The sequence below is a fragment of the Dermochelys coriacea genome, chromosome 21, assembly GCF_009764565.3.
Source record: "Dermochelys coriacea isolate rDerCor1 chromosome 21, rDerCor1.pri.v4, whole genome shotgun sequence".
NCBI classification, from domain to species: Eukaryota; Metazoa; Chordata; order Testudines; family Dermochelyidae; genus Dermochelys; species Dermochelys coriacea.
In genome coordinates this window covers 5320984-5460982 of record NC_050088.1, presented here as the reverse complement: position 1 = coordinate 5460982, position 139999 = coordinate 5320984, and the positions used below count along the sequence as shown (strand labels likewise).

The following is a 139999-nucleotide window of genomic DNA, read 5'->3' as shown; positions in this document are numbered from 1 at the left end:
TTCCACCAACATAACAGCAGCAGCACTTACGGCACTTTTCACCTGAGGCTCTCAAAGAGCTTTAGAAAGGAAGACAAAGTATAATTATTGCCATTTCACATATGGGGAAACTGAGGCACAGAGCGAGGCAGTGTCTTGCCTAAGGTCACCCAGACAGTCAGTGGCTGAGCCGAGAATAGTATCAATCCACTCTTAATAGTTTGGGAGCCACTGTAGGTAAAGTGCCCAGATTATCCAAATCATCATTGTTGTGGTTACTTCCAAAGGCCACAGTCACAGGATTCATCTCCCGTTCCACTGTGTGCCATACAGACACAGAGATGAATATGGCTCCTTCCGCTGGAAAGCTTCCAATATAAGGCTACAATCCAGCACAGGGGAGAAGTCACGTTGACTTCAATGGGGCTCCCTGCAGGTACAGAGGACTGCCCGCATGGCGCTCATGGCAGGGATAAATATAACCCATGGCTTCTTTCATTGCAAACAGTCACACACTTACCTTCAAAACAGCTCAGAGACCAGAACTGCCAACACCACTGGGCTCCAGATTAACAGCCCTGCAACTGTGGTGCTGCTAATAGGTGGGACCTTTGGTATTAGGGATTGTGGGGTTGTCTTATTCTAACCAGACCAGCTTCATAGATGGGCTGTAAGGAACTGCATTTGTTTGTTATGACTGAGCTGGTGCCCAAGTGTTTTCTCATTAGGCAGCTGCGTCTGTGGGACCAACTGGGCATATGTATCATGGAAGTCTGTGCTTTAGCACTAAGGTGTGGGGTTAAAATGCATTAATAGCTGTGTGTATTTGCATTTCTGGCTTGCTTTAGTCCTGTTTGGCTTCCTGGAAATGGACACCCTTACAATAACCTTACACGGGCGACTCCGTGCTGGCTGTACAAACTGGGGTGTAATGGCATCACATTGTGAAAATTATCACAGTGGCAGTCAGAAAAATAACCGTTTCGGTGCTGAAGATATTTCCTCTGACACTTCTTTCCGTTTCCGCTTTCCTACCAGGACGTGTCTCTCTTTGTTGTTGTTGTTTTTTTTTTTTTGGTTGGGTTTTTTGTTTTTTGCTGAGTCATTGCAAGAAAGATTCTGACAACGATTTTGAACATCTTGTATTCAGGAAAGAGAAAGTAGACATAACCTTAACATCTGTTTTTTGTTTTTTAAGGGCAGGTGTTGTTTTGAAGCAATTTGCTATTTTCAACCTATGGTCCACAGACCCCAGGGGGACTGCAGACTATGCCTAAGATTTCCAAAGGGATCCGCAGCTCCATTTGAAATTTTTTAGGGGTCTGCAAATGAAAAAAGGTTGAAAACCACTGTTACTGAGCCCTGACTCATTGCATGACCTTGGGTAAGTCACTTCATCTCTCTGTTCTACAGTTCTCTATGAAGTGCAATTAGTTTGTGCTGGAAAACCCCTTTGAGAGACTTGAAGCAAAGATGATAGAGAAGTCTAAAGAATTATTAATGAGAAGTATTATATGTTAAGGTTAATATCTGTGCAATTCGGGGAGATTCACATGAAGGAAGCAGATTAATTGTTGGCCCCAGGGCATGACTGACTAGGAACAAAGGAATGAAACAGAATTGGAAGATGGCCAAGGGGCAATTTCCCCTCTAATGGAGATGATACCTATGCCTGTGGGTTTTTTTGAATGGGTGACACGCTTTGAAAAGGCAAGAGCAGGGGCATTTCTAATGAATCATTGCCCTGGACATTGGACATAATCTGAATCATCTCTTAGGTCAGTCACAGTCTGACATAGCCAGAGACAGACGGAAAGAGGAAGTTGACGAGGACAGAGAAATGACCAGCATCTAAGATGTTGCCTACAGGAGAGAGCTTTTTGAACTGATTCATTAAACCAGTGCAGCCCCCCTGTGTGGATACTCATATTTCAGTTTGAGTAGCTTACTTAGGGATGGCTTAAACCTGTTCCCAATCAACTGAAGCTAAACCACACAGGAGTGTGTGGGAATTAACACCAGTTTATTGAATCAATTTAAATTTACACCTTAAGTTAAACAGTGCAACTTTCTGATTTAGACAATGTCTCAGGGCTAGTTTATATGCAAAACTTACACTGAAATGAATGGCTGGTTTGGTGCAAGTCTGGGTATGGGCAGTCTTGCAGAATAAATGTCCACACAGAGACTTGCACCAAAATAACAAAAGGCATGAATTAAAACTGATTTAGTTATTTCAGTGGAAGCCCTAACTATATGCATCCTCTGTCAAATACAGGCTTCTCTGCCCCAGAGAGTCTCCTGTATCCAGCTCCGGGTTAGCCTCAGATCATGAGGCCCAGAGGAAGTAGTTGGCCTATTTATTTTTCTTTAGCAGTTTCTTTGTGCAGCATTATCTAGAGATGGGACCTTGAGCAGGTCTGAATCCCAATTCTGCACCATTTAAGCCAACAAAGAGATTTACCTTTGACTTCAATGGGAACAGGATTAAGCGTCTTAATGGGCATGTAAAGGGCAGAGGTAGATCTCAGCTGGTATAAATTGTTACCGTTCCATTGAAATCAGCGGAGCTGTGCCTGATTATGCCAATTGAAGATCTACCCCCAGTTACGGTTGACCTCTAGTTGCTCCAGATTTACACTGTTGTAACGAAGAGCAGCATTTGGCCTCTTCTTGTACAAAGATTGCAGGACAAGCCTGTGCTTTGTCCATTCCATAAAGGAAACTAGCTCCTCTGTGTGAAATGCTGCGTTGTGTTTACCTGGGTTTCCGTTTTGCAGAGCCTTGCATCTGAGATCTTGAGTGTGCAGTTTCACTCTGACTCGCTCTTGCCTAGTGCTATGGAAACACATTCACTGCGCACTACTATGTGGTGATTGATTGATTGAATGAATGAATGAATGAATGTCCGGGGACGTGGGTGTATCTCTCAATCTTTAGGAAATAGATTTAACATTTGCCAACGATACAGTTTCAGGAAGGAAAGAATGTTACTGAAAAGTCATTCATGCACTTCTGCTCCATTTCCCACAATCTTCTAAGAACTTTCCTGTGCATGGGAGATATGCTACAACCCAGCGATATTGCTCCCTGCAGCATGCATTGCAAAATCCTGCCATTAGGGAAACAGTGTACCCCTGCAGTACATCATGTATAGTCCTGCACACCTGAGGAATGCAGCATGGGAATAAATGCTGTAGCCTTGCAGTATACAACCGGAGAAATTGCACCCATGTTCAGTACTATCTTGCATAAAACTGCACCCCTGATATGCAGAGGGGGATAATAATATTCCTGTACACTATGCTGTCTGGCAGATATTCCACCTCTGCTGAGCCCAGCCAAGGTAATATTGCACAGTGGCTGCAAAAAAACACTGATCATATTACACACCGGCTAGGGTTATATACAATAATACTGTAAATATACAGATGTTGCAGTATCTTTACTCCATGCTATCATTCCTGAAAGGCAATAGCATTGTGTATATATACAGAGCATTTGCTACAAAGATTTCTAATTGCTTTACAAAGGTAGGTAAGTATCCTTCCATTTTTTATTGATGGGGAAGCTGAGCCAAAGTCAGGTTAAGTGTTTTTGTGCAAGGTCACACTGTGAGCCAGGGGCAGAGTAGGAAAAAGAGCCCAGGTGTCATGATTCCTGTTACCCTGCTCTAACTACTAAGAGCTGCCACCTCCAAATAAATAATTGCTCCTGGAAATGACATTTTCAGGGGGACAGGACTGTTATTTTGGCGGTTTGAAGCATTCCTGAGCAGTGCCAGGCCAGTTGGAAATTTACTTGGCGCTTCAGAGAGAAACAGTTGACCTTTGCTGTGCTTTGAAAAGTGGCATACTGGTTGCACTGCTTGTCACCACTTTGATGTCAAGACTACATGTAAAACCACAATTCATGTAACTGCTGCAGGCTTTAGAGTAAACGATACTAAAAAAGAAACCAGAGGGATAAAGGAAACATCTGATGATGCAGAGACAAAGCGAAGGTCTCCTTCAAGTCTGAACAGAGGGGATATCAGCCTTTTTATTGATTGCATCACATTGCTGACTCTTCCTCTATTTCCAATCCACTATGACCCTCAGATCCTTTTCAGCAGTACTACTACTTAGGCAGTTATTCCCCATTTTGTAGTTGTGCATCTGATTTTTCCTTCCTAAGTGCAGGACTTTGCACTTGTCTAAATTGATTTTCATCTTGTTGATTTCAAATCAATTCTCCAATTTTTCAATGTCATTTTTAATTCTAATCCTGTCCTCTAAAGAGTTTGTGCCCCTCCCAACTTGATGTCATCTGTACATTCTATAAGCATACTCTCCACTCCGTTATCAAAGTCATTAATGAAAATAGTACACGACTGAGGACTGACCCCTGTGGGACTCACTACATACATTCATAGATACTAAGGTCAGAACGGACCATTCTGATCATTCAATCCGACCTCCTGCACAGCGCAGGCCACAGAATCTCACCCACCCACTCCTACAAAAAAAACCTCACCTATGTCTGAGCTATTGAAGTCCTTAAATCATGGTTTAAAGACTTCAAGGAGCAGAGAAGCCTCCCTCAAGTCACCCATGCCCCATGCTACAGAGGAAGGCGAAAAATCTCCAGGGCCTCTCCAATCTGCCCAGGAGGAAAATTCCTTCCCGACCCCAAATATGGCCATCAGCTAAACCCTGAGCATATGGGCAAGATTCACCAGCCAGATACTACAGAAAATTCTTTCTTTCCTGGGTAACTCAGATCCCATCCATCTAATATCCCATCTCAGGGGATTAGTCCTATTTACCCTGAATATTTAAAGATCAATTACTTACCAAAATCCCATTATCCCATCATACCATCTCCTCCATAAACTTATCGAGTAGAATCTTAAAACCAGATAGATCTTTTGCCCCCACTGCTTCCCTTGGAAGGCTATTCCAAAACTTCACTCCTCTGATGGTTAGAAACCTTCGTCTAATTTCAAGTCTAAACTTCCTGGTGGACAGTTTATACCCATTTGTTCTTCTGTCCACATTGGTGCTGAGCTGAAATAATTCCTTTCCCTCTCCTGTATTTATCCCTCTGATATATTTATAGAGAGCAATCATATCTCCCCATAACCTTCTTTTAGTTAGGCTAAACAAGCCAAGCTCCTTAAGTCTCCTTTCATAAGACAAGTTTTCCATTCCTCGGATCATCCTAGTAGCCCTTCTCTGTACCTGCTCCAGTCTGAATTCATCCTTTTTAAACATGGGAGACATCCTCCCATGTTTGACAGAGAGCCATTGATAACTACGATTTACATACAGTCTTTCAACCAGTTCTACACCCACCTTAAAGTAATTTCATCTAGACCACATTTCCCTAGTTGGCTTATGAGAAAGTCATGTAGAACTGTGTCAAAAGCCTTACTAAAATCAAGATATATCCTGTCTACTGCTTCTCCTCATCCACTAGGTGAGTAACTTTGCCAAAGAAAGAAATTAGGTTAGTTTGGTGTGATTAGTTCTTGACAAAGTCTGTGCTGGCTATTCCTTATAACTCTGTTATCCTCTAAGTGCTTACAAATTGATTGTTTAATAATTTGCTCCAGTATCTTTCCAGGTACCAAAGTTAAACTGACCGTCCTATAATTTCCTGGCTCTTCTCTGTTCCCCCTTTTTTAAAAGTAGTTACTATGTTTGCCCTTTTCTAGTTCTCTGGGACCTCTCCCATCCTCCAGGAGTTTTCAAAGATAATTGCTAATGATTCCAGGATTGCTTTCAGCTTGTTCCTCAGTTATCCTAGGGTGAATTTCATCAGTCCCTGCTGACTTGAATACATCTGATTTATCTAAATATTCTTTAACCTTGTCTTTCCCTATTTTTGGCTTGTGTTCCTTTTCCCTCATTGATATTATCTGTGTTAAATGTCTGGTCACTCTTAACTTTTTTAGTGAAGACTGAGAAAAATAGGCATGAAACATCTCAGACTTTTTGATGACATCAGTTATTCACTTTCCTTCCCCACTAAGTGGGACCTATACTTCCCTTCAGCTTTCTCTTAGATTCATAGATACTAAGGTCAGAAGGGACCATTCTGATCATCTAGTCCGACCTCCTGCACAACGCAGGCCACAGAATCTCACCCACCCACTCCTACGAAAAACCTCACCTATGTCTGAGCTATTGAAATCCTCAAATCGTGGTTTAAAGACTTCAAGGAGCAGAGAATCCTCCCTCAAGTGACCCGTGCCCCATGCTACAGAGGAAGGCGAAAAACCTCCAGGGCCTCTTCCAATCTGCCCTGGAGGAAAATTCCTTCCCGTCCCCAGATATGGCGATCAGCTAAACCCTGAGCATATGGGCAAGATTTACCAGCCAGATACTACAGAAAATTCTTTCCTGGGTAACTTTCCTGAGTTGTTAGAAGAGCCCTGTGCCATCCTCTACAAGCCGAGGCCATTACTGCTACTGTATTAGGCTGGAAAGATTAAAAAAATGGTTCCTATCCTAGCCCTGTACTCGCTTCCTGGCATGCTCAGTGCTAATCTCCAAGGCAGTGAACATGACAACCGAGGGTATATCTACAGCAAGCAAACCATCGCAGGGACACTGACCGTGTGACATGTTTGGTTGTCTGACCCATACTTACAAGTAGCTGCATTTGACAGAACCATTCTGGCACATGCACACTTTGGCCCCAACTCAAAGCGGATGGAGAGCCAGCTTAACTGCCTGCTCCAGATTCTGCTTGCCTCGGGAGTCCCCATGCGGTGCAGAGCCAGTGTCAGCTCTACCCAACCCCCATCCCAGGGCCTAAGGTATTTAAAGAACCTCTCTTTTTGACTTTTATGTCCCTGGCTAGGTGTTTCTCATTTTGTGCCATAGGTCTCCGTTTGTTCTTCTCCTTAGCAAATTTGTCCATGTTTCCACTTTTTGTAGTTTTCTTTCTTGATTTTCAGGTCATTAAAGAGCTTTCTGATGGACCCATGTTGTCCTCTTACCTCTTCTTCCTGTCTTTCCTTCACATCAGGATAGTTTGCAGTTGTGCCATGAATATTGTCATCATGAGAAACTGCCATCTCTCCTGAGTTCCTTTTATCCCTCAGATTTTCTTCCCATGGGACCTTACCTACCAGTTCTCTGAGTTTGGTAAAATCTGCTTTTTGAAGTCCATTGTCCTTATTCTGTTGCTCTCACTCCTTCCTTTCCTTAGATTAGTGAAATCTACAATTTCATGTCATCTTTTACCTTCAGATTTGTAACCAATTCCTCTCTGTTGCTGAGAATCAGATCTAAAATGGCGGTCTCCCTGTTTTTTCTTTCTGCTTTCTGAAACAAAAAGTTGGCTTCAGTACATTCGAAGGACTGGGGACCATTTTATTTTTTGCTATATTACTTTTCCAATGGATGTCTGGGTACTTAAAGTCACTCGTTACTAGGTCTTGTGTTTTGAGTATTTCTATTAGTTCTAGAAATGCTTCATCAACCTCCCCTTCCTGATTTGGTGATATATAGTAGACCCCTGCCATAGCATCACCCCTATTTCCCCCCCTTTTATCTTACCTAGAGACTTTTTCAACTGGTTTGTCTCTCACCTCCTTCTGGACCTCAAAACAAATGTATATATTCCCAATGTAGAATGCAACACCTCCTCTAGTTTTTCCCCCCACCTGTCCTTTCTGAACAAGCTCCACCCCTATGTCCCACTATACATCTCATTGTGCACTGCAAGCAAGTGGTGCTCCGACCCTGCTTGTAATGAAGTGTACATACTGTGGCCCTGATTGTGCATCCTTTCCTTTTGCTGCTGAACCCTTACTCAGCTGAGTAATCTCATTTTAATCCTTTCTCACTCAAAACAGTAACATTTAGAAAGAAGCTACGTTTTGGTATGGGCTGTGGAGTGGATAAACTAATGAAGGACATTTTTCCAGTTCCACTACTCTTGATGGGATAGGAGAATGACTCTGACTTTCACTAATGAGCTGAATGCGTAAGCGTTGCTGAAAGAACAGTTTTATAATCCATGTCAGCCATGAGTACTTGACAGCTAAGGCTGTGATTGTGAAAAGCACCTAAAGGTCAGGTAACATTTGCAAAAGCACCGAAGTCCTATTATCAAAAGAGGGGTAGTGCTAGATTTTCTAAAGGTATTTAGGCACCTAAAGGTGCAGATAGGCGCCTAGTAGGAAATTCTGAAGCACCTGGGCGCCTAACTCCCATTGATTTCTAGTTTGCATTGATTTCAATGGGAATTAAGTGTCTGGTGTTTTTGAAAATCCCATTAGGTGCCTATTTGCATCTTTAGGTACCTAAATACCTTCCGAAATATGACCCACAGGCACTTAAGAACCTCCCATTGACTTTGGAATTAGGCACCTAAGTCGCTTAAGCACTTTTGAAACTTTTACCTTTGAAATTAATTGGAGTTGAGCACCTGATTCCTTTAAGAACCTTTGAAAATCCCACCCCTAATATATTTTTGAATGACAGATGTTGCTGATCTGTGTGGATTCTATTATTCCTCTAATAGTCCATACAATATGGAGGGAACAGGTAACTGCTAGGTAATCTTATTGTGCGCACAACAGGGAAACTTGTCGCTGCATGTCATTTCTAATGTACTAATTAGTCATCTTACTCTGCAGCATGTTGTATGCTGTTGTTAAACCCCTAGATTTCCAGACTATCAAATCAATGTATTGCTTCCTTTTCTTTCCCAAAATCCCCCGTTTTGCATCTCTGTATGTGTGAAATCCCATCCTTTAACTATGACACTCATGAGGAAACTCTCACAGACTCACAGTCCTTGTTGTTCATCTTATGTGAATGGCATTAATTAAGCAATCTTGCTTGCCCTATCTTCAGCTGTGTTCTGATGACTAACAGTGGGGTCAACATAAAGAGGATCTCTTTCTTTCTGTGTTATTGCTTGCAGGCATAACATGGGACTTTTCACTTCTGGACACCTGTTTTTTTAGAAGGCTTGCTCTGATTTTAGCAACCAGACTGATCTTCTTAAGAGGTAAATCCCATGCAACTCTTTGGACATTTATCTGATCTTTGATTGTTCTTATGTCACATATTCTTGTCCAGACATAGGTTCATAGATTTTAGGGCCAGGAGGAGCCATTATGATCCTCAGATTGACAGAGCCAGAAGAGTACCCAGAAGTCACCTACTACAGGACAGGCCCAACAAAGAAAATAACAGAACGCCACTAGCCATCACCTTCAGCCCCCAACTAAAACCTCTCCAACGCATCATCAAGGATCTACAACCTATCCTGAAGGACGACCCATCACTCTCACAGATCTTGGGAGACAGGCCAGTCCTTGCTTACAGACAGCCCCCCTATCTGAAGCAAATACTCACCAGCAACCACATACCGCACAACAGAACCACTAACCCAGGAACCTAGCCTTGCAACAAAACCGGTTGCCAACTGTGTCCACATATCTATTCAGGGGACACCATCATAGGGCCTAATCACATCAGCCACACTATCAGAGGCTCGTTCACCTGCGCATCTACCAATGTGATATATGCCATCATGTGCCAGCAATGCCCCTCTGCCATGTACATTGGTCAAACTGGACAGTCTCTACGTAAAAGAATGAATGGACACAAATCAGACGTCAAGAATTATAACATTCAAAAACCAGTCGGAGAACACTTCAATCTCTCCGATTACACACCTGAGAGTGGCTATCCTTCAACAAAAAAAACTTCAAAAACAGACTCCAGAGAGAGACTGCTGAATTGGAATTAATTTGCAAACTGGATACAATTAACTTAGGCTTGAATAGAGACTGGGAATGGATGAGTCATTACACAAAGTAAAACTATTTCCCCATGTTATTTCTCCTCCCCACCCCACCCCCCCACTGTTCCTCAGATGTTCTTGTTAACTGCTGGAAATAGCCCATCTTGCTTGTCACCATGAAAGGTTTTTCTCCTCCCCCCCCCCCCCCCCCGCTGCTGGTGATGGCTCATCTTAAGTGATCACTCTCCTTACAGTGTGTATGATAAAACCCATTGTTTCATGTTCTCTGTGTGTATATATAAATCTCCCCACTGTATTTTCCACCAAATGCATCCGATGAAGTGAGCTGTAGCTCACGAAAGCTTATGGTCAAATAAATCTGTTAGTCTCTAAGGTGCCACAAGTACTCCTTTTCTTTTTGCGAATACAGACTAACACGGCTGCTACTCTGAAACCTATGATCCTCTTGCATGACCTGCTGCATAAGCCAGATCTAACAGAGTACCTCATCCAATAATTTCTTCATCAAGCCCATAACTTCTGTTTGAGTCATAGCATCTCTTTTAGGAAGACAGCCAACAATTTAAAGACTTCAAGCATCCGCCACATCCCTAGGTGAGTTGTTCCAGATGTTGATTAGCTTCACTGTGTAAAGTTTAACCCCCATTTCTAGTGTGAATTTGCCTAGCTTCTTCCAAAAACCGGATATTGAGGTCCCTTTTTCTGCTAGATTCTGCTATCAGAAATTCCCCATCTAGGTATGTGTAGACTGTGATCAAATCACCTCTTAACCTTTTCTTGGGTAAATTAAATAGACAGAGCTTCTTAAGTCTTTCATTATAAGGCAAGTTTTCCACACTTCAAATCATTATTGTGGCTCTTTTCTGAACCCTTTCCAGTTTTTCAACGTCATTTTTTGAAGTATAGACACCAGACACACTCTATTCCAGCAGTGGTCTCACAAATGCTATATATAGAGGTAATACTATGTCCTTATTCAGACTTGTATACTCTTTCAATGAGAATAGGGTTAGGCCAATGTTATGTGCTTTTTGAAAATCATGTCATTTATATGCTCTGTGTTGCTTTGTGCAAGGGCAGGGTTGAATTTGTATTTCAGCAGGAAAAGGGATCAATCTGAGAAAATTGTGAACTGTTTGTGGGCAATTTATGAACAGTGGGGGAAAAAAAACAAGCAAAAAAGGTTGAATAAATGATCCCTTATGAATTACATAATCAGCTACCAATGTAGCTGATTATGTAATGTATCTACCAATGTGATATATGCCATCTTGTGCCAGCAATGCCCCTCTGCCATGTACATTGGTCAAACTGGACAGTCTCTATGTAAAAAAAATAAATGGACACAAATCAGACGTCAAGAATTATAACATTCAAAAACCAGTTGGAGAACACTTCAGTCTCTCTGGTCACTCAATTACAGATCTAAAAGTGGCAATACTTCAACAAAAAAAACCTTCAAAAACAGACTCCAAGGAGAGACTGCTGAATTGGAATTAATTTGCAAACTGGATAGAATTAACTTAGGCTTGAATAGAGACTGGGAGTGGATGGGTCATTACACAAAGTAAAACTATTTCCCCATGTTTATCCCACCCCCAACCCCCACTGTTCCTCAGACGTTCTTGTCAACTGCTGAAAATGGCCCACCTTGATTATCACTACAAAAGGTTCCCCCCGCCCCCGCTCTCCTGCTGGTAATAGCTCACCTTAAGTGATCACTCTGGTTATAGTAAAAAGAAAAGGAGTACTTGTGGCACCTTAGAGACTAAAAAATTTATTTGAGCATAAGCTTTCGTGAGCTACAACTCACTTCATCGGATGCATCACGAAAGCTTATGCTCAAATAAATTTTTTAGTCTCTAAGGTGCCACAAGTACTCCTTTTTCTTTTTGTGAATATAGACTAACACGGCTGCTTCTCTGAAAATAATCAGCTCTACTAATGTCTTATGCCTTGTGTGGCTATGTCTTGCATTGTAGGAATTTTGGACACCCCTTACAAGAGGGGTCCTTTCATAATTCCTATTTGATGAGCCTCCTTAGTTACACATGTATTGTAGTTATACTTAGGGATATGGCAGATTCTCCATCACTTGAAGTATTTAAATCAAACCTGGTTATTCTTCTAAGACCTCTTCTAAGAGGTTATGGACTTGATGTAGGAACCATTTGGTGAAATTCTGGTGTGTTATGCAGGAGCTCAGACTAGATGATCATAATGGTACCTTATTGCCTTAGGATCTATAGTACTAATCATTTGAGTATCAAAATATGCTTCACAGGTGCTAATTATGCCTGGCCATGACCCTCTGAGATGCAGGTAAATATTATTCCCATTTGGGGCCAGACCCTGACACAGATGAAGATTGCTGTGCATATAAGCACAAGGTAAAAAGTGGGGAGCACAGAGCACCTGATCTGGCCATAATGTGAGTACTGTTTTCTCATCCCCATCTAGAGTTTGGACCACATAGAGGATAACAGCCTACTATTGCTATCCGTTACTTTGTTAGTTGAATATGTAGAGGACTTTACTATGGACTTAAAGGTCCAAGCCCCGCTGATGACCCATGTGAGGCTCAATATGGTTCCACAGGATACAATTTAATTTGCTTTTTAAAAACCCTAGGCAATCACACATAAAAACTGATACACTGAAAGAAAATTGTTAAGGCTGCAAGTCAAGTATTCCAAGTTAGGGAAAGTCAGAATTAAGTTGCCTGCACAAACTTAATTCAGCCCCCTTGTGCATATGCATTATGATAGAACCTTTAATTACACGATCACAAGCTATTTTTTCCACAGGATCCCTGCGTCATTCAGACTTCAGGACCAATATTTGCAGAAGTGTCTCTTAATTTTGAGTGCCTTGCTTTTCAGGTGCCCAGTTTGACATCCTTAGGTCTCCATTTCAGGGTGTCTACTCTGCAGCTGGGAGTGAGGCTGCCAGCCTGGGTGGACAGATTTGCACTAGCAAGGCTGAAGTGAGGAGTCTTAAAAATAGCAGGACATTGCTCTCAAGCCTGGGAGTCAGGCGGGCTTCAGAGCTCAAGCTGCAAACATCCACATTGCTATTTTTAGTGCACCAGCTCCAGCCCCATTAGTGAGTCTGTCTACTTGGGCTGGGAGGCTCGCTCATAGCCATAGTGTAGACACAGCTTCAGAGCTGCTGAGCACCTGCAATTCCTGCTGAGCTTAGTGGGAACTGCAGGTGCTCAGAACTTCTGAAAATCAGGGTCTTTATGTAAAGTTGGGCACTCAGCAACAGAGGCACCCAAAGTTGGTAGAAATTGAATCCTCACGTGTCTTGATTACAGTGATGCAGCAAGCCAGTGGCAGAGACGACAACAGAACACAGAAGTTCTGACTTCGAGTTCTCTGATATATCAGAAAGGCCATACTAAGGGTCGGATTGTCAAGTGCTCAATACTTTCAAATGGAGCCAGATTTTCCAAAGAGCTCAACTCCCATTTAAGCATCTATATCTGGGCTAGATTTTTCAGAAGTGCTCAGCTCCAGATGTGAGTGCTGAGTTCTTGGGCATCTGGCCCTAAATGGCAGAGCTGATTCTAGGTTTAAAATCAGGCTGGCATAATCAAGGTCAGCTGCAGCTCAAACAGGGTCATAGAAATATCTCTGCTAATTTACAAAGGCTTTGCCATTGCCACCTGTGGAAATGCTAAGCTCGTCATTGATTTGTTCTTGTTTCATTCTTTCAGACCTTTGAAGATCGCTATTGGGATTATGAAGAGGTTCCTTCTGCGCATACACAAAGTGGCTCACCCTTTTGGGTGCTTGAGAAATTCTGGACTTCCTTTTTCATTTTATAACGACGGAGAGCATGGGCAGTAGTAAGTGACACATAGGACAGCACAGATGGGGGTGGGTCATCACAAGACCTTAGATGGTAACCCAGGAGGTTAAATATCAGTAATAGTTTTGTAAGAAGGGGTTTTCCCCCTTTTAAAAATATCTCTCTGTGTGTTATGATGGTTGCCTCCAAGGGACTCTCCCTCTGCTTTTCCCTAGTGAAGAATTCTGTAGAAACTAAACCACCCTGCTGGGTTAAAGAGTTACTCACCCAGATAGAAGAAAATCGATCAGCACACCAGTGTCTATTCAAATCTGACATTTGAATGAGTGTCTGTAACACTCTAAACATGAACTATCTGAAAAGCAAAAAGAGCACATTTGCAATATGGATTCCCGGAATAGTGATTTCCTGAAACTCTCTGCATTTTTTTTTAAAGTGTGCTTTTATGTATATATAATATATGGCTGACAATGAGCTGCCGCGTTTGCTGCTTAGAACACTTGGGTCAGAAAAGGGTTGTAGCAGCAGCTGGTTATTAGTGCTTTAGCACAAAACTCTATTTTCATTTTCCATGATTTGTGGGGTGGGTGGAAATGGATTTGACCCTTCATATACAAATGGAAATTTTCAATAAATAAATTACACTTTAAACAAATCTTATACAAAGACATAAATGGGCTTAATCTCTGTGCCTCTGTTTTCACAGGTCTGTAAACTTACCCATGTTAGTAAGGCACATGGGGATCTTCAGATTAAATACATGTATTATTACTGTACTATAACTTAATTAGAGAAGATGTGATTAAAATTCAGACATTCATTTAAATACTAAATAGAAGGGAGAAGAAAATGAAGTTGATCTTGATGACTGAGAATCATATGACATCCTTACTGAAGTAAAATGGCCCTTAGGAGGTATTATCAGCTCAGTCTCTCATTTCAGATATAAACTAAATGGTCAGGGCACTTCATTGTCTGGTCTGCAGCCTGTTAGCTTGCTACACATAGGGGATGTGCTGTCTAATGCATCAGAGAGTTAAAAGTTCTGGCATGGCAGTTCTAGGTTTGCAGGTGTAACTTGATAGCAGGTGTATATAAATAAAGAAGGAGAAGAGAAGATTTGGGTTTCCCCTGATGCACGGACAGAGTAGTCTATGAGGTCTGCAGTAAAGATAAGCTGCATTTTCTACTGCTGTAGCTTTTGTTGCAGAACAAGTAAATAAGTTGCTCTGGAAATCCTTCTGCGTGTATAGAATGCCTCATAGATAGCAAAGTTGGGATGGATCTGCTGAGCATGTATTTCCTTTTTCCCCTATGGAATTGTGGCTGTGATGTCTCCCTCTCTTTAGGCAATAAATTAACAGACTAACCATGATCCCCACTCTGGCATAATCTCTGCTATTTTTTTGTCTTGGTTGTAACTAGGGTAACTAGAAAGCAAGTGTGAAAAATCGGGATGGGGGTGGGGAGTAATAGGAGCCTATGTAAGAAAAAGACCCCAAAATCAGGACTGTACCTATAAAATTGGGACGTCTAGTCACCCTAGTTGTAACAATGGAAAAAGAGAGGGCTAGGAGGTGAATCCTGAGGGTTTTGTCATAGGGAGGCAGAGCTTGGATGCAGTGTGAGCTTGATTCTGCTTTCACTGAAGGCAATGGGGATTCTGCTATTGATTTCAGTGGCAGCAGGATCAGGCCCTGTGTTCATTTTTTGGAGTTTTGGTGCTGTTTTTGACTTTTGTAATGTGGGAAGTGTCAGATGAATATGAAGTCTGGAAAATCCCTATCACTGAGTTAGGTATAATAATGTTTAAAAAAAAAAAATGAAACCCCGCCCCACCAAGCTTCCTCTGCTAGGTTTTAACTCCCTTGTATTGGATCTGCAGTTTACTGCTTCTCTCCACAGAAAAAGCAGTTCTGGCAAGCAGCCCTTTCTGCCCAAAATATATCTTTCTCTCTGAATGTTTAGTGCCAAATATGATCATTCACAATTATTTAATTCTTCCCGTTTTTATTTATGTCTACAACACTTGGGGAAAGGGAATCTTCCCCCAATCCTAGCTTGCAGAGTGGGGCAAGGACACCAACCCCAGAACCAGTTTGGGAAAGTTCTGCTCTGAATCCAGTCTACGTCTCGTCTCTGACACACACCTTCCAGTTTACTGCCATAACTCAGATGCCTGCCCTGCTGCGGGAGAGCTGTCAGGTGTATAATAAGAATACACATATATGTATCACCAGACATCTTAAGATCATTGGCAAAACACCTTGGCCTATCACTTCACGCACCTCAAAAATGCATCCCCTTCTGGGCATGGGAAGTGGCAGCAGGCAACACCCTGAAGGGATTCTAGGCAGAATAAATGAAATGAATAAATGAATACCCTGAAATGCATCCGATGAAGTGAGCTGTAGCTCACGAAAGCTTACGCTCAAATAAATCTGTTAGTCTCTAATGTGCCACAAGTCCTCCTTTTCTTTTTGCGAATACAGACTAACACAGCTGCTACTCTGAAACTAGGCAGAATAAATCTACTCAAACTGGAAATTGGCCATCCTAGCTTGGACAAATGTCCCATGGGATCTTTAATGAGCATGGTCAGGGACTCAGTTTTACATTTTATTCAAAAGTTACCTTCATCAGCAGGGTACCAGCTAGCTGCCTGGGAGGTATTTGCATAGGGCAGACTCAGAGGGAAAAGTGCTGTATAGTCAATCACTAGCACCACTTTCTGCATGACCTGCTCCAGCCGTGGGAGCAGAAGCTACCAAAGAAGGGAGCTCTGAATGTTCAGACAATTTTCTACAGGGCTTTCTCTGCCCTGTGCTGATTGGCTATTTGCTCCAACTCTCTCCCTCACAGTCTCTTCACCTCAGTTTCACTCCACACTTGCCTTCATACAGTCATAGCATTTACGGCCAGAAGGAACCACATGCTAATACTGTCATCATCAATATAATTGCTGAATATAATTGATGAAATTTCCCCAACCAAATACCTCACCCAGTCCAATTGTGTGGAGTTGACAAAGGATGTCCAACATGATCTTTCATGCCTTTTAAATAGCTTGGTAGAGGGGACATATTGGTCTGGAAAAAATTAACCCGGCCTGGCAAAATGTCATAAAATTTACCATCCCAGGCACTAAATCATAACCTGGTGGTTGATGAGGGTGAAAAGACATCATGATATTGTCCTTGTCCAGCAAAAGAAGTGATCATCTCCAAGTGGATGGGCAAGTACATTATCTATCAGATAATACAGGAAGCAGGAAAGCCAAGACTTGCTTGCAAAAAAAACTCTTTTGCTTTCCCTTTCTCGCTTCTATCCCCCACCCAAGTTCCTTGAAGTGAATGAACCACACTCCTCACCCCCACCTTTGCATGGTTGTTTTTATATGCAGAGCTGTATTTCAGAGATGGGATGAGCCAAAACCCTGAACCAGATACCCTTGTGCTCTGGGGGAGTTGAGATCCACATATGAGCTTAGGCCCTTCTCTCCAGTATTTTCTTTTTTCATTAGAATATTTCTCTTTCCCACTCTGATTCCCTTCCCCCATAGTTGCTTGGTAACTGACTTTCGCTAGGCCTGCTCCATATTTCATCCTAGGGCTTGTCTACCATATAGGCAAGCCACCTACTTTTCTACAGCAGTGGTGCTACCTTTCCAGTTAGCCTGAGGTAAATCCTGTAATCACTGAGACAGGGACCCTCTCTTTCATCACAAGCTGACCCTGATTACATGGAGGGGGCTCCTGGCAATTATGGTGTCCCTTGTAGGTGCATCTTTTTGGAAAAGTCCTATAGAATTTAGAAGAAAATGATTCTATAGTAGAAATCTTCCTGTAGATTTTCTTGAGCCACCTTATGGAATTTAAAGGAGAATTCTACCCCTGTTACCATCTGGAGAAGAGAAGACTAAGGGGGGACATAACAGTTTTCAAATACATAAAAGGTTGTTACAAGGTGGAGAGAGAAAAAATGTTCTCTTTAACATCTGCGGATAGGACAAGAAGCAATGGGCTTAAATTGCAGTAAGGGCAGTTTAGGCTGGACATTAGGAAAAACTTCCTAACTGTCAGGGTGGTTAAGCAGTGGAATAAATTGCCTAGGGAGGTTGTGGAATTGCTGTCATTGGAGATCTTTAAGAGCATGTTAGACAATCACCTATCAGAGATGGTGTAGAAAATACTTGGTCCTGCCATGAGTGCAGAGGACTGGACTAGAAGATCTCTCGAGGTCCCTTCCAGTCCTATGATTCTATGAATTTTATAGAATGGTTTAGGAAAGGTCTTGTTCTCTATCACATACCAGATACTAATATTTTCAATACATTTCAAGTCAATGGGACTCTTGTCACTGGCTTCATTGTGGCCAGAATTTTACCCTACAGGGTTTTAGTGTGATGTGTATAGAACCATATGATTTCATCCCTGTCAAATTCTATAGGACTTTTCCATAGGGAACAGTGTAGGCTGCCTCCAGGTAAGCAAGTCATAACTTGAAAGGTTGTCAGGCAAAAGGAGTTAATTCCCTAGGGGAAGGAATGCAGCCTTCCAAGTCTGGGATAGAACTGGCTAGACGTGCCAAGATTTTTCAAGTGTAACAGGTGAGAACAGATGAGGCTAATTATCTTCACCTGGCAATTGTCTACCAGCTATTGAGTTATATAAGAGGAGCAATTGGGAAAGCAGAAGAAGGCATCTTCAAATTATTCTTGGTAGGCTCCATTTGACGCTGGGGTGGCTCAGGAGTGGGCCCCGTGTTGGCTGCTATTGCAGCATCATTTTCCACAGGAACTGCACCTATCAGATAATACAGGAAGCAGGAAAGCCAAGACTTGCTTGCAAAAAAACTCTTTTGCATTCCCTTTCTCACTTCTGTCCCCCACCCAAGTTCCTTGAAGTGAATGAACCACACTCCTCACCCCCACCTTTTGAAACCACTTCAGTTTTAATTCTTATACATCCAGCACCAGTGAAACCAGTTTTCAACCCCTTCCGCTGAAACTGGCACTGATCCAAGCAATTATTTCTGATGTGTTCAGGACAATTTCTGTCCAGCAAAATGGAAACTTATATTTGAGAGCTGAGTTACATTCTGAATTTGCAGGCAACTTATTGAGCCAGTAGGTTCTGGTTTTGGTGAAAGCTAAATCTATTAGGGCTCTGACTGGCTATTGGGATGATTCATTCACTTCTGAGATATTTCTAAAATTAAGCCAAGAGAGCACTGAACAGGCAGTTTCCCCTCTATTAGGCACCATTTATTGTATGCATCATCAGCATATTTTTTTCAAATCTCTTAAGCAAACGAAAGCTGCATTGTGGAGAGACAGTTGTATTGCTGGTGCTAGTCCTTTCCTGGTAGGGGCAGGCTTTGAAGACCCACAGCGATGACTAATGAGGCCCTGAGGATGTGCTCTTGTTCTCCATGGTTAGCCAAGGCCCTGTCATTTTAACACACAATGCAGCCTCAGACAATAGCAGCAGCGTGTGACTGTGGTGATTCCCATCGCCTGTGCTAGTCTTCGTTTTTGCATTTGGGGATTTAATTTATTTATTTAATTTTTTAAAATTTGTCATGCTCTGTGAGCTGAGGGCTTGAGGAGAGTGATTGCTGGGGGACATGTTTGAGCAGGGTCTTGTGTGGTCTTCCCATGCAGATCTCAGTTCCTCTGGGCACCTTTTCTTTCAGCCTCTCCTGAGCTCAAACAGCTACTAACTGTGCTGGACTATGCAGTAATAATGGTATGGGGCCTGATTTTCTGTTCCTCTGTGCCTTGTTCAATCCTTTAGGTCAGTGCAAAGTGAGTGTATCAAGTCAGAATCCTAGGGTTTTACACTTGCTTTGCACTTGTTGTGCCCTGGCATTATTGGTAATGTGTATTATTTTTTTATAATCTCATAATTTTTTAGATAACCTCAAGATTTCTGGGGGGATAACTCATGAGTTTTGAATGTCTGGGACTGGTAATGCTTCATAGTTAAACTGTGGAACTCATTGCCACAAGATATCACAGAGGGGAAGAGTCAAGCAGAATTTGAAAAAGGATTGGACATGTATATGTCCAAGGCATCATGTGAGCTATTCTCTGAGACCAGAGCACAGACGCTTTGAAACAAAAGATAGAAAGCCTCAGGGTCTACCAATGCAAGGATCCAGGGAATGGATCACGTAAGAGATGCGAGCTAATCCAAGCAATCCCAGCAATAATCTGTGCTAGGCAGTGCACCCAAAAGCACGTGTCTCCCAGAAAATTCTGCTCTGACCCCTCTTTTTTGGGCAACTGGATCAATATATTGCACATGTGACCAGAAATCACTGAGTCTGAGCCCAGAATCATGAAACAGAGTTGAAAGGGAATTTTACCAGACTCCTGGGTTGAGGCCTATCATGGTGTAGTAACTAGTCCCATGTATATCCTGAAATACTATTGCTGTCAAAATCATTGTCCTTTTCTTCCCCATCCCTTGAGTCCAAATGATGTGGTTTACTTATGTGGTAAGTTCTTCCGGGGGCAGGGACCATCTTTGTGTTCTGTGTTTATATGACACTTAGCACAGCATGATCCTGGTCCGGGTCTGGGGCTCTTAGGCACTACCACAATACAAATTAACAATAATAAATAAATAAATGATGATTTTGTTAATTAAGATGACTGGGGTTGTAGTTCTCTGTAGGTGTGAATTGGTACAATTCCATTGAAGCCAATGGGTTTTTCACCTGGTGCCAAAAAATGACACACCTGTTTTTGCCTACTGGGATTTCAAAATGGAAACCACATCAGTGTTTGCAATAGGGTGAACATGGTTGCAATGTAGAGTATATCTAGAGAGACTTTTTAAAGGGTCTGGAGTCTCTGGCTACCAGTTAGATGGTAAATGCAAAATAATTGCAAAGAAAGGCAAAAATTCTCAAAATGCAACTTTCTCCATTTTGTTACAGACTCAGAAATGTGTATTCTGCTGAAAAAACAGCCAGCTCATGCAAATTTTTTTTGGCTTGGAAAATGGGCCCCTTTTAGTAGTGAAAACAGAGTGAAAATGGGCCATTTTGAATGAAATGCAATACAGACTAACACGGCTGCAACTCTGAAATCTTAAACCCTGCAGATTCTAATTTAACTGACGGGTTGAGGAGTGGTTAGTGCAATGAGTGGATAATTCCACTGGCATTCAGAAATGCATTCGGAGAGAATACCCAGCTGTACTGTTTGTCCAATACATAGGTCTCTATTTCAACTAGTGCCTTGAAACTAAACTGACTGGTAGTGTAAAAATATCTAAGCTTGTGTTAGATAACCTTGATGAGCTTTCTGCAATTTGCAGCTGCATCCCCAGTGTCATTACTGAAGCCATGACTCACTGTAAACCTAATATTCTTTTTCAATATGCACCTGTTGCTAAGGATACTTGCTACTCTACCTGTCAACACAGGAGAACTTTGCTTGCTGTAAATTCTACCCGGATGCATTGCAGTGATTGAGGACTATTTGAATGGAGTGCCATTGATGTTTATTCATTGACCATTGTCCTAAGACAAAAAGAGTGGCAGAGAATGCAACTGATCACTTTAAAAGACAGGACCTTCAGGATTATTGCCTGTCTGAAGCATTAGATATTATCATGTAATTCACTGTATCTCATAAAGGCACAGCTAATTTTCATACTTAATGTGAATGCGGGCCCCAGCCAACCTCTTTCAAAATCCTCGATCCTATTTAATATACACAGAATAAGATAATCAGTTATAATCATTTTTAAATTGCTTATTTTTTTTTCCAATAATACCCCTGTTTGTTGTGGGCAGGGCCAGACAAATGATGTAAAATAAACATTCTGTGAGAATTTGATCAAACGCTTAAATGAATTCCCTTCACATTCTGAACCTCAAATACGTGCAACAAGCTGCTTGCAGATGAACCACAGGCCCAGAGTTATTTGCAAATTGTTGAACAAATAATTTAGAAATAGAGGATAAATTTGAAGATATCACAAGCTGGCGGTGGGTAATATGTGAGCAGTAAAAGTGACAACATCCTTGGAATGAGTTATTCCTTTTGAATCCTGGCTCTGTTACTGACCTGCTGAGAGTAAGTTAACATATAAATAATTATAATGAATTATACATCTAGTTTTAGTTGTGAGAAAGGGACAAAGTTCTGGTTTCAGGATTCATGCCTTGGCTGGTAAGCAAATGTAAATCATCCAAGGAAGGATATATGTAAGTGGCTTTTGTGGGCTTTGAAGAACCTTAAAATTCATCTATGCAAAATGAGTTCTCACTCATTGACTGCAACATTCTTTCCTGGAGAGGGCTTCCAAGAAAGTTTTATCCTTACTACTAAATAGTTGGATCTCTTGCTGAACCAAGTTCTGGGACTTAGGATACCCTGAGGATCACAAACCTTTTTGAAAATTGTTTGTTTTTCATTTTTCATTAACCTCTGCTGCCGTTTACCTTTAGAAGCCCAAATGCTAAAATGTCAGATCCCCACATCAAAATAATTCCTAAACCTTATGAAAACTGAAACATACTTGTGATTAAGCTAGTGCCTGAGATCTTGCCAGTGGAGTAGACAAATTCTACAGAGCGTGTGCATTTGCCGAGTAGTGCATTGGGGTTTTTTTGTACTTTTTATCAGAAAGCTTTTGCCCATATTCAATTACAAAGCAGTTCTTTGTTCACATTTTCTTCCTTGTTTTTGCTGAAATGACAAGGTTAATTAAAATGCTGAAAAATGACAAGAAAATCCACAGCCTGTGAACTTGCATGAAATTCACCCCAGTCAGGTGAAAGTTAAACCCTTTGGAAAATTCCCGGAATGTTTCAGTTCTCATGTGAAAATTTCACAAGAACAAACAATACATTTATGCATCCAGCTCTTTAAATTAGCAGAAGTTCATTGAACTCCCTCATATTAGGCCCCAATCCAGCAAAGCACTTAAACACATGCTTAACTTGAAGTACACAGGAAGTCCCATTGACTTCAGTTGGACTACTTGCCTGTTAAAAGTTCAGCGTGTGCTTTGGTGCTTTGCTGGACCAGGGCCCTGACAAAGAGAGTGGTCCTTATTCCAGTCCACGTGATGTATGTTTCAGGTGAAATCCATGAATATGTCCTTTTACAGCCTGACGTGATGTAAGGTTAAATTATAAAGACATTCAGCATGCATTTCTCTTTGGGAAAGATGCCAGCTGTGGTCATCGGAATAATGAGCTCAAGTTTTAGCACCACTATGGAAGCCATTACTTCATCTTCAGTTTTATTTTTCCTTCCTGAAGACTCAATTCCTGTGTTTATCCACAGAACAGGTACAGCACAAGTAGTTGCAATGGAAGCTTCCCCAAAGGGGAAATCTTCAAGGGGTTGGAGTATTTAAACTTATTGCATAGATGAAATCCTGACCCCAGTGGGAACTTTACTATTAACATCAGTGGGTCAGGATTTCACTGCATGTTTCTATTACCTTCTGTGAGGAGGTCAACTAAGTCACCAATTACGATGGTGATTTTTGTGATGTGAATACCTGGCTGCTTAGGACCTGAACTGAGAGCCACCAAAATAATTTCCTATAGGCCACTGATGGGGACAGCTTTTGGGTACCTTAGTGGAAATGGTGACCAGCGACCTTGAACTGAAAGTTTGAATCCCATTACCTATTCTCCATGCCATCCATTTTCCTTGGTAAGGTAGAATTTGAACACACACATTCTGCAATGCCTGCTGAGCTGTAATTAGCAGCTGTAGAATAATGTGCCTTAAACACAAACATAGCTTTTCCACTAGTGTTTTATTTTGTGCCAAGCTGTGGGACTGGTGCCCTAGGCAGAATTGCAACACTGCTGAACCACATCACAGCTACTTCAGACTCCTTTTGCCTCTGTTGCTTGTATATGTTGGAAACTAATTATTAGTAATTAGCAGAGATGGGTAAACTGTTGTGGATACAAGAAGTAGGGAAGTGATTAAGCCACTGGACTAGGACTCAGGAAATCTGAGTTCAACTTTGAGCTCAGTCCAGACTCCCTCTTTGTGCCTCAGTTCCCCAACTGGAAAATGGGATAATAATAATGGGCTTCTTGTCTCCCACCTCTGGTCCATCTTGTTTTTTATGCCGTAAGGTCTTGGGGGAAGGAGCTATGGGTTTGGATAGTCCTGTGCACAATGACATCCTTATCTGGGTTGGGATGTAAGAAATAAGAAGAAGTGAACTAAAATTTTGTTCAATATTCAGCTAGAACTGGAAATGTTTTTTGATTTTTCAAAAGAGTTCATTTTTAAACTTTGTTGCATAAGTCTGAAATAAGCACCTGAATTTTGGCTATAACTAAAGGGTTAATTATCTTTGAGTCTACTGCACACCAGGGGTGGAGTTCTGGCCCCAGTGAAGTTAATGGCAAAGCTCCCAGTAACTTCAGTGCGGCCAGGATTTCATCCCAGATGACTGTTTTCCTTCTATCTATCGTAAGTATTTATATGCCCCCCGTTTCCCTAGTACTCGAGCATGGCACAATCTTTAACGTAATTACCCACTTGTGAGGTCAGCATTGTTATCCCCATTGAACAGATGGGGAATTGAGGCACACAGAGACAAAGCACCAGATTTCTAAAGGCATCTAACTCCCCTGGGTTTACCCAAGGTCACACACTACATCTGTAGTGGAGCTAGGAATTGAACTCTATTCGCCCAAATCCCAGTGTAGCACACTCACTTCTGGAGCACCCTTCAGTCTATAGGATTCTTGTAAATAAGGTCCTAGCTCTCAGGGAACACGTGCTGTTCCATGCTGGGTAGAATGGCAGCTGATTAAACTGCTGTTTTTGTCTCTCGCTCTTCAGAATATCTGTTCCTGTGCTGAATCAGAGTTGTATTTTGTTAAGGTTAGCCATGAGTGAGCCTGGTGAGTCTCCAAAATGCTATGGGTCATGTTTGATTTTCAGAATTAATAAAGCGGTTATGGTCAGAAACGTGACTGCAAAGACGGCACTGTTTGTATCATACCTATCAGCCCATATCAGCTCCCCGCGTGCCTTCTGAGTCATATCTGCTCAGTTTACTGAGAAAAACAATTTTCTCCTGCTGTCAGCAGCATTGCAGAGCTGCGGGTATGTGAGCCATATCTTACCTTGAACGTTAAGATTGGCAACTGTATTCTGACGACAGAATCTTGAATGCTGTTAATAATGTACTGTACCAAGTAAAAGAGAACAGAATGTAACTAGATTTTTCTGAAGGCCAGAGCAAGCAGAAGAACCAGCTGTCCAAAAATGTGATTCCATCTTGTACATAGAGCAATTTCAGGGTGGAAGTTTATTGATGGAGTAAATGTAAAGTGATTTGGTTCTGATCTCATGGACACTAGTGTAAATTCATTGACTTCAGTAGAGTAACTCCTGATCTGCACTGATATAAAGAGAGATCAGAACTGGGCTTAGGATCTGATTTTTTTTTTATGGTTAATTTCATGACCGTTAAACCTCCACTTTTAGGGCGTCAGAACTAAGAGCTTCAGGCTAAAGCAGCAATTCTGGGAAAGAATTATTAATACTTAACATAAGGAAGCACATGTTATAATTATGAGTCTAGTATAGTTTGATAATTTCTGTGGTAGATTTAAGGAAACAAGCAAGCGCTAAAAAATCATGCTATTAATTCTACTTTTAATCCCCAGTGTGTAAGAGCCTAATGGAAGCAGTTCCTATAAGCCAACAGAGCTAAAATCCCTTGACAAATCCATAGAGTTTTGTTGCTTGTTACCTGGGAGTCATTGATAATGTTATTAAATATGTGTGGTCATGAAAAACAAAAAGAAGAAAAACTGGATTAGGGTTATTCCAATACATTTGCATCTTGAAACGGGTAAATTAGACCAAGACTTCCAAACCCAGATGCTTAAAATTAGGCTCCTAAATCAATAGTCAGGCACCTAAATAAGTGGACTGTTCTTTGAAAATGGCTGAGTACTCAGCAGTTTCCACTGTCTTCAGTGGAGTTACTTCTGACTTATACTGGAAGAGCTGAAATATACCCTGTATCTTTTCCCCAAGAGCAGTGTAAATAGATGAAAATTCTGGTTATGTGGTTTAACAGAACATGGTATGTTCTTGAGGCTTCGCAAAAAGAAAAGGAGTACTTGTGGCACCTTAGAGACTAACAAATTTATTAGAGCATAAGCTTTCGTGAGCTACAGCTCACTTCATCGGATGCATCGGAAGTGAGCTGTAGCTCACGAAAGCTTATGCTCTAATAAATTTGTTAGTCTCTAAGGTGCCACAAGTACTCCTTTTCTTTTTGCGAATACAGACTAACACGGCTGCTACTCTGAAACCTTCTTGAGGCTTGATATCTTTTTCTCCCAGTTTTCCTTAATAGTGTATCTGCACTGGTTCTCAAGGATCTCTGCCAGAAGTATTTTGCAAACAGTTCCTTAAGATCAAACACTGCCATTCAATCGGGTTTTGCTTGTGCCTCACTAAAACTAAAGAAGGTATATTTATAATAAATGTCTTCTTATCCAGAGATCCCAGTGCAAACTATTACCCAATTTTACATAGGTCTGAGAATGGAAGGGACACACCTAAACCTTTTCTATAAAATTGGAAACATGAAATTACCTGCAAACCAGAAATGTTTAGTAATGTTTCAGTTCTGTATTTTGGAATGAAACTGCCTTGTAATGCAATTGATATGAAGTGCAGATCAATCAAATATTCCATGGAAGAGTGTCCTAATGCAGCTGAGGTGTAAAATTTTCAAAAGTGCTGAAGTGATTTAAGAGTCAAAGCATCATTTTCAAAAGCGACTTAGGAGCCTAAGTATCATTGAAAGTCAATGGGAGGCTCCTAAATCATATAGGTGTTTTGGAAAATTTTACCTGAAATCTAAAATTAAAATTTGCATGAGCTCAGCCATTCCTAGGGAGGCTTTTGGATAAAGCAGAGTTTGGTTAACTTGGAGTGCATAGTATGGGGGTTGTAATGACTGTACCCCCACTAGTGCAAAGGACTCTGCATGCATGGATCCCTTATGCAGAATCCCATTGACATTAATGCCGGATTGGGATCTATGTTCATCTTTATTATTGAATATCCCTGAACAGAGGTGTCTTTCGGCATTGCTTTCCCACCGTGGTCCTGCGCTCCCCAGGAGATGGTTGCTTGGTTCTTCATCCTCGGCTCATTCAGTCATTCATTATGCATGAACCTCACCTTTTCTACAATGACTGCAATTATTTTTGTCGACATACTTGTGATGCTGCTTTTGACATTTTCACAGTGACGTGAATTCAGCAGACTGTTTTGCTCTGGAGTGCTGATGACACTTAATGATAAACACTTTAGTCACCGCACTAATCGGAGATGACTGTGGAGATGATATCGATAGGTAAGGGAGGTGGGCTGCAGTAACAGGAGCGGTCTCTAAAGGTTGTTTTCCAGAGGGTGACGGCACTTCACAGTATCGCAGGGATATGCTAGCAAGATGAATGCCTCATTTATGTCACTGGAAAAGAAAGAAACACTGGACACTTCAAAGGAAACTACACCAAAGAGAGTTTGTGACTGACGCAGGGTTAGAAGGGAAACTAAGAGTCCACATATCAGTAATGACACTCTAGTTTTGCGTGTGCATGTGTGGGCAGCTGAGAGTGCGGTGCAGGACTGGGGGAGGAATGAACTCAGGTGCTCTATCATATTCGTGGTTTTATTTTAATCTTTCTGTCTCAGGTTTTGAAGATTTGCATAGCACTGTCATATTATGTTCTCTGCTCAGTTGCTGGGCAGGAGGGATGCACTGTAGTCCTGTGGGGCTCAGAGCCAGCGACTCTGGGAGTTGTCTCACATTCTGGGCACAAGTAGAGTAGGATCCCCTGGCTTCTAATTCTGTCCCTGTTACCTACTCTGTGTGCGACCTTGGGCAAGTCACTCAAACTCTCTTTTAGTTAGTTAAACTAATACATGGCACCTCTCTTAATTCTAAATGCATTACATGGATCCTCCCATTCTCCAATCCATGGGGGACAAAGTAAGTCTCCAGAGAGGTGACGTTAGTCACTGTGGAGGGAAGCTTCTTAGCAGCTGCATGGCATGGGAGGATTACTCCCATCTTCCCTCTCTCCCTCCCCCCCACATGCATGCACACGCACTGGGCTTGGGAACTGGCCCCTAGAGTTTGTCTAGATTAGGAGAATTTGCAGTGGTGTAAGAGCAAGCCCCTTTTAGCATTGATGCAGCACATCCATATTGGAAGCGTGCAAATTTCCCCATCCTTGATGTGGTCTTAGACAAAACAGAGCCCTAAATTATCAAGCCATGGTTGATAGTTTATTGCCCTCTAGTGCTACCTAGTGGCATTGGATTCAGGAACCATTTTTTGAACAAAAAGAAAAGGAGTACTTGTGGCACCTTAGAGACTAACAAATTTTCTAAGGTGCCACAAGTACTCCTTTTCTTTTTGCGAATACAGACTAACACGGCTGCTACTCTGAAACCCATTTTTTGAACAATTATTTTAATACACGTGTGTCCAGAAAAACTTTGTTACATGAAGGTCCCCCCTCCCCACTCTAATGAAAGCCCTTAATATTGTAGGCCCCAGTGGAGTCTCACACAGATGGGTATTTATGTTTTGACACCATCTAGCTGTGAGGGATTCTGCCACAGTCCCCAGGGTGCACAATGAGCTCTCTCTCTCTTGACTTCTGTCTGCAGAAGAAATATTTTTTTTTCTCATTAAGTTCTTCTTTATTTTTGGTGTGACACCCATGAGTACTGTAGAATGTTCACTCCCCTCTTTTAAGGAGAAATGATTTTTTTCAGCCAGCCTAGTACATCTTGAAGTCAAGATGGGCCCTGGGCTCAATAAACTGCAATTCTGAAATTGCCCATCACATGGCTGAGACACAACTTTTATTATTCTACTGTTTAAATGGGCCATCTTGATTATCACTACAAACGTTTTTCTTTCTCCTGCTGCTAAGAGCTCATCTTAATTAATTAGCCTCTTACTCCACCTTTTCATATTCTCTGTATGTATGTGTATATATATATATATCTTCTTACTCTGTTCTATTCTATGCATCCAATGAAGTGGGCTGCAGCCCATGAAAGCTCATGCTCAAATAAGTTTGTTATTATCTAAGGTGCCACAAGGTACTCCTGTTCTTTTTGCGGATACAGACTAACACGGCTATTACTCTGAAACTTTTATTATGAAGATTAAATGGAGGAGTTTCCCCAATTAGTTCTGACTCATTTAAACAGCAGTTGCGGGGGAGAGAGAAATCCAGCACGATCCTGAATGTTGCTGAGATTGCTAAGGAATGTAAATTTTGTTTGCTGATTTGCTCCGTTTACTATTCCAAAGTGCTTTTATCATTACATGAGGTAGCCCCAGTGTGCCAATTCCCATTTTACCATTCAATGCTCTATATGTATTTTCATGGGAGCACGTTCCAGGAATCCCAATTATCTGGGTTTGGTTTTTTTCCCCTTCCTTCCCAGCCTGGGTGAGAAATGGCTTCATAAGTTTTTATTGAGGTATTTTTGTGTGTGAGTGATTGAGAAGTCTTTTTGTGTCTGTGTGAGCTTTGAATTTGGGGCCCACTTCAATGCTCTTTGCAATTAATGGGTGCTTTTCCATTTATTTCAGTTGGCATTGAGTCAGACTCTTAGGCCATGTCTACACTACAAAGTTAAGTTGATTTTATGTAAGTGACATCGAGCCTCTGATTTAAGCTAGTCGAGCTTGCATATCCCCATTATGCTCATTGTGTCAGCGGAGTGCATCCTCACTAGCAGGGCTTGCATTGACTCATGGAGCGCTGCACTGTGGGTAGCTATCCCACAGTGCATGTAGCTGAGTGGAATTTTGGGTTGGGCTTGCAATGCCTTATGGGACCAAAACATTGGCATGGGTGGTTATGGGAACATGGCATTAGCCTCCCATGATGCACTTACCTCCCTCCCTGAAATCAACGGCAAACAAACCAAGCCCTTTTCGTGCATTTTTTCATAAGCCTGGGTTACCTGCACAGATGCCATAGCACGATAAGCATGGACTCTGCTCAGCTGTACACTGTTGTTGTGAGTATTACAAACACCTTGCGCCTTATCCTTATTCACACAGCCGATACAGGAGTCACTGTGTGGAACAATGTGATGCCATGCAAGCAGCCCTGCTGGAAGACATAGAGCAGAGCAATTAGCAGTTGCTGGCGACAGTCGCACATCACGTTGACACAGTTGTGTGCCACTTCTGGGCCCGGGAAACAAGAACTGACTGGTGGGACCGCATGGTTATGCAGCTATGGCATGATGAGCAGAACTTTCAAATGCATAAGGACACTTTCCAGGGACTGTGTGAAGAGCTTTTCCCAGCCCTGAAGCACAGCAATACTAAAATGAGAGCTGCTCTGACAGTGGAGAAGCAACTGGCGATAGCTCTGTGGAAGCTTGCAATGCCAGACTGCTACCAGTCAATGGATAATCAATTTGGAGTGGATAAATTTACCATGGGATCTGTTGTGAGTTTGCAGGGCAATCAAGAGACTTCTGCTAAGAAGGTTAGTGACTCTGAGTAACATGCAAGACATAATGGATGGTTTTGCCATAATGGAGTTCCCTCACCATGGTGGGGCTATAGACCGAACGCATATACCTATATTGGCACCAGACCACCTTGCCAATGAGTATATAAACTGAAAGGGATACTTCTCAAGAGTGTTGCAAGTGCTGGTGGATCAGAGGGGCCGTTTCACTGACATCAACATGGGATGGTCGGGAAAGGTGCATGGTGCGTGCATCTTTAGGGACTCTGGTCTGTTCAGAAAGCTGCAAGCAGGGACTTTCTCTCCAGACTGCAAAATAACCACTGGTGATGTTGAAATGCCAATCGTGATCCTGGGAGACCCAGCCTCCCCCTTGCTCCCATGGCTCATGAAGCCGTTCACAGGCAGCCTGGACATCAGTAAGGACGGGCTCAGCCATAGGCTGAGCAAGTGCAGAATGGTGATAGAATGTGCCTTTGGACATTTAAAAGGTCGCTGTCATTGTTTGTTTACTAGGATAGACCTCAGTGAAAGCAATATCCCCATTGCTATTGCTGCCTACTGTGTGCTCCATAATACAGGTATCTGTGAAACAAAGGGAGAAAAGTTTCCAGTGGGGTAGGGGGTTGAGGCAGATCAGCTGGCAGCCAATTTTGAGGAGCCAGACACCAGGGCAATAAGAAGAGCACATTGAGGGACTCTGCATTTCCGTGAGGCTTTGAAAACCAGTTTCAGCGATGATCCACAGTAATGCGACACTTATCTGTGTTGTTCATTACCAAACTGTCCCTTTCATTGCATTTTCTCCCCTGTAAACTCCACCCCCACTGATCACTGTGTGTTGAATGAATAAAAAGCCTTTTCTCCTCTATCCTTTAAGTTGTATTATGCTCACAAACACACAGAGACAGCAAAGAAAAGTAAGATAATCTGGGTCAAAAGGGCTGATAACACTGGTCAGGGGGTGGTGGTGGGAGGGAACAAGGACAGCTTGCTTACAGATGCACTGCGGTAGCAATCAAAGATGTGGGAATGGGCACCTTCCATTCCTTGCACCCCCCTTGGTGTTGAGTGCAAGGGATACCAAACCTCCCCCCCATCCCGCCTCATAGGACGTTTGGGGGAGGAAGATGTAGAAGTGGGCGATGATGGCAGCAGGTTCACCACTGGCTGCAGAGAGTCTGTCTCATCCAGCTGCCATTCTTGATCCTCAACCAGATGCCTCAACATGTCTGATTGCTCCTTCATATTCCACAGCATCTCTTCTCCGTGGCACACCCATGTTCCCTGCATGCTCTCCTGTCCTCACTGTCCATGTCCAGGTTCTCAGACAGTGTAATCCTCCATGCGCTGAGCTCCATCTTGTCACTCTCGGAGGCGTGCATTAACTCATTGAACATGTCCTCCCAAGTATTCTTCTTCTGACTTCTAATCTGGGAAAGTCTCTGTCCCCGTGTGGAGGATGCGCTGGCAGACAAGGTTTCAGCTGCAAGGAATACGAAGCACAAGGGTAGCCCTGACAGTGCATATATATTGTTTTGGGTGCAAGGTTAATTTTTTTTATTTAAAAAAAATCCCTCACTGCGCTTCCCTGCAAGCCACAATGTAATCACAACTGAAGACTATTGCAAGAGTCAGTTTGCTGCTCCAGCCATGGTGGGTAAGGCCACGAGGCATGGGCAAGAGGTCTTGTGCTGCTTCTTTTGTGAAAACATCCTTGAGATCACTGGTTGGAACTTGAGAAAAGCCCCCTGTCCCCTAGCAACCTGGATGGTGCTTGAGGACAGGCACCAGGGTAAAGCCCCCCAAATAGTTTGTTTTTTACAAAAGCAGCACAGGGTTGGGGTAAGGAAGAGAGACAAACAGGAAGCCGTCCCCCCACCCCCTTTTTTTTAAAATGCTGTTTGCAATGCTCGGTGATCCCTTCCAACCACACCCATGGCACACTTGGGAAATTATGGTTGTGTGTCCCAGATTTCACCAAACAGGGGTGAATTACTTGTTGAATTGTTTGCAGTTTAAGGGCTAGCATAGAAAACTTCCCCCATTTCCCCTAGGTGGCCATATGCGAGATCACTCTCCTGAGGGTAATGGAGGCGGAAAGGGAGCAGATTCTGCAAGCATCTGGGTACAAACCTGGTCTTTATGCTGCAATGCTGTGTGCTGCAATGATGCCAGATGAATTAATACTGGAGCGGCACGGGAAAGTGTCGTACCGTGGTGGATGAAACAAAGCAGCCCTTCCCGTAAACCTTCCGCAAAGGATTGCAGAGTACCTCCATGAAAGCTTCCTAGAGATCTCCATGGAAGATTCCAGGGCCATCCCTGTGCACATAAACAGGCTTTTTCAGAGAGCACCCTCTGCATAGCTGGAGTGGCCACCGATACCCACTACACCAACTTTTTTGTTCAAATTAAACATTAAAAATAATAGCATGTAACCCCTACGGTTTGACTGGAAATGTGTACGCACCAGAGGTGCCTTCCCCTGCATCATGCTGTGCCGGCAATTGGTCCTGTGAAGGGATGGGCTCCCGGGTTAAAAACAGTTCTTGGCTGTTGGGGAAAATGGATCCTCCACTTGCCTGCCTCACATTCTCCTCCTCCTCCTCCGTCTCCTCCTCCTCATTGTTGCTCGAGGTCACCCAGGGCTCCTGGGAGGTAGCCACAGAGCGTTTTGGGGTAGTGGTGGGGTCACTGCCGAGAATCCCTTGCAGCTCCTCATAAAAACAGCATGTCTGTGGGGCAGAACCAGAATGACTGTTCGCCTCCCTTGTCTTCTGGTATGCTTGTCCAAGCTCCTTTATTTTCACGCGGCATTGCTGCATGTCCCTGATGATGTAGACCTTCTCCCCTATGGCCCGCACAATCTTGGCATAGATGTCAGCGTTTCTTCTGCTGGATTGGAGCTCTGCCTGCAGAGACTCTTCTCCCATAGGCACCAACTGTGTGGGTGCTGCAGCGCTGGAAAAAAATTAGTGGGTACTTAGCACCCACAGGCATCCAGCTCCCCTCCTCCCGCCTGCCGGCGGCCCTGCTGATCAACTCCTCCCGCTTCCTCCCAACGCCTACTCTCTGCCACAATCAGCTGTTTTGCAATGTGCAGGAGGCTCTGGGAGGAAGGGGAAGGAGCTGGGACAGGGTGCACTATGGGGAGGGAGCAGAACTGGGCGGGAAGAGGCAGCGTGGGGGTGAGGGCTTGGGGGAAGGGGACAGATGGGGGCAGGGCCTGGGGCAGAGTGGGGGGTTGAGCACCCACCAGGCCCAAAGGAAGCTGGAGCCTATGTGTTCTCCCCACATAGCAATAAGATCCAGCACCTCCTGTGTACTCCATGCTGGAGCACGTTTGCGGCCTCGAGTCTCCATGATCAGCTCCATGGGCTGGTGAGCTCTCCACGCTGATCAAACAGAAAATGAAAATTCTAAAGTTCCCGGGGTTTTAACAGGGAAGCGGCTGTTTCCTGTGTACCTGGCTGACCTGCAGTGGAGTTGAAAGTACTCTCCAGAGCAGTCACAGTGCAGCACTGTGGGACACCTCCTAGAGGCCAATTCATTTGAAGTACAAAACGCAATGTTTAAATTATCCCCATGTCGACCTGTGGATGTCAAGCGCAACGCCTCTCATGAAGATGGAGTACAGAAGTTGACGTTAAAGGCACTTAAGTCAGCGGAAGGGACTCGGTAGTGTAGACACATTATTAAATCAACCTAAAGTGGCTTATGTCGACCTAACTTTGTAGTGTAGACCAGGCCTTAGTTCTGAAGTGATGAACATTCCTATCTCTTGCCAAAGAGACTTCCATAGTCAAGGTCCAGCACCTGAGAACGTTGTGTCTCTTGCACTCACCAGCCCTCCCAGTTTGAGTGTTTCATTGTTCCAGCAGAATACAGCTGTCATGGGAGGTCACCGCTATGAGGGAAAGGACATATCTCAGGGAACTAGGGCTTTGAATGTCAGGAATGCATCCTAGAAATGGACTCTGCACCCACAGGGGATTGGGGAACCGTGCAGAGAGTAGAGAACAGGAGTCGGACGGCTGCATTCATAGCAACCTGTGTTGCGAAGCAGAGGGGTAGTCTTTTTTTTTTTTTTCAACATTTTGGACAAAAAAATGGCTTTCTAAATTGTATTTAAAAAAATCAGTTTTTCATTAAAATACAGCTATTTTTATTTTGAAATGTTTTGTTTCCTTGCAATTACATTTTTGATTTTTAATCCCCTTTTCCCTTACCTTCCCTCCATTTTCCACCCAAAAGAAACCCTGAACAATTTACATTTTGATTCAGATTAAATTGAAATTTTTTTTGTTTAATTTATTTTGATGAAAAATTTGAAAATGTCCAGGGAAAACTTCATTCAACATTTTGCACAGAAAGTACTCAGCCTCTTCGGACCAGCCCTCGCTGCTGCATTTTCTGCCAGCTGTATATTCTTCAGGCAGGTGAGCTTTATCTCTCAATCTGAGGAGTTGCGATAACCAAGCCCCCGGATGTCACCAATGCATGGATCACCAAGGCAAGGTATCTCTGTTAGGTTGGGGCGCAATTATCCAGCCAGCTGCAGATGAAAGTGGATGATTCTTGCTGTTATGGTTATTGGACATCCATTTAGGAGTTTATCAAATGCAGACTAGCAGAGCAGAGTGAAAGAGGAAACCCTATTCCTCACAAAAAAGTTGACATTTTGAAGTTTTTTCCATTACAGAGAGTTTGAAATGGACCCATTTTCCAGGTTATTGACACTTTTTTTTGGAAAATGTTTGTATATTCTATGTAATGTAATTGAAAATTTTGTAGAAAAATTTCATTTGCCCAAGACCTGGTCTTCAGTAACCATTTCTAGAACACTTTCAATAACGTTTTGTATTCAAATTTTGGGAAGAAAGCCATGACTTTTTTTTGTGTGTGTGTGCCAAACATGAACCTCTGAAAATATTTTGATGCATTTTTCTGTTTTTGATTGGGGAAAAAAAAGTTGCATTTGAAAAATTGCAGCCATCTCTACAATATTGAGACCCCCATAGGATGAGCCTGGCTCAGTTATCTTTGCTTGTAAGTTTCTTACATTTGTATCAGATTTATCCACTCTTAATGAAATATTAGCAAACTTTTTGTGTGTCTGTCTATATTTCAGGTACTTATATGGCCCCCATCACCTCACCATAGTATCTGAGCACCATACAGTCTTGTAATGTATTTATGCAGATAACATGTCTGTGAGATATGATCTTTTACAGGTGGGGAACTAAGGTAGAGAGAGGCTAAGTGACTTGCCCAAGGTCACAAAGGAAGTCTCTGGTGGAGAAGGGAATTGGATCTTGATCTCTGGTGTCCCAGGTTAGTGCTCTAATTGCTGGACTGTCCTTCCTCTGCCTGCCTGTCCAGTGTTTAGTGGACCCACTAATGCTTTTCTTTTATTAGCACTTAACCTAATTGCTTTTTGAATAGTCAATTCCTGTTTGAAATTTCCCATCTTCTCATCCACAATTTACATAATTATTGAGTAACCCTTCCCTCTTTATTTCCTTACTGGGATTTGGGAGTGGTTTGGGAGAGCTGGGGGGCTTATGGGGAAACTCATTTGATCAGGTGGACTTAGCAAGTTCCTATTCCCTTCCTCCAAGTGGAACATATATTTCCATTACATTTGCCAGGCAGCCGCCAGTAACCTAGGGAGGAGTGCACTGTGCAACAATGCTTTAGGCTACAAGGAATCTTTCCAGCACCTCCGTAAGGGGAAATCACAACCTGCTTCAGATTTATTTCCGCTTCTAGTTGCACTAACTGTTTTTCCTTATCATGCAGAATAACAGAGATAGTGAGAGGCACTGATTATGTGGATTGGTGGTGATCTCAGCTGTAACTCCTATTCTGTGTTTCCATCTACACCGTCTTGAACAGCACTTGGTAGAAGAGTTAGCTAGGCTTGTGCCAGGCACTTGGTGGAAGACTTGGATGCCTAACATCACAATGGGTGTAAGTCAGCCTTGTATGTTTGTCATGAGAATTTACCAGCCTGGGGACAAAATCTACTTGTTTAATCCTACCATGTTGATGAAAATACTGAAGAGCTTTAATTTGCTCATCCAAAAAATTACTCACCCAGGTCCTGGGATACTGAAGGTCAGGCTAGATGATCACAATGGCCCCTTTTGGCCTTGGAATCTATGAATCTATAAACCGAGCTCCAGCCCAAGCTGCAATACCAAATAGCTGTCGATACAGCTGTGTTTAGAGCACTAGCCTGAGTCTGTTGACCCGGGCTGGGAGGTTCGCTCTTGCGGGCTGCAAGATGCTATGTAGACCTACCCTTAGGGGAGGCTGGGCATGTCTATGGGTGCCAAGAGAGAATTGTCCATTTCCAGTGGTCCTAGTCATAACCATCATTAGTCTCGATCATGGATTCCTTGCTTGATTCAGCTCCATGGCACTTGCTCCCTCCCCAAATCCCCCTCTGTCACTATTGAGGTCTTTATTATCTTCCACATAAGGCAGAAGGAAACAGTCTCAAGTTAGGCAGGTCCCAAATCATTTAGGGGGCTTTTATAGGAGGAACCAAATCCTTAATCACCCCCTGGAAATTAGTAGTCACTGAGTTAGATATTGTCCTGCCTTGTACAGTGTGTTATTCCAGCTTTAATTGCATGACATCTCCCAAGTGAAAGGTCTTCTTCTGAGATGTTTAAAGCTCTGAGTCCTTTAGATTACAGTATAGGGATCAATTGTGCTCTGACCCTTGGGGAACAGCCTGGGTGAGCTAACTGGCTTGTCTGCTTCCAACTCCTTTGATTCTGTGAATTTCTGCTCCTTCAAAGACATTTGTTCTGTACTGAGTGCCCAGCAAACCCTACTGAGTCACTGTGTTTCCACATCATGGAATTTTCAATCTGATGACCAAATGGATATTTCCAGGTCTATAACTGTCCGGTGCATCTTGCATCATGTCTCTCTACTTCTGCATCATGGACCTAAGACAAATATTCAAATGGCTTACAATAAAGTGATGAACAATTAGATTTCCATAGCGGTTAATAAATCGTCTGATGTAAGGCCACACTCAGAACTGCTTACTCAGCTTTCACTCAGTCCTTACTCAGGCAAAACTCTTGCAAAATTTAAGGATTGAGTCAAACTTGAGTAAGGAGCTCAATATTTGGTTCCCAATGAATACAGTGAAATCAGTATTTAGGCATCAATTCACACAGGACAGCACTCTTTAAAAATATTGAAAAACACATCACGGACCATGAAATCTGATTTCCCCCATGAAATCTGGTCTTTTTTGTACTTTTACCCTATACTACATAGATTTCACAGGGGAGACCAGCGTTTCTCAAACTAGGGGTCCTGACCCAAAAGGGGTTTGTGACAGTGGGTTGCAAGGTTCTTGTAGGGGGGTCAGGTTATTGCCACCCTTACTTCTGCGCTGCTGTCTTCAGAGCTGAGTGGCAAGAGAGCAGTGGCTGCTGGCCAGGAGCCTCGCTCTGAAGGCAGCAGTGCAGAAGTAAGGGTGGCAATACCATACCATGCCATCCTTACTACTGCACTGCTGCTGGCGGTGGCACTGGCTTCAGAACTAGGCTCCTGACCAGCAGCCACCGCTCTCCAGCCCTGCAGTTCTGAAGGCAGCACCACCACCAGCAGCAGTGCAGGAGTAAGGGTGACAATACTGAGACCCCCCTTTTCAATAACCTTCTCAACTCCCCACAGCCCCCTTTTGTGTAAGGACCCCTACAGTTACAACATCGTAAAATTTCAGATTTAAATAACTGAAATCATGAAATTTACAATTTTTAAAATCCTATGACCATGAAATTGACCAAAATGGACTGTGAATTTGGTAGGGCCCTAAATCTAAAGATGGCTCTCTCCTAAAGACAGCCACTATTTGCCACTGGGTGGTTGTTTAAGGCAGATGTCACCAAATTAATCTCTGCTTGTGGCAAAAATTGCATTGATGCTGCTGGATTGGAAGGTTTTCTAAGAAGTGGGTGGATTTTCCCTTGGCTGATGTGACCAGAACTCTAACTCTGATTCTAGAAAAAAAAATGACCCAGGAATAATTACACATATGTGGGTAACTTTGGGTTGTACAGAGCAGGCACCCAAAGGGCTGGCTTGCCCAAAAACCGGACCACTTATTCCAGTGCCTAAATGGGAGCTGAGTTCTTCTGAAAATTCTGGCCTCACTGTGGATCTGGAAATTTCCCCTCGCTGGGTGATAATGAAATGCAAATGGATCCTAGGGGTAAGTCTATGCTGGAGCAGGAGCGGTCATTTCCAGCTTGAGTAAAGGTACCCGTGCTGGCTCTGAGTGAGCTAGTGTACTAAAAATAGCAGAGTAGCTGTGGCTGCACAGGTGGTGGGATGGGTTAGCCGTCCCGAGCACAATTCAGTCCAAGACCCTATGTACATACCTCGGGGACAGCTAGTCCCTCCCGTCACCTGTGCAGCTGCAGCCACACTCCTATTTTTAGCATACGAGCTTGATCAGAACTAGTGCAGCTATATGTACCCTGGTTGGAAATGACGCCTCCATCTTCAGTGTAAACATACCCTGAGTGAGGCAAGGAAGCTGCTGTCGGGCATCCCATTGTCTGTCCATTTGGCCTGCAAATCTGAGGGCAAGGGATCCCTTATAGCAGTGAGTGAAGCCCCCCTGTGCATCACATGACCACTGTGACCTACACAGCAAAATGAAGAGTTGCTGGGGGCAGCAATCTCGCCATGACATCAGAAGCTCCAGCCTTCAGCAGTTTCAGCTCTGCTTCATATCTCTGCTGTGAAGCTCCATCCCACACACAAACTCCTTGTCCCCTAAAGGAGTCCAGGGGAAGCCTTTTTCCAGAAAGCCCCTGGCAGCACTATTCCTCCAAGACAGGAGGAAGCCAGAGGAAGGGGAAAGGGATGGGTGCTGTCAGCCCCCGGACTCCATCAGATCCTGTACAATCTGCAGGTAATTTGATGCAACACCTGTGCAAAGCCCTGCCTCTCCTCCACAAAGGACAAAGGAAACTCCAAGACTCTCCACTCCCATGTGCAGGAATAACACCCGTGGGAGAGAAACTTGGCCCCTTTTATTAGCCAATTAAGTCATAAAATTAGGAAGGGAAATCAAGTAATGAGAAAAGTGGGAAGAATCCCAAAAGTTGATCCAGAGGTGTTTCCTCCCTACTCCTCCATAAAAATGATCAGCACTCACCAGGTGAGACAGCACATCAAGAAGGAAGCGAATGCGTATTGTAGAATAAGGTAAGGCACCAATATATTTGTATATCTATGCAGCCAATCCATCAGTTGTACCTATCTACAATTAATATATTTATATTCACACACTCTGCATAGGTATATGTGTATATCCATGTTTATATACATACACATGCCTAGATATCTATGAGATTTTGTTAATAAACAAGCTAATTTTCAGTGATATCAAAACTATAGTTAAGGTATCAGAACTATTTTTGTGATAACCCAATACTTTCAGTTGCTCCTAATTTTCTGAGGGGGAAAAAAAATCTCTTTTGGATGCAACTATCCATTCTTGGTTTCAGCACGACTATCAGTCTGGGGAAAATTTCCTGGCAATTGCCTCCAATCCAGCTGCTTTTAAGTTCAAAACAGTTTGGAATATGTAATTAGGGCTACATGCACTTTTCCATGAAAAATTTTGTTTGAGAAGACTTTTTTTTGTTTCATTTCAAATAAATTATGGATATTTTCAATTTTTGGACTGAACAAATCAAAAGGAAAGTTTTTTTTGTTTTGGCAAATTTCAAATCAAAATTTGTTTTATTTCAGTTTTGGTTTTCCTTCTCTCCCCTCTGAGGGGAAAAAGAAAGAAATGGGGGGAAAACAGAAGAAAAGGAAGGAAACACTAATGAATAAATAAAACCAAACCAAACCCCAAGAACTGCAAAAAACAAAAATTTTCTACTTGGAAATAAATGAAATGAACATTTCAATTTACTTTCATTTAATCAAAATCAAATTTTTAAAAATTATAGGAAATATTTTTTTCACAAAAATGGGCATTGCCTTTGAAAAGCCATTTCTCACTGAAAAAAAAATTGTTGTTTTAAAAATTTTTAACCAGCTCTCTAGATAATACAGTGTGTATGTATGTGTGTATATAAAGCATATATATGTATACACACACATATGTAATAGCATTTATAAATATTCACATCTGTACTATATGTAATATATTATATATATTATGCATATAGATGCACTCATGCTATATGATAAATCTGTAACACGTATTTATCTAATATACACTTGTATTTCCTTTCCTGTCCACCAAATATACTTTTTTCACGTAGATACTGAAAAATGTGAAAACTGGAAGTGTTCACGTAAACGTGCCTTCAGAAGGACTAGTGGCTTGCCTAATTGTTTTTAGGGGTAGATTTTAAAATTAAAAACCACTCCTAAGTATGCTCCTGTTCAGATAGTATGCTGAAGGGGGATCAGGGCTGCAATCCTGTCCCAGAGATGCCCAGTGGAGTTTTGCTGTTGACTTGCGTGGTGAGGGGGGCAGGAGTTCACCCTAGTACAAAACCCTAAGAGTTGGAGAGTGTATTTTTTAAATTGTGTAGATGAAGGATAATGAAGAAATATTTTCTCCTCGTTGATCAGCTATCCCAGCCAGTCAGAGCTTTCTAATTCTGCAGCAATATGAAGATCTCCTGCCTTTCCTTCTGCCTCCTTTCTACAATGTGCTGGATGTATTTGACACCAACAACTGGGAACAAAATCTTGCAATTTGGACCTTGCACGATTTCAATGAATGTTAACGAAATTAGAGCCAGTTTCCGAGCGATCAAAGCAACCATTGTAAGTATTGCCCCGTGTGCTGTAGCTGTAGAAAGGCCTGTACAGTCATGGTTTGACCAATCAATATCTCTTTAAAGTCAGTTATCTGGGGACTGGGGGGCTCAGGAGATTGCGATATGGAGCTTTAGTAGTGACCCAGGCCAGATTCTTCCTTGTTCCACACCTTGTGCAGTCATTTACCTCACCTTGTGAGTGCAAAGTGGGTGTCTAATGCTACTGTTCAGCTGTGTGAGCACTTTACATCCACTTTACACTGGTGTAAATGCCAACATGAGGTGCAGAGTAATGGAGAATCAGGCCCCCAAAGCTGTCCCCATCTGATGTCTCTCAAGTGACCTATCTGTGAAATGAGTTTTGATGGTTCTCAGTTCAGTTCCTTGTGAGTTTAAAAAACAAAAGCAGCCACACACCACAAAGTGACCAAGGACAGAATGAGCCTCGGAGACTGACCTCTTCCTCTCCCGACTGGTCCCTCCAAGGCAGGGATGAGATGTGCTGATGAGGCAGTTAGGGGGAAGCTTGCATGCTGAACCTGTTTTTCAAGCAGATTTCACTCTCCAGAGATCATCAGTCTGGGAGCTTTCACCAACATGTAATTCACTTTCAGTTTTTAAGAAGAAAAGCTCTGTTTATATGCTGTATGCATTAGCGTCTAAACATCCTGGTAGCTGATATGCATTAACATCATTGTATTTTTCTTTTTCCTTTTAGCAAGCCAAAGATGCCATCCGAACCATAAGCATTTTGTCATACCCGTACTCTCTGCACAATTTCAATGTAGGTATCATTATTGCCTCTCCATACAACTTTTCTTTGCTGAATTGATCCTTTACAAATAATTTTAAGTGGGCCATTACTCAAGGCTGACTGTAAAATTCCACAAAGGTGTGAATTAGCACTGATTGAAAGGCTCCAATGGAACATCTTTCCATCAGAAAACAGTGTTTTGTCAACTCAGACATTTTCCATGGCAATGTGTAGATTTCAACAAAATTTTATTTAGAAAAAGAAAAATCAAAACAAAGTGACCTTTTTGGAACAGAATATTTTGATTTTTGTTTGTTTGTTTGTTTCAGAACATATTTTTATTTCAAAATTTATATTATTTTACGTTCTAAAATATTTTAAAATAGAAAAGCTGAAATTGAAATGAAACATTTTGATTGACCTGAAACAGTTTTTTTTAATTTTGTTTCACAAGAAATTTAGACATTGAACATTTTGTTCTGATTCAGAATAAAACAAATTTCAAAACTGCAGAATTTACCTTGAAGCAGAAATTCTGGTTCCCACGCAGCTATAGTATGAATACATAGACATAGCTAAGTGGACTAATATGGGCTGATTACATGAATTAAGATAGATGACTCCCTGCTTCTGTAGCCAGCTCTTTTGAAAACAAGATTTCATGTTGATAGTATTTGATAATGAACAGGGGACAAAACCATTTTGCTCCATATATTACTGTAGTTGTATCTCTTTGGGTGAGATTCTCTTCAGCTCCCACAAGGGAAGGAGCCTCAGGCTTGATCAGCCTTGGGATGGAAGACTACTCAGGAACTCAGAGGTGCTTCAGGAAGGGGTTGGTGCTGATAACTTAGTAGATGGTCTCAGGCGTGTTAGAAGGTGTTGTACAGCTGGAGGTATCATCTTTTGGAAGAGACATGTAGCCAAGTTCTTGGCTGCTTGTTGATATTAACATCCTGTAGAACTTTTCCTAATCGGTATGGATGATAATCCTGGCAACTTTCCAGCTTGAGTAATAACCTTCTTCACACCTACATTTCCCTACCAATTTCAGTCGTACTCTTCATGTGCATTCTTCACTTGCTGGGAGATTTTAAAGTTTGTGTTTCCCCCAAGCTCCATTGCAGCAATGAAAGGATGTATTTTCAAAAGTCCTCAGCACCCAACAGCTCTTGTTGTTCATTTTTGAAAGTCAGGTAACTTGTTTAGGTGGGTCCTTGTCACAGAGCGGCTATGTCCCCACCACACCATCCCCCATGAATGAAGTCAGTCCAGTTCCCCTGTGCCAGGACAGGTGATTTCATTGGCCAATTAGGAGGGCAAGGCAGCACCTGGGGGCTATAAAAGACTAGGGCAAACTAGAGACAGGGAGACCCAATAAGTAGGAGAGACCTGCTGAATCAGAGCTGCCTGAGTGGGAGTCAGGGGGCAGGTGAGATCTGCCACAGACACTGTATGCTTAGGAGCTGGGAGAAAGCAGAAGGCAGGAGACAGTAAGAGGCATTTGCAGATTGGTGTCCCCAAGCCAGAGAGGCAGGACTGGAGAAGGCTGAAGGCAGGAGGAGCAGCAGAGGGAGTTGCCTGCTGACTCTGAACCACAGCCAAGGAAAGAAGGCAGGGGAGCAGTGGAGGAGCTTACCAGCTGATGTTTCCAGGATCAGAGAGCTGGGCCCAGAAGAGCCATGAAAGGGCCAAGGGGAGTGAGGGATGTTCCCCTGGTAAAGACGATCTCCCAGCAGAAAGGCTGTGGGGGCTCCCACTGGGAAGAGTAGAAGTAACACTCCAATAGGAAGGGTTGGGGTGGCTGTCCTGGTACAAGGACAGAGGAGGATGGCTGGAGAGTCTGGGCATGGTCAAAGGTGCTGGTGTGTGATATGTGGGGCATCATGAGACAAGATGTCGGGTGATCTTAATGATTGTTTGCACTGGGGTGAGAAATGAACTACATGTGTTTGGGACTTGTATTTGGGATGGTTTTCCTAATGTCTCATTATAAACCAGCCCCAAGGAGGGTACATTTGTGTCAAGAGAGCTTGCATAGAGCTACTGGGGACTCTGAATGGAGAAACTGAGGCAGACATGACTGACATGCCATGGCCGCCCACAGGAGAGCCGCTCCAGGCAGGGGATACCCTAGGACAGTCCTCTTGGGAGCTGAGTTCTTTTGAAAATCTATCCCAAATCTATTGTAAACATTGTAGCAAAGTGTATCAAACAGAATTTTTTAAAAAATTATCCATTCAACTGCCATGTTCAGCACCAAAGATGGCTGCATTTTAGTGATGGGTGAAGTGCTTGCTGATTATAATTTTTTATAGCACTGTGTAAAGCATTTAAAAAGAAAAAGATACTATTTTTCTTAAGTCTGCAGATAGATGTTGCATCATCCATCACCTTTTAAGATTCTACGTGGACAAGGTCTTCAAACACTGTGAGACTGAGGATTCTCATGTCAACCGGAAAATCAGCAGCATAGCCAATTCTTTCCTCAGCATCAAGAAGAAATTCAGACAATGTGTATGTCAGGTTTCAATAAATCCCAGTTATCTCTAAAATGTATGTTAAATCTGTTAAGGTGAGGGATATGAACAAACTTGGCATAGATTAAATAAATCAGCCAGAACATTTCCTGAGGTCCCAAAAAATTTGCTTAAAAGAGAGTTCATACCACTAGGGGCTTCAACAAAGAACAGAAGCATCAAAACACCGTGAAAAGAATTGTTCACATGTTCTGATCACTGGGAATCTTTGAGATTTATCCTTGCACCACATAGCTCCTATTTGAATCTGCACAATAGTATTTAATTGGGATCTTGGACTCGCGTTAGATACAGGAGTGAATTTCATCCTTAGATGAGGCAGTCTGATTTAAGGGAATGCTGTATTTTGCACAGTTTAGCAAGAGCTAGCCTATAAAAGAGTCTCCATATTAATCAGAAAGCCACAGCTTGTTAAAGGAGAAAAGCCTAATGAATTCTCTCTCATTTTTCTAGAATGAACAAAATGTGTGCGATTGTGGAGAGGAAGCAATAGAGAAATATAAACAAATTCTCACCAATTATGGACAGGTAAATTGATCAGACTTTATTTGCTAATGCAAAGACTTGGATTCCTTTTTGCTCATTTCAAATTGCCATAATTATTTACCAAATATTTCTTTCAATCTGCTTCCAGCTGAACATTGCTTCTGCAGCAATGAAATCCCTTGGGGAGCTGGATATCCTACTAGACTGGATGGAGAAGGCTCGTTAGAGAACAGAATACAATAACCAACATGCGACTTTTAAAGGTCCTTTAAAGCTGTTCAGCTGCCATGTGATGAGTGTGGAATAAGGTCTTAATCCAGCTTTCTTTGGGGGTCTTCCCATTGACTTGAATTGGCAACGTAAATGTTTAGACATAGTCTTGCGTAAAGAAGTAATTATTTCAAGCTCACGTGTGGTTTTTCAAATCACAGCACTTATATTCCTGATTAGCCTTGAAAGACTTTCTCTGCTATTAAGGGTAGTTTTTAATTATTCTTTTTAGTTGTGGTTAGATGAGTCTCTTGAGTAATTTAATGAAATTGTTTAGATTGTGTGCTCTTTGGGACAGGGACTGTATCTTCATTTGTGTTTGGAAAGCACAGAGCACACCTTGGGACACCTCTACTTCAGTCTAGATATTAGTAAAGAATGATGCTTACAACCCTAGGGCTCAATCTTACCCCTCAGGTAGTGAACTCCCATTGAAGCTAACAAGAGTAAAGCCTGGGGAAGGCTTGCAGGATTGGTCCCTGTAATGGGTTGTGCTCACCACCGTAGTGCCTCTTGCTGGTTGTTCTAGGAATTAGTTCTGTCCAGCAGCAGGGTGCCCCCCTCTGGTGGTGTCTCACTCTCCATTACTGCTGTCTGTGGGGACCCGCATCACTCCCAGACCTTGGCGTCCTCTTCAGCGCACAACCCTCTGGCTGTACCCCAACTCCATTGTCTCCCCCCTTCAGGGGGAACTGGCAGTCATTTACCCGGCCTCTTGCCACAGTGGCGAACTGCAGCCCCTAGTTCAGCCCCTCGCTCAGGAGCAAACTGCAGTCCTTTGGCTGGCCACTTACTTCGGCAGTCAGTGGGGCAAAGGGGTGGGGGGAAAGGCCCGCCCACTACTCTGGGCCCCGACCCAGGGACCCTATAGCTGGCAGCCACTCACTGCCTCTCCTTCCCCTCTGCCGCTATCTACTTTCCCTGGGCCACTTTCCTGTAGCTCCAGCACCTACTCGGCCCGTGTATCCAGGCCTCACTCTGGGAGCCAGCCAGGCTGGAGCTCTGCTTGCTCCCCGACCCTGCCCAGCACTGCTCTGTCCCAGGTACTTCTCTCTATAGGCAGCCAGTCCTTCTCCCTCAAGCTCCGGGGGAGACTGAGCTCCTCTCTGCCCTGCAGCCCTTCTTATAGGGTCCAGCCTGGCCCTGATTGGCTGCTTCTAAGCCTTCCTCTGATTGGCTGGGTTCTGTGCCGCCACTCCAAGGGCTGCTATTAACCCTTTGCCCCATCACAGTCCCCTAATTTTTCTTTTTAAACCACAAAATAATTACTATTGTCTCTTGAAATAATGCTTAGTGTCATTGTGTTTCTCTACATGTGAAACCATTTTCTATGTAAGATAATTTATTTTCAAACAGAAAAAGAACTGTGTTCTTCCCATATGTATTATATTATCTGCAAGACACTCAATAAGTATATATTGTACTGATCAATTGCACTCCATCTTAAATAAACACTATTTGAAATTATGCTAATTCTGCCTGCTCTGTGTTTGTGAAACTTCCCAACAATTACATATCTGATTCCTGTTTGTGACTTATTTGATACGTTTTCTTTGATGATACACATTCACTATTGCCAGCCGCACACATTCAAAATTCCTGAGTCAGTCTGTGGTGGGGTGTCTACCCCACACAAGACAGAAAGAGGTTAAGATGGCCAAGTAGAACCAGGGAGCAGGGAATTGATTGACAGCAGGCTCAGCTGGGCAGGAACAGAAGTGGCCTATAAAGCCAGGAAGCTAGCAACAGACAGGGGCAGCAGTCACTCCCTGGGAGGAGGGTTTGAAGCTGGTACTCCCAGAGAAATGGGGGGAACCAGGAGTGGTAGCAAGCAGTCCAGGGATGGAGAAATGAGGGCTCAGAGTGCAAAGCCCAGAACTGCTGAGTTGACAGTCCCTGGACTGGAACCTGGAGTAGAGGGGAGGCCTGGTTTCCTCTACCAGCCACTGAAGGAGTGGCACCTTGGGCAGTGAATGGGAAGGATGCCTAGGACAGCTGAAGGGAAGAGTCATGAAGAGGATGCTGTGGTTCCTGGGGTGAGAGAGGGGCTGCGGACCAGAGAGAGAGATGGAGTGACGGTGTGCGACTGTGGGAATGGGTGTCAACCTGACGAGCTAATCCACAGAGTCACCAGGAGGAGACTCCATCCTAGCAGTGAGTGGAGCACCCAGTCATGCAGTCCCAATGAGACTGTTTTTAAAGCCATGATGCTTTGAAAAATAATGAAGGCTGGATTCTTATTTGCCTTCTGGGTTTTGAACCTTTAGGTCTCACGTTTTCAAGCTTTTGACTCAAATCATAAGGGCTAGAAACTTTTTTTCTTTGTTTGCATAAAAGCTGAGATTCTCACATAATTATGACTTTAGTAGCTGGAATTACAAAATCAACTGCAAACATCATAAGACTTACTATGAAGTCACAAGAGTTAGCAACAGTGCATATTATAAGGTCCTGTGCATTGCAGATGGCTTGTTTCTATGTCAACTGCATCTGTGAAGGGAACAATACACAAGAGGTAAATTTCAGCTGGTGCAGAGCTGGCACTAGGGCATTGCTGTTCTTGAGTCCCACAGAAGTGCTCAGAGTAGAATTTAGGTGAGACTTAAGTGGTGCACAGATGTTTTGTTGTTGTTACGTTGGGGCTTTGCCGGGGGAAAAATTTCACCCACTGCAATTTACAGTATATGCAATCAGTATGTTTTCACATGGATTATTCATTGAGTTGCAATGGGGGAATATGTTCTTCATGGATGCATACCTGGAGGATGGCATGATCCATTGCAGCCTTAAACAACGGCCATGAAATGTTACCCACCCTGAGAGAAAAACCAGCTCATAATCCTTTACTGTAATGCTGATTGCAATGAAAAAATGAATATTTCACTCATCCTTCTTAGTCCCTAGTAGGGCAGTCGGTACAGTGGTCTGATGACAGGTGGGTTATAAAGATGACCAAAATGGCTAACTGTTGATGTCTGTCCTGTGCAGGAGGTATTTATTACACCTGTAAATGAGCCAGATTCAGTCCAATCACACAAAGCCTGAGTATCTGGGGTCTATGCAGGTGGAGTGAAGGGAGGTTGTGGAGATGGAACACGCCCTGTGCCAACCTAGGTCCAGAGTACCAGGCTGTCATGCAGTTACCTTCAGCTGTTGTTCCCGCTATGGGCTGGAATAGTGGCCAGGGCCCGTTGGTGCTAGTGTGATGATATGCGTATGATACTAGTGTCACTGGTACAAGAGAAGAAATAACCGATTCGAAGGAACGTAAGGGCATATAGGTGCATGCCACAGGTGCTGCAATCTGGAAACCCAAAGGCAATATTGATGAGATGTCTGGAATGTTTAGCTTCGGCTTGCTGCTGTTGATTTGTAGTCTATGGTAGCCACTGTATCTCAATGTGGTTTTTTTTTTTGCCTTCTAAGGGGAATGGGGAAGCAAGTCACTTTAGCATCCAATGGGCAGGACTGGGAAGATGGGCACTCTTAGGAAATGTTTTGCAGGGCATTTCTTAAGGTGCTTCATATCCTGATGCAAAATATATGAACCTTTCCAAGATATTGAATGTAAGCCAAGTGAGGAAATGTATGGTCAAAGGCAAAGCAGAAATTCCCATGGGAATTCCACCTTTAATTTCATTCCCTTTTCTCACCTGTATATAAATGGGAAGCAACCTCAGCGTCAGAGATACGGTATATCACAAGACAAAACAGAACACATCTTAAAACAAGGTAAGAGATTTTTCTCCATTATATCCTTTTACTTTACTAGCTCTGTGTAGTTCATGTATATAATTATCCATAAACACATCAGTTAAGTATAAAGATGCATTAAACTGATGCACTAGGTCAAATTCAGCCTTAGTGTGACTTCAGTAGAGTTAAAACAGATGGATTTGTCCCACTGAATATAGGACTAGACACCGTCTACGGTACTTATATGGCCCTCCTCACCATAATATCTGAACACTTCGCAATTTGTATTGTATACGTATGATCACAATGCCCCTGTGGGGTAGGCTAGTTGTTCCCATTTTACAGATGGTGAACAGAGAGACTGAGGACTTATCTACATCAAGGTCTATTCTGTAAATTTTTGTTGGCATAGCCATGTTGGTCAGGGGTGTGAAAAAACCATGCTCCCAGCCAGCACAGCTATGCTGCAAACCTCCTGGTGTAGATGCTTCTGTCAGCATAGTCAATGTCTTTTGGGGAGGTGGCATTACTGTGTCAGCAGAACAGCTCTGCAGGGATAAGCTACTTCTAGACTAGGGGGCTCTGCCTATATAGTATATCAGTATAGCTGTATTGGCAAAGCCTGTGTAGTATAGACTAGTGGTTCTCAACCAGGGGTACACAGAAGTCTTCCGGGGGTACATCAATTCATCTAGATATTTACCTAGTTTTACAACAGGCTCCATAAAAAGCACTAATGAAGTTAGTACAAACTAACATTTCATACAATCACTTGTTTATACTATTCTATATACTATACACTGAAATGTAAGTACAATATTTATATTTCAATTGATTTATTTTATAATTATATGGTAAAAATGAGAAAGTCAGCAATTTTCAGCAATAGTGTGCTGTGACACTTCTGTATTTTTATGTCTGATTTTGCAAGCGAATAGATTTTAAGCGAGGTGAAACTTGAGGGTACGTAAGACCAATCAGACTCCTGAAAGGGGTACAGTAGGTTGAGAACTACTGGTGTAGAGTAGCCCTTAACTAGTGGGCTCTGTAATATAGACTCAGCCTTATTTTGACATCTTGCACCCCTCCATTCCTCATCTAACCCTTCTCCTCAAGTACCTGAAGAATGAGATGGCTTCTAAACCAATCCACCTCACCATTTTTTTTAAAAGTCTTAATGCTTTGTGTAAAATGTCAATAAAAGTGACTCAGCCGCACGAGAGGCAATGGACTCCTATGACGAAGGCCCCAAACCAAAACAGGACAGAAGTGGTGGTAGGCTTTATTCTGGTGTACTGCAGGGGGATTAATTTCACCTTCATTCCATCAACTCATCCACTTGCCTATCTCCAGTACCCCATGAATCATGGGGCAGTGACTTACTCACTAAGTTTCTGTTTTTCCCAGGGAGGAAGATGAACCGTAACAATGTCATACAAGGAAATAAAACCTTATGGTGACAAATTCCCTAAGCACTGACACGGGGTTTATGATGTCTCAGAAAAAATGGATGCATTCATAGCTACGAGTGTTCCTCATATTCCATTCGGCACCTGCTCCCATTGAAATAGATAGCACGTACAGGCGCTTAGAGAATTTGTTACCATAAGATTGAATTTCCTTGTATGACAATGTTATGGGGTTCTGAGGTGTTCACTCTCCTTCCTGGGGAACAACAGAAACTTGGTGCCTCAGCGTTGTGGGGATGGACAAGACACCTCTCTAGATCCCTTCCAGCCCTTCATTTCTATGCGGTCTCCTAATTTCAGATCCAGGTCCGCATATTGAAATACAAGCAAGAAACAGTCAATAAACCAAACATTTCTATCACCCCTTGAAATAAATGGCATGGTCCCTGCATCCATTTCTCTCTGGCTTTCCTTCCATTCATCCATCTATCTAAGCTCAGGGTCACAAACGTAGAAGTGATGTCTAAAGGGGCATGTCAGTGGCACATTGGGAAATGGATGAATTGAAGTGAGTGTGAATGTAGAGGACGTCTTAGTGGTGCAACGTGTATGTTGGAAGGAAAGGAGGTACGAAGATGAGTTAGCCTACAGTAACTTTATCTCCCTCTAGACACAGGACTCCACTCTGAATTTGAACCCCAGTGTTTACAGCATTGTTTTTCTATGTTGGAAAATAATTATTTGACTATGTAAACCAATGAGCAATGTTTTATTTCCTACTGAACGTTGTCATGGCTAGAAGCGGGGGTTTCTGTAACCTGCAGAGAAATGAAAAGTTCTTGCCTCTTCTGTGTCATCTCTGATGCATTTCTGCTGTGTCTGAAACCCACCACTGGCCTCAAAAGACTCCACTTGGGCCACTATGTGATCTCTGTGAATATCCACGAAATAAGGCACAGCTTTGCAGCCATTAAAGAAATGACTGTGAGTATGGACTATCTGGAAATGCATCTGCAGCAGTAGCTCAGGATCATGCTGAGCAGTCCTATTGAAAGATCACTTGTAAAAGCAAACCTTCCCACAATGACATGTCTATCTGACTCTATTTCTTTCTTTCCCCCTCCTGTTCAGCAATCTAAAGATGAACATACTGACATCAGAATCTTACACAAATCATATTCTTTGCAAGACACTGAGGTACGTACAATCTCTATATACTGGCCAGGTCAGTTTGGAGAGGGGGAAGGTGGAATATGAGGGGTAACAGCCCTTGAAAGAGGGTCTGGCTTGGATTCTTCTCCTCACCCTGTTGCTTAGTCTTGATTTGCACATTCTTTGATGCTCAAACCTCCCTTTCTATCTGCTCCTCTCCCTCCCTCCCCCCCGAGAATTCATTGAGGATTCAACCCTAGTGGCCATAAAGGAGTCAGGTGCGCAGATATTGTGGTGAAGGGCAGCAGTTTAAAACCCTAAGATACAATACAGAGCGCCTGTTGTATATTGTGCGGTACTGTGCTCTTTTGCGCTGTAGTGACCTTATTCATAGAAGTAGTCCTCCTGAAATCAAAGAATCATAGAATATCAGGGTTGGAAGGGACCTCAGGAGGTCATCTAGTCCAACCCCCTGCTCAAAGCAGGACCAATCCCCATCTAAATCATCCCAGCCAGGCCTTTGTCAAGCCTGACTTTAAAAACTTCCAAGGAAGGAAATTCCACCACCTCCCTAGGTAAAGCATTCTAGTGTTTCACCACCCTCCTCGTGAAAAAAGTTTTTCCTAATATCCAACCTAAACCACCCCCACTGCAACTTGAGACCATTACTCCTTGTTCCGCCATCTGCTACCACTGAGAACAGTCTAGATCCGTCCTCTTTGGAACCCCCTTTTGGGTAGTTGAAAGCAGCTATCAAATCCCCTCTCATTCTTCTCTTCCACAGACTAAATAATCACGATTCCCTCCACCTCTCCTCATAAATCATGTGCTTCAGCCCCCTAATCATTTTTATTGCCCTCTACTGGACTCTTTCCAATTTTTCAACATCCTTCTTGTAGCGTCGGGTCCAAAACTGGACACAGTACTCCAGATGAGGCCTCACCAATGCCGAATAGAGGGGAACTATCACGTCCCTCGATCTGCTGGCAATGCCCCTACTTATACAGCCCAAAATGTCATTAGCCTTTTTGGCAACAAGGGCACACTGTTGACTCATATCCAGCTTCTCGTCCACTGTAACCCCTAGGTCCTTTTCTGCAGAACTGTTGCCTAGCCACTCAGTCCCTAGTCTGTCGCAGTACATGGGATTCTTCCGTCCTAAGTGCAGGACTCTGAACTTGTCCTTGTTGAACCTCATCAGATTTCTTTTGGCCCAATCCTCTAATTTGTCTCGGTCCCTCTGTATCCTATCCATACCCTCCAGCGTATCTACCTCTCCTCCCAGTTTAGTGTCATCTGCAAACTTGCTGAGGGTGCAATCCACACCATCCTCCAGATCACTAATGAAGATATTGAACAAATCCGGCCCCGACCCTTGGGGCACTCTGCTTGATACTGGCTGCCAACTAGACATGGAGCCATTGATCACTACCCACTGAGCCCGACAATCTAGACAGCTTTCTATCCACCTTATAGTCCTTTCATCCAGCCCATACTTCTTTAACTTGCTGGCAAGAATACTGTGGGAGACCGTATCAAAAGCTTTTCTAAAGTCCAGGAATAACACGTCCACTGCTTTCCCCTCATCCACAGAGCCAGTTATCTCATCATAGAAGGTAATTAGGTCAGTCAGGCATGACTTGCTCTTGGTGAATCCATGCTGACTGTTCCTGATCACTTTCCTCTCTTCTAAGTGCTTCAAAATAGATTCCTTGAGGACCTGCTCCATGATTTTTCCAGGGACTGAGGTGAGGCTGACTGACCTGTAGTTCCCCGAATCCTTCTCCTTTCCTTTTTTTTAAATATGGGCACTACATTAACCTTTTTCCAGTCATCTGGGAACTTGCCCGATCGCCATGAGTTTTCAAAGATAATGGCCAATGGCTCTGCAATCACATCCACCAACTCCTTTAGCACCCTTGGATGCAGTGCATCCAGCCCCATGGACTTGTGCTTATCCAGCTTTTCTAAATAGTCCTGAACCACTTCTTTCTTCACAGAGGTCTGGTCACCTCCTCCCCATACTGTGCTGCCCAGTGCAGTAGTCTGGGAGCTGACCTTGTTTGTGAAGACGGAGGCAAAAAAAGCATTGAGTACATTAGTTTTTTTCACATCCTCCGTCACTAGGTTGCCTCCCCCATTCAGTAAAGGGCCCACACTTTCCCTGATCTCCTTCTTGTTGCTAACATACCTGTCGAAGCCCTTCTTGTTACTTTTAACATCGCTTGCTAGTTGCAACTCCAATTGTGATTTGGCCTTCCTGATTTCACTCCTGCATGCCTGAGCAATATTTTTATACTCCTCCCTGATCATCTGTCCAAGCTTCCACTTCTTGTAAGCTTCTTTTTTGTGTTTAAGATCAGCAAGGATTTCACTGTTAAGCCAATCTGGTCGCCTGCCATATTTACTATTCTTTCTACACATTGGGATGGTTTGTTCCTGCAAGAATAAGGATTCTTTAAAATAGAACCAGCTTTCCTGGGCTCCTTTCCCCCTCATGTTATTTTCCCAGGGAATCCTGCCCATCAGTTCCCTGAGGGAGTCAAAGTCTGCTTTTCTGAAGTCCAGGGTCCGTATTCTGCTGCTCTCCTTTCTTCCTTATGTCAGGATCCTGAACTCGACCATCTCATGGTCACTGCCTCCCAGGTTCCCATCCACTTTTGCTTCCCCTACTAATTCTTCCCGGTTTGTGAGCAGCAGGTCAAGAAGAGCTCTGCCCCTAGTTGGTTCCTCCAGGACTTGCACCAGGAAATTATCCCCTACGCTTTCCAGAAACTTCCTGGATTGTCTGTGCACTGCTGTATTGCTCTCCCATCAGATATGGGGGTGATTGAAGTCCCCCATGAGAACCTGGGCCTGTGATCTAGTAACTTCAGTTCCCCCAAGAAAGCCTCGTCCACCTCATCCCCCTGGTCTGGTGGTCTATAGCAGACTCCCATCACGATGCTAGTGGCCTAGCATCATTTGCCAGCACTAAGTTAACACACACAAAAATTCATTTAATAGCTAGCTAGCTAGCTAGCTTTCTTCATATGTAAGCATTAAACCTGAACTTCTGGTCTCCTAAACTACCCTTTTTCTTCTTGAAATAGTTTCCTATGCCAAACTGGATCTGGGGTTACCTCCTCTAATGCTGTGTTTAATCTGTCTTGTCACAGTCAGGTCTATGTATTTTTCCTTCTATTTGTCTCACTGTCAGGGTGCTGTACAATAGTGTCTCAATCCAGAATGAGTGTGTTCCCCCCCATGTGCTTTGAGATCATTTCCCAGAGTTGCTGTTCAGCATTGCAGTGCCTGAGGGCAGCTTATACGGATTATATACGTGGCATGTTTCCTGTTTTCAAGTCAGAGCAATAAAACATGAATGGGGTGGTGACTTCATGAAATGCCATCACTTCCTCTTCAGGTAAAGCTGCTTGTCACAGAATAAATCCAAATCAGGTTCTTGATTCCTGAGAACGGTTCCAATGAAAGCAATGGGACTGCTTCTGTAAGGACCTGATCCAATGAAAAGTGAAAGTCTTTCCATTGACTTCAGTGGACCTTGGATCAGCTAAGCAAGGAGTGCAGGATTGGGCCTCACATCTTGGTGGGCCACACTGAATTCCTCTTAGGGTCCAATATTTTTGCATTAATATCATTCACCAGATAAAATTAATTTAATTTAAATTAATTTAATCCATTGGGAAGAAGGATGGTAGACACACAAATCTGGGAGTCAGCAGGTCTGGCTTCAATTCCTGGTCTCAGGCTTCCTTGGGACAGGTCACCTCCTCCCTCTGGGCCTCAGTTTCTCTCTCTGTGAAATGGGGATTGTATTGCTCCCCAACCACGGATGGAGGAGGGGTTGTGAGGCTTGACTCACTAATGTTGGTAACAGGCCTTGAGAGAGACAGGTAGGGATAGAGCTGGTTGGAATATGCTGTTTCACTGAAGTGGAAACGTTTTGTGGAGACGTATTGGTTTCCACAAAAGTTTTTTGTTGAGAAGGTTTTTAGGTCTAGAGGTGGGGTGGGGAGAGAGGGAGAGTTTCTCTAACGGTATGTTTACACTTGGAGTTGGGGGTGTGATTCTTAGCGGGAGGAGACATACTCACATGAGCTCTCATAGAGCTAACAAGTTAAAAATAGTGTATGGCCACAGCAGTGCGAACAATGGGAGAATGTGCCCATCTGAGATGCTAGGCACGTCCTTGGAGTGGCTAACCTGTCCAGCCGTTTGTGCTGTCATGGCTACACTCTATTTTTAACATGCTAGCTTGATAACAGCTAGTGCAGGTATATGTCCTTGAGCTGGGAATAATATCCCCCCTTGAAGTGTAGACATACCCTAAAACTGGGCAGTTAGGGTACTGGCAGGGATGTGAGAGAAGCAGGTTCAAATCCCTGTTCTACGTGACTTGGAGTGATCTGGGATGAAAAACTCTGCTCAGATTTAGTCAGAGCAGGGACTTGAACCTGGCTCTGCTACAGCCCGGGTCAGTACTCTAACCCCATCAGGTTATAGAACACATGCCCTTGTGTTTTCATTCCAATGCAGAACAAAAATAAAGTTTGAAAACTTGTCACGAAACAGAATTGTTGTTCCCTGGCCAGCTCTAAGAACTCTAGAAGCTCTCAGTAGAGATCGAAATGTTAAACGATTGTTTAAAAGACTGTACAGTGTCATATGCCTTTTTATCATCTGTAATGAAATCACACTAACTATATCTGGACACATACCCAATCAGTGAGTGAGTCCAAGTTTTAGAGGGAGGGATTTGAAGACAGAATTCCTGGGCTCTGCTAACGAGTTCCCGTGATACTTGGTGGAAATGGCTTGTACATTTTCATGTGCATCAGTTTCACCCATCTGAAAAAAATACTCATTTCCTTGGGATGCTGGGAAAAGTAATAAACTCCCATTCCGTAAGTACATGTGCTAGGTGTTAAAGACGTGTCAGACAGCGCTGGCGAAGAATTGATTGTTTGATTTGGGAGGGAGAACCAAAAGATGTGTAGTTTTCATTTCCTTTTGAACCCATGCTGACTTTTTTTTCTTGCTGAAACGAAAAGCCAAGCAATTTTCCTTAGGGTTGAACAAAATGTTTTCAGTGTGGTTTTGAAATGATATTTCAAAATGAAACTGTTTGGAAGTGAAATGTCAAAATAGTTCATTTAGAAAACGTAGAAACAAACTTTTGGCTTTTTCAAAAAAAAAATCCTTGTTTTTTATTTGGATGAAATTATTCACCAAATTTGACCCTCATTTGTGAATAGTTTCTGTTGCCCCCAAAATTGTGTTTTTGGGGACTCCACCATTCAACCAAAAAAATTCATGCAGCTCTAGAGGACTGCGCTATCTGGTACTATAATCCTCCTTTTCTTGGAGTGTAATTGCACGAGTTTTATTTGCCTGCAGGTTCTTTGGTGTTCTGGTCCCATCTTAAGTCAAATGCTAGGCAACAGTGAAACAAGGTGAGTAATTGAATGGCGATGTCCAAGGAAGTTGTGCTGGTGGTTCAGTAGCTGGCACTTTCCCTTTTGAATCCATGCTTAGCCAATGACCAAACTCAGGGCCAGGTAATGTGCCATGTTTCCAATGAGATGGCAAACTGAGATTTCAGTCATTTAACGTGGATTGTTGCATCGGCTGAGCTGTGTGTTGGAGACTCAGGATTGGACTAGCAGGGCATGTTGCTTGTCAGGGATGAGGTGTATTGGCAGAGATCACTATCTTTTTTTGCAGAGTGACACAGCACGGGAGTGTGGGCAAGAATAGGGCAGAGAGGGAGATGCTTCGAGGTGGGCTGAGGATGGAGCCGACTCTTTCTTTTTTCCTTCTCAGGAAATCCCCAACCTTAAGCACTGCCCTCCAGCTTCCTTGCTTGCCACTCCCTGGGGGACACTTTCCATGTACACACCTTTTTCCGTTGAACCAGAGTCATTTGCTCATTTCCAGCAACTCTGTGCAAGCTTGGGCCTGTCACCCCACTCATTCCTTTCTGTGTCTAAGTACACAGTCCATTAGGTCCTTTTACAACATGTGAAACGTAGTGATATGAGAGAAACTGATCAAAGCAGCAGTCTCCCCTTGTGGAGAAGTATAGGGAATATAGATTTTATATATATTTTTTCTATTGAAAAGATTAAATATTGTCACTTTCTTTTAGCTACGTTCAGGAACAGCAGTATTTAATAGAAATTGAACAGGTTGGCTTCATGGAGGATCTATAGGATTTTATAGGGTGAAAACAACAGTTCTATAGAAATTAGAGTTAATCTAATATTAATTCAATAGGGATGAAACCAGCAGGGTTTCATAGAAATGACTCTAAATTCCTATAGATTTCAATAGAAAATGCCAACCATTCGGTAGGTTTTGGAGAACATTATAGAAGGGATTTAAGTTTTTGTTAAATTCTATAGGATTTTTCCATAATGAATGGGACAAATTCATCCCTGGTATAATTCTTTTAACTTTCTGTTTGAGCTAAATAGATTGAGCTCCGTGAGTCTTTCACCGTCAGCATGTTTTCAAATCCTTTATTTATTCTTATGGCTCTTCCCTGAACCCTCTCCAATTTTTCAACATCCTTCTTGAAGTGTGGACACCAGAACTGGACATTGTATTCCAGTAGTAGTTGCACCAGTGCCAAAAAAAGGGGTAATATAACCTCCCTATTCCTACTTGATAGCCCCCGTTTATATTACCAAGGATTGCATTAGCCTTTTTGGCCACAGCATCGCACGGGAGCTCATGTTCAGCAGATTATCCACCATCACTCAGAAAGTCTTTTTAGAATCGCTGCTACCCAGGATAGAGTCCCCCATCCTATAAGTATGGCCTATATTCTTTATTCCTGGATGTTCCGAGACCTTACAAATGGCTGCATTGATAAGCTTAGGGGACAGCTAATGCAACTGTGACGTAAAGCTGCCCTGAGGCCACAAGGGAAGGGCTGGTACCGGGAAAACACACAATTAGCACTCAAACTATTTCCAAAGAAGAAAGTTTTTAATCACTACAGTCCTACTCAGTATGGGCCAGTCTCCTCTCAGGTGTGAAGCCAGTGGAGTAAACTCAGGAATGAATTCGGTTCTGTGACTTCCACTCTCAAGGAAGGCTCCACATCTGGATCTTAATGCTGAAATCCCAGAACCCTGACTTTAGAAAAAAAATATCTTCCATTGTTGTATGTAGTATTGTTGTAGCCATGTCAGTCCCAGGATATTAGAAAGACAAGGTGGGTGAGGTAACATTTTTTACTGGACCAACTTCTGTTTTCTCACCAAACACAAGTTGGTCCAGTAAAAGATATTACCTCATCCACCCTGACTCTTTGGAAAAAAACAGCAGACAAATCATTAATGGCTGAATTTCTTTCTTTCTTTCTTTCTTTCTTTCTTTCTTTCTTTCTTTCTTTCAATAACATCTCAATGTGCATGTGCTTATAAGTGTTTTGTGTTGATATCTATACACATATTATATATAATGCCCCTCTGTCATGTACATTGGCCAAACCGGACAGTACCTATGTAAAAGAATAAATGGACACAAATCGGACATCAGGAATGGTAACATACAAAAGCCAGTAGGAGAACACTTCCATCTTCCTGGACATTCTATAACAGATTTGAAAGTAGCTATACTTGAACAAAAAAACTTCAGAAACAGACTTCAAAGAGAAACAGGAAAACTAAAATTCATTTGCAAATTTAACACTATTAATTTGGGCTTGAATAGGGATTGGGAATGGCTGGCTCATTACAAAAGCAGCTTTGCCTCTCCTGGAATTGACACCTCCTCATCTATTGTTGGGAGTGGACTACATCCACCCTGATCGAATTGGCCCTGTCAACATTGGTTCTCCACTTGTGAGGTAACTCCCTTCTCTTCATGTGCCAGTATATTTGTCTGCATCTGTAATTTTCACTCCATGCATCTGAAGAAGTGGGGTTTTTACCCATGAAAGCTTATGCTCAAATAAATTTGTTAGTCTTTAAGGTGCCACCAGAGTCCTTGCTGGTTTTTATTTTTATATAATATATATATATATACACACACACACTCTCTCTCTCTTCTGTGTGTAAATACACACACACACAGAATTAAGTCATGCCACTTCCTTAACATTTTATAATACACTTAGAGAGGCTACCATTCATGTAATGTGCTCAACAGATTGTATTTAAAAATAATTCCAGATAATAAGGCTAGACATACCCTACTCTCTTTAGTTTACTCCATCATAGTCTGTCAGATGTATACATCATAAAGACAGAGTGGGATATGGGAATATGAATTTCTGTCTATCCTACTCTCCAAATACCTCTGTCCCTTGTTTGACATCTCCACTAAACTTTCACCAGACGATCAGGCTCCACAACCTTCCACTTGTTCTAGAAACATAAACTGAAAAACTTACTTCCAAGAGAAACTTAAGTCCCAGCTTTGTTGAAACTATTTCATCAGGGCTATTTCCTAACTTGCATTATCTACAGACCATTCTATCTACCCCACTATCTCATTGACAAGATAATAGTGTAAACACAGTTATTTTTAAAACTCTGCATTGATAAAATTACTCCTTCCTGCTTCCCTACCCTTTTTCGATGTAAGGCCAGAACAGGAGCTATGAGAATCACTCGTATTTTTAATGGCTTTTGGTGTCTCAGAACCTCAGCACCACCTGGGATCAAGAAAAGAGATTAGAATATGGAACTGCACTAAAGCAGGGGTAATCAATTATTGTTTTTCAAGGTCCAAATTTCTTGGTCAAGGTCCACACACCAGAGAAAATAATACAAAAACAAGAACAATGATGATGATAATAATAATAAGTAAATAAAAAGATGTTGCAGTCTGTTCAAAAGCATCTGGCGGTCTGGATTTGGCCCACGGACTGCCAATTGACTACCACTGCACTAAAGCAACACCTGCCTGATACGCTAAATGTCAGATTTTTAAAAGCCCTCAACACCCAAAGTGCTGAAAGTCGAGCTCTTTCGAAAATCTGGCTGTAAGTGTCACAAGGAAAACTACTGGGGGCTAAGCACATCTGAAAATCTTGCCCTAATATGTAAATACATATTCCTGAGTAATATCCCATAATGATAACAGAGTGGAAATGAGTTTCTGTAGGTGTCTGGCTGCCTGAGTTCCTGGTGGAATGATTATTTCATTGCTGCTGGGATTTCATTACGTAGTATAATTAAGGAGGTGTTCAGGTACCTAGAGCCTTGGAGAGGCAATTTTTGTTAATCATTTTATGTCTAAATAAATAAATAAATTAAATAAAGAGTCTGGGTGCTGGTGGCTGTCTAGCTGTTAATGGAACTGATTTGTACATCCTTGAGTAAGTGGCAGGTGCCACATACTGGGAGTTGCGCAGAACCTGTAAGGACGCTGTTGGAATAGAAGAAACCTGATGAGAATGTCAGGCTAGCCTGGGAAGCTCTTAAGGGCGGCTTTAGTTAGTGAGTCTCATGCAGCTGCTGGACTCAAGACTAGAACTGGGTGAAATTTTTTGACCACAACTTTTTTCTGTGAAAAATGTGGGTTCAGTCACCCTGAAACAAATTGTGTGAATTTGTGTCGATTTTTGCCAAATTGATCATTTTGGGGGGAAAAATCAAATGTTTCCAATATTTTGATTTGAAACACCTTATTGTTTCAAAATTTAATTGCTTAAGAAATGTGTAAATGTTAAAAACTGCTCAAAATTAAAATGAAATATTTTGGTTTGGCTCAAACAATATGTGTAATTCAACCCAAAATAATTTTTTTTTTACTTTTGATTTGTTTCACCCAAAAACAATTTTTTTCATTGTTCAGGATTGCCAGGGGAAAAAAAATCCATTTTTGTCCAGGTTTACTAAAGCCTTTATGGCAATTTTGGTTATTCTTTTGACTTTTATTGTTGTTCCTTTCCATGTACTGCACAAGGACTAGTAGGTGATATCACTTTTTTTCCTAGCTTGGGCCCCGTGTCAACATTTTCGTCAATAGGACTAAAGTATATGCATAAGTGCTTCTCGAATAGGGATGGACTTAAACATGTTCTTAAGTACTTTTCTGAATTAAGGTCTTGGTCTGCAGACCTTTTTAAAAATGAAACAAACCAACTCACCTTCTTGGCCTCTGTGTCAGATAGCTAGAGATAATCATCTTATACCTAATCCATTTACACATCAGTATAAACGATATACTATGCTCTTGGAACTTCTTTCTCAGATAAATGTTTTGTCTTTATCTTTCTTTACCCTTCTGCATACACAGGTGCTTTGGGCATCCACCAGTTTCCAGCATTTATTTCGGTCTTGTGCTGGTCTTTTGAGGCTTGTGAGAGACATGTTGATAGATTTGGCTTCTTTCTCTTTTGTTCTGCATTATGATTCTCTAGGTAACCCTCTTTTCAAGCAGTGTCCATATTATTACTTGCTGTGTAAATGGTGTTGGTGGCATCTTTAAAGTGTGTCCTAAGTGTTTTCTTACCACTGTGGATGTTTTAGATTGGGTTTGCTTGCTTTGAATTTCTGATGTTTCAGGAAACTTTCTAATGAACTCTGAAGATAATTTCCAGTTATTTACTCTTGAATAAGTTAATCTTCTTGTCAATTACTGTTGTCCATTTTTATCTCACGCCCTCTCTTTCAGCACCCACATAAAAAACTAACTTCTACTGTCGGCAATTCTGTTTATCTTTAATAAAACATCTGTTTAGTTACTGTCTTTTGTTAAAAGGAGCAATGGTGTGAATCTTAGGCATGGCATTATTGCAAAGGAAGTAGGTCCTAAATCCATCTCCTATTCAGTTTCAAAATCCTTATAAATCTGCAAGTGCATGAAGTCACTTTCTAATTACTCATGACTAGGATATTTTTTGGGTGGGGGGGCTTTTGTGAAACTGTTGAAATATGCAAATGAGGCCTAGACAGGAAGGTAGGAGAAGCCACCCCCACGCTAGTGTACCTAACAGCTGAAAGGGTTGGCCCGAAATTTCCTTTCACTTGTATAAAAAGGACCAAAAACCTGCAGTTAGAAGCAGAAATCCATAAACACCAAACTGTCTCCAAGGAACTCAGGTAGGAAATGAAACTGAATACTCTACTTTATGCTAACATAAAAATAATGATGCTATATTTTTAATGAACTGTATATTAAAAAACAGCATGGTCCAGTGGTTAGAGTATGGGATAAAGATTCAAGAAACCCGGATTTTATTCCCAACTACTGTTGACTTGCCACTTGATTGTGGGAAAGTCTCTTCCATTTCTTTATGCCTCCATTTCCCCATCTGTGAAATGGTGATGTTACTGATGTATCTTTGTAAAATACTTTGAGATATCTGGGTGTAAAGAGCTATATAATAGCAGAAGATTTCTTATTGTTTATTTTAAATGGGTTTAGACATTGAACATGGATTGTCTACAGCCTAGAGGAATTAAATTATTTCGCTTTAGTCTATGAACACTTTCTATAGCAACAAAAACAATTTTAAACTATGCTTGAAAAACAGGCAAAAAACCTGCTTTCTTGAACATGAAATCACATTTTGTGACCGATCATATTTTTGCCCCAGCACAATCTAGATTCTACAGATGATCACAGGGAAGAATTAAAATGACATCTAAATATTATTTTCCCATATGAAATCACATACAAAGAACCTAGAAAGGTCATTTTAAATGACCTTTAGAATAATTAGTAGGTCATTAAAAATGACACTGATTACTTGGAGGGATGCTATTCATGTGGACTATCCACGAGATCCCATTATTCTCTTATATTTAGTATGAAAGTAGGAAGGATGATCTTGTGGTCAAGTGAAAGGACTGGGAATCAGAACTTCAAGGGGTGACTTGATTATAGTCTATAAGTACCTACATGGGGAACATATATTTAATAATGGTCTCTTCAATTGAGCAGAAAAAGGTGTAACACGATTCAATAGTTGGAAGCTGAAACTAGACAAACTCAGCCTGGAAATAAGGAGTAAATTTTTAACAGTGAGTAATTAACCACTGGAACAATTTACCAAGTGTCAGAGTGGAGTCTCCATCACTGATAATTTTTAAATCAAGGTGGGATGTTTTTCTAAAAGCTCTGCTCTAGGAATTACTTTGGGGAAGTTCTATGGCCTGTGATATGCAGGACAATAGACTAGCTGACCCCTTCGGGCCTTGGAATCTATTAAACTACTGGTTCTATTTCCCAGTTCTGGCACAAACAGCCTGTGCGGAAAGTCAGTAAACCTCTGTGCCTGTTTCCCCACATGTAGAATTCTTACATACCTTTCAGAGGAGTTTTAAGGACACATTCATTTATGTTTGTAAAGTGCTTTGAGATCCTGGTATATAAAGTGCTCAGGAAGGGCTAAGTATTATTACAGAGTAAACTCATGTCCCTCTGGATTATAAAAGCTTCAGAACCCAAGAAAAATAGAATGAAAAGGGTGGTGTCAAGGGTGAATTTGGCCCATTACTCTTAAAATTAAACAAACTCACTTTTGTTGGTAGCATGGTCACTTTTGTTCATGATTTTCATAAACAACATACCTGGCATTTAATAATATTTAAGAGTTTTAGACTTGGTGAGGAAAATGAATGGAACAGTTGCTCCAGGGAAGCGATAGAAGTCCCATCACTTGACTTAAGACTGTGATTCAACAAATCCCATAAGCACATATATTACTCCATCACTATTCAGCCAAGTGCTTAAGAATATTGTATATTACTATGCTGACTTCTACTAGATGAGGCTCTGTCCCACTGAATCAATAGGCTGAAGACACTGTCAAAAGGAAGATGAGAAGATAAGGAAAGAAATTGAGAGACAAGGTGGATGAGGTTAGAACACTTCATACTTGAAAGAAATTGAGTCATTCATTTCTAATGACAATTGGAAATGGCAAAGTTGGATTCCATGGAAGGCATTACAGAGATAAATGAACTAGTGGAGAACACATTGAATCATACTTTATAAACAGCTAATTATGCTAACAAAAGACTTGGATTCAGAGGTGCCAATCACCCGTAATTCCAGGTGAAGTCAATGGGAGCAGCAGGTGCTCAACACCTCTAAAAATCTGGCTCAACATGAATGTAACATTGCAACTCCCATTTCTTTTTAACAGGGGCAGTTCAGCCTGCCTGTTCTGTAGAATGATGATGGCCATGAGTCGTTTCTGCTGCCTGGTTTTGCTTCCACTTTTCTTTGGCGAGATTCTAATGATGGAAGGAAAAAGGCTCCGCTTTGGTGACTGTGAACTGAGTGGTGTGTCTTTTCAGGAACTAAGGGACTACTTTGGTGCAATCAGAGGAGCCACTGTAAGTACAGCCTGGAAATGCTTGTTGGCTTCCAATCTGATCACAGGAAATCACAAGTGCATACTGAGAAGTCTGAATTAAAGGAGACCAATCAGAGCATTGGCTAACATGACATCTAGAAGCAAGTTCAGAGGCAGAACAGAAGCAGACTCAGATGAACTGAACACCACATTGAGTTATTCCTATGGAAAGTGAAAGAAATTTGTAACCAACATTCTGCTTTCTTCACCATTTATAGTAGTCATTAGCTTGGAACAAATGCCAATAGATACCCAGTTCAATGGCATTTGAAACCAATGTAAAAAAGAAACAGTAGCCCCTAGCAAAACTCTCAGGTGGCTGGCTATAATTTTAAGCCAAAAATAATGGAAACTAATTTCCCCTTTTCATCCCTTCGTTCAAATGATGTCTCTTCTTTTTGTAATTGCAGCAAACCCAAGACCGCATGACTGACATCGTATTGCTGAAGAGAGTTGCTCTGCAAGGAGTCCCGGTAAATGCTGTCATTTGTCAATAAATCCTGTTGCTCAGAGTAGGGAAGCTCTCAAGTAATTTCCTGCCCTCTCTTCTCCTGGTTCGAATTTACCTTCATACACAAAAGCTTTTTTTCATTTCCAGTAGCGCTTTTCATATCTTCCTCTTGTCACTTCCCTGAAGGGAGACCTTCAAGGTTCCTCATTACTCTATTCCTTTCACCACCAGCCTCTCCTTGTCCCATGCCTCTTTCTTTGCCCTCAAGACCAGAAACCTTAGAGTCATTTTTCATGCCAAAAATCTATCTTATACAGGTCATGTGTCTAAAAGACACATCCCCCCACCTGCTTTCCTTCTTCCTCCAAAATGTACTGTCCAGTGCCTGTGACTCTTCACAGCTGAATGTGGTCTTTTCATTTCTGCAGCTCTGTCTACACCTAAAGCCCTTCTCTCCAAGACCCTGTCTCATTTGTAATCTAAAGATCTCACTCTGAGAGCTGCCTCTGCAGTTTAGCCTTTTGAGTGTTTCCTCTTAATGCATTCTGAAAGGCATTTTATGAAGAATACAGTATAAAGAGAAGATATTCTCCTCTTCAAGCTGCCCCGGATCTATTTCCTATTCTGGTCTCCTGCTTTGTGCAGAACTTCCATTGGCTTCTCTCGTGCCAGACATGCACTACAGATCTGATGCCGCTGTAGTCATAATAGATCCAAAGCTGAGCTCAGAGAGAAGCATTTTGCCCAGCTTACGTTGCAATGATCTCATGGACAAAAGCCAGCTGAGAGCTTGCTAGATGAAATATGAGCGTGAATACAATGGAAAATAATCTTGGGAAATGGGCATGGCAATCAGGGCTCAGTGTGGCCAGAGGAACCACTCCTTGAGCGTTGGAGTTAAACTGCTTGAGCATTGTGCTGAATTGCCTATGATTTCAAGATTTACTTTGCAAATATATGTGTGTGTCTTTCATTTAAGTTAATGCATATAACAAGAGACTTTGCATGCAAATGAATAAGAGACATAGGATATTTTGACACTGCAATAAGCCTCATGTCCTCTGCTCTTCCCTTAGATTTCAGAGAGCTGCTGCTTACTCCGCCATCTGTTGAGGTTCTACATTGAAAGTGTTTTCAGGCACCATGAAGCAACAAGCCCACTACTTCGCAGAAGAACCAGTAGGCTGTCTAACTCCTTCCTCAGCATTAAGGGGAAACTGAAACACTGTGTAAGCATGGAGGCTATATCAGGTTTCTCTAATGCCATGAAATAGGGGCCAATAACATCACGAAAAGATGGAGACTTGGGTCCAATAGTTGTAAGAACAGTGTGTGAAATATGTTTAAAAAATAAAACCTTGAATAAAATAAGCTAGCACAGCCTGTGCTGTCAGTTCGAATAACACCTGTCTGCTGGGTGACTGAATGACTCTGGAATTAGGAATGGGACATAGGCCCAGATCCTCAAAGGTACTTAGGCATCTAAAGTCTCATTGTTTTAATAGGAATTAGCTGCCTAAATACCTTTAAGAAGCTGGGCCATAAGCTTTTCACCTCTACGCCACCTGTTGGTAAACACTGACCATGGGTTGACAGCTTTTCTGAAATGAGTGGGTGGATCTCTGTCTAGCTCCTAGTGGACACTGATGAGAAAAACAGCATCATAACTGGTGCTAGTTCCCATTCTTTTGCAGTCTCAGCAAAGTAGGAAAGGACTGACTGGGCCATGGAGATTGAGCAAGCTTTCTCTTCTGCAAGCCAGGGTGGCGGCAATTTAGGGTAGCCTGCTTAGCTCCAGAGCATGGACTTCAGTCTCCAGGGCTGCCCCTAAACCATTCCCAAAAATAGGCAATTAGCAAAATTGTTTGCTTTGCCCCATAGTTCTAATAATGTATTTGTTTTCTTTTACATAGCATGATCAGCAGAAGTGTTCCTGTGGGGAAGTATCAAACAGTAGATTTCAACTCATCAGAGAGGAATATGAAAAGGTAACTTGGGGGATTCTCCCAGTCATCCATTGCACAATTGATTTCCATCTCTGGTGGGGGCGGGGAGAGGGAACAAAACAGCACACCACCTCATTATTATTAATTTGTATTATAATAGCACCTGGAGGCTGCAACCAAGATCAGGGCCCCATTATACTTGATGTTGTACAGACACACAAGGCGAGACAGTCCCTGTCCCAAAGAGCTTAGGCCTAGATTTTGAATGGTATTCAAATGTTGTAGTATTCTGTGTTGCAACATCTAGCTGACTTAGAGCCTAAATCTCATTTTTAAAAAGGATCTAGGCACTTTAGGAGTCTAAATCCCATCAACTGTTGCCCAAGTGATTTTTGAAAATGGAAATTAGGCTCCTGCAGCATTTAGGGTTTTTTTGATAATTTTGCCCATTGTTTTTAAGAATCAGAATTTGCAAATAGTTGCCATATGTTGATGTCTAAGCTATCAGTATTCCTACAGATTTTACTTAGAAATTAACTGTGCTAACTGTATGGTACTTATTGGCTAAATCATGAATTTTTACGGGGGCTACCATTTCAGTCTCCATTCTTCAATTTATAAGATGAAGAGAAAATCAGTTAAAAAAAATTAAAACAAGCTCCTTTAGTAAAGTCCTGCGAGATAACATGAATTACATAAGTAAAACGGGTATATGCAAAACCAAATTTGATCAACCAATCAATCAATTTGATATGATCAACCTTTAATTTTATCTACAGCTTTTTATGAAGGCACTAACAGTATGACTCGGTTTTATTTCTTTAGCTGGATAGAAACGCTGCAGCAAACAAAGCACTGGGTGAACTGGATGTTCTCTTTGTCTGGATGGAAGGAATAAAGAACTAAGAGCATAGCCTATTTTTCATTTTATTTATTTCAAAATTATTTACAAATCTTCCTGTGGTGTGTTTTTTTGTTTTTTGCTTTCTGTAATACAGTGTAAACTGACGTAGCTTCTTGGAAGCCCAGGGAGGTCTGACAGTGTACGCTATCTCACGATGGTCCTGTGTATGTTAATTGTTTGTTACTGAAAGAGGCAGATGTCTGCATGGCTCAAGGAGAGATTCCCCAAGATCCTGATCTTTAGAATCTCGAGGGATCTGGTGATGTAGGATCTGCGAGCTACTTTCATTTGATGGAGCTGCACAGCTAAAGCACATTTGCCTGATCCTGGAATTGTGAGCACTCACTGCTTCTCAGCCCCAGGCCACAGGAATGGAGATGTCACATCAGGAACAAATTGATGTGGTTTTCCTTTCACAGGGCCCAACAACATTATATTGCTACTTTTCTGGTACTTACTGCTAACGATGAGCCTGGACTAAATGCTGGATCTAAATCAGTTCAGGAGCATCTCTTTCAGCCATATTGTTGCACCAGTTACATTAGGAAGCCAGAATCTTCACCCACAGATTCAACAGATAATTTTTTAAATTATTCTTTGCCTCTGTACTGCTTGGTCCCAATCAGGGCTAGAAATAGAAGCATCTGAATAGTGTGAAACACTCTTCCAAAAGCATTTCCAGCCAATCTGGAAGGAGGAGGTACCAGAAAACTCACAAGAGCCCCTTTTCTTTCCATCCGAAGGTCATTCTCAAAACTGTAACCCTTACTCCCCTGAATGAGACTGTTTCTCTGAGTACAAGATCAGGCACCACGCTTTCCAGCTCAAGTGGCCTTATTCTCCTTTCACTTACACCCATGTAGGTCAGGAGTAACCCCACGTTAGTAGATGGAGATGTGTAGCTATATATCTGGGGTGAAATCCTGGCTCTACTGAAGTCAAATGGGAGTTTTGCCATTTGGCTTTGAAAGAGGCCAGGATTTCACTTCTGGTGTCAGGGAGATAAGAATCCGTCCCAAGAGGTTTAGATAAACTTAGATAAGTATTCACCCAAAGTGGAACCTTTTGAGGTTCTCACATCAATTATGCACAGGTATAAGTGACAAGAGACACTAACTTGTCAGACACTAACTTGTAAAATATCTTAGAACTAAAACTACATTTCCATCGTAACACTCATTTGATATCTCTAATGAAAGGTATTATGCAAGTTCCAAATGTTATTTATTTTAAATAAGGTCTATTTAAATAATTGGTTTTATTTAAGATGTATTTATAGTAAAACGTATTTAAGGTGTATCTGTTCTTATATAATTAATATGGCATAGATCGTATTGTCTATTATTCAGTATGTACATATTGTACAAGTTACTAGCAGTGAATAATGTCACTGAGAAGCTGATATCAGATGTAATGACAATATTTGTTCTTGCAACATTTTGAATGTCTAACTGTATTTAAGATATATGGTCAAAGTTCTTTGCTTTTTTGCAGCTAATAAAAGTTAGTTCATTTCAAAATGGATGGAGATCATTTCTTTTTTACAGCTGTTAGGGGAGGGGCAGCATCTGAGAAGGGGGAGAGGGTCTGTATTGTCCTTTGTCTGCAGAACAGACAGGACTCAGCCATGAGAAATATAAGGAAGATTCTTTATTGAAGCTACTGGACACAGATGGGCCCTGTGGCTGTCTTTCGCTCCCAGACTAACACAACCCATTCTGTCCAGTGTATCCACATGGGGGTCATACTAAGTCGGGTCCAGGAATCCAAAGTCATGGAAGAGAATGGTGACTAGAGAACAGGATCCAGAACCACTGTGAAGTAGCCTGGGATGATACCTTCTGCCTGGACTGTAGCAGTATAAACTCCCCAACCCCACCACACTAGTAAGGGTATATACAGAAGGACTTCTCCAGGGCTGTGATAGTAGTTTAGGGTCTGACTCTGATGTCACTTAGACTGCTATAAATTAAAAGTAAGACGTGCTGAATGAGGGAATACTTTCTATTGGACCAATTTCTGCTGGTAGAAGGTACAAGCTACACAGAGTTCTTCTTTAGACCTGGGGAAGGAAGCAGAGGTTGGAACTGAATATAAATTGGGACAGATTGTTAAGCAGAAAGGGTAACACATTGGAATTAAACATAACTTCACTAATATCAATGGATTTACATCAGTGTACATTGGGATCAGGCCTGTAGTCTCAATAACAATAAGCAGTCATCTAAAATTTTCTCCAAAACATTTTTTTTATTTCAATGAAAAACGTGTATAAAGTATTTGGAAAGGGGGGAAAACCCCAAAAACCAACCCTCTGTTTTCCAGCCAGTGTCATAGCTGATCAGAAATTTAGCACCAAAAATGTATTTGATGAAACATGAGAAAATTTGCAAAACAATTCTTCTCCTTTTTCTGGGCACTGGATTACCAACTATATTCACCTAGTTCAAGCAGACAATAAAGATGAACTTTAATGCTATCTCAAAATGTCAATGAGCTTATAGGGTAAAATCCATTCTTGTGCAATGAGCACAAAACCTAGACAACACTGCAGTCTATTAACCTAATCTGAGAATATAAATGGTGCTTAGGTCCTGCACTGGCCCTCTGCATAGGAGAAATCTTCAGCCAAAGTCAATAAATATTGAGGGGGAAAGTTTACCTCTGCTTATAATAGTTTGCCTCAACCTGTGTGTTTTGGCAACTATCTGTACAGACCAAGATCTGCAGCGCAAACTAGAAAAATCACATTTAAAAAACCACAGCACATTGTGACAGAGCTCTGTCCTTGTCTCCGTGGGTCCCGCATTTCCTGGCGGATTTCGCTAACCTCAGAAGCTCACTGTGACCCTCCACGTAACCCTTCTTTCTCTAGAGGCAAGGGTCACAGTCTACTAAGCCATTTTCATCATAAGCCAGCGAGGGAGGTGAGGAGAAGTTATCCTTCCTTGCACACTCTCTGTTGTCTCCCAGTCTCAGTGATCAATCAGGGGGCAAAGGTGTGGAGGGGGGGCCCGGGCCCACCCTCTACTCCGGGCTCCAGCCCAGAGACCCTAATAGTATCAGCTATAGTAGCTGACCTTTTAGAAACATGACATGTACAATTCCCTGGGCTACTTCCCCCACAGCAGCCCTCACTTCCTCAAGCTCCACTTCACCCTTACCTCAGGGCCTCCTTCCTTGTGCCTGATATGGTGTGTACTACTCAGCCTCTCCAACCGCGCAACTTCTTCCCACAGCTCCTGACATGCCCACCCACCTGACTGACTGGGAGGCTTTTAACTAGTTTCAGCCAGCCCCTGACTGGCTTCAGGTGTCCCAATCAACCTAGCCTTCTCCCTGCCTTCTGGAAAATTCTTAATTGGCCCCAGGTGTCTTAATTGACCTGGAGCAGCTGCCATTTCACTTATCCTGGTACCAGGGATTTGTTTAGCCTGGAGCTAATATATCTATCTCCCACTACTTTTCTATAGCCATCTGGCCTTGCCCCGTCACAACAGCCATTGTACCTTTGTAAACTCAGCACTAGCACTTTGTGTGGAGAAAACATATAGACCAGCTTCTGCAGGGCAGCGTGGTCACAGAGCATCAAAGTAATGCTTTGATACGTAGGGTTCAGGTGCTGATTGGATGCAGCTTTGTATGGGCCTCAAGTCCTTCCTCAGTTTTCCCTTGTGATCAATGTGCAAATGTGCAGTCACAGCAGCTCTTATAAGTCAACCCTGCAGTGATGACAGTCATGCGGTACAGGAGAACCTAGGAAATAATCATAGACAGTAGATGGTAATGAGAGAAGTGTCTTCTTATAAAACATTAAATCTAGCCGTGGGTCTAAGGTAATGCAGTGGTATGAGGCAGGGAAGAATACTACGAGTGCCTACTCATTTCCGTCATGACTAGATGTAGTGGAATAGATTCTCAGCCTTTTGTACAGCAGACTCCTATAAGCCGGGAAAGGTTATACCGGTAAAGTCGCCTTATGCTGAAATAACTGCCCACAAAAGGGTTTGCATGGACAGAAGGGGGTGTGAGGGGAGGTACTGAGATTCGGCTCGGCAGGGCAGGGGAGAAGGTGCTCCCGGATGGGCAGAAGAATCCCAGGGCTTCCTCCCTGCTCCCTGGCCTGATCCCAGGTGCCAGGGTACCTGCTCCCGATTCTTTGGATCCCACGACCTTCTTCCCAGCCCAGTCCCAGGTGCCACAGCAGCTGCTCCAGTCCTGCCAAATCCTACTCTCTGCTCCACAGCTTATTCCTGGACCCCAAGGCAACTGCTCCAGCCCCTCTGGGTCCTGCTCTGATCTCTGTGTCCCACTCTGGGTGTGAGTTTAGGTAGGAATGGCTCCCTGCCAGGTTCCACTGCCCCTGAGAGGGGTTATAGAGGTGAAACTATTTTGGCCAAAAAAAAAAAATTACACCTCTCGTCAATGTAGTTATGCCATAAAACGTGTAAGTGTAGCACAGGCTGTAGTGACTTAGGAACACAGGCAGAGATGGCCACTGACACATTTTAAAAGGCATTACTAGACGGTTCAACAGCTTACTGCCATATGTGACTTTGAAAATCTTCCTCACACAATAGCAGTGACACCAGTGTGCCTAAGTGACCTAGATGCTTCTGAAAATCCTGCCTCCAGAGTCGATGGAGCCTGAGGCTTATTCCCTAGTTGTTGTTTTTTAAAGTGGTCTAAGAGCACCAGGACAACTTTGTACTGCAATGGGAACACGATCTAATGAGTTAATCTGAAGCAACTCTTGGCTCTCAGTAAAGGTTCCTGGCACTTGTGTGCCTTGGGGGCTAGAAACACATAATCAGCAGCAGCAGGAGCATCATAATGTTTATACAGCATGCTTCAACAGTAGAGCTCAAAGCACTTTGCAAACGAGGTCACTCATTATCCCTGTTTTACAGCTGGGGCAACTGAGGCACAGAGAGGGGAAGTGCCTTGCCCAAAGTCACCCAGGAGACGAGTGAGAGAGCTGGGAATAGAACAGAAGTCTCCTGTATCCCAGCCCAGTGTAACCCATAGGCCACATTGCCTCCCTGCCAAGATGATGTGACTGTTACAGGGTTTTGCAAACTTGGCAAAATCCACTGATTGTCTGAATAGCCAAGCCTGCAAAGAAAAAGAAAAAAGGACGACACAAATTACAACTCCCCGTGCGAATTTAACTGCATTTTTCCAGCTTGCCCCTCAATTTTCTGAAAAGGCAGGTCTCTCACCTGTCTCATCAGTGCTTAAAAAGCCTCCTTGAACATCCAGTTATCTGGCACCTTCCGTCAATTATTCCCAGTAAAAAAGGCTGAGTCGTGTATATTATGCAAGTGCTGTGCATTTCCCAAATGAAAGCATTTCCTGCCGTGTCTTCTCATAGCATCACTATGAACATGTATCCAGCTTGACTGGGACAAAAGAATAGGGTGTGTAATACAGAGCCTGGCCTGTTGAGTAGGGACTATAATACCCCTTCCTGTAAACTAACACTGGAAATACCCATGGTCACAATCTTTATGTTGAGTTTCAGAGTAGCAGCCAGGTTAGTCTGTATCCGCAAAAAAGAAAAGTACTTGTGGCACCTTAGAGACTAACAAATCTTTATGTTGATCATTATCTATCCATGCCACTATGTCTATCAGAGCTAACGTATCACTCCTATATTCATGAGTTAGTTATATTAATTGAGTTCATTACAATTTTCTAGTTTTGCTATTTAATAGTTTACCACACACCGGGGCCGATTTCGGGCATTCCAAGGGGCTATATGAAGAGTGTAACATTTAGAAAGAGAAACTGAGTCTGAGTATCAGGAAAATGACCTCCCTGTGAGATCAGTTAGTCAGTGGAATAGCCTAAGAAAAGATAACATTCTTGTCATTGGGATATTTAAACAAGACTAGAAAAATTCTTTAAAAATGTACTCTGTGCTAGCCAATAGATAATCAAGCTATCCCTAATTTCCATGATACAGATCCGTGCCTCAGTTTCCCCATTGAATTCCCTTGTAAAGTGCATTGAGATCTACAGATGAAAAGCCCTATGTAAGGGCTAGGTATTATTATATTATTACTACTACTATTTATACCCACTCAGACATTGCTCTGACTAGCAGCCTTAGAAATGGCAGCATTATAAAGGTTAAACCTGTCAGACAAAAATAAATTGTCAGTTAAGTCACATGTCTTGCAAATTACTTCCTAGTGTTGCAGTTTATTGCATAAACTGAATTCACCACAGGGCAGCCATATATCATGCCAAAATTATCTCTCTCTTTTTGTTGTTGTTGATGACTGGTGAAATTTTCTCTAGAAGAGGATAATGGAACTAGTCGTCCCCTAGAGAGGAAGGAGGTATGAGCATGAACCGGTCTTCCCTTCTGTTACTGCCAAGAGATGAGCTTTGTTATGTCTTAGAGATGTGGGGCTGATTGCACCTAGATGGCTGGTGAAGGGAAGGAGAGTTGGAATTACTAATGGGTAGTTTTCAGTAATGAAAGAAAGAAAGTGCCCTTTGAGGGTTTTTGTCTCTCTGTTTCTCCCTCTCTTGAACCCTCTCCATGGGCCTGAAATACAGATTAACCCTAGCAATTCAACAAGAGGGAATGTATGTGGTGGTTAAAGCCTGAAACAAAAGATCTGCAATAAGAGCCTGTCTCTCCAGCCCCTTGATGCCTGGTATAAGACAAGCCAGGGTAATGGGAAGCAGTTCTAGGCCTTGATACCCAGAGAAATATGCTTGCTCCAGGCCAGACAGCGCTGCAGAACACAGCCATAGGGCTGCCTTCTGAGGACCCCATCGTAAGCCCTATCGTAGGGGACATGCTGAGGGCCGGAGGGGTATGTTGCAGTGGGAGATTTGGGGCAGTGCTGCAGCCCATTAAGACAGCCCAGGGAGGTTGCTGTAACCTAGACAGGCCTCTCCAGCCCTCAGAGCAGCCTGGGAAGGTACTAAAGCTGCCAAAAGCTTCTCTAGCCCCACTTCCCTCTGGCCTGTGAGTTCTGTACTGTGCTTCTTAGAGGCACAGCACCAAATCTCACCCCTAGATTCTATTCTGAACGCTGCCATTGATCTCTGTGTGATCTTGGGCAAATCATTCCGCCTCTCTGTGCTCCAGTTACTTCAGCTGTAAAAAGGGGCGAATAACACACGCTGAGAGGGGAGCCTTATGTAACTGGCTTTTATAAAGTACTGGGTCCTGGCTGTATGAATGCAAAGTGTTACTGTTTATCCCCTTTATTAAGCAGACACGCCCTCAGAAGGCATCCTCAGAAGTTAATAATTGTCTGCTGCAGGTGGACGTAATCTTGACAGCAATATTAAAAGGTGGGTTTAATAGGCATGGATTTAAGTTGCATGTACTGTTGGGTGAACCCCGAAAGGCTGGCAGATTCCATTTGGATAAGTGTCCAAACCTTTTGGGTCTGAAAAACAGGGCTAGAAATCTCACAAGAATCTCATGCCGTATTTCAGCTCTTCCATTTCTGCTTCCAGTTGGAATCAGTGCAGAGGCAGGAGAGGATGTGACCATTAAAGGGAGAGGTGTGGGGGAAATAAAATTAACCCAACTTTTTCAACTTATTGTTAATTTAGCATTGTTGGATCAAATTCACTCTAGTGTAACTTCAATGGAGTTACATCAAGGATGGATTGGGCCCAAAGTATGAAAAATGTAGTATACACTTTAGCTAACAAGAGGCTGGACATAATCAATCAGATGAGCTGTATTTTTAGCCCAGTGAGTGGTTTGTTAAATTGAATTCCAGTTAATAGGAGATCTGGGGTCAAATCCAGAGCCAGTATAAGTGGCTATAACTTCATTGAAATCAATGGAGTTTCACTTGATTAAGCCAGGACTCTGTTCTCTGTGAATCTGCTGTCTGATTCACCATGCAAAGTCCCATAATGCATGGCAACTTCTGTAGCTCTAATCTCCATCTCCCTGGATGGAATGGAATAGTGGCTGCAGTGATAGCAGACTGCAGTGTCCTTCATTCCAACCTCTTTTATGCGTGGAAAGGATTGCCGGGTTCCTGACATCTCTGCAGCTGCTGAGCCGCTTGATGAAATGTCATTCTCAGCTAAAGGAGCAGTGTGGGTGATGCAATGCAGAAACTGCTGCACGCCTTCTTGGAAAAGCTTCAGACAAGGGGATGGCTTTGATGAGAGGCTAAAACATCTGGATATCATCAGGAACTGACAGCTCAGGTAATTGTGGATGACATTATCGGCCTAATCATACTTCAGAGAGAAATTTCTACTGAGAGGAGAGGGAGTGGTAGAGGTAGAGAGAGAAAGGCCTTAAAATAGACTCCTCATCTATTTATACACCTCCTACAGTGTCCGTGTTATTCCTCTCTTGTGGTGGGTGGGTCAGTCATGGGAAATGGCTTGGGGATCTAAGCTCAGCTACCTAATAACTGGATTTCCTAGCAGCCCACATTTATAGTCCTTTTGTGCTAGTTCTCAGCTCAAGTATGAGGCTCACCGCTGAACGGAGCAACCATGTAGTAAGCAGCAACTTCCTATAATGGCTCAGAGTTGGGAGTCCAGCCTAACTGCTGACACATTTCACTCTATTTCCTTTTTCACCTCCACCAGCAGCTCTTTCAGTCAACATGAACGCCCAAGGGTTTTAGTTTGGCACAGGGTTGTCTCATCCAGCTTGCTGCAGCAATAGGGCCACAACAGGCATGTTTTCAGGGCTGGCCTTATGAGTGAGTGCTATGGTCAGGGGAATGCCATGGTCAAGAAGCAAGGAGTGAGGCAGGCCTGGGGTGCAAAGCTGCAGAAGGGAGCTTGGAGCAATGTGTGAGGGGAGGCAGTAGGGCCTGGGGCCAATGGGTAGGGGGTCGGGGCACCAAAATACAAGTTTGACCTGGTGCCATTTTCCCTAAGACTGGCCCTGGAGGGTCTCTTGCTCACGCATGTCTAGCCTGCGCACACAAGCCACAGCTGGTGCAGAGCAAGTCTGCCCAGTTCTCTAGTAGTGTGTCACTTGGAACACATTAGCCCAGCTCTACAAAGACTTCACTGGCTTCCTGTGTGTTTCCAACTGCTGTAATTGATCTATGCAGATGGTTTGCCAACCTGACTAACAGCCTGCCTCCCGGTGCGTCATCCAGCCCCCAGATCTGAAATTCTCAGTGGTGGGTCCTGAAATTTATTCCCTCTGTTGATTAGACAGAGCCTGAGTTTGCTGGCCATCAGAGCATGATGCAAGGCGTATCTGTTTGATTAGGGCTTCACCTAAGAAAGGAAGTGATTAGATAATGTAAGAAGGAGTGGAAGTCAGTCTGGGTCTGTATCTGCTAGCTCACAGTGTATACATGTCCCCCCTAAATTCATTTAAGATCAACAACTTGGGCTGCAGTAGCCTATTGGTTAATGCTCTGCCCTAACATGTAGGAGACTGGGCTTCATTTCCCAGGATTACCCCATAGAGGCCATTTGGGTTTGAGTCTGTTGCAGAGGCGGATCCTGTGTCCTAACTGTTCGTGCTCTGCATAGTTACACTGCCTGGGTAAGCTGGGTATGGTATCTAGCCCTTTATAGCCTATCTCAGGGGGTCTCAAACTTCATAGCACCGTGACCCCCTTCTGACAACAAAAATTACTACACGACCCCAAGAGGGGGACCAAAGCCTGAGCCCTGCTGCCCCAGGATGGGGGAGGGACACCCGAGCCCCAACATCCAGGGCAGGGGTGGGAGGCCAAAACCCAAAGGCTTTAGCGGGGAGCCTGTAACCTGAGCCGCGCCACCCAGTGCTGAAGTGCTCGGGCTCTGGCCCCGGACAGTGGGGCTCAGGCTGTGACTTTGGCTTCAGGCCCAGGCCGCAGCAAGTCTAACGTCGGCTCTGGTGACTCCATTAAAACAGGGTCATGACCCACTTTGGGGTCCCGACCCACAGTTTGAGAACCGCTTGATCTGGATGTTCCTGCAGTCTGTATAAACACATTGGTATCACTTGACTTGCCTCTTTCCTTTTCCTTAGCACTGCACTGATGCTTGTTTGTCCAGCTGTGCAACTTTGCTTCAGCAATTTTTTTAAATCCACCCCCCACCCCGGCATCCCCTTGTCCCCAAACAAAAAGCAGGGAAGGAAAGGAGCAAGACTGGATTCACAAGGCTCATACTGAACCTGGGAGCATCTTGCACTGTAGCCAAGTGCATTACTAGCATAGTGGAGGTGCGTGTTACGTAAACCAAAGGGAATGGAATTGTCAGGGGTGTCTGAGGACAGTTCCGTAACCATATCCTGAAAGCTCTCAGCCCACACGCCCATCAGTCAGTGGTGCACGTAACATGAGTAACATTAGACAATGAGGCCAATTCTGCTTTCAACATGATAAGAGTAAAGCTGGGCCGTGTAGGAGACGGGGCTTTCTTGGGAACTGGTCCAATACTATGGAATAAATTCCTCCGGGAACTAAGGGCCATCACAAACCTCATCCCTTTTCACTCCAGGTGCAAAGTGCGTTTCTTTGACCTTGCTTTCTCTAACATAAATTTTACAGCAATCTGTATATTTAAAAACAAACAACAAACAAACTTAAAACTCTACCAAAACAAGACACTGCACTGCATATGTTTCTCCCCCAGGGGAGAGGATGACCGAACAAACAACAGGTGACAGATGTTGGTCATGATGTTTAATGCACTACTGGGAGGCACGCAGATGCGTTAGCCCATATGAGAACCTGCATAGAATAGAATAGAATAGAATAGTTGCACTGGTAAAAATGCAAAGTAACTCAAGGGACTTCAGTGGGTTTACGCTAACATTATACTGTTGTAAACAAGAGTAGAATCTTGCCCTCTGATATTAGTGAGCACCTGCTGTAGATTGGAAAGACTGTAGGTGGAGAACAATTAATTAGAGATTGAATAGTTGTGGGTGAACTTACCGTTCCTGTCAGCTCCCTCGAGCCTGCGGGGTAACATGCTGTAGATATTTTCCATTGGAATGTGCCCTTGGCCATGTTCGAGTGCACTCAACCTCAGATTTATTCCATAGGTTTCCCTGGAAGCTGCTTCTCCAAAACATCCAAACATGCGGACTGTAATACCTATAAACCAATGGCAGTCAGCAGGTCTACAGGCTAAATAAATTTAGCCTTCATGATTTGCTATACTCACCCTGACATAAACTAATGGCTGGATTTTGAGAGTGGTGAGCATATGCACCTCCCACCAGTGGAAATGTGTCGTGTTGGCACCTCTGTAAATCAGACTCTAAAGCAGTTATAATATTGGTGCTTCTACAGCAACTTACAGCTAAAGATTCTGTTCACCAGACTTTACAAAATGGATGACAAGTTGCTTACACTGTCTTCACTGAAACGCAGCCCCCTCTGGGATGGAAGGCAGGCATATAGCCACATAACACAACAATTCAGGTGAGCAAATGAACTAGGTTAAGTAAACGAAAAATCGTGAATTGAAACTATAGAGCAATTTTATGCAGGCAGAATGTAATTAGTCAAATTGGAATTTGGCCAGGACATGGCAACTAACACTCAGTCATCAGATATGGATGTTCACAATGTAGGTTTTATGTTTCATCTGAAATTGTTTTATTGCCTATCTAGCTGTTTGGTTTGTTGGGGTTTTTTTTCTAGAAATGAAGCCAGCTGACTGGTAATTTTTCCCTTGATGTGATAGGTGCAAGTGTGATAGGTGTGGTACAAGAACCAAAATAAAATGGAATAAAATATTTGTGCAAACATCAGCTATTTTCACGAGTATTCATGAATTTGATCCATGTTACGGTTTTGCTTTTGCAGCTACTTGCAGTTTTTATCGTGAAAAATAAAAACATTATTTTCTGCAAGAGGCAAGGAATTATGTGAATTTATCCAAAGCAGAAATCAATCCTTTTCAAAGAGAAATTATAGTTCTTCAACTGTGGAAACTGTCTTGTCCTTTCTTTTTACCACAGAGTGGCAGGTACCACAGACTGGTATAAGAAGTATGTGACCTTTCTCTTACCTTTCTTCCCTCGTAGCTGTTTTCTAACAATTATCATAGAAGCCACAAGCAGCAGCATTATCAGGAGAATTGGTATCATGATTTGAAAGACATCATTCCCATAATTGCTTCTCAAGAGGCTGGAAAATAATGAGTCAAAGGGGGAAGTGGTTTCACTGCCAGTTCTGACATGCAGATCCACTCCTCACACAAACAGCTTGGTTGACCCGGCAGTATTTGCAAGCTTGAGAGGAAATGAAATGATCTAGGGGAGAGTTCATGCTGGAAAATCCCTGAGGGGGAAAGTTTGTGGAACTCACCGCTTTCTATGCCTGGGATGTGCAGAGCTGATTGTCCTGGAATTCTTTGGAATCCCCTTTGTTATACTTCCAGTCTCTGCAAAGGTAACAATGCTGCCAGTGACGTCTGCAGGCATGATTATTGTACCTTCAGGGAATTTGATGCCAGGCGCCACATAGGAGGTATATTTTGCCCATGCTCCATTAGTCATCTCTGGTTGTGTGACTCCTGGGGGAAAGCATATTAAAATGAATTGTTGCTACATTTCCCATTCTTGAGCATGTGTATCTTTTCCAATAAAGAAAGTTTCATAGTCAAAACTAGGGATGAGTGTGAGGGGCAAATGCTGATCTCACATGTATATTAATCTGGAGACACTCCATTGGAGTGTCCAATTCAGTGGAGTTACGTGGATTTACACCAATATGAGTGAGACCCAAACTTGGCGTGGGCTTTTTGTTTTCTAAACTGTAAAGCTCTTGAGCAGTATTATGCTCTCATTTCCTCATACTGTATTTGGTAGGTGGACATAACTGAGGTTAGAATTTAGCCTTTCTTTGGCCTTGAGGATCAAAGATGCTAATTGTAAGACTGGAGCTAGTCACTATCTTTGAAGGATATTACTGATGATCCATGTCAAATAGACATTTGCTGGAAAAAATCTAGATTCTAGAACACAGCGGACATGGTTCTGCTCTCATATAATAGTAATTAATCATTTATCATTATTTAATAATATAATAGGCTGGAGCCTGGCTGGGAGAGAATATATGGACAGGCACAATGACCTTGCCAAGTGTCTGCATTAGAGTCTCTGTGGCAAGTGCAGATTTAAATGCCCTATGCAATATGATGACCACCAAATTGAAAACCCTCTCGAGAATTAAGAGGCTAAGATTTTATGGACTCGGGCCATTGGCACAGACAGAGCAGGCAAACGGGCTGAACATAGGTGTTGTAGAAAAGAAGACCAATAAGGCAATGATAATTAATATGGTTGTACCAGCAAAAAAGCATAAAAAAAGAAACAAGAAGAGAAGATAGCGAGGTTTGAAGAACTTTCCCATGAAGTGGAATGATTATGGGAAACTAGAACAAAGACAGTCCCAGAGATTATTGGAGCACTCGGAGCAATCCCTAAGGGTATGCATGAGCAGCTCAGGAATATGTTAGGAGTGCAATACATCCCGATCAGTGACCTCCAGAAGTCAGCGCTCTTAAGTACAGTGAGAATTTTAAGGCAAGTCACAGGAGAACCAGTGCATCTGAGCACCTAAAATGCAGGAATTTTGTGGAGCGTTTAACAAAACTCCTGACTACACAAGCCAACAGAGTCAGTTCGTGGTCAGGATTTATTATGACTTCTGGGGATAAATTTTAGACAGCAGCTTTCTCTTTTTAGCTTAAAGATCTTTTATGTTTTGAAGGCTGTTTAAAAAAACCTACCATCCCCATTGTTAATATGGAGGGATAATTAATAATAATAATTAACATACCTACCTCTCATTTAAAATGTACGTTCTTTAGAGCTGAGAACATGTTACAAAAGAAGTCAATATTATTATCCCCATTTTACAGCTGGGGAAGTTGAGGCACAGATGAAGTGACTTGTCCAAAGTCACCCAGCAAGCGAGTGGTGGAGCTGGGAAAAGAACCAGAGGGGCAGATCTACAGCTGGCATAAATTATCATGCACCAGCTGAAGGCCTGCCTCAGGTTTCCAGAGCCCCAATCCAATGCCTTATTCATTAGGCCACACTGCCTCTCCCTTACACCCACTGTACACAAATATGACTCCATTGATTTTGATGCAGTCACTCCATACTCCAGTCTAACCGAGAGCCAAATCAAGACTCACACTGAATATAACCATTACAGTACAGCCAGGTCCATACAGTCCTAGTTTTGGCAATACAAGCCAACAGCCCCAGGGAAAGGAATGGAGGAAACAAGCCCCAGTCCTAAAAGGGAAGGCAAAAAGAACGAGAAGAAGGGATGTGTGTCACACAACATTGTCTGACCTTCGTGCCTGTGCACTCACACATGGGAAGATCTAACGCCCTATTAACTAAGACCAGGAGCCTGGTATTCTGAATATATTAGCAGTGGCAACTGCCACGTGTTTATAAATATAGTCAGAGAGAGTAACAAAAAATGACAACAACTTGTTGAGTCCTAAGTGGCTTAATCTTGATGGGAACATTCAAAAATAAATGCCTCGGTATTTAGGATTTGTTGATGATTTTCTTTTCGAGAGGAAAGACAATCGCACAGGGAAATCAGTGGACTGGGGCTCAGGAGATTTGAGTCTGCCACAGACTTCCTGTGTGAGCATGGGCAAGTCACTTAGACTACCTTGGGACTCAGATCCCCATCTGTCAAGTAGGGAGTATACTTCCACCTCACAGGGATGCTGTGAGGATAAAAACCATTGACAATTGTGAGGCGCTCTGATACCACAATGATGAGGGGGAAGCTGATAAATTCCTAGATTAGATAGATAATTATACAGTAGTGAATCCAGTGCTGGTGAAAGGTGCCCTGAAAGCTTCCAAACAGTCACAGCCCAGGCAGCTATGGCATACAATTCCCACATGCATCACCATATTAGTGTGAACTTGAGAGACCTCCCACACCCTAAGAGAGAGATGGGGACCAGTTAGTGCCAATTCCCTTCCCTCGCCTCCCATGGGGCTATAGAGAGGGATGCAGCAAACCTCACCTTGGGTGTCAGCGCCTTTGCTGCCAGACTCTTCTGGTATCACAATAGGTCTATCATGTCTCGGGGGTTCAGCAGACAACATACCCATTCTCGGTGGAGCATTCCCTGCATGGAACAGAACCAGATGTGTTCTAGAGCACATTCTAAAAAGTCACCATCCAATTTTCATTACTAAAGCTAGACTGTAAGAGGTACTGCCGAGAATGGTAGTGCATCACCAATGACACTGTACAACCAGAATGCTACTGTACAGAGTGATCACATAGCCTCAGTGGCACTGTGTCGGCAGTGATACTGTACAGAGTGATATTGGATTAGCAGTGACACCATACCGTCAGAGTGATACTGTAGCATCAGTGACATGGTACCCCTGCATGATACTGCACTGCAGAGGGAGATATACTGTACAGAGTGACTATGGAGTGATCTCTTACCATTAGAAACCTCCAGCTCCACTTGGAGGGTCCTTCCACTGCCTCTGTCATTTTGATTTCCTGTCCCACACGTGTACAGCCCAGTGTCATCCTCTTCCAGCCTTGTAATTGTAATTTGAAATATTCCTTCCCAAGGCCCCTCAGTGACGGATATTCTATTCCTGTAATTCTCATTGATGTATGGAGAGGTGGAGACAATGGTAACACAGATCCCTGTCTCGAGCTCCCTGCACCAGAATTTTCGCCTGGAAATGTCCTTCACGGGACACTTTATAGTGATGGATTCTCCAACCTCACCAATCACTTGAATGCGTCGTCTTGCTGCACTTGAAACTGATGACACAGAGAAAGAAGTCTCAGGGCCTGTGTCGCATTTATGCTAAAGGGGTGTCACACCAAGGCCCTGTCTTCACTACGCAAAAAGGTGGGTCCTGACCATATGATAACTCTCACAAGGTAAAATATGAGTGAAGACAAGGCCTTAGGCCCCTTTATAGAATCATAGACATGTAGGACTGGAAGGGACCTCAGTAGGTCAGCTAGTTCAGTCCCCTGCACTCAAGGCAGGGCTACAGAATAACCAGACCATTCCTGACAGGTGTATGTCCAATAGCTGTTGTTAAAAACCTCCAGTGACAGAGACTCTACAACAGTGGTGGGCAACCTGCGGCCCATCAGGGTAATCCGCTGGCGGGGCCCTGAGACAGTTTGTTTACATTGACCGTCCGCAGGCACGGGCACCCGCAGCTCCCAGTGGCTGCGGTTCACTGCATTCTCTTGATCAACATTATATATCTCTGCATGGGTAGGGTCCTGATCCTTCCACCTTGTTTGTCACTGCAGCATCTGAGTTCCACTAGGGCACTTGTTTGAATTCTCCTTGTATTTAAACTTGAAGGTTCCCAACTCTGGAATTCAATCCCCCTCTAGTGTAACAGCGCCCAGGTCTGTTGACCTTCAGCATATAACACAGTGTCCTCCTGTTAGATGTTTGCCTGAGGGAGGGTGGATCTGAATGGGCGGGAATTGTTTTCTGGTTTGGTAATGCCCTTTTCTGTTTGCTTTTTGGGAGCAAAGACTGATTTTCTGGAGCACAGAGTCCCAACAACTCTAACTGAAGTGCATGAAAGCTGAGGGAAGATCAGGCTCCATGTTTTTATTGCAAGCCATTCGTGTGCCCTGAGCTAAGTAAGTGATGGCACAGTTTATAAATCAATCAATAATTCAATAAAGTAAAACATCAGGCTATGGGTAGGGTTCCCCATCCATCCATCTGTGCTGTAATCCCTTGCTGGGATCTATTTTCCTGGGCCTAGCTTGATAAAAATAGCAGGATAAATTCCACACATTACCACAATGTGGAAGCTAATGGCTTGCTAACCACAAAACAACATGTTCTAGGAGTGCTTATGATTAATCACAAAATCCAGCAATCTCTGATGCAGTATGGGAAAGAGTTGCTTCCAGATGGAAATCTTGATTGCAATATGAGTTTTGCTTGAGTAAGGATGGCTGGCTGGACTTGACCCTATGGGTAAAATCCTGGCTCCTTTGAAGTCAATACTAAAACTCTCATTGACTTCGGTGGATTCAGGATTTCACCCCTATATCTTTAACATCCTGGATCCAATTTACAAACGTGAGTTCATTTGAAAGCTTTTATGTGCCCAGTATCCCAATTTAGCTAACATTAAGTTAACGTTGTGTGCCCAATTAACTAACTTAGGTTTGTAAATCACTCTGCATTAGAAACAAGGCTCACATGATAAACATCTCTACAATGAAAATGTTCTTTTGTTCTGCAAAATTAAAGCATCTCAAGCTATTTAGTGTTCTTGGAAAGCCACAGAAATATTTCATGGTCCAGCGTCGAACAATTCCTGACATTTCAGGCTTACCCAACTGCCAGACCCTTAATTTCCCCCCCACAAAAAAGAAATGTACAAAGTTTTAAAAATCACATTGGACGTTCTTGGAGGGTAAAAATCCTCTGGAATTTATGATAAGAGCAAACAGGCCCAGTAAACTGTTTAACTGGAGATGACCCAAGTCTAAAAACAAAGCTCAAAGGCATCTTCTTTGTTCTTACCTGATATTTCCCTGACACATTTTTTAAATCTATACAACTCTTACCTTGCAGCAAGAAAAGTAGCGTACTGATGAACTCCATCTTCTCCCTTTGTAAAACGGGAGAGTGCACGCTCCGTGATGGCTGCTGGCTTCTTGTGGCACGTATTTCCAGTAACAGAAAGGAGTAAAGCAACAAAAAGAACTTGCTATGCTTGAGGTTCTCTATCAGATCCTTTCTCGCTCTACAAATGGTATGCAAACCATAAAGGCAGTTTTATAGGAGGCTTCAAAACATATTGGACCAAATTCATCCCAGGCGTAACCTTGTTGTGAGGTTGCACCTGGACTGAATTACTTTCTTTCTTTATTTAGATTTCTGTCTTATGTGAACTGCACATCAAAGGGCACTCCGCCCCCACCATCCAAAGCTCTGGGTGCTTTAGACATACCGTTAAAAACATGGGAGATGCAATGTAAAAACCAACCCAAAGCAGCAGCACTTGTTCCACTTAATGTATGTCATTTGATCATCAGTCCTATGACCAATGCAGCTAAAATCTTCCTTTACACCCCGGGCTTGTCTACATGGGGGAAAAGCCCAAAGTAGCTGCTGTGCACTAGCTAGTGCTCACTAGCTACTCTGTGTGGATACTCCACCTGCCCGCTAACAGTGCCCTCAACAAGCTCAAAGTTAAGCTAACGCACCACAAAGGCACTCTGAGTCAAAGGAAGTTGCAGCATGTGTAGATATACCTGAGTTAGCTTTGATCTGGCTAGCTCCAGTAACACTCACAAAAGCACGGGTGGCAGCATGGGCTGCAAAAGCCCATCCAGGACTCTGGATATGTATTCGAGTGACTATCCCCAGCAGCACCCTGTGCTGCCATGGCTTCACTGCTATCATTTTTGGAGCTAGCTAGAGATCTATTTTGGGTATGGCTACCCATGTTGCAGTGACACCTCTGCAGTGTAGACATACCATAGAGTCGGGCCAATTATGCTTAGCATAACCAATATGGCATGAGCTTATTTCAACCCTACTTGAACTGCCGGAGTCCCAGAGTTCAGGCTGACCTTGGATGTTACTGCTTTCATGTTCTGCTTGAACAAGAGTGTGGGAAAGGGAGTGCCAAGGGGAAGTGAGAGAGACAATCTGGTGGGAAAAAATGATGAGTAAAGCTGGAGAAGAAAGTGAAGGAGGGTGAAAAAACAAAGGGAAGGAGCCTGGAAACAGAGAGCAAACTCCCGCTTTCCCCTGGTCCTTCGGGCTGAGGTGCAGAGGGGTTGCAGAGGAAGGCAGCCTCACTTTCCTGCTGTCCTTGGAACTCTTCCATGGTTCCCAGTCTCCAGGGCTGTCCGCCCAGAACCTTTCAGCAGCACGTTATTAAAATAAAGACATGTAGCATCATTGACCTCCGATCACTGAAGGAATTAATAGGGTAATACATGAGTGGCCCATAGCAGGCACACCCTACCTTTTACCAATATGTATTTATATCCCTTTTATAGGTTGTGAGAACCCAGCCAGTGTTATTTTAAAAAAAAACCCAGCCTATTTTTGCTTATAGTATGTGGTACAGTAATACAGGAAGCGTTCATGCATCTCCGAGCAGGTGGTGTGAGGCAGGATTTGCCCCTTTTGCTAGCTTCAGTGTTATCGCTATCAACATCCCCTACTACTAGACGAGCAACGCTCTCGTGCTTCCTCCCAGCTCTGATGACAAACCACAGTGGCTTTCTTTGAAGCAGGCGGATGGCGAGGTCAGGAAATAACACTGCCTGGAGGGTGTCGTCATGGAACATTTTCTTGAACATGAAGACTATGGGCCTGATTTTCTTCCTGTTTACACCAGTTTCACATCATGCCAATGCCACTGACTTCAGGGCAGTGACGTCCCTTTGTTTACACTGGTGTTATTGAAAGGAGAGTCAGACCCAATAGACTTGAATCAAAGCCCATCATAGTCATTGGAAAGACTCCCATTGACTCTAATGGACTTTGGGTCAGGATCCATGTTCTAAATGTCTGAATGGGGTTTAAAACTCTTCACTTCTCCTTTTTCTCCCACTCTGTGTCATGCCTTTTCTCCCTGAAACAGCCTCCCACTTTCCACATGTCAAGTACCCCCCCTTCTTAAAACCCTCCATGAAACTTTCTGACATTTTCCCTTGTACCTTCTCACGTGTGAACCACTGTCCCATGTTTTGTATTTGTCTATGTTTTGTTGGAGCCTCATTACAGCAAAGGCCCTCTCTAATGTCTTCAGCAAAGTTCAATGCATTTATTCACCACTCTGTGCAATGACAGTGCCTTAGGCAGCTGATTTGCTGAGACCACCTGTTTTTCATGCTGATCAGGTTTGTCTCATTGTTACTTTGTTCCCCTGTCTGTCTCCACCTCTTGTCTCACCTCTTATACTCAAACCATAAGCTCTTTTGGTTTTGGGATGCATCAGGAGAGGCATTTCCAGTAGGGATAAGGAGGTTTTAGTACCGTTATACAAGGCACTGGTGAGACCTCACCTAGAATACTGTGTGCAGTTCTGGTCTCCCATGTTTAAAAAGGATGAATTCAAACTGGAGCAGGTACAGAGAAGGGCTACTAGGATGATCCGAGGAATGGAAAACTTGTCTTATGAAAGGAGACTTAAGGAGCTTGGCTTGTTTAGCCTAACTAAAAGAAGGTTGAGGGGAGATATGATTGCTCTCTATAAATATATCAGAGGGATAAATATAGGAGAGGGAGAGGAATTATTTAAGCTCAGCACCAATGTGGACACAAGAACAAATGGGTATAAACTGGCCACCAGGAAGTTTAGACTTGAAATTAGACGAAGGTTTTTAATCATCAGAGGAGTGAAGTTTTGGAATAGCCTTCCAAGGGAAGCAGTGGGGGCAAAAGATCTATCTGGTTTTAAGATTCTACTCGATAAGTTTATGGAGGAGATGGTATGATGGGATAATGGGATTTTGGTAAGTAATTGATCTTTAAATATTATGGGTAAATAGGCCAAATCCCCTGAGATGGGATATTAGATGTATGGGATCTGAGTTACTATAGAAAATTCTTTCCTGGGTATCTGGCTGGTGAATCTTGCCCATATGCTCAGGGTTTAGCTGATTGCCATATTTGGGGTTGGGAAGGAATTTTCCTCCAGGGCAGATTGGAGAGGCCCTGGAGGCTTTTCGCCTTCCTCTGTAGCATGGGGCATGGTTGACTTGAGGGAGGCTTCTCTGCTCCTTGAAGTCTTTGAACCATGATTTGAGGACTTCAATAGCTCAGACATGGGTGAGGTTTTTCATAGGAGTGGGTGGGTGAGATTCTGTGGCCTGTGCTGTGCAGGAGGTTGGACTAGATGATCAGAATGGTCCCTTCTGACCTTAGTATCTATGAATCTATGAATCTTTGAGGAACCTCACCCCTGACTGTGGTCCCTACGAGTACTGTCATAGAAATAATAGTTAATGTATAAAACTTTTAATAGTTCACAAATAAGGCAGCAAGAGAACAGGTTGGTTATAGAAGTACAAGGATCTGGCATTAACCAAAGGACTCAGACTTGTTTGAGTGTTGTGCTATTTTTTATTAATTTTTCCCGTGGCTTTTCCAAGTAACAGAAACAGCACAGGAACCAGCACACAGGCCCCCCGATGCTGCAGTGAGCATGAAATAATTCAAAATGTCTCAAATACAAAGTCTTTTTGCCCTAAACTTGCTGCCGCCCCAGCTGCCCTTCACTGAGATGTGACGGGAGCCTGTGTCAATAGATTACTGGCTGGTCAGGTGTGTTTTTTGTATCAAATGCTATGGAATGAGGAAGGTCAGTATCCCTATCTCAAGATCCTAACCAGATCTTTTGGTTTTCTGGATGAAGGATTCTACTGATAGTGAGTGTGCAGCTGTTTGTTCCCTCTGCTTTAACGCATCTCCATATCTGAGACAGCCACTGGAGTTCACCTGACACTCAGTGCCGGTGGCCTGTTACCCTGATGATCTCAGAAGGGAGACATGAAGGCCCCACCAGAGGGGATCCTGGCACCTAGAAGTGAGGATGGCAAGAGATAAGGGTCAGATTTTCTTCCTCAAACCAGCTCCTTTGCACCGTGCAAAGGGCATAAAGAAGCCTGAACCGGGCCAGATGAGAATCCCCTTGATGAAAGGCCAGGCACCTCCTGTGATGGTGCTCCCCATAAGGCTTTATGGAATTATGCTTATGAATATATATGACATAACTGGAAGATGTTCTTTGCTACATATGCTATGTAACATATCTATGTAAAGGTTATGATCTAATGAATCTATTAATCCTATTTGCATGTATCATTTTTGTGTTCGAAGTTATGAATATTGGCCGTGTACTGGCTTGAGTTCTAAATAACCTTAGTAGAGCATTTGGTCAGTTCCTGGAGAAAGGAATTTGCCAAGTTAAGTGCCCAATCAAGAAGCACTGAAGGAACAATGCATTTTGGAAGGCTCCAATCCACATAAGAAGTCTTCTTGGAGACATTCTAGATGCCACGTGAGCAATGGTTTCTGCCTGTAAAACTGTGTCATGCATGGATATGTGACTTGCCCAGATGACTCCAGAACTCCACCTTGGAGCTAGACTTTGCGTAGGAGAGAGGAGAGGGTCTCCACCCACAAGAGAGAGTCTATTTAAGCCCATGGGAGACCCTCCATTTGGTCTTCAGCTGGCTAAGGAAAGAGCCTCTCCACCCCCAAGGATACCTGAAAGAAACTGGAACAAAAGACAGTAACTACAAGGGGTGTGAGTGACTGCTGGACCCGGACTAAAAGGAGATTAGTCTGTAAAAGGAAGCTTACTGGAACTGGTGAGGTTTTGTCTATATTCAGTTTTATTAGACATAGACTTGTGGGTTTTATTTTATTTTGCTGGGTAATTCACTTTGTTCTGTCTGTTGGAACCACTTGGATCCTACTTTCTGTATTTAATAAAATCACTTTTTACTTATTAATTAGCCCAGAGTATGTATTAATACCAGGGGTGGGGGTGGGGGTGGGGTAGACAAACAGCTGTGCATATTTCTCTATCAGTGTTATAGAGGGCGAACAATTTATGAGTTTACCCTGTAAATTTATTTAGGGTTTGGACCCCATTGGGAGTTGGGCATCTGAGTGTCAAAGACAGGAACACTTCTGTAAGCTGCTTTCAGTTAAGCCTACAGCTGTTAGGGGGCATGGTTCAGACCTGGGTCTGGGTTTGCAGCAGGCTACCAGGACTGGCTCAAACTAGACAGGGCACTGAAGTCCTAAGCTGCCAGGGCAGGAACGCAGGAGCAGAAGTAGTCTTGGCACATCAGGTGGCAGCTCCCAAGGGGGTTTCGGTGATCCAACCCATCACACCTCCATTTTCTGTGTCAGTAATCACCCATCCCTTGTGTAGGGGAAGTGCTGGGGACAGGAGAGGATGGGCAGCTGAGCACAGTTGTGCTCTACCAATTCTCAGTTGGTGTACAGTTCCTTGGGGACCATAGCCAGCTGGTTTTGAGTTAGGTTAGGGCTTGATCTGAGTGTTCTTGACACCTAGAAGACAGGCCAGCAAGAGATAAGAGTTAGATGCCAATCTTTCTAATCCCCCTGTGCTGCTGTAATTTATACTGAGATCTTGACTGGCTTCCAGACAATCCCCATCCTTACTCCACCATAATGAGCAGATCCCAGCACAGGAGAGAATCTAGCCCTATATGTATGTGTTACAGTATGGTATAAGTGTACCTGGTGTCTCCAGAGGTTTCTAGTTTTGAGTGACAAAAACTAGGAGATAATCCCAAATCCCAAGTGTTTTTTATCCCTGGCCAGCCCCTTGCAAAAATGTGCCTCTCCCCATGGCATTCACTCCAGGTGGTATCAGAAATTGAACAGAATAACTGACTTGCTAAAATACAATCACATTCTTTATTGTTTGTGAAGAAAAAACAATTCCAGGCTACTTGTCCGGCCTACAGGTACTGCCTTATAGATTAAAAAGCTCACAGGAATCAAAAGAGAGATTCACATTGTTCTAAAATATTTCCTGGTGCTTTAAAATCAAATGAGATGTGAATCTTAAATGTATCCTTAGGTCATTGCCATCTTTGGGGCTTGGTGAACTCTAAAAGGTGTGAGCTCAGCCTGCAGGAAAGCAAAGGCATTAGAGCTTTATTTCTATTTCACCTCAAATCTGCTTGAAATGAGATCCTTTGCCCTAAAAAAAGGGGGTAAAAAATCAAACTTCTGAGGGTTCAATTTCCCCAAGGCAACTTATTTTCGATCAGAAAATTGTTCTTATATCACCGCTCACAACCTCATTACAAATCTTTGAGGAACTGAAAGATCTAGATGCAGCAAAATGTTTGACAATAAGAAATAGCGCAACTTGCAAATCTGTTGTTCACTGATTCAGAACACAGGATCCTTTTCAATCATTATTGCTTTTTGCTTGTACCATCTTCAGAAGCAATTGTACTGGGACAGTCGAGGAACTTGCTAAGCCTGTCCTTGGGCTACTTTGTTCGCTTGAAGCAGGAATGTGGTGTAAGCAAGATCAGCCTCCTCCTTGGAACCCTGAGTAAAAGGAGAGGAATCACATTATTCAGACTTCCCCAGAAGAACCAAGGAGGCAGCAGACACTAAAGGTGCCATGTAGAGCCAAAGTGTAAAAAGACTAACGTATCCAATGCGAACAAGGTACCCAACATTGCTACCACTGAGAGAATCCTTTTGTCATACTGTTGCCTACTTAAGAGGTTCAGGTCCTTTGGATCAACTTCAGAAAAGTGTCCAAAGTTTTAGAGACCTGGAATTCTTTGCAATGTGCCCTTCACTGCATCCCTGTTTTAGTTCTGTTGAAACTGTTATTAGATTTGCCTGTTCTAAAGGAAGTGCCATAAGCTACTTTATTTCCAAATTTTTCTCATATCATAAAGACACTTTGCACTTCTCAAGTGACTTTCAGCTAAGGATCTCAAAGAAATTTACAAACCAGTTAATTCAAAGATACTAGAAGGGCATTCTTCATGAGAACTTAGGAACTTGTTCCCTATTCTCACCTTCTTGGTCCAAAATAGCCCAAACGTGGCCTTCTGGCAATGCTACAAAAGCCTATTTATTCTATAACGATTTGGAGGGCAAGTTCCTAAAGGTGTAAGGGGCTTTTCTGATGCTTTGATTTACTGGTTGGGCTCCTGGCACCATTAATTGTTAGGGCACCTAGAACTATTTGTTGTGGACTTTTTTTTAATAGTTGTTGACAGCTTGAGGAACAATAATCCGTAACTAAGCCTTACAGCACTCCTGTGGGATGTGAGAGTATCTTTATCTTATTTTACAGTTGGTTAAAGTGACTTGCCTGCAATCATACACAAAGTCAGGTGCAGACTTTGCAATAAAACACAGGAATCCAGGCTTCTAGTTCTCCCACTCAAACCACCATACAACACTCCTTCCTGGCATTAGAGAACTACTTGGTTTAACAGATTTAAGAGTAGCAGCCATGTTAGTCTGTATTCGCAAAAAGAAAAGGAGTACCCGTGGCACCTTAGAATTTGTTAGTCTCTAAGGTGCCACGGGTACTCCTTTTCTTTTTGGTTTAACAGAGAAGAACCCAAAAGCAGCTGGATCACTGTGGCACGCTCACAGCTCCTATTGATCCAGTAATCTGGCAGTTTTAGATTTATCAGTCTCCTCGCCTAGACTCAGGCTTCCAGAACAATAACATCTGCTAGTATTTCCAGCTGAACTGAAACCATGAATCAAAGCTAAGTGACTGCTGTTGAGTTCTATGCTCTAATGATGTAGGTGCAGTAAATGGTTAGAAACTCCAGTGGAGAGGCTGCAGGTGTGATGCTTAATAGGCTGCTAATTGAGAAGTAGTTGACCATAAATAGGGCATACAGGAGGGAAAGGAGCTTTTGCTGCTGAAGCTCTGCTGCCTGAAAGAAAGACTAGGCTGCATGCAGCACCTTGGGTTATACATTCTAGTGGTTCTTACCCTTTTCACCTTCGGTGGTTCTTCTGCACTTTCAGCATTGCCAGGGGTAGTTATAAATTCTGAAAAACATCGGAGATGTTAGGGTACTCTGCATGGGAGATCATGCATGTAGGCCAAGTCCCACTTATTCAGTAGCTCATACATGCACTAAACCGCTGCTGATGTTCAGGGTACAACTTCTCTGGGATGGATGTCAGGCTGAAGCACTAGTACCGTAAAGCTTTTGCAAACGCAGCCACGACACTTCCTTTCCCATGAGCCAACTGTGCTGCATCTGCATTATATGCTAAGCATCCCTGCGTATTGAGCCAGGGAAGCCTCTAGATTTCTAGGGTAGAACAAACATTTTTTCTTTAAAAAAGTTTTATTTTCTGTTTCCAAAGATGACAATCACCAGTGACTATTGCCCACACACTCAGTTTGAAGGTCTAGGTGCTGGAACTTTAAGGCTAATCATTCAAACAATAACTCCAACTACAGAAAAGAGATTTTAAATATTTTTTTTACTGTCTATTCCTTTTCTAATGGTTCCTAGCATTCTGTTTGCTTTTTTTTTGACTGCCACTGCACATTGAGCAGATGTTTTCAGAGAACTATCCATAATGTTTGCAAGATCTCTTTCTTGAGTATTAACAGCTAATCTTTAGCTAATTTTGTGTGTGCAGTTGAGATTATTTTTTCCAATGTGCATTACTTTGCATTTAATATTGTAAGCACTTCTGGGAGAATCTCTTTTATATTTAGCCCAGTGTAGAAACCATCCAGTTTGCAGTTGCTTGGTAGATGCATGTTGTTTTATTTTAAGTTTTGCTTTTGCACAACAAAGTGAGAAAAGATCCCAGTATCTTTTTTGTAGCTAGCAGCCTCAATGCAGAATTCTCTTTATATGCACTATCCCCTAGGCCAGTCATTTCTTTACCTTAAGATACGTTATGGGTGGTAAAGTTTTAATATGGAACTTACCATCCACTCCTCCTATCTGGGTCTCCTGAGCATCATTTACGCCCACATTGTCCTTCGCTCCATAATCTGCAGAATTCTCAAATTCTGACATGCTAATATTTGTTCTATAGCTTCCAACCGAAACTAAATCTGTTAAAAGGGAGGCAGGGAGCAGACATATGCACACAACATTATTTAATACAACAAGCTCTTTTGTTTTATACTTTCAAGGCTTTCTTCAAGCTTTCTGCTACTGCCTGATTTTTAGAGAGAGATGGCTGTAGATCTGAACACAGGGCTGGGGGAGCGGAAGCTCTAATGCCAGGAAGACATGGCTCGTGTTGCAGCCTCATTTTCCCTGTCTGTAAAATGGGATGGTGGGAGGGTCAATCAGCTAGATGTAAAGTGCTCTGAAGTACAATAATATTATTGAATCCAGGCCATACATATTATACTTTGCCAACAATGTTTTATGTGGAGTTGCTTTGTTCTGGGGCAAAAGGCTGGGACACTGTTCCCACCATTCCTATATGAGTGCTCTGATGGGGAGGCTCATATGAGCAGCCCAGACCAGTACAGAGACTGTTGTACATGTCATACACCTTCTACCTCCAAATCTACTGTATTCCCAAAATTCCCTGGGAGGCTAATAAAGAAAGTTAGGACTCACCTGTGCGCTTCAGGAGCCTAAATTTAACAACCACAAAGACTGTAGCAAGGAGCAGACACACAGCAGCAATGGGGAGCAGGACTGAGAGAATCACCTTAGAGCTGTCATGTTCCTGAGAGCTGGAAAGGGAGCAATTGAGTAATACACATGTGTGATCCATGTGACTTTATATTGCTCTATAGAAGACTGTATAACACAGATGAACCAGCATAGCCTAGAAGATCTATATAGAAAGCTTGTGCACAATTACGTACACAGAAATGCTTAACAATGGCAAAATCATGGATAGCTACTCAAAATTCAGAATCAAGTGGGATTTTTTAGAAAAAAATCATCATTGCATTCACATAGTGATATTCATCTACAGGTATCAGAGCTATTAATAAACAATGAATAAAGCATCTCGACATTCCAATGAGGCAGATAAATATCTTTATCCCCGTTTTGCAGATGGGGTAGTTGAGACACCGATGGGTGAATTGGCTTCTCCCAATCCCAAAGGGAATGAGCGTTCCAGGTTCCTGTACCCCGGTGTACAGTTCTAGCTACTAGAACATGTTGCAACCTTTGAACCAACAGAAGCCTGAGAAGAATGAGTATTTGCCAAATGGCATTATGAGAAATGATGGACAAAAGTAAAAAAAAAATTGGAGTTCAGAGTGGATAAACCTAAGGAGTTTGGATGATTACCCAAAACTGAGCCAAAATTTTGATATGGGCAAAATTTTCCTGGGAAACATGAATGCACAGTCTCTGACAGAAATTAGTACTCATTGGAACTGAACACATCAGAATACATAAAAACTATAAAAAAAAGTTTGGTTGTAAAAATGGACACAGTTGGATGGGGCAGGGGAATTCTTACTTTTTTCCAAACCACTTTGGAACAAAGTCTTCGAGGGACTGACCTGGGTGAAGAGTTGTCATCCAGGACCCCGGCTCTGTTTTGGGAATTAATACTATTTTCAGAGCCTGTGTTGGAAACAGCAGCATCTTCAGATTTTGCATTGGGAGAGACTGCAACGTCAGTTTCAAACCGTAGTAGATGGAAGTGGTGGGTTATTTGCATCCAGCATCACAGCAGAGAGAGAGAGAGAGAGAGAAAACCCCAATATATGGTCAGCACTTAATTCATAAATAAGACAATTTTCAAAAGTGCCTAAATCTCTTTTTCAAAATGTTCCCATTGATTTTCAATGGAACTTTGATTCCTAAGTGATGTTTTAAAACAGGAGTCACTTTTACCAAATGACCTCATCAGAAAATCTTGAGTGGTCTTCCTAGCCATGTATTAAAAATATTGTTTTTAATCCCAAACTGTGTTACTAGTATGCTCCAGAATACAACTCAAATATTTGATATGTTTATCACCATTTATATTGCATGTTACTTTTTGCATTTCACTCAGCAAGGACACTGCTTTCCTTTCATTTCTAGCCAGTTGCTCTTCCTGGTTCTCATGCATTACTTAACACAAGGATATTGGGTTTGGGTTTCCAACACCACGTGGTTGTGTTTGCCCCCAACTTCCTCCAACCTTCTATCCCAAGAAAAAATTATCTTTATTTTAAATGTACTGAGATGGAGTTGAGCAATCAAGTTTTCCATCTATAAAATAGTACAATAGTCCTTATTTTCTTGTTCCCTGTGCTCTTCTCTATGTAAACAGTAAGCTTTTGGAGGCAGGGAGTGTCTCTTATGAGCACAAAGGGACCCTGATCTTGGCCAAGCCTTCTCAGTGCTGCTGCAATATAAATAATAATAAATAAATAATAGGGGGCTGAAATGTGAAACTGGTGCAGACTCAATTCTTTTTCCAGACTTGTTACAGTGACTGGAAAATGGAAGAATGCTGTAACAATGCGTGAATGAGAGTTACAGCGATAAACATTGTGAACACCATGAGATCCTTAGTGAAACAAAGTGTGGTCTGTCCAAGACAAAGGAGATTATGATGTTCTGAAATGCCACCACTTGGTTGTTGTTTCAAGATAGTGCCTCTCAATGGAATGACACCATTATGGGTGAGCATCGTGGCGACAGAGAAAACCTTGCCTGTTTTGTCTTGCAGTAAATCCTGAAGCTCACCTCCAGTTACTGTCAGGTACACTGCCATGGTTTCCCCATAGTGACCAGAATTGCTCACTCCACACCAATACCACCCTTGGTCTGTCTGTATTACTTGGTCAAAAATTAGGTAGAGTGTCCTCTTCTCCTTGTCACAGTTCACAACCAGGCCGGTTTGGTTTTGCTCAGAGGAGATGAGAGTTTGGCAGCCAGTATTACTCCACTTGCACCAGTATTTCTGGTAAGAATAATATTTGCATGGATAAGAGCATGGTATAGTGACCTTTGTACCAATGACTGCATCAATCTCTTTCGGTCCTGTTAAACCAGGTTGCCCTGTTAGAAGGGAAACAAAAGAGTGAGGCTGATATTAATGACTTGAACAATTATTATTCAGAAGTACTGTTATCAACAAGGTGTTAATAGGAATATATAATTACTATGTAACTACATGGTACAGAATGTATCTATGAGGGTAAACGCACCTTATATTGCTTTTGTAACACTTAAATGTACTATATATGTGTATGGATACATATATCCCTACGTACTTTATAGTGTATATATATATGGCATTTAAATAGCATTTGTGTCAGAAAAGCTTGAAAAAATAGTGAAAATGTTTGGTGGGAAATTAGTGAAATCTTTGCAAAAAAATTTCAAACATTGTCCAAAAAAAAGTTTCTGTTGAAATCTTGGACTTTTTGAAAAATTTCCACCAGCTCTAATTTATACCTTAAAATGTCAAGCTTTACCCATTACGATTATGAAGCTAAGAATTAGAAAATAGTTCTCCTCAGGAAAGCGAGGCTCTGCTCTTTGATGCTGCTTTGGGAGGAACAAAGATCAAGTACCCGTATGGCTTGTGCTGGCAGAGACATTCATCACTACATGTGCTTTCATACCTTCTATAATTTTCAGCTCCTTTGTAGATTTCCTTTCCATATCTCCATCCGTCACACACCAGTAATATCCTGCATCCGTTGCTATCAGCTGGTTCATTATTACTGTGAATGTTCCATTTTCCGGGTTATCATGCAGGATTATCCTTCCTTCATATGAATCGATCACACTCTCAACATTATTGTATATTAACTCATTGCACCCATTCTTCCTCCATTTGCACCAGTACTTGAGTGTGTAATTCCCTCGTGGATCATAGTGGCATTCGACAGATACTGAACCACCTATGACTCCATTTATTACGCGTCGACCTTGGGGGACTGATGTCTCTGGAGATACAAAATGGAACATGTTTCAGAGTAGCAGCCGTGTTAGTCTGTATTCGCAAAAAGAAAAGGAGTACTTGTGGCACCTTAGAGACTAACAAATTTATTAGAGCATAAGCTTTCGTGAGCTACAGCTCACTTCATCGGATGCATTTTTTGATGAAGTGAGCTGTAGCTCACGAAAGCTTATGCTCTAATAAATTTGTTAGTCTCTAAGGTGCCACAAGTACTCCTTTTCAAAATGGAACATGTTCTGTTAGGCTCCTCTCACACATTTCGTGTTGTGCTAACATGCATGCTGTGTGTGCTCATGTGATTGGTTGGGTCTGTTCCTTATAAAAAACATTTTAAAGTAAAGTTAATTGCAGGGATGAAATATAACAGACTGACAATGCTGGTGACTGCAGAACAGAACCATCACAGCATGGTCAGTGAGAGCTCACGTTTCCCTCACACACTGCCTCCTGCCAGCCCCCAGTGGAATAATGGGAGTCTTTCCCCCTGACTTCTGTGGACTTTGGATCTGGCCCTTGTGCCTCAATCCTGAACTGGAGGGACCCCCTCTAGAAGCCAGAGAGTAGTTCAGTCCTCCACAGACCTGTCATTCTGTCAAGAGAGCCAGCAAGGAAACCAATGATAATGGGCATTTCCTTGTTGATTAAGATTTAACATGAATGGTTCATGAGAAGTTTTGGTGTCCCCTTCACTTGGAACCTGTGGAGAAACCCGGGGCACGATGGCATGGCATCAGGCCAAACAATGTCTTCTCCACACATCCGGGAATCCAAACACAAGTGGAACAATAGGAGCCACACATACCTCAAGAGGAACAGCAGCCACTTAATGCAAGTCTGCATAAGCTCTGCATTGGCACAGCTGTGCTGCTGAAGCGTATCAAGTGAAGATGGAAGACGCGCTCTCCCGTTAGCATAATTACTCCACCTTGGCAAGAGGCGTAAGCTATGTCGGCAGGAGAGAGTTTCCTGACAACATACAACTTGTGTCACTTGGTGGGTGGGGGGGGGGAATTTTTCACACCCTTGAGCATCATAAGTTAAATCGACTTAAGCGGTACTGTAGACCTGCCCTAAGACTATTAGTGCATCCAACTGAGCATAGAAATACTTTTGTCTTATTGCCCATAGCATCTGCTCTTTGCACTTGTGCTTCGGAAACTAATCCAGAATGAGGCAGTAGTCTCCCAAAGAAAGTGGTGGAAGCCCCATCATGGGAGACATTTAAAACTAGACTGGAGAATAGATTGTAGGGAGCTATCCTGGGATGGCTGAGGGGCTAAACTGTATGGGCTCTAACAGGCTCTAGCCCTTTCTAAATTCTGTAGTTCTTTCTCTTCATATTGGATCAATATTTCTAAAAATTGCTTAGGCAGGCAGCCTAGCAGTCAGGAAAATGTGTCTGGGGTTTTTTTCTTCTATAGTCTGCATTTAAAATAAGCCAGTTAACTGGGTCAAGCAGGAGTTTGCTCATCCCAAATTTGTAAAGAGAATTTGCCTTTTGCACGTGTCACCATGACCTTCTCTAAAAGCTGGTTCACACAGAGGATTACAGCCTATCACGGCTGCCTACTAATGGAGTTACTCCTTCAACTCAAGTGATAGTTTTTTCTGATGAAGGCTCAAGTTTAAACCCCTGCTGTCAACACACAATGAGATTGCAACATAGAGTTTTTGGGAAAGGGATTTTTGTCGTCTTATTTGTCTGTGACGCACATAGGACACCATTGGTAGCTAAATAGATGAAAACATAAAAGAACACCAAGTACAATTCTTATTCTCTTTAAATAAAATTAAGAGTATCAGTGAGATTTTCAGGGGAAACTCAAACCCTTAGTAAATAAAATATTAGTCTCTTCAGACTGTTGGAATGGCTGAAATCTACACACCCTGCCCATCGCTCACCTTGGTAGACATGCACATCCAGTTCCTTGGATTCTCCTTTCTCTCCGTAAGTCCCAGCCCCACACAAATATACACCTGAATCTTCCTTCCTCAGCTGGGTCATATAGAGGCTGAATGACCCAGCAAGCTCCTGAGGGCTCAGCAAAACTCTCCCTTTGTAGTTTTCGTTAACGTTCCCGTAGGTGTCGATGACAGTAGAGCAGCCAGTTTTCCCCATTCTGCACATGTACTTCCTCTCACTGCCATATTCCGTGCCAAACACGCAGTTGATGGTCACAAAACCTCCCAGCTCAACGTAATAGAGTTCGGCTTCTTCAGGCACTTTTGGACCTGTGTGAATGATAGTCCAAGTCAGTATCCAGAATCCAGATGGTATTGCAGTTTACAACACACTTCTCTACCATGCCCTATTGCACTTCAGTAATCATACTCTTCTATACTTCTCTATACTACCCCAAACTGTACCATAGCCTACTCCAGTATAGTATACCCTACTGGACCATACCTCTATGCACATTACCATACTTTTCAACCCTGCATCATTTTGTACCAGGCCACCCCATATGCACTGCATTGCAGGATATCTTAATGCACCATGCTACTGTGCACCATATCATATGCGTCTACACTATGTCATATGGCACTATTTACTTTACCCATACTACAGTAGACCATGTAATGTCATGTACTATGCTATGCTGCACCACATGATCGCATATGGTGTTGTAAATTACAAACAACCTTTATTTTTGCTGAGTTAGCACCTTCTACTCAGGAGAGTAGATAAATCAAGGACTGGTGGAGAATTTTGGCTGCCATGAACAGAATTAGTATATATCTCCTTTTTTTATATGGTACCTTTACATTATAGCGGTGGGTGTGCTAGAAATGCAGAGATCTTGGTTATTACTCAAGGTACCAATCACCTTGCTTTCTTGGATATTGTCGATGGATAGATTTCCCAAATACAATTATTACAAAAGAAAAATAATAATGTAAGAAGCCCCCAGGCTGTAGCTACCCTTGGAAACATCCAGCTTGACTCTGAACGAAAGTCCTTTATCATTGAGACCAATGCCACATTTATAAAAGCTGATGTCCTTTTCCACTAGCTTTGAGATCTCAATGGTGAAGATGCCTTGCTCTGGGAAGTCTGTGATTGTTGCTCTGCCAGCGAAGTCTTGAGCAATGTAGCCACTGGAAGAAATGACGGTCACACATTGCCTTGTTGATTCCTTGCACCAGTATTTTCTGTCGTGGCGGTTCACACTGGTGCGAGGGTAGAAGCATTTCACAGTAACTGATCCTCCCAACAAACCAGTCACCTGCCTCGGTCCAAAGATGGGGCTTGAACTTGAAACTGGCAAGAGGAAATGTGTTTCATGTTATTCGCTACAAGTCAAGTCATTATTACACGAGCACCTTCAGGCCCCAATGGAGATCAGGGCTTCACTGAGCTAGACACATAGCTACAAACACAAAATAAAAGACAATCCCTGCCCCAAAAAGTTTTCAGTCAAAATAGCCAGGACAGACAAAAGAAAAATTAAATGACTTGCCCAAGGCCACACAAGGAGTCTATGGCAGAGCCAAAAATTAATCTCCTGTGTTCCAGTCTAGTGCCTTAGCCACAAACCTCAATTTGTTTCTGAAAGCGCTGTGATATTTCTGTGGCAATACAGAGTGGTAGTTACTTGTGATGGTTCATCCAAACCAGTTTAAGTAAGAACCAATTCAAACCTTCATGCCAAACTTGAAATGAACCTCACTGTTTTAGCTCACTTCACTTTTTAACATTCTTTTAATGTTCTTGCAACCTTGGATTTTGAATCATAGGCAGAAATATTAAATAGTTGTGAAAATAGTCACTGTTCTGATTATTCCATCCTGGCTCAAACCAGCATATAGCTGAAATCTTGCAAAGCAGTGGGTCCCTGTCAGAGCTAGGCACCTCTTCCTTAATGATGGTTTTATCTGCTAGTTTTGTTGGAAACCCAAAACTCAGGTTTTGCCCGTAGTTTCACTGAGTTTCAAGAACCTTTGAGGGGCCGGGGGGGGGGCCTGAATTTGCAGAGATCCTTGGGGCTGATTTTATCTTTTAAAATAAACAATGCTGAACATGATGGGTATTATATTATTTTGGTGCAAACCCAGGCAAATTAATTGGGCTAAGCTTTACATTGAAATTTTAGGTCCACTTGAACCCAAAACTCAAAATGAAACTCGGGGTGTGGAATCCAAACAACAAAATTGTAGAAAGGTTTCTGTGAGCCCCCAGGAACAAATACTGCAGTGCATCACACTGCTCTTGTTCCTAGGAGATTTCAGACGAGATACCACACCAATGAGAAAAAGACCAAGGAATGGGAAAGCCAGGAAATCTGATATGTCAGCTGTCTTGCCTATAATTTGAATGGTCTCAAGAGATCAGCAAGGGCTATAAAGAACATTCATCTATTTGGTCATAACTATGTCTTCGCTGATAGCGACTATATAAGATTAGCCTTACACTGACTGTGCTAAACATCAACATGTCTCTCACACTCTTGGTTAGATACTTACTTCTTGCAGACTCAGCTTGGAAGAAAGAGAGCAAGATGATGAACACCAAGAAAGTCATTTTCCTTTCAAATGCCTGGTTCCCCAACCTCTCCTGAAATCTGTAAATAACCACATTCAGAAGGTCACAGTATTTATTTAGTTGGATATTTAAAATTTTTTAAAACCACCTATTGAATTCGTCCATGATACAAACACCTTGAGTCATGAGTTCAGCCACGTGCATGGAGTGTTACCAGAAACATAAGCCTATAGCGATTTGTAATAAAGGAAAAACTGTTGATCTAGGGGTCACAGCAGACAATTGGAACTCAGAGTACTTGTGTTCTTGGCTCTACCATTGACTCATTATGTGACTAGAAATAGGTCACCTAATATCCCTGGACCCTAGTTTCTTCTTAGTAAAATGGGGTGTCAGGTTGTTTGGGGTGCAATCCAGACCAGTGATGGGTTGAGTCACTACCTGCCCCATAACCGTAGGTGCCTCAAATGCTATGCTACTGTAACTCTCTGTCTGGGATGTTCAGTCAGCAGCAAGCATGCCGGTCACATCCTGAGTGTCTCTATAACAGCAGCTCTGATCCAGCAACTCTGAACCCAGCAGTCTGCCAGCTGCACATCAGTCACACTCCTGATCTTTATCAGCCTTGGTTACTACCTGTAGAGTGACCTCAGCACATTCCCAGTCCTGAACTTTCCAAAATCATGTGCTCTGTAATGTCCAGTCCTCTCCTGGGCAGTTCAGAAAAAATAATGTTTATTATTTCCCTCTAAAGTCACTTCACTGGGGCAAATACACCCTGCATTAGTTTATCGTAAAAAACCCAAATGTATTAACAATAGGACATAGGATAAGTGATGCCAAGTAAAAGGAATAGAGTTAGAAAGGGTTACCAACAAACACAAGTGAAAAAACACATATCTAAAAGACTAAAACTTGATCTATCAAGGTACAGGCTTTATTTAAAATGTTTTGTCTCACCAATCATTCTCCTTCCCAGCCATGGCTGTTTTTTCCTCTATCAGGACCTTCCACAGAAGTCCAAGACGCTGGCTTCCCTTGTCTGCCTAGGTGAAAGATGTTTGCCTAAGTGGCATTGAGTTCCTAGAGACTTCAACCTCCACCTTGTTGAAGCACCCATCCTTCTCAGCTCACAAGAGCTCTGTTCCCTTTTGTCTATACTCTCATATCTCTGCTTATATCTCCCAAAATTTAATGAAGTTGCTTCAAGAGGCAGGATGACTTCATTCTTCCCTTCCTGTGGGCTTTCCATTTCCCTGTATGTAAACAGAACTTCCATTGTCTTGATTCCACCATGCTTACTTTACATAGGAGACAGGTAAATAGCTGTTACGTTCCCTCCTGTACAATAGAGACCTGTTTCTCCCTTTGACATAGACTGTAAAGCCTTATATCAATGAGTATCCATAATTCCTTAACATCCATAAGTGTTAATACATACATTTTATGATGATATTAAACACCAGTGTGTCATTAGTTTTCATAAACGTCTATTTGATACACTTTAATAATACGATAATATTGTATACAATCAGTTGATTCAGTTGCTTAGCACTTGAGGTTCAGCCCCCCCATCTTTATAGACCAGTAAACCTTCACAATGTAGTCTCTGGAAAGTAAAAACCCAGACCAAGCTTCTCACTCCTGCTGGGGGTGGGCATAGAGGTTCTACTGTCTCCTTGCCCACTTGATAGATTTATTTACCTGTGTGATGGGGTGTCCCCCAGCCCCCACAACCGTACCCTGAAGGGGTTAATAGAGCCCAGATAGGCCAATTAACCTATTAGGCTGAAGGAAAGCTCTAATTAGGGGAAGCTCACCTGTGCAGGAACAGGAGGGCTTCTATAAAGCCAGGGAACTGAGAGCAGGCAGAGAACTGTAGGGAGGTAATCTGGAGTCACTCCCTTGGATTTGGGGGCTATAGAGATAAGTAGCCCATGGTGACTCCCTAGGAGGAGGGAATAGAGAGGCTGGTAAACCCCAGAGATGGGGGAGTGCCAGGGTAAGAAGCAGCCTAGTGAATAAGCAGCAAGGTTGGGGACTGAACTGACCTTGGTTGTGTGTAGCTGGGACCCAGAGTAGAGGGTGGGCCTGGGTTCCCTTACCCGCCACTGGGGAAGTGGCACTGGTGGGTCAGTGAATGGAAGACTGCCTGGGTCACTGTGCAAGTGACAGAGACTTTGAAGAACTATCTCCTGGAAGGGGAGGACACCAAGCGACCTGGCTGGAGGGCCGAGTCACGGAGAGGATGCAGCAACTCCTGGAGCAAGAAAAAGGCTGCAGACCAGATTGAGAGAGGGAGTGACGGCATGCAACCGAGGAAGTGGCATTGTTTCTGACGAGCTATTCCCGAGAACAGCCAGGAGGAGATGCCAGACCTGTGGTGAGTGGAGTGCCCATCACAAACTGATATGTAAAAATGGGCCTTCATTGTCTCTGCCTGAAGACAGCCTGGTCAGAGAATCAAGTGGCCATTCCTTTGTCTAAGATACATTGTGCTTATGCATTGCTAGCCATGCACATTTTAAGACTATAGTTTTAGCACATGGCCATAACATTTTGTACAAACCCTGTGCATAAATCATACAAGAATATTAATGCTCAGCGAATTATTGATTTTCCAATGATAGCTTACCTGACATCTTTTTAGGTACAGATTGTACCATAGTTGAGTTGGGGTACACTGAACTGGTCAGGCCCGCTGAAACTCCTAGCCTGATACCATTAGGCATCTAGCTATCTGGCATCAGGATGTTCTTAGAGTCATGTGGGGATAATCAGAGTTACCTGTCTCCCCTGGGGTATTGCTATGCTAAATGAATTAATATCTGTTAAATTCTTTATTATCTTTGCATAAAAGTCACTATAGTTTGTAGGCCTGCTATAAGAAAGATTGCTTGCAAAGGTCTGATTTCCATCCATTAGAGGGCAGTGGTATCATAGAAAAAGTACCATCTAGTGCATATTCCTGTCTATGGTACAATGGCATTCTAAAACAATCCAGTCTGGGCAGTGTTAGCACAAGAGTTTCTGTAAGAATGAAATGAATTATATGAGAATAAATGTACAGTAGATCTCTGCCCAGTTGAAGGTTCCCATGGATAATTTACTCCGGAAGACCAGGCTTGGACCACAGCATTCCACAATGTGACGTTAATTATTTTTGACTCTTGGTACAATCTTGGTTTGGAGAATGGATTCATCCGGTGGTGGTCTCTGTTCTGGAGACACTCTCTGTATAGAGAATGAGTCAGACACCTGGATTCTGTAACCCTGAACAGTCTGTAAAAGCCAATAGTTTTCTACAACAGTATTTGTAAGGCATAGTCTTACATTCAGGATGGCAGCCTGCACTATGGAATTACCTTGCTTCATGTTCCCTTCTGCCCCCTGAGTTCTTTTGTTATGAAGGTCACCTAAAACCTACTGTGTGTGTGTGTGTGTGTGTGTGGACATCATTATGCTAAATCACTGCTCAGAGCAAAGTATTAGGGCTTGTCGACACTTACAGCGTTGCAGCTGTGAAGATGCTACCTACACCGACCCGGAGAGGTTCTCCTCTCAGCACAAGTATTCCACCTCCCTGAGAGGCAGTAGCTATATCAATAGGAGAAGCCCTCCCATCGACATAGCGCTGACCACAGCAGGCATTGAGTCAGTATAATTGCACTGCTCAGGGATGTCTATTTTCCACACCCCTCGCTGATGTACTTACACCGACATAAATTTGTAGTGTGTACCAGGGCTCAGTCTTCTTCAGTTGAGAAATGGGCCTGATCTAACTCCCTCCCCCAGGTTTTAGGTTTTAAAAATCCAAAGCAAAATCCGGACCCACACTCCTAGCCTTATTATGCGCTGAACGCAAACCTAGATCTAAACACCTCTGAACTTTGAAGGGGTGGGGGGAGGCAAGAGTAAGAAAGCCTGACTGGGATCTGGATCCAAACTCTTCAACTTGGGCCCATTTCGGAACAAAGCCCCTTTTCGAGAGTTTGGTGCCTCAGTTTCTCCCTTCTGCTTTTTAACATTATTCACCCAGAAGGAAGAAAGATTGCTCACTTGGCATCACATTGGTTGCCAAAACCATGCCTTAAAAACCTGCTTCCATAGCTCCCGTAAGACTATATTTGATTTCTGCCCTTTTCAATCACAGGTGCAGATCTAAACAAAGTTTTTCCTCTTTCTCTCCCCCCCCCCACCCCCTTCGCAACTTCTGTTAAATCAATTGGAAATGCAGGTACTCAACATCTCTGAGAATTAGGCTTAAACTGCAGAGTACTTGTCACACCCCATCTATCATACTGTGTCCACTGCTACACAGCATCCAGCCAGGGGAAGACAGAGTAGGTCCCCAAAAATGAAACCAGGTGTCAAGGATCAAAATTCCAAACATTGGGGCACTAAAACTCTCCTAATCAAACTGTGCACATCTTAATCTGAGTCTGTCTATAATTCATATGTTTCTCAAACCTTCATATGTTCCAAACCTTTAATGGTTTGGATGGGCTTTTGAGTGATGGGCTGGAGGGAACTGGGGTTCTTAATGTTTTAAACCTGCTTGCCTATCACTGAATTATTGAGTGCACTGGATGGTGTGTGTGTGTGTGTGCGCGCAATGCATGATCAGTGACCCATCAAATAATCCAGGGAGCCGTGATGTTTGTTTGTTCAGTTACCGAGAATATGGTGGGTGCCAAGAAAAGTTTGTGCAAATAGCAAAACTGGTTTGTTTTCTGGGCATCAGGTGACAGGCTTTATTTTATAAGGGGTATTTCCCAGCAAAGAGAGGGTTTTACTTCCTCCTTCAGATAAAAGGTGTTCTGTTGTGCTTTCTTTCTCTTGCTGTGATATCTAATTGCTCAGTGGCTACTTATTTGTAGCAAATAATTAACTTCTGGAGCATGAAAAATGCCCTTAACTAGCCACCCCCAGAAGAAGCTGGTAAGATAAACATGACCCACTCAGCTGCAGAAAACCAAATCAACACAAAAATGGGCCCTGCTTTTTGCAACAGTTACTGTGTTTTATTGGACCTGACCTTGTTGCCTAAGGACCAGCTCATCTCTGCCTAGCCAGCCTAGGAGAGGTGGGGATAGGCCAGGACCCCCACCCTTCCCACTCCTTTTTTGACAAGATTAAACAGCCCAAGGGAGAGGTAGTGGGAGAGGTGAAAAACCTCTGAGGAGTCAGCAGTTAGGCCGGCTTCATTGCAAATAGTCAATCATTCTGTGGTTCTTTATGGTCGATATTTGTTGTTAGTTACAAAGGAACATCAGCTGTGGTCTGTGAACTCCTTGAACACAGCTGTAGCCTTGTTCAAGGAGAGCTGGAATGTAGGAGCACATTCTGGTTTGTGCAGGTGTGTTAAATTGCATGTGTGTGCATAAGATCATGCAAGCATCCATGCGTCCGTATCAATACAAATGCACGTGTGTGTGTTTGTGCATGTGTGAGCACAACTGTATTCACATGGGTAGGCAAGCACATTTATGATCACTGAAACCATCCACTGGGTTACTGGCAGTCAAATCCTGTTGGAGACTTAGTTTGATTCCTTCACTGCAAACATGGCATTTATGGAGAAAATGTCCCCCAAGTAACTAGCTCAAGCAAGTACAATCCACTGTTGCATAAATTGCTCTTTGTCTGATACCTCCATGGCAAGTGTGAAGATAGGTCCGAGGATGAATGTCACAGGAAAGCCCCTTTTCTCCTGCTGCGTATTATGCATTGTGCCCAGGAAGAATACCATTTCCCAGGTACAGACAAATGGCACAAGCAAGCTTTGCTGCTCTGTCTACAAGACCCAGGCACTATCCAAGATGCTGGAAGAGAATTTTATCAAAACTCTGTTGCTGACAGGGCTCTTGCTTCATGGTGCTTCCGAAGACCATTTGCTTTGCTGGATTTGCAGATACAGTATGAGACTGAACATCAGGCCACCCGCAGAAGGGAAATTAATGGAGTACTGGTGTGAAGGAGAATGCAAGTAAGTACCACTGAAATTCACTAAAGTTTACTGCTTGTGCAGATAAGAGGCCCTTGAGAGGGGGAGAGGATGAGGCAGTTACTGTTTGCTGGGCACTGTCAAAGGGACTTAAGAGGACTAAAAGCAAAGTGATATGCCATATATACTACATTCTGACCAGTGATGAAGAGGGTTTATAACATCCATGGTGCATGTTTGGTTTAGAACAATGAGTATGCTCTAAATTTTTGTTCTTGCTGCTGCTGCTGCAGCACTTACATAAATCTGACATCTATTGAGACGTGCACCAGCTCGAACACTCGACTAAGCCTAATGAACATGGCGGTAGAGTGTTGAGACTGGTTTCTGTCTAGTGAAGTGTGTTTGTGCCCAGTCTGTGCACTACAGCCCATTTGCATAGGTATCTCATAAAGGTTTTTATCATGGGTTTTCAGGAGTACAAGAGGAGAAAAATAGCCTTTCTTTGTTAGTACATATCAGGATGAAATCTTGGCCCCACTCAGGTCAATAGTAAAATGCCCATTGACTTCATTAGAGCCAGGATTTCACTCCAAGTCTCCAAAATGGTGTCATCTGCACTCCGTTGTGAACATAGGAATTGACAGACTGGATCAGACCCAAGGCTCATCTAGTCCAATATCCTGTCTCTGACAGTCACCAGCACCAGCTGCTTCAGAGGCAGGGGCAAGAAACCCTGCAGTAGGCAGGGATGGGATCACTTGCCCACAGGGCAAGTTTCTGCCTAACCCCTCATTAGAGGTTGGCTTATGCCCTGAAGCATGAGGGCTTATATCCCTTCCAAATCTTTCTGGTGAAAGATGACCTTGATTGTGTTGAGATTTGAAAATGGTTAGACATACAATTAACAGCTCTACTTCACGCTTTGATCCAAAGGTCTCAAGGCATTCTGCAAACTTCAATTATTTCTATTTACATTTCATGTGAGTTTAGTTACAATAGGCTGCTGATTGCCGGCGGTGCTGTGTAATTAAATGGGATATCCCTTTATTTTTCAGAGTAGCAGCCATGTTAGTCTGTATCCGCAAAAAGAAAAGGAGTACTTGTGGCACCTTAGAGACTAACAAATTTATTTGAGCATAAGCTTTTGTGAGTGCAGTGAGCTGTAGCTCACGAAAGCTTATGCTCAAATAAATTTGTTAGTCTCTAAGGTGCCATAAGTACTCCTTTTCCCTTTATTTTTCTCATTCTTACACCAGCTCCTCCTTAGAGATAACACACCTGTCCAGACAGACCACTTCTCCAGAGGGATTCTGATCCTTCTCAGATAAGGAAGAGCACCACTTGGCAGACCAGGGTGGCCCAAGGAATTGTGAATGGGATAGACCCCTTCACCCATGGGTCATCAGGTCAAATACATCTTAAACTGGGACTGGCCGAAAGTTTAGTGGCTCGTATGCAATGAGCTGGGGGGCGGGGGGAAGAGGAGGGGCTCAGTCCAGTTATTGGTGGAGAAAAGCATGCAGCCCGCCTTCCATATCTGCCCCCTTTGTTGACAGGTTCAGTGAAGAGGCCCAGGATTGAATGGGCACTGGAGGCTGGACTGTGCTGTCACCCACTGATGGGCTCACTCTAGGCCAGATGTGAGATATGTCAGAGGGTTGGTGTGTTGGGGGGAAGCTTGGACTGCCACTGCTTGTGCTGTATCTATGCATACAGACTGAGGAGATCGGTCTTCAGGGCTGCCAATCCAAGAATCTTCCACCCAGCATTAAAAATCACTTGTCAAAATGCACTTAAAAATAGAAATATTAAAATCACAGAGAGAATCTGCACGGAGAGAGTGAAAGAGGCTAGTAAGGAAGGGATGAAAGGAAAAGATCTTGTATCCCCACTGTGGTGGGAGACAGCAGGGCTGCCACTGTCCAGGGAAATGTGACCAATATATGCACAATGTAGCAGGAGGAAACTGTGGTGCAGAAAGCGTCTCCTACAGGTCTGTCTGCATTCTCTAGTGTTTTCTTCTGACTTGCACTGCCTGCATGTGCAGCTGATTGAAGCTGCTTTCTTTTTCTCTCTTTCTATATAAACAGAAAGCAAAATGTTTGAAGAAAAAACAAGCTGTGCCAATTCTCACTGATACTCTTTGCCTCTCAGCAAATAACTGGCATGGGAAAAAACATATGGGTAGGCTTGTTTTATCTAGCAAGGCACAGCTGTGTGCTGGCCTTGTTTGTAAATTCCCCTCTGCAAAATTCAAAGGTCAAAATCCTCAGCTGATCTAAATTGACAAAGCTTCATTGAAGTAAATCATCTACTCTCATTTACATCAGCTAAAGATGTGGCCCATAATTTTTATGAAAGGACATGGCTTGTCTTGCTATTTAGGTGGAGGGGGAAATCTGATTGTGCTTTTATTTTAACAAATTAATGGCATTACAACCACAGCAGCACCCCAGAACTATGCATTTTCCAAGTCCACGATACCAAAGCTTTGGATTCATGCTTCTGGATGAGGCAGGCACTATTTCTTTGTGTGTGTGTGTGTGTGTGTGTGTGTGTGTGTGTGTGTGTGTGTGTGTGTGTGTGTGTGTGTGTGTAAAGCACCCAACACAATGAGGCTCTGATCCTGATTGAGGCTTCTTGACATTACTGTAATATTAATAACACAACCATAATGTTGGGTCATCTAGTCCATTCAACTCGCCCTCCTGGCCAGTGCAGGATTGTTCCTGACAGTGTATTTTCTATTACTTTGACCAATCTTGTTTTAAACACACCAAGCAATGATCTCTCCTCCACCTCCTTTGGAAAGGGCTTCTAATATGCCTCTGTTCCACAAGGTACTAGATTTTTTTCTGATTTTCATCCTCCATTATCCTTTTTCTTAATGCTCTGGGATGATTTCTAATTGTGTCACCATCCTGAGATCTCCAGAAGAAATCAAGCAAAAAGGAAAACAAGAATGTTCCCCCCCATGGCCAGCCAATATAGACCTCACCAAGGACGCACAAATGCTATCATAAGGAAGATATGAGTCACTCTTGTTAAACAGACTAGACCATTGGTGTGAGCCTTGGTTATAATGGCCTGTAATATACCTCTTTGCACTGTTTTACTTGGATTAGACTGAAGTTTATTCTACTCTGCAAGAATGCAAAAAGCCGATTAGATATTTGCATATGAAACTTTCTGATCTCTTCCTGGTTAAGGGCAAGAATTTGGACTCCAGTCAGAGAGTTTCTTAATACTGAAAAGTGCATTATCCATGTTTGTGGAGATACAAGAGCAGTTTTTGTGAAGGATTTTGCTACCTTCCACTGGGTTCTCATGGTGTACATTCGTACCTGCACACTGTGTACGTCTACCTTCCAGCGATTGTTCACCTGGGAGAATCTGTCACTGACTCCCCTTTAGTCAAAACAAAATTTACATTTGCATGAAACATATATTAATCACCTGGAAATCTTTGTTTCCGGTGATTGTCCATGTTCTGGTTGTTAATTATTATTTATATTGCATTAGTGTGTCCAAGCCCATTCACGGACCAGCTTCCCATTGTGCTAGACACTCTACAAACATGACACAAAAAGACGATCCCTATGTAGGCCTGGGACCTAATCAACCCCTCCCCCTCACCATATTAAACGAGCCTTGCGTGAAACTCAGGGATTTCACCATTGCTGCCAATAAAGAATTAATCTATCTAGGCTATTGTATGGTGTCCATCCCTACAGATGCTAATCACCTGTGAGAACAGCCTCTAGATTTGTGTTTGCATTAAAACCTCTCATTAATCTATGAGCAAAAAAAAAAGACTAATTCCCTCATTAAAACATTAGCGGCCTATATGTGCCACTAAAATTATAGGCTCTATCAGCAGAGCTATTAGAAGCACCTATCTTCAAGGCTTTTTTAGTATCAGTGGGACATAAATATTTACTAGGAACTTGATGTGTGACTCAAGGGCTCTGAATGCGATATGCCACTTTTCAGAACCCCCCCCAAGTTTGTATCTTTTGAATTGCAGGTGCATTTAAAGCGATTGAAGATGGTCTACTGCTCACAGTCCAGCTGCTCCATTCCTGGAATCTTTGTGACAAGGGAGGTGTCCAGGATGGGAGGTCTCCATGATCCCAAGAATGCTACAATTGCTTTAGGCCCAATTCCCCTACGTGGCAGATTGCTGGGCCGCAGTCACGAGAAATAGACGTGTCCGAAGCTGGGAATGGGCGACAGGGGATGGATCGCTGGCTGATTACCTGTTCTGTTCATTACCTCTCTGGCACCTGGCATTGGCTACTGTTGGAAGACAGGATACTGGGCTAGATGGACCTTTGGTCTGATCCACTATGGCTGTTCTTATGTCACTTCTTCTAGGGCACAATACAATAAATGTAGCCTGTGGGGAAAACTGGATAAAAGAAAAATGTGAGGGCAGCACCTGGAAAGCAGCAGTGCAGCTTTTAACTGGAAAGAAGCGCTGCACAGAAGATTGCCCTGCTCACTAGATCTGATTAGAGATTTAGGAAGAGTGTGTTTCCGGGGTTAGAGCAAGGGATTGGGTGTCAGGACACCTGTCTTTTCTCAGCTCTGCCACTGCCTTTGTGTGCAACTGTGGATACATCTGTGTCACTCATCTGTAACGTGGGAACAGTAATGCATACATGGTGTAGTTAGTATAAGAATCTGAAAGGGCTGGCTAAGAATAGACTGCCTTCACTACAGGCGTGTTGCAAGTCTAAATTCACTCATATTTATGTGCTTTGAGATTCTCAGTTTAAAAATAGTCTAGAAGTGGGAATATGAACCTTTCTTTGATTTTAACTTTGTAGTCCTTTCTATCTTTGTATTTTTCTTCTTACTCAAGTGAAACAGTAAAAAACCTTTTTAAAAAGTTGCTCCCAGGGGCTGATCTCCTGATCTCGGTTATATAATTATAATGCCATAGACGCCATTGGAGATGCTCCAGATTTGCACTGTTGCAACTGAGATCAAGATCTAGCCCCAGGATTTCGTAAGAACTGGTAATCAGCTGCTCTTGCTGCAGAGGAAAGTGCCAGAGCTCCCTATCCAAATTCCATTGACTCAGCTCTGTGAATGAACCCTAAGGAACTGGTATAGGCTCACAGTACAGATAGCCTGGGGCCAACAGTCTAATCCATTAGTCATTAACTATTGCTCTTAATAATGGCTAATGTCAAGGGAACATTAATTACTTGATCATTAAAGCATTAAAATACGGTGTACAGTTTGTAATTTTACCAAATGCACTTTTTAAAAAAAAATTGCTGCTCTCAAGCTGGTCACATTCACCAGGAACATGAACAGAATTAGTCACCTCTGTGTAGAGAAAGGGTTTTCTTTCTGGTCCATTTGGAATGGACTTTTTGTATCTGCTCTAAAGTACTGAGGAATATGAGTTGGAAGAAGGCATTAATGGCTGCAGCAAAGCTTCCCGGCATTAAGTAGCTAATGATGATGGTGGCAACTTTCCTGAGTTTTCAAAAATTATTAGTGGCAAGTTCACAAAATTCAGCAAAACACGATGAGCGTTTTCTAAATCAGACTGTTTCCCTTCCCTCACTTTTGCCTTAGGTGAAAATGTGCTGTATTGCACCTTGAAAGAGTATGAGGAAAAATGAATTTTTGTGTGCATCACAAACATTAGCATCCCTTGGTCTTTCACTCTTTTATCCAAAGCAAGACCAGCAAACATCCAGACAAAATCAGTCTAATGTGGTTTTATAAACGTAATGGATAATGCTATTTCTAGACATTCTTGAGTTTGTAGGCTCATTCAACATAACTCAAAAATGTTTGAGATAACAGAGATACAATAGAAAAAGAAAAGGTTTTTTTCCCCTCCCTACTACCTTTTAAACCAATGTGTACCACAAAGCAATGAGCAAGACACAGCAATGCAGTTGCCTGGTACAGACACAGATAGAGACCATTTTTTGCTGAGCCATAGCCTATATGCATCCTCAGAGGTTAGAACCTGTTATGTCATGAGTAAGGCTAAGATTTTGTCATGGGTATTTTTAGTAAAAGTCACAGACAGATCACGGGCAATAAAGAAAAATTCACAGATGCCCGTGACCTGTCCCTAACTTTTACTCAAAATATCCATGACAACATGGGGAGCTGTGGAGGTCTCTGAAAGTCATGGATTCTGTGACTTCAGCAACCTCCATGACAAAATCATAACCTTAGTCATGAGTAGGGATATTGAGGGGCTATTCCCTCACCTTTTTTTTTGAAAGTTGCCACAGGCTCTTCACTTTGCCCATGTAAAGTCACCAGAAGTGGTCGGATAGAGACCTCTCTTCTGTACAGAAGGATTTTGATTATTTATCTGCCTTGTAGAGTCCTTTTGCTGCAAAAGAAAAAAAGGAAGTAGGATGATAACTAGGGAAGTAAACGCAAGCCGAGGGTCTGACCCTGCAAATCTTTACTAGCACAGGTAGACTTTACTTGGGTGAGTAGCCAAATTCAGTGGAGACAACTGATCTGTTTTCAGGCAAACGAAAAAGAAGATTGAAGTGTCATAAGGGAACATTCTTGACTCAAATCAGCCTCCGAGAGAGGCTTTGACTTCACCACAAGTTTAATTTTATATTTAGCAAACAAAATTTTGCTCTTACAATGGATTTATAACAAATAACTGACTATCTAAGACTCACATTTATCCGCCCTACAGGAGAATAGGGGCTAAAAACCCAGAACCAAATGCTGAATGCTTTAGTCACACCTTAGCAGAGTTCACTTAGGTAAAATATTAATTGAAGTCAATGGGATTTTGCCTTAGTAACAACTGTAAGATTTAGTGGTTCCCTTGAATTTATTAAGAATTAGATTATTCCAGCAGAGCCACTTCACAAAAGGGATAATGAAAAAAATGACTAAAAAAGGACCTCAGGGTCAGGAGAATCAGTGACATGAACAGGGTAGGAAGGTAAGTTTGCTGATGGTGAGAAGGTAAAGCTGTAAGCAGAAACAAGACAGTGAGAACCCGATAAAGCAACAGCTGCATTTCATTGTGTCTCCTTTTACAATGTGACTAACATCTTGCACTTCTGTATTTGGTAGTGCCTTTTCTTCAGAGGATCTCAACGGGTTTCTTATGCACACATGAAGAATATCAGCACCCCTCTGAAGGTAAATATTACAGCCATTTTACAGATAGGAAAACTGAAGCACAAAGTGGTAGTAACTTTCTCATGGTCACATTGCAAGCCACTGGTAGATCACCCAAGAAGCTTGACTCCCAATTCTGGATTCTAATTACTAGACCACATCCCATGCAATGTTACATTCTTAGGTTGAGAATTCAGCCAATAGGCTGCATTGGCAATATTCAGATATTAATGTAGCAGAATATTGGATATTTCAGTGGGACCACCATCAATTGCATTTAGAATTATGAACTTTTATTGGCTGGAGAAGGAAATGCAGCAAGTCCACAGGGACAGAAAATTTCTAATACATTTTGTGGCACTCTGAGTAAGCAATTCATCAATGCCATCCTGAGCAATCAGTCATCCTTGGAAACAAGGAAATACTTCAGGTTCTGAATCAATGTCCCTTCATGGTGTTGAATGAGTAGAAAATAAATAATCATCATGAAATTGTGATGTGCTGGACAGAAAGTGTCCCAGGATTTATGATAAAATCGACTATTTGCCTGTCTTAAGGTTTTCTATAGCATCCGGGACCTTAGTGTCTACACGCTTATGTGCTAAAATACACATGCTAATATTTGGAATCCTTGTAACATGTATAATTATCATAGCATATTTTAGGAATTACACTCAGAAGATTTTCACCATCGAATATAAGTGACTAACATCAGACAAAGACTGAAATTCACAGTACCAGGAGGGCAGGCTCTCTGGTTATCTGGTCTCATGTTTAACCTAAAATGTGTCACACCACAATATACCATTTTTTCCAGGTCTCAGATATTTGGGATTCTTACAGTTCACATTTCTCTAGTTTTCTGTTTGTTGTATTTGAGCTGCCTTACTTGCAAAGGAAATAGAATGATAGGTAAATGCCATTAAAATGTCCAGCAAGAAGTTCTTTTAATCCAAAAATACTTGCTGTGTTGCTACTGATTGTACAATATAAAGGTTGACAAAAGTAGATATTGCACCAGTGCATATATTTTAGGATTCAGTAAAGGTAGATGTTCATTGTTTCTACATACTCTAAATGATAACACAGACTAATAATTTTATGAGCATATTTGCTGGGCAGAGTAAAAATGTTGTGGAGAAAAGGCCCTTCTCTGCTGTGGTATAAATGGGATATATGATGGTAGAAGGTGCAATAAACTTTCTATTTTCACGACTTGGGGATAACAATGTATAACCCATTCATTGACTGTTTCCACCACTTCCCATCTCTGTCTATGGTGCAAATATGATTGATTTTTAGAGCCCACCAAGGGAATTAGTTACACAACTCCCGCTGTAATTAGCAGGAGCTGTGTAATTAAATGCCCTAGTTGGCTTTAAAGTCTTGGCCCTTATACAAATCTACTACAACTTTCGACACTAATGATCCAAAATGCTTTAATAATCTGATAAGGATCTGCAGTGTGTTAGATTATAGAAGAATACAGTAGCACTTTTTAAATAAAGAAGTATTTTGTACATTTCCCTGCAGACAAGAAACAATAAAAATCTTGGGGCCAATCCTGCAGTCCTGACTTCTGTAAAACAAACCAAAAAACCCCATTGAAATACCCAGTGTGTCTGTCTGCTTATCTAGGTTTATATATAAATAAGGCTCCCTGATTTTATTCAGACTAGAAATCATGCTATAAATTATTCTGCTTCTCCACTCCCCACATGTAGCTTATAAGGGATTTCATATTTTAGGGAGACAATAAACATTACTCACACTCACTGTTGGTTCTGCAGACTATTTGAGTGACTTCTTTTCTCTGTTAGTCTGGTCACTTTAACTCTGCTTCCATCTCAGAAACCGGACCTCTGAGGATCCTGTGTGTGTGTGTGTGTGTGTGTGTTCTGCCTCCCTCTGTGCAGTCAACAGGACACTGAATTCTGTAAGAATTGAAAGTGATTTAAATACTCCTCTCAACTCTAGCCCTGAACTTCTACCTGTTGAGCCTTCTTAAAGGAATATCCTCCAAAAATGCAGGCAGGTAGGAATATTCCATGTGACTGTTTGTTCAAGCCTCATTTTAGTTTTGCTGATGTGTTGTTTGTTTATTTACATTGTCGTTTACTTTTTGATTAAATGGTGCAATAATACTATGGTGGTAATGCAGTTATTATTGGACTACGTGAGTACTCTGGGTGTGGGAGAATGCATGTTTGTGACCAGCCCTTTCTTGACACCCATGATCAGGGGAAGGAATCTTGGGGCGGTTTTTGAGCCAGACTTAAAGGAAATTCCGAGACACCCCCCCTCTTGCTGGCTGCTTGCTGGATAGGCTCCCAAAGCGTGGACTTAACTGGGCCACCCACACAACAATGTCCAGCCGTCTTCTTTCCCCCATAGGTTTCCACAGTTCAGGCTTTTCTGGACCTTCTGCAGGAAAATGGCTTGCCTTCTTTCATCTGTCACTGGAGTTCCCAAATTGGGGTCCATGGAGCACATGCTGGTGGTCTGCAGAGAGTTGGCTGACCACATGGTATGTGTGGTTCCTCTTCCTCATTTCAAGCTGCTAAACTGGATTAAAATAAGCTTAAAAACACATTAAGGATGGCCATAGCTGATCAGACCAATGGTCCATCTAACCCAGTATCCTGTGTTCTGACAGTGGCCAATGCCTTGTGCTTCAGAGGGAACGAACAGAACATGTAATCATCAAGTGATCTATCCCCTGTCGCCCAGTTCTCGGCTTCTGGCAATCAGAAGCTAGAGATACTCCCAGCATGGGGTTGCATCCCTGACCATCTTGGCTAATAGCCATTGATGAACCTATATTTCCATCCCCCTTCCATATTCAAAACCTGAGCATCTGAACTTTCCAAGATCTAACCAGTGCCCTAAAAACCAGAGAGGTCACTGGGGGATACTGCTATTTACTTCTCTCCATTCTGAAAACTGGCCATTTATTACTACCCTGTTTTCTGTCTTTTAACCCTTTACTGATCCATGAAAGGACCTTCCTTCTTACCCCATGAGTGCTTACTTTTCTTAAGAGCCTTTGGTGAGGGACCTTGTCAAAGGCATTCTGAAAGTCCAAGTACACTATTTCAAATGGATCACCCTTGTCCACATATTTATTGTTCCCCTCAGAGTTCTAACAGATTGGTGAGACATGATTTCCCTTTACAAAAGCCATGTTGACTCTTTCCCAACAAATTGTGTTCATCTGTGTCTGAAAATTCTGTTCTTTACTATAGTTTCAACCAATTTGCCTGGTACAGAAATTAGGCTTACCAGTCTACAATTGCCAGGATCCCCTTTGGAGCCTTTTTAAAAAGTAATTAAGTGCTTTCCTAATGTTACAGTTGCATGTAAGCAACTGCTGAAGTTCCCAGGGGCCTGTTAATTGATTAGCCATGGGAAGGCAAGAGGATTCCTCATCATGAATGGGATAGGATGTTTCCATGGATCAGTCTCTCCATAGCGGGCCACATTATGAAAAAGTCTCAGATTCCCTGTTCTAAAGATCAGGTCCTAAAGGCTCAATCAAAATCCTAGGTGCAGAGATTCCCAGAGACCTCTATGGGACCTGGATCAGATCAGCGATATGGTGCTCTTTTATTCCAATTCTAGCGAAGCAGCCAGTCCCCTCCTCCTGATGGACCTTGATATTTGCAATGTCTCACATCTTCACAATACAGGCCCATCTGGAGATAGTCCTGAAGCGATGTGTTGCTAGCTGTTCAATCAAATACATTTCCCAGTTTGCATCAAAATATCTTGCACCCTCACACCTCAGTCCTTGTGTACTGTGTGGAAGAGCATAGAGCTGAGATCTTCATGACTCTGGTGTCCTGGTGCTGTCATTCAGCAACGAGTGGAGCTGATGGCAGAGCAGCCTCAAAGAACCACAAGATGAGATGGAAATAGAGGCGAGAGAGGAAAAAAGAGAAGGGGGAAATTAATCTGTGCCAGCAGGTAATTTTTTTCATGAATCAAGTTACTTGCAGTTTGTATGAAGCGCACTTGATGGAGCTCATACTGCTTAGTCACATTTGATCATTTCCAGTACATTATTGCCCCACTGCTCAGTGCTGAGAAAATTAGATCTAAATTTGCTCCGGATCAAGTTTTTCAACTCTTCAGAAAACAATGTCTTTCAGTTTTTTCCAAGGAGACCTGTATAGATGGCCCTTCCAAATCAGCAAGGCTCTGCAGGGGTGCAAGGCTACCCACCCCCATCGCCCTGATGGGGCCGTACCATGTAGGGAGGCAGAGACTGTCCTTGCTTGCATTGTACACAGTGCTGAGCACCTTGTGAGCTCTTAACAAATGAAAAGAAATAAACAAAAACTCTCCTGCCATCTTAACTATGGAGTCTCTACTGCTCCTCCAGGAGAGGGAGGGATTAAGCAAAGATCTGTTGTTAAGTAAGGTGCTATTGGAAACCCAACCACATGGCAAACTAAAATGATAAAATATCCCTTTGTGAGGGATCAATCATTAATTTGCTCTAGGCATGGACTACTAGTTTTTTCAACCATGATTTCATTTAAGGTGAAATGCGACCCTAAACTTTCACTGTTTATTTCTAGAAAGCTATAAGCAGAAAGTTGCCCAGATGTAGCAGAGGAATTGTCACCACACAATGGGAGTGTTGTTTTAATTTTTAAACAACATCTAGGCCATCTTGTTTGGTTTCAGTCTTACCAAAATCTGGGCTCATTATTTGCTCTGTGGCCATGAACTAGACTGCCAGATTTTTACAGGATGTGATCTACAGTGGCACTTTAGTTTCAGTTTTGCAGGCCAAGCTTTCCTGTGGTGTAAAAGTTAATGTACAAGAGACATAAACAACTGACTCCTTATTTTTATTCATAAAGTGTAAGGAAATTTCAGGTTTCCAAGGAGCTATCCACAAGAGGCACAAACTGTGGATAAAACCTCCTGCAAAGTGCCAAGCTTAAGAGTATTTGCCCATTCAGAGAACTGGACTAGGTGACCTCTCGAGGTCCCTTCCAGTCCTACGATTTTATAATTTATAGGTAGCCCAAAACAGACTCACCTTAGTAATGTAGATTATATCCATGCTGCCCTACCAGTGTGCCTCAGCTATGAGCTGGAGGGCACCACATGTAGGGAAGAATTTCTAATCTTTCAAAACATCGTAATCCATTTGTCATGTTCTTTGTGACAGTTAAAGGCCTATCCATGTTTCCACTAAAATACCTGATTTTTAGGTGGTTTTGTCTTTTACGTAAGAATTTGCTGGGGTTGCATCTTGATGACAAGAGGTGGAGAAATTCCTTTCAATGCTATTTGAAAATTTGGGGCTCTTTACGATAATAAAATAGCTCAGCCTGGCAGTTACAGGCTTGAGGGAGGAATCACTGAATGGGATTCTCTGGCCTTTGTTATGCAGGAGGTCAGACGGGGCAGTCACCAAGGTCCTTTCTGGCCCCCCAAAAAATCAATGAATATATTAATTCCCTGTGGCTGTGAAATGATCCGGAGGTATTAACGGAGGGCAAAAGACACTGGAATACTTTGCTTCCTGGGCTCTGATTGAAGACCTAACCAGGGATGGCAGCTGTAAATGCTGCAGACCACTTTGGTGACAGTTGGGGAGCAGATTGCTTTTGTTCTCCACTTATAATTTGTTTTAGTAGGATCTTAGCTTCAGGCATTTTTGTCCTGGCAGCAGACATTAGAGTCCCCTGTTGGAGTCAAGAGTTTTGCAGGGAGTGTTACGTCTCCCAACCCCAAAGAGGAAGGGAAAGGATGAAATGTCTTTTACTGTGGATGGGGCATCAACCCACCTTCCATGCAATAGGGCTGCATCTGCAAGGAACAGTCAAGCTCTTGTTAAATGGTTCTATGTGGCCTATGCAATACCTTACACAGGATTAGCTGCTATCCAGCCCCAGGCATAGAAAGGTAAAATGTTCAGGATTTCAGTATCAAAACAGGACCAGATTGGTGACCATTCACAGCTGCCATCCCGTCCCCATGTCACTGTTGCCAGGACAGAGGTTGCCTTTAGGTTTATTCTGTTCTGTCCTCGGGCAAAAATTATTAATGTTGCAGCTACTCAGCCACAATTTACTTGTTTACATCTGCCCTCATTAGTACCTTCCATTAGCCATTTCCAATCAATCTCTTTTTTTGGATTTCTACATGCCGCTGCCCTGTGCTGTCTTTCCTTCTCGTTGTTTGCACTGAGGAATAGAGTTTTTAAGAGCATCTGTGACTAAATAGTTTGTAACTGGTACCTGTTTGGTATTTGAAGAGTGTGCATAATGAATGCAATAAACACAGTGGGGGGTATGAAAGGATTGTTACTGGAATACCAACCCAGAAACTGGCCCGGTGACTAAATGAGCTGGAATTACATGAGCATATTTACATGGTTTTAATTGACAAGGAAGTGTCTTCTTGCCAAGCTACAGGCTTCCAATACATTCTGGTTTCTCAGACAACAAACCTTAGCTGTTACTTTTCAGTCCCAAATATGGTGTATAACATTAGAAGCAAAGACATTATTTGGGTCTGAGCTAAAGTCAGGCTAAAATGGTTTGATAATGGGTAGCTCTGAGGCAGAGATGGATTAAAATCAGGGCCAGTTATCCAGATCCCCTGCACTTGAGTGGCTTAGATATAATGAGTATCAGATCTGAACCGCCTCTGGTTTTTGCACAACAAAACCTGACAGGTGAGGATTTTCAGAAGCCAAAACCACTCCTCAGTTTTTGCCCATCTCCAAGATAAATAAACAGCGTTTCAGTCTGTCATTCATTCAGGCTTGCTACCTATACATTAATTATGGCTAATGTGCCACATAGATGCTTCCATGTTCTCCTTGCAGTCCCTACCTAGAGCTTTCAGTCATTAATGTTTTGCCTGTAGTATACATATAAAAGACATTTTGCTCAATAACAGTTACATACATATTTTGGCTGTAAAATAGACAATTTATTCTCTGTTTAGCAAACAGTTCAACTAAATGTGCAGTCTGTAGTTCTTCTGCACTTCATATAATGTGTAGTTAAATGAAATGGATCCTGTTGAGGATGGGAACAAGCTAAGAGTTCAGCTGTGCGATCTGCAATTTATCATGATGTCTATCTTGTAAGTCAGCTACTGCGTTTGTGAACACCCTGATTTGGAAAGCAGGGAATCATGCCCTATTTTCCTTGAGACTTCAGCAACTGGTACTTCATTGTGTGTAGTTGGCAGATGTAATTGGGAGAACATTTCCCGTTGGATCCCTGCAAAAACAGAGGAAAAAATATTAACTGTTATTGTCTCTGGCTTTTTCAGAAAAAGATTTTGGGTGCTTCTATCTCTGGGATAGAACCTGAGATACCTTTAAAAAGCACTTGTATAAGAGCTGGGTATTATCACTATTAATGGGGCCTGATTTTTCAGAAAGTGCTAAGCACCCACCCTCTAAAAATCAGGCCCTTTTAAGTTATTTCAAGATGGGCACCCAAAATCAATGAGAACTTTTGAAATTCTTGGCCTCTGTTCTTACTTTTTTGGACTCTCAACTGTAAAATGTCGTCATTGCTTTTGCAACTGATTCCTTCCCCCACCCCCGAGCCCTAGGTTTTAAGCAAATAAATTCTCTCTCTCTCATATATTAGAAACCTCAAACATTAGTTTGAATAAAAATCCCTTGTAAAAAATACTATATCATTCTAAAATAAGGCCCCACAAACTATTGCAATTTGTAAATTTTTGTTCAGGTTTATGTTACCATCTGCAGTATTTTCTAGATCTCCGACATTATGGCTAACATTTTCCAAAGCCATTTTCAAAGGATTTGGATGGCTAATTCCTACTGAAAGTAATAGGAATTATGTATCCAGATTCCCTAAACAGCTTTGGAAATCTCTGCATACATCAATAGATCGGCTACCTACTTCTACTGAAGTCACTGGAAGTTTTGCTATTGGCCTCATTAGCCATGCGCAGGCCCCAATGGTTTACCTGAAGTCTATGATTGGGTTAGGCTAATGAAATTTTGCACTCTCTGGGCCAAATTCTCTGCTGGTATAAATGGTACAACTCTTTTGGTGTTTCACCCATTTACACTAGCGTGGAATCGGGCCCTATATTTTTTCACAAAATGTCATCAAATCCCTATAACTTTCTTTCTGTTTTGACCATTCCTCAATGGAGAAGAGTAAATTTTACTGATATCAAATGCCACAAAATGGGGATCCCTGAAGGCTTTTCAGATATCCCAGATGCTTCTTACAGGAATTCCTGACCTAAGACCACTAATATTCTGTTTGTTACCTTGTTAGACAAACTTAGAGATTTCATCTGGGCCACCTGGATCTTTCACAAGTCGTGAAGAATGTTCTGCACACACAGAACAGAAGAATTGGAATGATTGCAACATAACAAACAAAAAAGGTTTCTGTGTAGCCCTATGACAGGTTATAAGCAATCAGATATTTTTAAATGATGCAAACAGGAAAAGAGAGAACTCACTGGTTTTGAGTAAGCAATTCAACAATACATTTATAATCTTAACAAGCAGCCTGATGCAAAGCCTGCAAAAGTCAATGGCTTAAAGCCACATAATTGGGCAAATGAGGGAGTCTTTTTTGTTCTATTCAGGATACAAAATTACATTCCTTCACCAGCACTCTATCTGCTGTATGCAGACATCTACTGACTATTCTGTCTGAGTACAAATATAGGATATTCAATTAAAGTCTAATCTGGCAAACCCTCAGCATGGAACTCCCATTACTCCTATTCTTCCAGGAGAATTTTAACCATAGATATATTTCTTGTTTATAAACTGGGGGAAAAGCCAACAATTTAGTATAGGACATCGCGTACATTGTGCTATAGAAAATCCTAAAATAGCTAGAGAGATACTAAGGTTGGGGAAAAGAGTTCAAGTGAGTTCATTTAGCTCCCACTGAAATTAATGGGATTTGAGTGCCCATAGGGTCCTTAAAAAAAATCTCCACCTAACCAGTAAACATGGGGATAAATTAAAATATATCAATAATCAGAAGTGGGATCAGGTAAAAAGTAAAATAAATTCCAAGATACTCAAGGTGATCAACAAATTTTACGTTTTTGATATTTCAATGAAAACTTTTGCAAGAAAAAGTTTGTTTAGGTTTTTTTTCAACTCGCTTATGGCGTGGTCAACATTTTTAAAAAACTTGAAATTTCAGTACAAAATTTCCTGAAAAGTTTTGTAGGTGGGTTTGTGATCTTGTGTTTATGTACGTGTGCACATGAGTGTGTGTATGTGAAAAGGTTTCTGCATTTTTTTTTATTTTATTTTTTTTTACCAATTCTCCCTGGCTCTCACTGACAGTGCTTTTTGCACAGACTTTCACTTTGTTTTTAACTGTCCTCTACCAGGGAGATGATATTTGTAGCACAGAATCCAGAATATGTCTACCTTTGTCATGGCCTAGTTTAGGTTCACATTGCTTTGCTGGATCCATGTTTTCCTCCATCATTTGCTCTTCTAAATACTTTATATCACTCAAGGTTTCTGTTGCTTCAAGGTTTCTCACAGAACTTCTGTTCATTTCTAAAAAGAGATACAAAGATGCCCATTGACTTCAATAGGCATATGTTCAGACCTATAGTTTCTTCTTGTTGTGTTCCTAGTGACTGAATAAGATATAGCTGCAGCTATATCTGAATAAGATATAGATACAGACACTGCATTCATTAAAGTTTGCTTTCAATTTCTAAATTAATCTCTAAGACAATATATTCTTCAGTGAGATTTAGCAGCATTTTCATGTCATGGTGAAGGACACCAACACAGAACATCTGCAGGTAAATGATTATTCTAGTAAATCTTTGTACCATTTGGAAAGGAGCTGCTGTGTTATGAGTTTGTATCAAAGAGCAAGCAGTGTGCCCCTTATCCTGGACCATTACAGACAATGGGAGCTTTTGTCATTGACTCCTATAAGCGAAGGATCGAGCCCTTTATACTCCAAATTTTCCAAATGACAATGGAACAATAAACCTGTTAAGTTTGTTCCCTGTATGAAGAGCAGGCTTTACTTTCAGTCTGAATGATTTTTACATTAGATTAAAAGCAAGAAAGAACAAAAGTGAAGTTTCCTGAGGAGAGTTCACTGTGTGTGTCTGCTGTGACAGGCTGCTTTGAGCTGAATACAAAATGCCTCTTTCTGCAGAGGGCAGTTTTGAGAGATTTAGAGGTGTTGTGCACAGAAAGCCAAGGCACATGGCTAAGCACAAAACATCAGCAGAGGGTTGCTGCTCTGACTTACCCTTCTTCTTTTGAAGCTTGACTTTAATAAATATAAGAATAATAATAGCAAAAAGAAGCAGGAGCACAATGAGGGCTGGTATCACAAATGGAAGCAGTTGCAGTTCACTTGTTGATGAGCTGGAACGATAAAGCATCAGGATTAAATGGGATTTAGTGACAGGGAGTGCGCACATTAAGGTGCCTTAACACTGGCTGGGTTTGCATGTAGCACAGCTGCTTGCTGCAGGCTGAAACGTGAAACAAAAAAAGTGGCAAATGCTCAACCTGAATCAAAGGAGAACAGTCAACAAGGTCAAGTGGTGAATAAGCCATTCGATCTGGAGTTTGATTCTGAGCAAGTCCTATCTGTAGCTACTTATGACTGTGCCCCACTCAGTGGAATTTATAGTGCTGGCTGAATTACCCCCTTCAGAATGAAATCTAACTGCTCCAGTTTCACAAGTTCCCAGGCTCTCCTTGTATAAGTTCTTACACAGTTCCCATCAGCATGGTATCAGAGTGCTTCTGAATACTGTCTCTGTGCAAACTCTACAGAGGTACAGTCAGACTGGAAATCTCAAGAGCTCCATATCCACAGAATAAATTATGTTTCCCACTAAATAGAAGTCTGGGACTTCAATACATCAGAATAATACCTTACCTATATATTGTAAAGGACTACCCCCAATCACACAGGGGTATGGGAAGGAAAGTGTTCTTTTGGAGGAGGAGGGTGCCTGTATTCAGCTGTAGGGGAAGCAGGAACTGTGGTAAGAGGCTCCGTCTGTGTTACATTTTATGGGATTTATTATACAATGTGGTCTTGCCTCAATCCTTTTGGATACTACATATGTAACGCTGCCATATATTTTCTCCCTGGCAAATCCCCAAAGCTCCTTACAAACGGGTAAACAAACGACAGGAGGGAAATCAGTTCACCCACCACTGAAATGTAACAGCTGCTCACAGCAACATTATATAAACAGTTTAGGACAGGAAGTGAAGAAAAATATTTGCACCCAGTTAAAATTATTGGGAGGATATAAGGAAGCAGAAACTTAGCCTGGGCACTGGGCTTAGCAATTGCAGACAAGTGACATGGAATCATTGCTGACCACAGTGGCACAGCCTCCTGCAGCACCCCAGTGGGTTATTGATTGGCTACTGTTTCAAAGGGAGGCGTGGCACCTACTGAATCACCTACATCACTGAAGTTCCCTGCAGATTTCCTCACCCAGTACTAACCATAGGAACATAAGAATGGCCAGACTGGATCTGACCTGTGGTCTATCCAATCCAGTGTCCTGTCTCTGGTCCTCTGCAGATGTTTCAGAGGAAGATGCAAGAACCTTGCAGTAGGAGGACATGGGATAATCTGCCCCCCCCCCATATTAGGTTTCCTCTTAATCCATTATAGAGATTGGCTTAGGCCCTGAAGTATTATGTTTTATCTCCTTTTTAAATTGGTTTGCATTAATTATATTATATTATCTGTATAAATGTCCAATCCCTTTTTTTGCATCTTGCTAACTTATTTGGCCTTAACAACATCCTGTGGTGAGACGTGCCACAGTCTAATTACTTTTTCACACAATATGTATTTCCTTTAATCAATTTTGAATTTGCCACCTTTTAGTTTCATTGAAGGTCCCCTGGTTCTTGTGTTCTGAGACAGGGAGAATAGAAGCTCCCCATCTCCCTCCTCTGACCATTTGTTATTTTATAGACTTTTATCATATTCCTTATTAGTAATTTCTTTTCCAGTCCAGCCTTGCTTAGTTTATGAGATCCGATGGGATAAGAGCACAAGGTGGAATTGCTGCAGGATCAAATATTTTTCTATTTTCTGCATATAAAGTATTTTAAATGAAGTGAATCCAAAGAATCTGAATAGACTTGGTGTAAGTTGACATTATCAATGGTGACTGGGGTAAGAAAAACTTTCATTAACTTACCTGTCATAGACTGCATTGCTAAAGGTTACAAATCTGCCTTCAGGGGTTGTTTTTTCCAATATTCCCTCCGTGACACTGCTCATGGGATATGTCTGATTTATGATATTTACATGACTGGGGATGCTGTGGAGAGCAGATGTGGACAAAAGTATTTTAAATGAAGTCAATCCAAAGAAGCTGAATAGACTTGCAAAAAGAACAGGAGTACTTGTGGCACCTTAGAGACTAACAAATTTATTTGAGCATAAGCTTTCTTGGGCTACAGCCCACTTCATCGGATGAAGTGCATCTGATGAAGTGGGCTGTAGCCCATGAAAGCTTATGCTCAAATAAATTTGTTAGTCTCTAAGGTGCCACAAGTACTCCTGTTCTTTTTGTGGATACAGACTAACACGGCTGCTACTCTGAAACCTGATACTTGGTGTAAGTTGACATTGTCAATGGCGACTGGGGTAAGAAACACGTTCAGTAACTTACCTGTCATTGACTGCATTGCTAAAGGTTACAAATCTCTCTTCAGGGGTGGTTTTTTCCAATATTCCCTCCGTGACACTGCTCACAGGATATGTCTGATTTATGACATTTACATGACTGGGGATCCTGTGGAGAGCAGATGTTGACAAAAGTATTTTAAATGAAGTGAATCCAAAGAATCTGAATAGACTTGGTGTAAGTTGACATTATCAATGGTGACTGGGGTAAGAAACACTTTCATTAACTTACCTGTCATAGACTGCATTGCTAAAGGTTACAAATCTGCCTTCAGGGGTTGTTTTTTCCAGTATTCCCTCTGTGACACTGCTCACGGGATATGTCTGATTTATGACATTTACATGACTGGGGATGCTGTGGAGAGCAGATGTGGACAAAAGTATTTTAAATGAAGTCAATCCAAAGAAGCTGAATAGACTTGCAAAAAGAACAGGAGTACTTGTGGCACCTCAGAGACTAACAAATTTATTTGAGCATAAGCTTTCGTGGGCTACAGCCCACTTCATCGGATGAAGTGCATCTGATGAAGTGGGCTGTAGCCCACGAAAGCTTATGCTCAAATAAATTTGTTAGTCTCTAAGGTGCCACAAGTACTCCTGTTCTTTTTGCGGATACAGACTAACACGGCTGCTACTCTGAAACCTGATACTTGGTGTAACTTAGTGTAAGTCGACATTGTCAATGGTGACTGGGGTAAGAAACACGTTCAGTAACTTACCTGTCATAGACTGCATTGCTAAAGGTTACAAATCTCTCTTCAGGGGTGGTTTTTTCCAATATTCCCTCCATGACTCTGCTTAAGGGATATGTCTGATTTATGACATTTACATGACTGGGGATGCTGTGGAGAGCAAACGTTGCTGATACTGGGTTCACAGATGCAGATGGTACTGGCGCTAGTGAAGAGAATGATTGTAACAAAGAAAATGAATAATTTCAGGGCTTGAATATTTACCCTTTGCATGTCTGACAATTTTTACCTGTGAAATGCACAGCGCAGCCTTCCTGGTAACATTCTCCTCCCCCCATCTTTCATTTCACCTTGAAATCTGTGTCATGGACAAACACGCAGCACAAAAGGGACCATGTCTGTTTCACTGTGGCCATTGGCCGTACAGAATATTACATATAAGTATTCATGAAATCCATGATCAGTTTTGGCAAGTCAGACACTTTTGCTAAAGGTCACTATTTCTACCTTGTAAACTCTGGAGACTGCATAAAAACACCATCTGTTATGGAGCAATGTAAAATGGATACAGCATCCCTATTGCTGAAGTAGTGACCTCAGTTATTGGTTGTTTTATTTTTTTATTTTTTACTGTAGGGTCCAATATCCAAAGCTGGGAAACATCTGTATCTTTTTCTACATTGAAGGTCTAAAGACTGAAAAGTATTTTTCTGACACAACTTGTGTTATTTGTGCCTTAAATTGTGGGTGTGGAGGTGAAAAAAACTAACTCACTAACCAATAGGGGAATTATTAAAAATCTGAGGTTGAGAAATAAGTTTGTCAGATGATGTTCAAGGCAAGAGCTGTGTCTATCTCTGTCTGACTGGCACTTAGCACACTGGAACCCTGATCCTGACTGGGCACTACAATAATATAAGAAGTAAATAATAACAACAATAATTAATATGATTTCTCATTAGGGAGAGCTTTTCAAAGGCATAAAATATAGAAAACATCCAACTTCCATTGAAAGCCAGTGGGAATTGAGCACCAAACTCCAATCCGTGAATTTGAAAATTTCCCCCTTAGTCTTGACTTTACCAAACATCTCCATTTCGGTCCATTAATTGTTTATCATTAGGCTGCTATTCTTTGATCAGCAACAGGATAAGAATTAAGCAGAGCAAAGCTTATTAATCAGTGGGATGACTTTTCTTATCACCTGTGACTGGGAGGGACACATGGGCTATGATTGACCAGAATAAAAAAGACCGAAAGAAAGAGGTATTAATCCCAATGGGCAAAGCCCCTCAAACTACATACCTTTTTGAACGTGTAACTTCATGGAGGATGTTTGCTCTGTGTCTCCATCTTTAGCCCCACACCAGTACCATCCTGCATCCTTTTCTTCCAGATGGCTCATCACTACTGTGAAAGTCCCATTTTCCTGGTTATCACTGATTATCCGAATTCTTCCTTCAAATGCTTCTTGTACAAATCCACTGGTATCCGCCACAAGGGAGCACCCTGCTTCCTTCCAGCTGCACCAGTATTTCATTTCATAATTCTGTTGTGGATCGTAGTGGCACTTGGCAGACACCAAGCCTCCTTCAGGTCCATTCAGGAGCCTGGGTTCCCTGGGAACAGTTGACTCTATAGGTTGAGAATATATTGGGTTAGCCTTACAGACTCTTTAGCTGATACTGCTCTGAATTCCCAACAAACACATGTTGATTTTTGGGACCATGAATGCAAATACAGTTCTGTTAGCAAATCTCTATCTACAGCACCTTCTAAAAATTAATTGGTCTTTCTTTCTAGACTTACCTTCAGTCACTTGTAGATCTATGGTTCTTGCATTTCCAGAGTCATCAAGCATGGCCATCCCACACTTATACAGTCCAGAATCCTCTTTTTTTAGTCTGTTTATCAAGATTTTGAAAGTACCAGAGCTTTCTTCAGGGGTAATAGAGATCCTTCCCTCGTAATTCCTGGCCACATAACCATCAGAGTCCGCTATGACAGAACAGCCAGTTTTTCCCAGTTTGCACCAGAATTTCTTTCGACCGCCTTTGACGTTTTCAGGTTGGCATTGTATTGTCACTGACCCTCTGAGCTCCCCAAGCACAAGCTCTGGTGATTTAGGTACATTAGGATCTGTTTGAAGAGAACATACCAAAACATCTCAATGCATCTTCTATTTCACATAGAACAATTTCCCTTTTTCTTCATTTTAAATTTCTTAACAGCTGTTTCAGTAAAATCTGAGTGCTTTGTAGAAAAAAAAAGTTCTACTCCTACAGGTAAATAACAGGGTCTTAGCAGGGAGATGGGGAGGTAGGAATAAGAAGTCAAAGTTGGTGCAAAAACTGTCTTAGGTTGAAATGCTCATGAGTCAACACTTAGGACAGTGGTTCCAAACGACTCTGTAAATGTGGCACTAGAACATTTCAAGTCTGCTATTGCAGACTCAGAAGAGAGATTTGGGTATGTACCTTTTGCAATCAGCCTGTTGTGAAGATCCCTGGCTACTGTACCTTCCAAAACTGTTAGATTCATGCTGACGAATAAGGCTTTGTTGTTGCTGCCGATGCCACATCTGTAAGCCCCAGTGTCATTCCGCTGCAGCTGTGTCATTTGTACTGTGAACGTGCCATTCTTAGGGAAGTCGGTGATGGATGCTCTGTCTTTGTAGTCTTTAGAGATGAAATAGCTGGTAGAAATGATGGTGTTGCAAACTCTTCTGGCTCCTGACATTTTACACCAATATTTTCTGTCATGTCTGTTGGCTTTAGTGGGTGGATAGAAGCATTCGATAGTGATGGATCCTCCAACCTCACCTGTCAAAAGCCTTGGTCCAAATACGGCACTTGAAACTTTTTTTTTAAAAAAAAATGTACAACGTGCATTAGCCAACTAGAAGACCAGAACCTCAGCTGGTGTAAGACAGCCCAGAAGTCAGTGGAGTCTTACTGATTTTCACCAGCTGAAGATCTGGCCCAGAAAGTGTAATAGTTATTCTGGATAATGTATGTTACTGTAGATCAGATACAGGTCTCTCAAATCTCCCGTTTGTTATCCTATGCTTTAGAGGATAAAGATTGGATAAAACCCCTTGTTTGCATTGTAAAAAGAAAAGGAGTACTTGTGGCACCTTAGAGACTAACGAATTTATTTGAGCATAAGCTTTCGTGAGCTCACGAAAGCTTATGCTCAAATAAATTTGTTAGTCTCTAAGGTGTCACAAGTACTCCTTTTCTTTTTGCGAATATAGACTAACACGGCTGCTACTCTGAAACCTGTTTGCATTGTGTGTCAGCACATAGCAAAAAACTCTTGAGCTCCAACTCAAATATCGCACAGTCTTTAGCCCGGTAAAACTCCTATTAATGCCAACAGCTGAGTGATGCATGCAGTATTTTGGCCATACAGATTATGGGCTGTATTTAGTGACAAGCAAATCCTAAAATAATCAAAAATAGTTAGTACGTACACGGCCTGGTGTCCCGCTCTCTTGCAGCCTGTGCTGTCGTTGGCATCTGTATAAAATGCTTCCAAATCTGAATATCCATTCATGGCAGTAGTAGCATTTTACACCTACTTTGCAAATGTATCTTTCCATTGGGCTTTTGCTCAGGCCTCAAATGGAGATACAGGGCTTGCTCCTCCATGTCCCCACATCTTGTGTAGTCATTTACACCAGTGTAATGTGGGTGTGAAACTCTATCCTTCTGATCTGAAAGCTTTTCATACCTCTGTGCCCTCACTTTGTACTGATATTAATGGCTGCACAATGTGCAGGGCAGTGGGGAATCGGACATTTAATCCTGAAAGCACTTTACAATTAACTAATTTTCACAACACCCCTGTTAGAGAGACAAAATGGGTGAGGTAATATCTTTTATTGGACCAACTTCTTCTCCAGAGCTCTGTGTAGCTCAAAAGCTTGTGTCTCTCATCAACAGAAATTGGTTCAATAAAAGGTATTATGTCACCCACCTTGTCTTTCTAATATCCTGGGACTGACAGAGCTACAACAACAATACATACAACACCCCCGTTGGACAGGTAGGTGTGTCTTTTATCCATTGTGCAATGGGGACATATCACTCCAGCTGCCCTGCGTAAGGAAGGATGTTCCCTCATTTTAAAGCCAGATTTACCTTGTCCCCTGCAAGTGTGGCATTCTCTCACTTTTATTATGGTGATTCGCATCAGGAATGTAGCTCCCAGCTACTCACCTTGTAGCAAAGTTAATAAAACAATGAAGACAGCCATGTTTAATCTCCAAAAAATGTTCACAAGGCAGACATCTGAATTTGACTCTGGATGTTGAACTCAAGATGCCCTTTCAGATTCAGGTGGAAATCTGAAGTACTGACTTTTTCCTTTTACCTGTCATCAGCCGTAAGAAAAAAAGAGAAAAGTGATACTGGGGTTTTCCAGGGACCGTTTGGAAGTGCGGCACCCAAACTGCATTGAAATTTTAACAGAAGCCAGACATCTAACTTCCAGACAGTGCTTTGAAAATCCCAGCCAGCGTGAAATTTCACAGACCCAAAGGGAGGACATTTGTTGAGGATAACAATGCTTTTGCACGTGCAGGCAAGGATCTCGGAGCCTTTTGCACAGAGAAGCAACTTGCCCAAAGTCACACAGTGAGTCAGTTGCAGAGCTGGGGCTAGAACCCAAGTGTCCTGCCTAACAGTCTCTGAGGCTCCATGGGTCTGCTAGTTCCTGGATAGCTGTGTGTCCACACTGCCACCTCCAGTGAAATAGGGAACAGCAGCCTACGAGCCCTGCAGTTTCAAGCACCACCAGATATCCCATCTATGGCAATCATGACTGGTGGAGCCTACCGTGTTCTCTGATTGGCCCAGGCACGCTATTTTAGGGTTAGGGAAAACACCTGGAGCCTGTCTGTGTAGCTAGCAGGCTCCCTGGCTTGCAGCTGCAAAAGACCATACTGAATGCTCCTGATCCCTTGCCTTGCTCCTAGTTCCTGATACCTAGCCTCAGTCCCTGGTCCCTTGCTCTGCACCTGACCCCCCCCAGTTTTTCTGTTCCACTCACCCAGCTTTGGCAGGCTCACATGGCTCCGACCCAGCTCATTGATCTCAACTCGGACCTGATCTAATGGCATGAAATTGATGTATTGCTGCGTCTGGCCTTGACCCTCTAGACCAGTGGTTCTCAAACTAGGGACGCCGCTTGTTCAGGGAAAGCCCCTGGTGGGCCGGGCCAGTTTGTTTACCTGCCGCGTCCGCAGGTTCGGCCGATCGCGTCTCCCACTGGCCGCGGTTCACCGGTCCAGGCCAATGGGGGCTGTGGGAAGCGGTGCAGGCTGAGGGATGTGCTGGCCGCCCTTCCTGCAGCCTCCACTGGCCTGGAGCGGCGAACCGCAGCCAGTGGGAGCCGCGATCGGCCAAACCTGCGGATGCAGCAGGTAAACAAACTGGCCCGGCCCGCCAGGGGCTTTCCCTGAACAAGCAGCTCCCCTAGTTTGAGAACCACTGCTTTAGACTGAATTTGGACCCCATTCTCAAATCCTCTCCAACCCAGGCCCTGGCTTGTGCCCCAGTAGCTGGGATCCTGACAGAGTCCAGTGCTGTAATCACTAGATCAGATTCTAAGTCTTATTGCATGCTCATTTCAGAAATTAAACAACTTTTATTATTTGTACAGTGATGTACGTAGACAATATGTGAACTAAACCAACCAGGAACCCATGGTGGAGGATTTACAAAGTGAGGGTAAGAGCTGGTACTGCCTTTCACAGTACAACACATACTGAACAAATGCAGCATAGCAGTATAGAATCAGGGAGTTTTCAGTATTGTTCTGAAGGCGAGAGATGGGGCCTGGTGAATATTGAACAATAATAATACCTAGCTCTTATACAATGCTTTTCATCCAGAGAGTGACAAAGGAGGTGGGTATCATTATCCCCATTTTCCAGATGGGGATACTGAGGCCTAAGGGGGCATCACCCAGCAGATCAGTGGTAGAGCCAGGGATAGCAGTAGCACCCTGATCTCATGAGTCTCAGTCCAGTTGTGTAACCACTAGACCACCTTGGGATGGGAGGCTGTTTTAGGACAGGAAGAGAGCACAGCGAGAGGCAAACAGGTTGAACTTGTATGATCTTGGCACTGAGTGATGATCAGTTTCTCAGGGAAGCACAAATCTGCCTAAATAAGGGCTTTCTGAGTCCGCAAGCAGCCAAAGCTGTAGAGAAGAAATTAAAGATTTTTATCAGCTCAGCAAACTCCAGCAAAACAGCAGGTGGTACGTTGGGATTCCCCAAAAGTTCTGTACCAAGGGGAGATTGTCTTTCATTTATGATCTGCAAAAAATAACTCTCTTCCTCCCTTTCACTTCTTGTTGGAACTTTTTGGACAGCTTTGCTGCCAATTTTAACTCCGAATCGAGACACTGTTCATGAGTCCAACTCCCCACTTTGGGGCAGACAGTGTTTGGAGTTACTTCCCCACTTGAGTTAAAAATTCACTTGTTGGTGTTTCGTTCTGAACAGGCTTTGTTACAATTCTTGGCTCAGGAGTTGCTCAATCAGTGTGGTTAAAAACACTGCTTCCTATAGGCGCACAATGAAGGTGAACATTTGTAGTTGTGAGGTTAGTAGGGTCACCTCAAAGCATTTCTGGAGGCAAGAAAAGGGAAATGAAAAAGTTCATAAATCCATGGTTGAAACCAACCAGGGGTTTGGGCTACTGCAAAACTATTTAGCCACTTCTGTAAAGCAGTTGTCATGAAACATTCTAAAGGCTCGTGGATCTTCTTATTGTTCATGGCAGGTATGTGCCTGTGTTCCAGGCATGTCTCTTTGAAACATCAATAGAATATCAGTGCCATAAAGGAACTTCACCACATGTTCCAGTACAGGCCTGGAACACAGCAGTGAAGTGGTTAAGTATTATCGTGCGCCTTTACAAAGGGGGAAACTGAGGCACAGAGAAGTAAAGTGACTTGCCTCGAGCCTGTTGCAGAATGGAGAATAGAACCCAGGAATTCTGACTCCCAAGTCTATGCTCTAACCATTAGACTTTGCTGCCCCTTTGCCCATGGAATTTCCTGCAACAACCAATGTTAGGGAAGGTGCAAGTTGTTTGAATGCAGGCAGATTAAAAATATTTATCAGTTAGCTTCACTTAGCCAAATGCAGGTAGAATACAACAGCAAAATTAACCTCTTCCTTTTCTGAGATGCTTAGGCAGGTTCAAAAAGAGAGCACAACGGGTGGTGGTGATGATGAATGGGTATTACACATAAAGATGTGACACAGCCAAAACTCTGGGTCTGAACACCACTGAACTTTGTAAACCCAGATGAGATTTTTGTGTCTTGTTCTCTTCTCTTATGATGGTGTCGGCTTAGTCCTACTCTCTGCTGGTCTAGGGCCCAATCCAACTCCCTCCCTTTAATGGCAACAAGACGTGGGAAGGGACATACTACAGGGAGTCTGACCCCACACAAAAGCAGCAGAACAGGGTCCTTGGTCAAAAGGAGAATGTAAGGGGCTGGGCCAACCTGATGCATTAGTTACCATGTTCTACGCCACATGGTCTACAGGGTAGGATGCATGTCCCCACCAAGCCAAGCAGCTCCATATACTGCCATCAGCAATAAGTGCCTGCTTGGCATGCATGTTGCTCCAGCTCAGTCATGTGAACTTAGCTCTTGCTACACTGTAATAAATCAATGAACCATGTGCAATGGGGCTAGGGAAAAGTGTTCTCTTTTCAGGCCATATGCTGAATTGGTTGTGAGTAGGAGTAGGAATCATCCTCACTTAACCCCTCGTTCGCAGTTCATGGGACACCAAATATGCTTTATTGCATTTCATCTCTCTCTAGTTCTCCCCAGGGCCAGTGCTGCCTTCAGTACAAAGGTAAATAGCCCCAGGGACCTTTCAATACATGAGGCAAAATCCATTTCAAACAAAATTACGAGGCTGCCAAAGAGGCTATCTGAGCTGCTGTGTTATTAACAACCTCAAAGTCCAACTTCATAGTAGCCCAGGAGCGATCAGGGGGAAGGGTGCATGGATTTTTATAGCAATGAATCTGACTGGGTGAGGTTCTTTGGCCTTCGTTATGCAGGAAGTCAAAGCAGTTGATGATAATGGTGCCTTCTGACATTGAAATCTATGATACCAACTAGCATCCAAAGGCTGTTTCGTGAGTAAGCCAGAGTCATCTATAAAACACCAAGGGCCAAATTGTGGTCCAACTGATGTCAACTCTCATTGACTTCAATACGACTGGGCATTAGCCCCTGGTCCCTAATGCTGGACATTGCAAAGCCAGTCTGGCAGCATCGCTGCAGGAGTAACTTGGTAGTTAGCATAAAGTGTTTTGCAAGCAGAGATAGACCAAGGACACCCAATTCATATCCAGATTTCAAAGGCACCGATTTCAAAGTTCAGCAGGTTCAGATGCAAAGTTCTGGTTTGGGCCCAACTGCAAATGAAGATCTGTTGAGATTTGCTGCAAAATCTCATGAGAGTAGCCACTGGCATTTTGTTCATATTGATGAAGCTCTCACATACTGGAATCGTCTGTTTATTAAAGTTCTGATATGGTGCCTATTGCCAGGGCAGCTGGGCACCTCACAACTGGCTTATAAATAAACACATTTAAACTAGTATGGCTCAGCAAAATGGGTGACTAAGAAAAAATCATCATCAGAAACCCCTTGCTACAGCAATAGCCAGCTAATTAATTAAAAGTATGAATTTTATCCCATGCCATGATCATCACCAATCCTGGGGTCCGGAAAGGGTGAGGGTCTTTTACCAAAAGGGATGAGTTTACAGTAGAGAGAAACACCCTACTTATTCTTCCTGACAAAATGGGTATCATGTTCCATCTAAAATAAGCCATTTCTTCTTTTTATTGCACAGCACCAGTGACATTTAGTAATTCTATATGATGCTTTGCACAGGAACTTACAGTATCAGGGCAATTTTTAGCAAAATGGAGCAAACTGCATTAAAAATCACTACAATGCCATTACTGGAGTTTACAATGATCTGTCTATTTATATCTCTCTATATAGTGTACACATCACTGCAGTATCATCATTAGTTTCATATCCATGTCATATTACATAATTACAGTTAATTAGTGATGGCTGGTAAGACCCAAACGTGTGAAAGTGACATGTGGAGTGCCAATTTACAGTGGCAGCTAGAAATAGTAGTGCATTGAATACAATGGACAGCACCTACCATTCTACCCTAAGGAAACGCTCTTCTACACAGATTGGCAGTAGATTAACACTTTGCTCCAAGAGCAAAATGATTTTACCTACCTTAAGTTACAGTGAATCTTTACTGTAGACTTTCTCCTATGCCACATTCCAAGCTGGATTTAGACGCCTGAGGGCTCTCCCACCTGGCAGCCTGGTTAGTTAGTGTTCAGATCTTGATGTTTATTCCAATTTTGTATAAATGTCCAAAACTTACATATTAAGCTTTTCCTCTTCTCACATCCAGGCCCCTGGAATAGTTTCCTTTCCAGGCTGCTGTCACAGATTTGCCACCAAGAAGGCATCAGACGTGATCGAAGAACTTTACAGGAATGTGAGACGTGCCATCAGCTCATTGAATATGGAACCCCAAACTTCTCCTTATGTATTCGGCTCCTTTGTTCACAAGTGTTAATGAGGTAATAAATTTAAAAAAAAGAGAAGTTCTGATCAGAAATGGCTAGGATAAAGGAGAGGAATGCCCCTGCTTTCTGGGGGATTAGCAAACGTTTTAATACAAAGCACCCTACTTTTCTCCAGAGCAAAGAGTTGAAGTAAGTCTAATATCCTTTTAGATCTAATGATATGTTACCAATCAAGATTCTAATGTGAATTCATTCATTAACTTCTTTTAATGGAACATTTCAGCATCTTTTCCCTGCCATCCCCCCCAAAAATCTGCAGTTCAAATGAAAGAGAACATACTAACTTCCTAAAGTGCACCATGCTCCTAAAGTGCACCATTATTATTATTGGGATAGCACTTAGGAGCCCTAGTCATGGACCAGGATCCCATTGTGCTAAGTGCTGTACAAACACAGCACAAAAAAGATGGTCCCTACCCCAAAGAGCTCACAATCTGAGTAGAGTGACTGCTACACTGAGAGCACAGCATGAATATTGCCTCTTGATATCACAGATGCTGCATAACAAATACAAGTACCTGGAAACAATCCCTTTTACTGAGCAATTTGAGTCTATTTTAAAACATGTCTAGCATCCTTTTCTTCCAGATGGCTCATCATGAACAGAACAGGGAATCATCAAATGATCTGTCCCCTGTCAGTCATTCCCAGCTTCTGGCAAACAGAGGCTAGGAACACCATTCCTGCCCATCATGGTTAATAGCCATTGATGGACCTTTGAGAAATACATTAAAGACTATGAAGGGCTTTGAGAGCTACTGATGAAAAGCACAATAGAAGAGCTAGGTGTTGTTTTTTTATTATTGGATGAAATTAAGCAAAGTAAAATTCAGTCAATATGTCACCAAAATTTTTCTAGCTGTGAGATCTGTTAGACTGTAGAATAGTCTCCCAAAGCAAGCCCCAGTCTTTGAGTAATTTAAAATAAAATAATTGATAAAATGCTGTAAGGAAAAATCCTGCAATGTCAGAGGTATGAAAAGGATGATGTAGCAGGTCTTTTCCATCTCTACTTTCTGTGATTTTAGTCAGCATTCCAAGGGCATCCCCAGGGA

At 42.5% G+C, this 139999-nt stretch overlaps 3 protein-coding genes and 1 long non-coding RNA gene across 6 annotated transcripts; 2 read left to right on the top strand and 2 right to left on the bottom strand.

Moving 5' to 3' along the window:
* The first annotated feature begins 40770 nt into the window (after positions 1-40770).
* LOC119846528 (interleukin-20-like) lies at positions 40771-46436 on the top strand. The gene is made up of 5 exons (XM_038380331.2): positions 40771-40962; positions 41674-41739; positions 44074-44226; positions 44703-44777; positions 44884-46436. Exons 1-5 carry the CDS (start codon positions 40804-40806, stop codon positions 44959-44961), a joined length of 531 nt encoding a protein of 176 aa, XP_038236259.1. The 5' UTR covers positions 40771-40803; the 3' UTR covers positions 44962-46436.
* Positions 46437-71587: 25151 nt separating this feature from the next.
* Positions 71588-86065, bottom strand: FCMR (Fc fragment of IgM receptor). Of its 3 annotated transcripts, XR_006276558.1 has the most exons (8): positions 85446-86065; positions 83313-83645; positions 82879-82983; positions 80178-80385; positions 79879-79997; positions 78795-78956; positions 73116-74225; positions 71588-73008 (listed from the first exon to the last, which is right to left on the bottom strand). XR_006276558.1 is itself a non-coding variant. In XM_043500669.1 (7 exons), the coding sequence occupies exons 1-7, from the start codon at positions 85480-85482 to the stop codon at positions 74215-74217; spliced, it is 975 nt and encodes a 324-aa protein (XP_043356604.1). In that variant the 5' UTR covers positions 85483-86065; the 3' UTR covers positions 71588-74214. The 3 variants fall into 3 exon arrangements, 2 of the variants coding, with proteins under 2 accessions (XP_043356604.1, XP_038236311.1); XM_043500669.1 differs by having other exon boundaries at positions 71588-74225; XM_038380383.2 differs by lacking the exon at positions 73116-74225 and having other exon boundaries at positions 71588-71649; positions 85446-86058.
* A 5215-nt stretch (positions 86066-91280) lies between these two features.
* On the bottom strand, positions 91281-139408 carry PIGR (polymeric immunoglobulin receptor). Its single transcript, XM_043500723.1, has 24 exons — positions 138583-139408; positions 133491-133644; positions 131745-132125; positions 131077-131406; positions 130573-130902; positions 129295-129472; positions 128808-128930; positions 128562-128684; positions 128085-128207; positions 126149-126267; positions 125296-125430; positions 124168-124226; positions 123072-123124; positions 117645-117704; positions 102763-102860; positions 101222-101560; positions 100201-100530; positions 97958-98284; positions 97074-97388; positions 95894-96002; positions 94986-95104; positions 94337-94465; positions 93374-93432; positions 91281-91947 (listed from the first exon to the last, which is right to left on the bottom strand). The coding sequence occupies exons 2-24, from the start codon at positions 133525-133527 to the stop codon at positions 91870-91872; spliced, it is 3954 nt and encodes a 1317-aa protein (XP_043356658.1). The 5' UTR covers positions 133528-133644; positions 138583-139408; the 3' UTR covers positions 91281-91869.
* On the top strand, positions 108157-117460 carry LOC122457170. The gene is made up of 2 exons (XR_006276559.1): positions 108157-108770; positions 112759-117460. It is a non-coding gene; the product is annotated as an uncharacterized LOC122457170 (long non-coding RNA).
* Positions 139409-139999: the final 591 nt, after the last annotated feature.

What these genes read in the sequence shown, in the direction of transcription:
- LOC119846528 (XM_038380331.2), top strand. Translation starts at nt 40,804, where the DNA reads ATGAAGATCTCCTGCCTTTCCTTCTGCCTCCTTTCTACAATGTGCTGG. An exon ending in ACTCTCTGCACAATTTCAAT is followed by an intron (nt 41,740 to 44,073) that starts GTAGGTATCATT and finishes ATTTTTCTTAAG; the next exon opens with TCTGCAGATAGATGTTGCAT. An exon ending in AGAAGAAATTCAGACAATGT is followed by an intron (nt 44,227 to 44,702) that starts GTATGTCAGGTT and finishes TCATTTTTCTAG; the next exon opens with AATGAACAAAATGTGTGCGA.
- FCMR (XM_038380383.2), bottom strand. Translation starts at nt 85,482, where the DNA reads ATGGAGTTCATCAGTACGCTACTTTTCTTGCTGCAAG. An exon ending in CAAAGGCGCTGACACCCAAG is followed by an intron (nt 80,386 to 82,878) that starts GTGAGGTTTGCT and finishes GCTTTCCCCCAG; the next exon opens with GAGTCACACAACCAGAGATG. An exon ending in CGAGGGAGCTGACAGGAACG is followed by an intron (nt 71,650 to 78,794) that starts GTAAGTTCACCC and finishes ATTATTTCCTAG; the next exon opens with GTTCTCCTGTACCGCATGAC.
- PIGR (XM_043500723.1), bottom strand. Translation starts at nt 133,527, where the DNA reads ATGGCTGTCTTCATTGTTTTATTAACTTTGCTACAAG. An exon ending in GAAGTTACACGTTCAAAAAG is followed by an intron (nt 129,473 to 130,572) that starts GTATGTAGTTTG and finishes TCTCTTCACTAG; the next exon opens with CGCCAGTACCATCTGCATCT. An exon ending in TAAACTAGGCCATGACAAAG is followed by an intron (nt 124,227 to 125,295) that starts GTAGACATATTC and finishes CTGTGTGTGCAG; the next exon opens with AACATTCTTCACGACTTGTG.